Source organism: Patagioenas fasciata, chromosome 9 (assembly GCF_037038585.1).
Source record: "Patagioenas fasciata isolate bPatFas1 chromosome 9, bPatFas1.hap1, whole genome shotgun sequence".
NCBI lineage: Eukaryota > Metazoa > Chordata > Aves > Columbiformes > Columbidae > Patagioenas > Patagioenas fasciata.
This window is the reverse complement of record NC_092528.1, coordinates 31,688,280-31,828,864: the sequence shown is the minus strand read 5'-3', so window position 1 is coordinate 31,828,864 and position 140,585 is coordinate 31,688,280. Positions and strand designations below refer to the sequence as shown.

At 45.4% G+C, this 140,585-nt stretch overlaps 7 protein-coding genes and 2 long non-coding RNA genes across 31 annotated transcripts in view; 4 read left to right on the top strand and 5 right to left on the bottom strand.

Moving 5' to 3' along the window:
* Positions 1–27,536, bottom strand: part of MSH4 (mutS homolog 4) — a 33,649-nt gene extending 6,113 nt beyond the window's left edge. For 6 of the 12 annotated variants that reach the window (XR_011740579.1, XR_011740577.1, XR_011740578.1 and 3 more), the window contains exons 1-19: positions 24,854–25,121; positions 22,849–23,013; positions 20,419–20,582; positions 19,223–19,333; positions 18,245–18,360; positions 17,481–17,654; positions 15,995–16,167; positions 15,163–15,230; positions 11,024–11,104; positions 10,132–10,206; positions 9,657–9,721; positions 8,939–9,108; positions 6,584–6,720; positions 6,071–6,174; positions 5,122–5,246; positions 3,840–4,040; positions 2,504–2,622; positions 1,815–1,943; positions 181–355 (exon numbers count right to left, since the gene is read on the bottom strand). Coding sequence is in view for 8 of the 12 variants with exons in the window: in XM_071812799.1 (XP_071668900.1) it covers positions 181–355; positions 1,815–1,943; positions 2,504–2,622; positions 3,840–4,040; positions 5,122–5,246; positions 6,071–6,174; positions 6,584–6,720; positions 8,939–9,108; positions 9,657–9,721; positions 10,132–10,206; positions 11,024–11,104; positions 15,163–15,230; positions 15,995–16,167; positions 17,481–17,654; positions 18,245–18,360; positions 19,223–19,333; positions 20,419–20,582; positions 22,849–23,013; positions 24,854–25,112 (2,611 nt within the window). In the remaining 4 variants the exon portion in view is untranslated. Of the gene's footprint in view, positions 1–180; positions 356–1,814; positions 1,944–2,503; positions 2,623–3,839; positions 4,041–4,442; positions 4,998–5,121; positions 5,247–6,070; positions 6,175–6,583; positions 6,721–8,938; positions 9,109–9,656; positions 9,722–10,131; positions 10,207–11,023; positions 11,105–15,162; positions 15,231–15,994; positions 16,168–17,480; positions 17,655–18,244; positions 18,361–19,222; positions 19,334–20,418; positions 20,583–22,848; positions 23,014–24,853; positions 25,122–27,341 lie in introns of those variants that run through there. The other 6 variants (XM_071812803.1, XR_011740580.1, XM_071812801.1 and 3 more) reach the window with 6 other exon arrangements.
* A 1,003-nt stretch (positions 27,537–28,539) lies between these two features.
* On the top strand, positions 28,540–30,894 carry LOC139828662 (uncharacterized). Its single transcript, XR_011740583.1, has 2 exons — positions 28,540–28,602; positions 29,261–30,894. It is a non-coding gene; the product is annotated as an uncharacterized lncRNA (long non-coding RNA).
* Positions 30,895–49,403: 18,509 nt separating this feature from the next.
* On the top strand, positions 49,404–65,480 carry GYG1 (glycogenin 1). 2 transcript variants are annotated; one of them, XM_065844150.2, is made up of 8 exons: positions 49,404–49,528; positions 52,684–52,819; positions 54,591–54,765; positions 55,118–55,280; positions 58,961–59,087; positions 62,124–62,343; positions 62,987–63,037; positions 63,252–65,480. In XM_065844150.2, the coding sequence occupies exons 1-8, from the start codon at positions 49,522–49,524 to the stop codon at positions 63,420–63,422; spliced, it is 1,050 nt and encodes a 349-aa protein (XP_065700222.1). In that variant the 5' UTR covers positions 49,404–49,521; the 3' UTR covers positions 63,423–65,480. The 2 variants fall into 2 exon arrangements, with proteins under 2 accessions (XP_065700222.1, XP_065700221.1); XM_065844149.2 differs by lacking the exon at positions 62,987–63,037.
* On the bottom strand, positions 53,332–90,208 carry HLTF (helicase like transcription factor). 4 transcript variants are annotated; one of them, XR_011740581.1, is made up of 29 exons: positions 90,008–90,208; positions 88,982–89,190; positions 88,242–88,408; positions 87,666–87,799; positions 86,610–86,707; positions 85,827–85,901; positions 85,465–85,656; positions 85,246–85,341; positions 84,370–84,418; positions 82,634–82,721; positions 81,893–81,957; positions 80,961–81,047; positions 80,670–80,758; positions 79,262–79,405; positions 78,305–78,443; positions 77,405–77,540; positions 76,939–77,118; positions 76,492–76,613; positions 75,107–75,285; positions 73,587–73,715; positions 72,161–72,273; positions 71,692–71,872; positions 69,031–69,111; positions 67,947–68,051; positions 66,082–66,263; positions 60,899–60,976; positions 58,483–58,569; positions 56,086–57,179; positions 53,332–53,437 (listed from the first exon to the last, which is right to left on the bottom strand). XR_011740581.1 is itself a non-coding variant. In XM_065844135.2 (25 exons), exons 2-25 carry the CDS (start codon positions 89,096–89,098, stop codon positions 66,680–66,682), a joined length of 2,793 nt encoding a protein of 930 aa, XP_065700207.1. In that variant the 5' UTR covers positions 89,099–89,190; positions 90,008–90,208; the 3' UTR covers positions 66,315–66,679. The 4 variants fall into 4 exon arrangements, 2 of the variants coding, with proteins under 2 accessions (XP_065700207.1, XP_065700206.1); XM_065844135.2 differs by lacking the exons at positions 53,332–53,437; positions 56,086–57,179; positions 58,483–58,569; positions 60,899–60,976; positions 66,082–66,263 and adding an exon at positions 66,315–66,706; XM_065844134.2 differs by lacking the exons at positions 53,332–53,437; positions 56,086–57,179; positions 58,483–58,569; positions 60,899–60,976; positions 66,082–66,263 and having other exon boundaries at positions 67,642–68,051.
* Positions 90,209–91,390: 1,182 nt separating this feature from the next.
* Positions 91,391–95,105, bottom strand: LOC139828663 (uncharacterized). Its single transcript, XR_011740584.1, has 3 exons — positions 94,838–95,105; positions 93,385–93,705; positions 91,391–92,232 (listed from the first exon to the last, which is right to left on the bottom strand). It is a non-coding gene; the product is annotated as an uncharacterized lncRNA (long non-coding RNA).
* A 293-nt stretch (positions 95,106–95,398) lies between these two features.
* Positions 95,399–99,808, top strand: LOC136104947 (tubulin alpha-3 chain). The gene is made up of 5 exons (XM_065844341.2): positions 95,399–95,548; positions 96,718–96,940; positions 97,461–97,609; positions 98,487–99,167; positions 99,395–99,808. Exons 1-5 carry the CDS (start codon positions 95,546–95,548, stop codon positions 99,698–99,700), a joined length of 1,362 nt encoding a protein of 453 aa, XP_065700413.1. The 5' UTR covers positions 95,399–95,545; the 3' UTR covers positions 99,701–99,808.
* Positions 99,809–100,859: 1,051 nt separating this feature from the next.
* On the top strand, positions 100,860–118,177 carry HPS3 (HPS3 biogenesis of lysosomal organelles complex 2 subunit 1). Of its 4 annotated transcripts, none has more exons than XR_010651824.2 (17): positions 100,861–101,127; positions 101,861–102,346; positions 103,003–103,189; positions 103,924–104,009; positions 105,158–105,350; positions 105,549–105,630; positions 106,452–106,606; positions 108,083–108,191; positions 108,395–108,576; positions 108,989–109,166; positions 109,727–109,957; positions 111,593–111,778; positions 112,147–112,335; positions 112,851–112,958; positions 113,409–113,658; positions 114,716–114,806; positions 115,778–115,915. XR_010651824.2 is itself a non-coding variant. In XM_065844340.2 (17 exons), the coding sequence occupies exons 1-17, from the start codon at positions 100,905–100,907 to the stop codon at positions 115,975–115,977; spliced, it is 3,087 nt and encodes a 1,028-aa protein (XP_065700412.1). In that variant the 5' UTR covers positions 100,861–100,904; the 3' UTR covers positions 115,978–118,177. The 4 variants fall into 4 exon arrangements, 3 of the variants coding, with proteins under 3 accessions (XP_071668897.1, XP_065700412.1, XP_071668898.1); XM_065844340.2 differs by having other exon boundaries at positions 113,409–113,609; positions 115,778–118,177; XM_071812796.1 differs by lacking the exon at positions 111,593–111,778 and having other exon boundaries at positions 100,860–101,127; positions 113,409–113,609; positions 115,778–118,177.
* Positions 117,046–134,339, bottom strand: CP (ceruloplasmin). 3 transcript variants are annotated; one of them, XM_065844338.2, is made up of 19 exons: positions 134,110–134,339; positions 131,121–131,365; positions 129,783–129,995; positions 129,122–129,295; positions 128,272–128,526; positions 126,992–127,157; positions 125,864–126,003; positions 125,176–125,316; positions 124,863–125,074; positions 124,104–124,254; positions 123,294–123,506; positions 122,716–122,923; positions 121,917–122,056; positions 121,335–121,463; positions 120,670–120,776; positions 120,019–120,235; positions 119,285–119,424; positions 118,660–118,822; positions 117,046–117,674 (listed from the first exon to the last, which is right to left on the bottom strand). In XM_065844338.2, exons 1-19 carry the CDS (start codon positions 134,262–134,264, stop codon positions 117,604–117,606), a joined length of 3,240 nt encoding a protein of 1,079 aa, XP_065700410.1. In that variant the 5' UTR covers positions 134,265–134,339; the 3' UTR covers positions 117,046–117,603. The 3 variants fall into 3 exon arrangements, with proteins under 3 accessions (XP_065700410.1, XP_065700411.1, XP_071668896.1); XM_065844339.2 differs by lacking the exon at positions 118,660–118,822; XM_071812795.1 differs by lacking the exons at positions 131,121–131,365; positions 134,110–134,339 and adding an exon at positions 130,972–131,107.
* Positions 134,340–137,747: 3,408 nt separating this feature from the next.
* The window catches only part of TM4SF18 (transmembrane 4 L six family member 18), a 9,755-nt gene continuing 6,917 nt past the window's right edge, over positions 137,748–140,585 (bottom strand). For all 3 annotated transcript variants that reach the window (XM_065845099.2, XM_071812794.1, XM_065845100.2), the window contains exons 4-6: positions 139,876–140,018; positions 138,251–138,431; positions 137,748–138,096 (exon numbers count right to left, since the gene is read on the bottom strand). In XM_065845099.2, coding sequence (XP_065701171.1) covers positions 138,082–138,096; positions 138,251–138,431; positions 139,876–140,018 — 339 coding nt within the window. In that variant the 3' untranslated portion in view covers positions 137,748–138,081. The remainder of the gene's footprint in view (positions 138,097–138,250; positions 138,432–139,875; positions 140,019–140,585) is intronic.

The window sequence follows — 140,585 nt, the reverse complement described above, 5'->3', positions numbered from 1 at the left end:
ATGGTTACTTAAAACATTCAAGTAATTTGGAACATCCTACAGATCTGCAGTTGTTCCTCTATGAGAGAGACACAAACTCAGCAGAAATCTGTTAGCAGAAAAGCATTCTTAGATGTCTAATAACTGACATAGTATCTTTTACAATCTTTACTAAGTTAAAGTCTTAGTAGAATCCATTACCATAGTTCTTTTCCTCCGTACAGCCTTTAGAGAGTGTGTAAGTGTAAGCAATTTTCTCTTTATTTCCAGCATTGCTTCTCAGATGTTGCACTTCAAAATGGTAATTTTCCACATTGGGATAAAAAGCATCTATATGACACAGTTCCAAAAAATGTGTAGCAAACAATGTAAATGCCTAAATAAGGAAACAAGAAAGAAAATTTATTTTGCAAATGATCCTGGAATAAATTACAATAAATAAGAAAAATTAAATTCTCACAGATGTCCAGGTTCTTCTCAAAAACACTGAAAATTTATCTTTAAATTACTAAAGCAAATTAAAATCTTTAAGCCCTGAGTTCTATCATTAGCAAGGATATCTTTTCCAAGTGGTGATTTTCCCACTCCTTTCTCAATAGAAGGAAAAGAATATCAGAAGTAACAGGAAATCCATGACACTTACAAAATTTGACTAGGGTTAAATAGAATGATTGTCAAATGGTTGCCTTAATACTCCCAAGGAATGTTTTGCCAAAAGTACAAGCCACAGAAAATATCTGAGTTTTTCAAACCAAACCACAGAAGTACTCTGAATAAACTCTGGAGAGAAACAAAACACCTACGCACTCATTTCAAAGAGCTGATGACAGCGTGAGGTTGATCACACGACTGGGAATAGAGGAGAAACTTCCGACCCGCCTGAAACCATCTCCCACTCTTCTGAACAAGCCTCTCACCTCTGTGACCAGTTCCTAAGTTGTGCAGAACTAGCACTGTCCTTTGGAAAGGTAACAGCTGGGTACAGAGGTTCACCTTTGACACTCAAGCATCCAAAGCTGTACTGAGCAAAACCAGGACCGAGTTATTCTCTTCCTAGACAGAAATGCAAGCCTGCAAGCCAGCTGGAGAGAGATGGCGACCACTGCACTGGTTTTGGCTGAGGCAGCGTTAGCTTTCTTCACAGCAGCTTGTACGGTGCTACGTTTTGGATTTGTGTTGGTAACACACCCGTGTTTTAGCTGTGGCTGGGCAGCATCAAGGCCTTTTCTGGTGCTGCCGCTGCCCCGCCAGAGAGGCTGGGGCTGCACAGGGGCTGGCAGGGGACAGAGCCGGGACAGCTGACCCCGCCGGCCCAAGGGACATCACACAACATGATGCAGCAAGAAAAGCTGCAGGGAAGATGGAGAAAGGAGGGGTGTTCAGAGTCAGGGTGTTTGCCCTCCCAAGTCACTGTGACGTGTGCTGAAGTCCTGCTGACCTGGGGACAGCTGAACATCCGCCTGCGATGGGGAGCAGCGGATGAATCGCACACACAGCTTTGCTGTACGCACAACTGTCTCTAGGCGAGCTCGCGTTTTCACACTTTTACCCTTCCAATTCTGTCCCATAGCCACTGTTGGGGAGCGAGCGAGCGGCTGCGTGGGGCTTGGCTGCCCACAGGGGTTAAACCACAGCAGCCAGTGAACAGAAGCACCGTTTCTGTCAGCATTTTTTCATCACGGTAATTCTCACTTTTCAGCAGTTATGAAAAATATTGTATTTAGGCAAGAAATCTGTACAAAACTCAAGGTAAATTATGAGAAAAAATTATCTTTACTTTCAGTATGAGAAAATAATTATAAGGTGGTTTTTGTTATTTTTCAAAACAGAATTACCTTTAAATTCAACAGATATTCACAGGCAGCATAGCAAATGCCAATACCTTCTTCAGCACTGGTACCTCTGCCGAGTTCGTCAATGATGATAAGTGATTTGTCATTAGCGTTTTGTACGATATATGTTATCTAGAAAAATATTTAATGTGTTATCATTCCTATAAATGCTCTTTAAAAAAATCCCTAACAGAAATGCTATTGCTAATAGGAATACTTTGTTATTCAGATGAAACACAGAAATTTGAAAAAAATCTTGTCACATCCACAAATTTTACCTTTTCACAGCTTTCAAATAGCTACCGACTCTAATCAAGCAAAGACTCACACGGCAGCACTCTCTCTCTTCCGCTGAGTGTATCACTTTCCCTCAAAACCACGTCAGTTTGGGAGAGGGAATTGAGAGGGCTTAGGCTCCTACAAATAATAATTTAAAGTCTAAGAAATAACAAAACATTGAAACTTCTGTCCAACAGAGCCCTGAGTTTTATTCATATTCGGATATCTTTCCATTTAAGACGTGCCTGGTTCTCTATGGTTTATCATCAAGGTAACAGATGAAAGGTAAATTTTTGACTACTTTTCAAAGTACACTCTTTCAGTGGAAATAGATATATACACACACTAGCACAATTTCTGTTAGCTTAACAGTAAAAAGGAGCCTTGGACCCTGGATTAGCTATGTTTAATACCTCTTTCATTTCCTTCATGAATGTTGAAGAATTTGTTTCTATATCATCATCCATACCTATTCTGGTAAAAATTTGCTCTGCAATTCGAAAAGAACAATACTCTGCTGGGACATAAGAACCTACAAAACAAAGAAAATATTAGTTTTCTCATACCAGTGCGACAAATGCCAACTTCCCTGAACGTGCCAGTGGGGAAAAAACAAAGAAACAACCAAAATCAAAACCAACAACAAAACACCAAAGCAGATTTACACTCCGTCTTCATGCACTGTAGAGAATGCATCCTGTTCTTGTTCTATAAAGTTTCACAAGATTATGTTCAGTCAATACTTTATAAGAAAAAATTACTATATAGATACCACAATTAAAGAAGCTTGTTAATAAAACCTTACAAAATCACACGCCTGAAGCTGTGTGTCAGTCTAAAGGCATGCAAAAGCGAGAATAAACACTAGGATTAATTGACATTTCTGTAGCCATTGAATTACTAATCCCAAGGAATCTTAGTTTCCCAAAAACAAGATTATATCGCCTTTACCAGTCTTGGAGGCCTGTTACTTGTATTGAATAGAAAAGTAAACCTGTCAAAAGACTCTACGGTCTCCTTTATTCCTATTAAACTCATGTTTTTGACAGCAGTTCCTCAAGAACTTGCAGTTGCTGGGGACTGGACTCTCAAACACATAGCAGATAAATTTTATTCTCCACTGCTAAGTAGCTTCATTCTAGAGTTAGGGTCACCCTATTAAGGTCTTTCTCCTGTGCTACAAGCCTTACCTTTATATTTAAGATAAAAATGATTAAGAACTCTTGAGTACAGTGATGAGTCTGTTAGACATTACAAATATTTGGTTTACTTTCACAATTTTAGTGATCAAACCTTGTAGTATTTACTATTACTTTTATTTGAAGTAGTTGATTATGTATTAATTCTACTTGGCTGCAAGCACACGTCTCTTTTTCTGCATCACTGAGGGGTGCTCAAGCTCATCTGCTCTTTGGGATGACGAGCACACACGTGGCCTGGACGCTCGCTATCAGTCTAACAATGTCCCAGATTGGGTTAACGTGCTCCAAAGAATTAAGGCAATACCACTGTGCTCTTTCCATAGACACACTGAGCAGGCTCCCAGATACACAAAAAGGGCCCCATAACTTTCCAGTGTCAGACCCAAAACCTTGCAGTGGCCTCTGTCAGCAACAGAAGACTGAAAATTACTGGTTACTATTTAAATAGAATCTTATTCTACAAGCCAAATCGTTCAAAATCATAAATATTTTAAAATAAAAAACAATAAACGTGCTGCTAAAGACTACTAATACAGTACACACTCACCAATCTGTGCCATAATTTGACAGAGTGCAATTTGTTTTAGGTATGTTGATTTTCCACTCATATTTGGTCCTGTAATAATGGCAAAATTATTACCCTCTGTCAGATATGTGTTGTTAGACACAGGTTTTTCCATAGCTATCTTTTCAAGAATGGGGTGCCATCCCTGTTTGATTGCCAAAGTATCTGTAAATTCTGGACGAACTAAACAAGAAAAACGATATAAAACATTGCAAAGTTAGTATGGAAAACTTTACTTGAAATAAAGTAATTCTTGCAGAGCAGAATTCAAACGCTGTGGTCCTGATTCCCCAATTTTTACTTTCTTTTAGTGAGCAAGACTAACATGCAGCACTTGTGAAGAATTACCAGCCACTGTCAGGTATAGATTCTGATTGTCATGAAAGTCTTCATGATTTGTTACTACAAAAAGAACCTCATTGCTAACACTTAATTTCCAAATCCACATTCTGTGTTTGTGTTCTGTTGTAAGTGGGACTGGGTTCCAGTGATATAGAAAAACACAAAGAGTCAAACTGGAAAAGTGATTAAAACAGAAGACCTGAAAGCCAATTTAATTTGATAATTTGTACACTCCTATAAGCATATGAAGTATGGGGGTCACGAACTCTGCTACTACCACATATGTGCCTTATTACATAAGCACAGGAAACAAGGAAGTAGCATTCCTTCTATTTTTGATGTAATGATGAGCTAATACATCTCCTGAGATGGCTTCCAGACCTGATTTAGTATCTACACCATGTTGTGTTGCAGATAGATACCTCAGGTCAGCATTAATAGAAGACAACGTGCAGAATGAGCAATATGCGGGTAAGCACAAGATCCTGGATTCCTTAGAATCTAAAATTGTCTAAAAATGCCACAGAAATTGTAGCAGATAAACACATTTTGTTCTATGGCATTTACATAATGTTGATCCACCTGTACTAACTCGTGCCCTTTCGGAACAGAGCTGTAAAGTCAGAGTGTTCAAAGACTTCTTTCTTTTGAATAGAATACGCTTAAACTGGCTGTCTTGAACAGACTGGCTGTGCAGACTTGCAGCAGCTGAATGGAGGATGTGATTCCAGTGAACGCAGACAGAAAGAAGATCAGCACAAAACCAGCAACGACAGAGCAGAGACACCCACCTAAAGCCTACGGAGACCAAAAAAATAAGTCGTGTGGGCTTAGCAGTTGGGGAACTGGACCAAACAGCCTGGATATTCTCCACCAGGAGGGTCTTTATCTGGCCCAGGACATAATCAATGAAGAAACTTACCGTAATCAGACAGAGTGCAGGCGTGGGCAAACGAGAGCAGCATATCCAGCATGGACACAATGTCAGACAGCTTGTACAGGCAATGAATGTGCTCATAGATCTCGTTCAGTAGTTTACACACTATTCTGAAATGAGACACCGCTTTAACTGTTGCACAGCACATACTGTCACTTTACACAACTTGGAGAAACAAAGCAAGCTCATCATGTTCATACTCCACACATCAGGATAGGAGGTTACTCATAAAATGCAATCATCTCTGCCAGATACAAGTAAATGTATAAATTTATTTGAAGCAAATTCCAAGCTTATACCGTCATCTCAGGTCAAATTCTGCTATCAGACACAGGACACACAGCTCCAATGCCAACAGCTCGTAAGAAAGCTTCACAAGAGAATGAACCAAAAACACAGCTACGGAATCAAGTGTGTTTTATCAATATGTCAAATGCAACTCTAATTCCCCTAGGCCCTCACATTAATAGAAACCCCACAGAGTTTCTAGAAAGAATGTCCATAAAATTGACATGCGACATTACCCTCAGTGAGTCTCCTGAACCAGACGGCAGAGCAACCGACCCGCAGCAAGGACAACACAGAACAGACAGTTCTGCTGGAAACGCAAGGAACGGACTAAAAGTAACAATTCTGTATTACAGAATTAATGCATTGTGTCACTTCGTGTAGATAATTCACCCATAAAAATTAGTAAATATGAAGGTCACCCTTATTAATAAACGCCTATATATTTGTAGTCATGTTTAGTACAACACACACTTTGTGAGGGTTTTTTGACTCAAGAAGGACACTGGATCAGTGTCGCTCTGGATTACTTCTGTAAGGAGCCATAACTCAACAGAAAGATAGCTTTAAGAGAGCGTGCAATTAGCTGTTAATTGGACAAAATAAGTGTAATTAGCACATAATAAATAGTTTTAAATGGTCTTACAAGTAGGTCATGTGATATATTTCTCTCAGGGACTCCTGACATCTTTCATTCATTTTTATTAAATCTGCTGAAGTGAAGCTATATGTGTTTTTCATTTTTGTGATCTACAGGGAATTCAAACCAACAATAAGAACTTGCTTTATTATCAGAAACAGTTTCTAAAGCAAATTGGTAACAATAGAATGGGGGGAGAGGGGGGGTGGAAAAATCACCACCTGGTTTCATTTTTCCCATATCCATTTTTATTTTAAAAACCTACAATAGATTGCAGTTATCAGTAAGGTATACAACTTCACATCTGCACACAACATAACTGCACGTAATTGCACATTTCTGACCATATTAACTACCAGTAGGGCAGCTATAAAATTATCAGTTATACTTTCATTTACTTCTAGATATCATCACTGAAATGATTTTGTTGCCTAAATTGCTGTATGATGTGAACTTTTTTAATGTATTATACATTAAGTATAGAAATGTATTACAAAACAACAAATCTAGTCCCAGTACCTTTGTGAATTCTGAAGGAAGTTGGCCATTGGGTAACGCTGAACAATCAACAGTCATCTGGATAAAAAATCCACGAGCAGAGCTGAAACTTGTTTTCATTGGTAGGTTGTACTTTTCTGCAAGTTGCGTTATCATACCTACATACAGCAAATAAAGATTTGACCCAAATTACATACATTTATGTGCGTACACACACGTAAATGTTTGTGTTGCACAAAGATGCAACACTGTTATTGAGATTTATAGGCATCGAATGTGTCAGGTAAGTAACGTGACAAGAGGCTTTACGGGTGGGTCTTCAGGGAATTATGTAAGTAACATATTAATGCAACAAATCCGGTGGCATAAAGCTATTGGGAGAAAAATTCCAGTGGAGAATCAGATAAATTCACGTGTTCTTTAAAGACAGTTTATGCATTCAACCAACTCCCAGGTGAGCCTAACTATGGAAAGTTTGCTCAAGCAATTACCATCACCATCTAATTAGCAAACAGAACACCAGCTGTTGACTGGGGACTCTCAGTTTTCAACCAGTTCATGACTCTGAGGGATCTTCTTTCCACACACCATGGGTAATGCTTTACATTTGCAATCCCCTCCTTAAATCCATCTTGTTCCTAGCTGAGAAAGATACCATATGTGGGAAACTGATGGATGATAGAAGAATTTGTCCTATTAAATCACAGGAATTTTGAATACTGCAAAGAGGATCGCAGTGTGGTACTCCTCTGAGAAGAAGTGGTGTTTCCCTGCCGCTCACTGCCCTAAGCCCTTGTCTGTCTTGTGCTGGGGACCCCACAGCTGGACACAGTGCTCAGGCAGGGTCTCACCAAAGCAGAACAGAGGGGGAGAATCTCTTCCCTTGACCTGCAGGCCACAATTCTTTCAATGTACACCAGGATACTTGGCTTTCTGGGCTGCGAGCACACATTGCTGGCTCATGACCAACTTTTTGTCCACAGGTATTCCTGAGTCCTTCTCTGCAATCCACTCACTCCCCGGCCTATACTGATATCAGGGATTGCCCTAAGTGCAGAGCCTCACACTTGGCCTTGCTGGACTTCAAGCGGTTCACACCGCTCCACTCGTCACGCCTGTCATGGTCCCTCGGGATGTCACCCCTTCCCTCCAGCAAACCAACTGCACCGCTCAGCTGGGTGCTGCCTGCAGACTTGCTGAGGGTGCACTCAGTCCCACTATCTGTGTCACTGATGAAGGTGATAGCACGGACCCTTGAGGGACACCAGTCACAACTAGATTCCACCTGTACATCGAGCTGTACTCTTTGGATGCGACCACCCAGCCAATTCCTTATCCATCTCATAGCCATCTCTCATTCTTTAGTCCACCAGTCAAACCCATCTCTCTCCAATTTAGTGATAAGGATATTATGGAGGACCGTACCAAAAGCCTCACAGAAGTCCATGTACATGACATCAGTATTTCATTCTTGGAGTCCCTTAGAGCTTAACCCACTAAAGCGGAAAAGAAAGAAAAATCACTTCTGCAAGCATGTGCACTACAGTGAAAACGGTTAAGGTGAACATATCTGTTCACATGTTCTGGAATCCTAGCAGCTGCCAAATTTTGGAAGGTTTAGGAAATAAAAAACAACAGCATCTGTACTTTTCAATACGTAGAATGTCAGACTAGAAGAAAACAGGAAGCTCACAACATATGACAGATGCTAAAGTTTCTGATGCTCTCTGAAGTTTTCAATTACATAGTTAAACTAAGATGATGGTCTTTTAGGTAGAAATCAACACTTTATTCTATATTTAAAAAAAAGAGATTCATTCCAGCTGATTTTTTTTCCTTCTGTTTTGACTTAAGGATAAACAGGAAGGTTCCTAATGCACAGGAAGAGACATTATACTACAATTCCTTTTGTCTGTATTTTCCTACTCTCAATAGCTTGGCTAAAAAGTAGTCCACAGATAGATCAAGACTGCTTGAAATATAAAGAACAAAGAACTCATTCAGATATTTCAATTCAAAAAGCCAAAACAAAGATTTATATGTTTTATGCAGAATGTTTTAGTTGGAATAACTCAGCTACATTACTTTAACTTTTTTGTACTGTTAGAGGATAAGGGACAACAGAGTTTTAAATACAGGAATCACAATATAATTGTTCAACTTCATTAAAATAAAACTGAAGTTTTATCTACAAAAGGAGAATCTCAATATGTATCTCAAAAGTACTTCAATTAATTATAAATGACAATTAGTTCATGCTAATACTAAACACTTTTTACATAGGAAAAGGTTATAATCATATGATTACATGGCTTCTATACGCCAGGTGCAACGCACTTTGAACTCCAAATAAATAAAAACTTGGTTGAGAAATACCTGCTATGTCATCAACAATTTCTGTGTATGTTCTACGAGCTATGTCAAGGAATTCATTGATGTTAGGCTTCACAGCATAGCATTTCTGGGTCCTCATATTCAGACATCCTTTTGTGTACCTTGTATCATCATTAATTACAGCTGTAATCTTTTCAAGTATTATTCCAAATCTGCAAGATTAGTTGTATTGCTAATTAGCTACACAATATTTTACAATTTGTATTTGCAATATAATCCCCAAATTACAAATAAGAGTATTACAAATAATTGAAGCAAATTATCTACTGTTAAACCAAACACTAAATGTCATTCATGTCTGGTTTTGACTCAGAATTAAGTATGACTATACTTAAGTCTCACCATAGATATAATTAAAATCTTTGGGAGATACAAGTTCTTTCTCAAATACACAGCCAACAGCTGATTTTTGCATTATTATGGGGACTCCAGGAAACCATTACTTCTGTCTTTTAAGAATAATTTCTAATTGAGTGCAGTTCATCAGCAACTGCAGTACCATAGCTAACCTTGTTTTTTTGCTTTTTCTACCTGTATTTATTTGTTAGTAGAAAATTAGAATGTTTGATAATTAAAATCAGCTTTTAGGCAAAATAATTAAGCTATACTTGTAACTACAAATAGGCAAAGCTGCAACATCTTTAGTCTTACAGACATTCTTAGAGTTTCTAACATACTAGCTAAAGGATACGATTAATACCTTGTATCTTCAAGAGAATGGTAATAAGCCTTCAGCAGTGATGTGTTACAGCTTCTTAATGCAGCCTGTTTAAGATTAGAATGTGGACGTAAATGGTTACTTCTTTTTGTAGCCCTTTTACACGACTGAAAGCATTTAGATTCTCTGATGCTTATTAGTGGTTGCATAAGCAGCTTAGAGAGTCTGAGCAGGAATTTCAATTAAATGTTTGTTATGACAGGATTTCAGTTCTTAAGTGTTACACTCAAATGCATACTTCAATTGGCTTAAGACAACAGACCACATCGGCAGTATTGTGTTCTGCAAGATACAAAGTAATTTTTTTTGTTGACTCAATGATCCTTATCAGTCCCTCCCAACTTGAGATATTCTATAATCTATGAAATTTAACAAACTGCACTGTATAAAATTAAGGACAAAATGGTCTTCTGTACTGTATTCTAAAAAAAAAAAAAAAATGTCAGAGATAGCTTACTTTTAGAGGTTCCACAAGTTCTAGAGTATGCTTCAGGTAGATTAAATTTGTTATTTTTGATTCAGCAGTTTTAACCTGTTGAAAAATTTTACAAATATTAGAAGTGTTTGTATATCCACCTGTTCAAAAAAAGTATTTAAGAATCAGCAAAACTCATACTGTTAACTGTAACAGGTTCATACTTTTAATGAAAATTGCTAAAATACTTCATAAGCTCACTTTGACAACTTGATATGTGATTGCATTAAAAAACTACCTAAATTTTACATCGCTTACTCTGATAGTTTGCCCATCCGTAGCTAATATTTTCATATGTCTGCACTGACGATTGACTCTGAGAACACTCTGCTAACCCAAGCCATGAAAACGGTTTTCAATCTTCTACGTATGCATAGCTCTCTAACACTCTACAGTAGCTTGTAGACTCTTTCAAAGGGAATACGTTATGCATCATAATCAAGTAGTACAGCCTTTTCATATATTCTGTTAAACACAACATAAACCAATTTGACTTACCTTTGGTTAATATATTTATATCCTTAAACATTTGCTAATGTAATTGAAAAAAGAAATCCAATAATATTTTTAAAATATTGGTTGCAATAATGACTGCTCTTCAAAATGTTTTGATCACATACACTCTACCTTGTTTTGTATGCTCCCTTAACATTTACCATAAAGAACTGTGCTGCTCATGTTAGGGCATATTGTACTCCACAGCAGTCCACACCCACAGCAGTCCACACCCACAGCAGTCCACACCCACAGCAGTCCACACCCACAGCAGTCCACACCCACAGCAGTCCACACCCACAGCAGTCCACACCCAACACAGGTAAGCACATTGTTTGTTCCAAAGAAAATCTAGTGTCAGTTTTTACCATGAACACACCTGTATGACCCATGTGAAATCCTTACTCTTGTGGCAGAGGGCCTCTCTTGCCTTATCTTGCCTCCGATATAAAGTTGCCTTCTGTAAAAGATAGGACTAAACAATGCTGAATGTGTGAACAGAAGATTCTTAATTTGGAAATAAATATAGGGTCTAAGTCCCATGATGGGATGGAATCAGACATCAGAAGGACAGATAAGGCCATATGTGAAGAGTTGGTCCTTTGTAATGAAATGTACCTTTGTTAAAATAGTTCTCACAGGAATTATAACTGAACTGGTCTTGAAAGTGGATCTTTGTACATGCTGCATTTTAGGTTCAAAGGAAGAAAATGAATGAATACAGCCATAGTTGATAACTAAAATGCAGCCTACCCTTTACAGCATCTCAACTTAATTTGTCCACAGTCACTCTGATATGTAAAGCATAAGGATTCATAGAAGTGGCTGACTGTGTTTTTGTGCTATAGACTTTAAGTCCTACAGATTTAAGTGTCATGTCAGTGGATCAGGCCTAGTTTAACTTTTGTATTTCCTGGAAATTCATTTAAACCAAAAATACCAGTACCTACTCCCTGTAAGAAAAGGAAACAATTTATTATGTGTCTGGAACTTCTTCAGGCACAGAATCTATTGAATTTGTTCTTAAGATGGGTGACCAAGTAATCCAGAACAGGTGGTCCTCACTTCCACCAAACATGGGAAGCTGATCCAGCTCCTAGTGATCCTTCATAGAATCATAGACTGGTTTGAGCTGGAAGGGACATTTAAAGGCCATCCAGTCCACCCCCCTGCAATGAGCAGGGACACCTTCAACTAGATCAGGCTGCTCAGAGCCCCGGCCAGAATGATGGGACAAGAGGGTCTTTTAAGGATATTGTTTTGTTTTGTCCAGATATCTTTCATTTGCTTATATATGCAGATTACATAAGAGGAAGCACTTCACCGATTACATGATTTTTCAAGCAAAACATCTCAACAAGATTGTCAGTTGACAGTCCTCCTTAGCATGAGAGAATGTTCATGTTGCATGACCCATGAACACTTGTAGTGACTGAAACTGGGGACTTTTCAGACTAGCACCATCTGCCTCCTGCGCCAGAGACTGAAGAGAATTATGTCTCAGACATCATGGCAGCAGCAGTTCATCCCACAGTGGATGAGTCATTGTCAGATTGAGAAGAATTTTCTCACCGACATTGTGTCCAGTAGCAGCAGATGGGGCACTCAGGAGAAGGTAAATTGTGATTTACATCCCAACACCAGCCAAGGAGCCGCAGGCAAAGGCCACAGGCTGACACGGACAGGGACGCACCGGAGGGCAGGAGCTCCGGCTGCTGATCGGCCCAGCGTGGCACAAAGGGAAAAGCTGAGACCCTTCGAGATGTCCCAGGACTTTTCTCTTTTTGTCACCACCCAGACTTCCCAAACTACAAACCCAGCAGCTCAGCCGGGCCCGCAGGGGCCACGTGTCCCTGGCCCAGACTGCGAGTCCACTGGCCACACTGGGGCCGTGAGGGACGGATCCTCACAAGCTTTCGGCCTTTCGTTCTCTTTTCCTTTCCTATACCCCTATTTCTTTGCCTCTCCCTCTATGAGTAGCATAACATAAGGCTTACAAACACAAAACTCTTTTGTGTAAATCCTTTCGCTATTAAACTGTTAACCGATTTGGCTTAAGTAGCATAAATCTTTCTGTGGCTGCCAAATTGTCTGCTAATTGGGCCAAGCTGCAAAATAAAAGGTGTTGGGGGTTTTTTGTTTACCTTCCTTGACTACCCCATATACTCTTTTCTAACTAAGGGGACATGAATCTGAGTCACCTCCCCACACACACCTCTGGCAGGACGGGACAGCTGGGGACGTTCTGCAATGAAAATCTTTACGGAGAGTAGAAGTGGAACATACAGAATACGATAATCTAGCATTTAATAAAAGCAACTCAGCACTTGAATTAGCATGTTTGTTGCATGTATAATATGCTCTGCTATATTGCTGCTAGTTCCGATAGCAAACAGTGCAGTTAAAAATTTGGTGTACACAGTCCTATGTATACACGAAGACATCGAGACAGCTTTAGTCACACACCTGACCTTTCCTTCGTGTTACAGATCTCTGCAATGAAAGCTGGGAACAATAAACATTCAGCTTTCTCGATGTGTCATTAAAGAGATTTTTCTGCATTTACTACAATCCTGCCCGAGCCTGTACCTGATTGCTTTAACTGGTGTTAGACAATTCATTGACTAAACAGGTAAGTTAGCATTCGAGAAGAAAAAAGTTGTAAGTCCCTATGATGCTGGCACACCAGCACGAACACAGGCAAGCAGAAGCCTCCAACGCATTGGCAGAAATATCCTACTCAGGTACAGCAGACAAATGCAGCTTATAATGGAACGGTTACAATACGCTTAGTAGAAAAAAGCTGAGGTTCTGCTGCCTCAGGTGCACAGCGGTTACTGCTGTGTCTGGTCTAACCCAGATCCAGTAGTGAGCTACACGTATTTATCTTGGTTTGATATTTGTAGTGCATGTGTTAACGCACAGATCAATACACAAGGCAAGGTCTGATGATAAAGACCTTTATTTGAAACATGTTAATAATCACTAGCAGGGAAGAGAGCTTTTATACCCTCCAGCAATTTTTGCTTACAAACTAGTTAAGAACACACATGGGTACACTGAAGGAAGAGAAACCTCAGTTCCGTTAATCACAACATTTCTCCTGGTTAAAAACATTGGAGCGATTTTCAAGGCAAAGATTGTATCTGTCTCCAGCTCCCAGAAGACTTCAGAGGGGAAATTCTCTATAGATCCTGAGGGGGAAAAAGGGGGCTGTAAGGAACGTGAACCTGAAGAACATTCAGTAGCTCTCCCGGGCGCTCTGTGACGGAGCCTCCCCTGTTCACCAGCTCCTAAGGCTCCAGGGGCTGCAACACAGGGCACAACGCGCTCACAGACTGAACCTGCGCTGAGGGAGAAAATGCCTTCCTGCTGAAGCCCTAACATCAACACACCAACTATTGCTTGTCCTTCAACGAAACTATCTTGTTATAAGCATTTATAGCTTTATTGTCTATTTATGCTTTTATGAATAAGCGCTTTTATCTGCATTTCATTTTGGTCCACCTGGTAAGACGTGTGATTGAAGGTGACAGATAAGAGCAGGGCACTCTTTTAATCCCTAAGACAGGACCCTGAGAAAACTTCACAGGAATCAGTTCTTCACTACATTGCTGCTCCTTGCATTCACAGCCCAGCAGAAAAGCACGGGCCGAGGTGAGAACCGCCCGCAGAAGGGGCTGCCAGACACTATTCATAACCCGGCTGTGTCCCCATGTGCTCAGAGCTGAGGTTCAGTCAGCACAAGGGACACTCCTGTCTCACTTGGTGTGGCTTCTGCTCTGCAAGGATGTGTACTGTTTTCTGTCAGGTGTTGTTCAGAGGGAGCACTGAACACCTGCATGAAAAAACTGCACTTAGCTCATACGATGTCTGTCTATTGGAAACTAACAGCCAAGTCTCATCTCTGACTTTGTACGTTTACACAACTGACTCAGTAATCGAATACAGATTTATCTGTATTATAAGCACAGCTGAGCAAGGTCAAGAGTGCTTCTTAAGAACCTTTTTCAAAATGATCTTTCAGACAATAAAGACTGATTTCTATTGATTCGTATTACAAAAAAGCTAAAAAAATATTTAATCTCTAGTAGGAAAGAGGCTTAATTTTCTTTTGGCTATTAAAAATTGTATTAACCTCCAAAAATAAGAGAGTAAATGTCTGTTAACACACTTTTTCCTTTTATGCTGATGTGAAGAAAACTCCTCTCTCATCCTAGTACTGTCAAATAGGATGTACACTTACAAAAAATAAAGGTGGGGAGTGATGAAAAAGTAAACATTTTTTAAAGTCAGTTTGTATAAATTAAGATAAATGTGATATTGAAACAAACCCCAATTTTTTAACGTTCTCCTATAGAGTCTCCTGCTGCTGTACAATAAGATACACTCTCAGACTATGACAACATTAGTCCGTGTCTTTGTAAGGCACAGTCTTTTTCCTACCATATCACGCATAGGTACCACATTTACATATAGCCAGGTAACTGCTCATCTAAGGTGTATTTCAAAACATACCGTATCCTGCTTTGGAATTTGTACCAAAACGGAAAGTAGCTGTTCTGTATCCAGGAATTTCGAGATAACTGTAAAACAAAAGTACCCATATCAGAAATTGAATGGATATTGTAATAAAATCTACTTTTTTAAATGCATACAATTACTTAGTGAAACTTAGGCTAATCTTCTTCTTTCATTCTATCTTCACAAATTATTTACCGGGGGAAAAAAAGGTTAAAAATTGCTGCTATCTAAATTATGTTGTCGTAACTATACAGACTATACCGAAGCATGTAGTGATTATTTTACAGGTGGACACATATGAATTCAGCAATATTCTTTTAGCTTGATTGAATCATACATCTCTTGTGATAAAGATTAAGATTACATGATCCAGCTTCAGGTGGACTCATACTCTGCTATTGGTTTTGGTTTGCTGTTGGTTTTGTTTGTTTGTTTCGACCGCTATGTTTTATGAAGCAACAGGAAAAAATATCCATACACAACAAGTACAACATCAGCGATGCATTTGTTTTTAGAGTATACATTATGTATACTCATATGCTTCCAACATAGCGCATATCTAGTCACAGAGGTAGAGACAAACTCAAGTTCTTCGAAAAAGGTATTGGCTGATTTCTACCCATTTTATCTGCGAAATTCACTTTTCTTAGCAACCTACTTGAGAAAAACACCACTATTATAATAAAGATTACTTCCATTATGTGTCACCTGACAAATCATTCAAAAAAAAAAAATCAAACATATTGAGTCACATTGCATACTTTCACATATTAGAAAAAATGTTTAAAGATAAATATAATATGATGTATTAAAAATAAACCACTACCTGCTTGAAGACCAAAAAAGAGCTCCTCATCCTGGAGTAATTCCTGAACACAGTCCAGCCTCATGTTAATTGTTTCGGCATCAACTGGTGGCTCCAGGATATTGGATCTAAGCCTTCGACTTCCACCTGGAGTTTTAGTGTAATTCAGGACACCGAAAAGCGTGTGGCTATTCCTTTGGGAAAAAAAAAATAGTTGTGAAGAATACGCTCAGAAAACCAAAGATGGTAAATGTCAAATTATGTTTTCAGGTAAGAGTATCCTACACACTTGAGGCGTGCTTTAGCGATGCTTTGCACCTTCCTGTTTACTATGTATATGAACTACAGTCGTTGAAAAAGTCAGGTAGTTTGACGTAATTCAATATAATATTAGCCCTCATTATATAATTTTCCAAAATACAAAAATACAACTACACTCAGTATTTTCCTCGGGTTTTGTAGTAGTATTCCATTCCTACTGACGCGGTGCAGTTCACATTTTTTGTCTCAATTGAACTCATTAAAAACAAACCAACTAACCCTACAAAAGGAGACAAATTATCATCTGAGATCAAATACTAATCAGAACATTTTTATTAAAATACAATTCTGAAAATGATTTAAAATATTTCCAAGTCCAAGACATAAATAAGTTGTTTTTTTTTTTTTTTTTTTTTTGCTAAGAACAGACTTTGAGTCAATACAGGAACCAAATAACATGCTTATGATTTATAAATATTACTTTAATGTTTGTGGCTTTTGCATGTTACACATCCCAGGCTCTCACATGCAAGGGTTGATTTTATCTGTTTAAAATAAACAGCTTGTAATCTTTACATTTAGAACATACCTGAACAGTTTCAGAAACTTGAAACCTTCAGAGTTACTGAGTTGAAAGAGGGTAACTGAAAACACTGGTGCCATAAAAATACATTGATTGAAACAGAACTTGTATAGGGAGAAATGGGATCCAAGTACCACCCCCAGTGCAGCAGGCGCCAAGCATTGTTCTCGTGCCACCTAGTATCGCATCGCATCGGACCATCACTATGGAAATTACTTTGTTTGCCACTGTTGTGTAGAGTTAAATTAAAATGAAACAACCTTTCAAGTCTGGAGTATTTATGTTGTGTAAAATCGATAAAACCTAGGCATTTTAATTCAACATAAGCAAGTTCTTGTGGAAAGGTTGCCTCTTGCATTTCACAATCTGTGAAATTTTGCATCAATATCATTTATAAGTTAGAATAAAATATAGACATCAATGTAAAGATGACTATGTATCATCTCTTCCCTCAATTCACTTCTGGGATTTCCTATGCTAGAAATTTTGTGCTGAAACGTAATGCATTTCTCTGTCCAAATTTTTTTTTAACTGCTCTGAATGGTATTTAAGTTCCGTGCTACAGAATTAAATATAATGGTCAGCTCTTCGACGGAAACATCGAGGAAACTTGGCAAAATACAACTTTATAACAGTGTGATTTGTAAACTTCAATACTCTTACCGAGAATCTCTGTTGTTAATTACTAGTTCAAGATTTTGCGCTGATGCCGAATCTATCATAGCTGTTTTCTCACTCCCCTGAAAACGCACCTTGAGTGATTTGGGAGCATAAACTGAATTTTGAATAAATTCAACATATTTTAGCAAAGCTGCAGCAGCTGCAAGACAGTAGTACCTTGAAAAGAAACAATCTTTAATGAATGTTGGAGGGTGCTATTTAAATACTTCAAAGCCAAGTGGTGAACTACAGAAACCACATTCACACTTCTGCTTGACAACTACTGGGACTGACGGCACTGAAAAAGCAGCGTGCTTCAGGTGTGCTCTGCCCCACGTATAGTACACATGGATGCATGTAAATTGCATATTCATTAATGAGTCTGTGCACTTCACACTACGCAGCTGGTATTGTGAACATACAGATTTCAGTAGTTACATGTGACACTTGAAACTTCTGGTACAAGGAAAACATTTCCTGAGGCCAGAAAGAAAGGCAATCACAGCTGTTTGAAGAAAGAATGAAAAGGAGAAAGTGGAAAGCTGTGAAAACAAACAAAAAACACACACACACATTTAAAACATTGATTTGTAATGGGCTTTTTGTTTAAGTTCCTAGCTATATCAGAAACACTAGATGGCAAAATGAAAGAACACCTCTTTTATGACTTTCTAACCTTTGCAAGAAGCCACAGACTTGTGTACGCATGTAAAAAGCTGTTAAAAACTTATCTGGACACAGTACGCTTTTGCCTTGTTTAAACATACTTTGACTGAACCTCCATGAAAATGGTGCTGAATTCAGACGCACACAATTGTTCTATGTATTCCAAACCTTTTGTTTCATTGAAGTATTTTCTTTGGACAGTTGTAAAAGTCACATTCTGTGAAGATGGAGGGGGAAAGCAAATGGTTTAAAAAGTCACAGAGAATATTTCAGAAAGACTTCTCTATGTTTCTAACGATATGTGTGACTGAGTACTCTGCGGGAGCATTCATTCCAGCTGATTAGCACTGTTGTCCACTCATCTTTCCTGCTCTCCGGTAGCAAGTACATAAAAAAAGGCTCATACTACCACTTTGAGATTGTACATAGACTTTTTCTTGGATATTGCTTCTCCTCTCAAGTACTAGCTACTCCACATTTTGAATTTAACCTGGATTTCGTTAAAATAAATGACTCTTTGGAAATAAGTTATTTTCATGCTAGCAGCAATGCCCACATTCAAACTGTAGTTTTCCCTTGGCAAGGTTTAAGCCCAGGGATTGTTATCAAACCTTCAATGATAAATAAGGCATAAAGACAATAAGTCAATGTCATTGATTGTGTGTGATGCACGAGTGATTCACGGAAATAAAAGGAGAGGTCAGGAAGTAGAAGAGGACTCATGAAGAAGCCACCAGCAGTGTAAAAGTGGAAGCAATTCGAGTAGTAATTAATACAGTCTTTTACAAGTTCTGAGGCTTTAATACTCATAAATTACATATACTAGTTCATCTCACCCTCTTTTACCCTGACAGCGTTCTTTTCCTATTTTGTCATACATTTATCAGAATTACAACTAGCGGTGTTGGAGCTGCATTTAAATTATTCTTTACCATGGTAAAATTAGGACTGAATATAATAGAAAACACAAAAAATGACTGCACTTAAGGTTTTAGAAGTTGAGTAAATTCCCAAGTCAACAATCATATAAAAGTGATCAATAAGAACTCCAAATTATGGAATGAAATTTAAGAGCTTACCTTGAAATGTTCTGTTATCAGACTGAACAACTTTGTTGTGTTTCCTATATCACAAGCAGTGTTTGACATTATTATTTCTAATGGTGTTAATATCTTGAGTTTAGTAATAACCTGAACAAAATAATTCAATAAAAATCCATACATAGACTAAAATATTTTTACATTATAATGAATCAGCAATAAAGAATTAGAGAATCTACAGATACACATAGATTCAGATTTAAACACAAACATGCTTGCCATTGAAGCAAGAGATAAATGTCCAAAACTATATTTCATGGCTATGATGGGAGAAGGACTTTTGAAGAGACTGCAGCTTTCTGAGCCTGCAGCTGAGAAGTTAATGGTGCTCTGGGAGATGAAGAAATGCACCAGATCTGAGTATTAATAACCTTTCAACTGAGACTTCTTTTAGACTTTGTTCTAACCTCCTCTGATAACATTTATCTCAGCTCACCTTTCTCAATATGGCTCAAAATGTGCATATTTAAGCCAGCTTTGCTTTGATTATGTTAGATACACCTGCTGTAGGGATTTAAAGTGCACTATATAGTTTTCTATTTGTCTACTGTATAAGAAAGGGCAAACATCGTTATGCATTTACATTCTTCTATATCATCATGCGCAAATTTTCAAGGGAGAAACACGACAAAATAGCCTATATTTTAAGTGCTTAGAAATTAAGATGTGAAAGCAGGGACAGATAACAATGTAAAGGTGGACAAGTATAAAAAATACACAAAATACATCATCTAAGAGTACCGGGGGTGTGAGAGGTAGACCTGTTGCTGCCTGACATATTTGATAATCACCAGGAAGTTTTCTTCAGAGGCATCAGAGTTAAAGCAGACCTTGAGGAACTTAGAGAATACAAGAGAACTTCACTGAATTAATTTACAGAATATTCAAAAATAAAAGGGTGCGCAAGAACATGCAATAATCTTGATATCACTCACTAGCAAAACACGGGCACTGTGCAGAAAGGCTATTTTTCTGTGGCAAAACATTCTTTCCTCTTTACCTGAGGCACAGTAAAGAAAATAGCAGTCCTTCCAACATTGCACATTTTCTAGAACTCGTTACTTCAACTTTGAGAAAACTCTTCTACAAACTAAAAATTAGTCATAATCATTGTAAGAAAGAAAGTCACAATAACTAGCCTGTAAGGGATACAGCAAGTAAGCATGCAACAATACCTTGGCGTAAGTTGTATTATCTGCAAATTGTGATAATAACATCTCAGGATTTTTTAGGTCAATACTGGCCATTCCCACTTCACCTCTGGCAAGGCCTCTTCCTTCCACCACCGCTGTGATCACCGACGCGGCAGCGTGAGCAGAGGTTGCTGACGAGGACGTCACTGTGAAACAGGTGAGAACTCAGTTACCAGCCACTTTACACTCACAGAATCATACTTCGACATTCCAAGGGAAATATGTGTTTACAGTCTGACATCCGTGGAAAGCCCCTTCAATTCACCAAACTTTGTTAAAAATCTTAAATCCTGGCTGTCGAACTCCTCACTGCTCACACCATACAGACAAGGCACACTTCCCAAAGTATGAACATCATACTCCTACGTGTCAGAACTAATAACATTTCTGCAGCAAGATAAAATACAATTTCTGAGCCACCACGGCTGCACTGAACAAAAAGATGTCTAGTACGTGCCAAAAGGCATGATGTTATTAAACATTTTCCATTTTAAAATCAAAACAATGCATAGCTATTACCGCTAATCAAAATCAGGTGTATCAATTGCAGAGAGATACTGCAAGTCAATATTACACTAAAAGTAGAACTCTGATTGAGGTGGCTTAGATCTTGCCAACTCAGGGGAAACAAGTGTGACACTTAACTCATGGGGTGATGTATTTTAATTCAGTGTACCAAACTTCTTTTCATCTATGGAAGACCAAAAATATGTAGACAGTGCTTCTTTTAGTATCTCAGCTAATTTTTGTTTCATGTTTGCAAAATGGTGTGACATTCCTCGAAATTCTATTGGAGAAGCTACTAATGACGTTTTGTTTGGAAATCTGCAACCAAAGATTGTGAGACTGTGCTATTCAAATCAGCAAACATGTAATTTTCTGAGCAATACTGACATATTAACACACTATGAAAAACAGCTGCATACATTTTGGTGTAACTTCTCAAACTGGAAACAGCCCTCATCATGTAAATTTTAACTTTCAGCTGAACCATTAAGACTAAAGTACTCAAAGTATGAAAAACACTTGCATAGATAAGGAATGCCCCATTTAAACATCCAAAAACATCTAAACAGTACTGGATTTTGATAGCACAGACGTCTGAACACTAATTAATTCCACTTGCTTCGTAGTGATTATTTACATTCTTTTCCACATCTACCTTACCTTGTTCTTCAAAGAATTTGCTCTTGAAAAGCAATGAAATAAGAGCAAAGAAATAACAGAACATTCCTTATGAGAATGCAGAATACACCAAACCTGACATTTTCTTCTGAGTAAACTCCATTTGTACTCCAAGAATCAAAACTAATCCTACCAGGAATCTGGAAGAGCAAGATCAGAATCAGAGTTTATCTAAGAATTTAAGATTAAAAGGCTGGTTGAATTGCAACTGGCTACCACCTGAGCAAACTCTTTGATGCTGCATAGAACCAAGTCTGAACCTTTATTTATTCTACCCATATTCTGTCAGACATAAGATGTCAACAACAGCATTCACATAAAGTTTCATCTGAGGTCTGCTGATAACGTAATTGTTATTCTGAATCTTCTACTCAGAATAATCCACAGCCCATCAGCAGCAGCTGACCACAATATTAACTTTTCTTTTAAATGCAACTAAAGGGTAAAAATAATGGGTATTTTAGATTACATATGGCAATTACACATATTTTGTTTGGAAGATGGTTAGTTCTTCATTTTGTCACACTAAAAAAAAAAAATAATAATACAGCGACCAAACAACATTCTTCAGAATATGATACTCTGGATGCGCTGCCTTCAATACGGATCCATGAAAGACTAATGAAGGAATGGCACATACAATACAGCAAGCACAAACAAATACACAGACACACACAAACACAGCTTTGTTCATAAGAAGCACTGCAAATGTAAACCAAACAAGCTACTGCGCCAGTGTTCCTCTGGAGAGCTAGTGTTCTACAGCTTTGGAGATGCCAACATAAAAGGCGTAAAACTTGCATCAGGAAACTTGAGAATAATGTCATGATATGTGACGTACAATGCACCACAAGCCCAAAGAAACCCTGATTAGAAATGTGCATAAATTTGGGTTCTTCAGTCACCACACAAATCAACATGTCCAGAAAATAATCCAGTTTTGCATAATTTGAAAGAAGTCTGAATTCTAATTGTACTGCTAATTGAGACATGAATGCAAAGTAAGTGACAAGAGGTTGCAATACCAAAATATCTACTCAGTGTTTAAAGCACTGTTCTGCCTTACGAGTGCACCTCTCATTGGCAGGCACACTCTGTAGTGCAAAACACATCATGTTTTGCATACATTTTAGTATCTTACTGTACCCTGTTAAAAATAAAGTATATTTAATAAAATGATGTTACAAACACAAGTAGGACTATTTCCTTTAAGAGCTCTAACCTCACCTGAGTATCCCGTGAGTGGGGTGCGACTCCTGCACACAGACTTGCTGGAAGAGAGGGGGGTTTTTCTGACACACGCGCTGTTCAGGCCTCGCACAGAAGAAGAACTCGTGAGGTTCAGTGTGCTGGTATTTTCTACACAAGAACTTTTGTCCCCAAAATATGATTCTGAGGAGGGGAGGAAAAAATAACTTTTGTAAATGGACACATTAAATTGTGTATCGCTCCACTGAAAAAATATTTTAATCATTTTTAATGCAGAAAGCAATATATAAATAAACAGCTTAGAAAACTTTATCTTTCTTACTATAAATAGATATATCCAAGCAATAAACTGTAATGTCATTCCATAAAAGCTCTCCAAAGTATAAAATGAAATAAAAATCAGACTGATTTGAAAACAAGTCTGTATCCAAGTGGTTATTTTCCACAATGCTGCAATCACTTGCAGCACCAATATAAATGTTTGTTTAAATTGCTGGCCTGAAGTACAACACATAATTTTGTATTCTAATGAATTCTAGATTAATGAAAGAATGCTGTAAGTCAGTTCTATCTCACATTGACCCACCAGTTTTAAAACCCGTATCTGAAACTATACACGTGTTCATTATTTTTTTCTTTTTTTAGGTTGACCATTCTTTTTAGAAAAAGGACAATAAAAGAAAGAAAAGAATCATGTCCAAAAACACCCAAGCTGCAGAAAGATCTCCCTTTGAATTGATGGGGTTCAACTCTCGGAACTCATACAACGATCTGCGACATGTTTGTCACCTGCAGTTTCTTTTCTATATGTGTCTTAAGACTTATCCACATTAAGTCCTGCAAAATCTCTTTTTCTCAGATCATTCTCTAGTTTCAATAAATCATTTGATAGCATTTTACTGATTTTCAGTTCTCTTGACTAAAAACAATATCACATGCTTAATCTAGGTTGGATAATTGCTTTTTAATATGTACTTTTTAAAAAGGAAAAATAAACAGAGGATTTCAGATTAAAACTTTAAAAATTCAAGGTATTGAGACACATACAAACCCAAATAGCATTCATGTAGATTTTGGAATAAGTTAATTCAAAGTTTGGCCAAAGAGACTTTGCCGTTACTTTATAACGTACTGAATCTGGCGTAACATGGTGAAAAATGTAATCTGAAGACCAGATGAACCAAACCATCTGCAGGTATTTTTTAAAATCAGCATTTAACACGTAAATTACACTCTACTCAAATTAGCAATCTAAGGGGCTTTTTTGCCTTGTTTTGTTTGGGTTTTTTGTAGGATTCATGACTGATCACGGACATTACCCGAGAGCACGTTATCTGTTCTCAACTTATGCCTACTGGTAGGTACCTCAGAATGCCTTTCAACAAGTGTTAGAAGAATTTCTAATTATTTTTATAGTTGCTCCACTGAAAAAGCTATAATTTGAACTCTTTTTTCCTGCCTGACAAGCCAGGCTTCGCGAGCAGGCCCAGGTTTGCTGAGCGGGCTGACGCCCTGGCTCGGGGCACAGGAGCCGCTGAGGGGTCTCGAACTTCAAACTCGGGGAGCACCTGCACCTGCGGGGTCACAACATCTCAACACGTCCCGGGAACGGCCCTTAAAGCCACTGTAAAGGGCGAGCCAAGAAAACCGAACACCTCCAGAACCAACCACCCAAGAAAACAATCACAAAACCAAAATCCATAACCAGCTGAACGTGGTTCACGTCTCTAGTAAAGCAAATACCGTGCTGCAACTGAAACCAGTTTCTTGACCCCAGCAGGGAACTCGGATACTGCGATCTAAAATCTTAGTAGGGAAAATACTAAAGGTTGAGGAAACGAAGTGCGAGCAACGACTCCCATTGTTACACAGCTGAAGAGAAAGCGCCTCTGACCGCAGAGCCGCTGCTGCCCCTCCCGCTACGGCACCGCCTGTGCCGGCGCTTGGAAGCGACCAGCAGAGAGGGCAAGTGGGTAACAAAGGGGTAAAGCCCCGCAGGCAGATGGTAGCGGCGTCGCCCCACCTCCTCTGCCGGGAACCGGCGGCCTCGCCCCGGCAGCGAGGCCTCCCCCGCTGGAGCTGCTCGGCCCGGCCCCGCCACTGGAGGAGCCGCCGGTGCTGCCCCCCGTGCTGCGCGGCGTCTGCAGCAGCCCCAGGGTGTAGCGGGGCGTCCGCTCCGCTCGCCCGCTCAGCCCCGACGAGGAGCAGCCCCGGCCCGCGCTGGACGCCAAGGCGGCCGCGCCTCCTCCCTCAGCCATGGCCGCCTCGCCCAGCGCGGGCATGGCGCGCGGCAAAGCCCTCGCGACACGGCGGCCTCGCGCACGCGCAGCGTCACAGCCGCACCGCGCCGGCCCAGGCCCGCGCGACGGCCGCCGCATCACCTCAGCGCGGGAACGGCGGCTGCTCCGCGCGCGGCCGAGGCCCCGCCCCCCGTGAGGGTTCGAAGAGAAAAGCCGGCCGGGGGTGCGGGAGCGGCCGTGACCGAACAGCGGAACGGGGGTGGGCAGCGACGAGTTCTGCACAAACACGCCATTGCAGACGGTGAAATGCAGAGACACGTCCTGTTGTGCTCTCTGAAACAGGAATAAAGCATCTGAATGTGACTTGTTCCACATTCAGTCTTCAACACTCCAAGACTTTTAGCAGAAACTACACCGATGTTTCCCCCCCCCGCTCAAGAGTTTAGATACCAAAAGATCCCAATTGATACCAAAAACTCAGCAAAAAGACTCTTCAACACAGTTTTGAAAGTGCTAGCAAGCAGCACTTACGCTCAGAGGATCACTCCTCTAATTGAGTGTACGCGTGATTCGCACTTCTTGGTATTCTTGTTTCTACTGCTGAGTTAATGCATTAAACATAAATTATTTTTGCAACTCCACCCTTTGCTGGGAGTCCATCTTTCGTATTCCGGAGTCTTCATCAGAGGTCTCTCGTAATCCCCAGGGTCTTTGCAACTTGGTGCCCCCCTCCCCGCCCAGTGTCAGTTGCTTGACCTAATTTCTTGAGCATGCATATTGTCATTTTGCACCGCTACTCAGCAAAAGCCAAGTAGCTCTTTCTCCATTTAGTGGAACATTTCACTTTCTCAGCTTGCAAGCCAAGGACATCCCGCTTTGTCTCATGTCCAGTCTCTACAGAGCTATTGTTTCTCTGTCAGGCTTCTGTTATGTCAGGCCTAGTCTTGCTACATTTGGCCTAGGGGTTTCTAAAAGATTTTTCTTCTTCTTATCAAATCCACTCTTTTTTTGAGACTTGTTCTTATAGAACATGTCTTATAATTATTAGTTTCTATAATTTCTGTATTGGAGTTCGAAACAGATATCACTGTACCACCTAAAACTGGGAATTGTAAGGCAGGCTAGAATGTAAGCTACAATAATGTGTATCGCGATTGCAAATAGACTTTATAGCACATTTAAGTTCGGTAGCCATGAAGTTGTCTTCCAAATTTTTTTCAAAACCCCAGGTGGTGTCATCTAGGTTAACTTCGTGCAAAATTTGTGTTTGCCACCATATTTGGTGTATGTCAGTAGAAACTCTTCCACCCTGGTAAACCGAGGCAGGTGCCGGGCAGCCTGTAAACCCTGCAGTACCCAACCAGTGGGGAACATAGACGGGAATTTGCAGCTGGGATTGCGGAAGAGGAGAGGGAGATGTAAGCGGGAGCTTTTTGCCATATTCTGTGTGCCTAAGTTTAGGTACAACACCCGGTCTGGCAAAATCGCTAATAAAATATGCTTTGTTGAGAGATCCTGCCTGGGCTTGCTCTATCAGCAGGGTAATCGCTCCCCGGGACGCGCGCCTGCGCCATCGCCCAGTGGTGCGCTGCAGTACCCGGGTTTCGCCACAGGACGGCAGCACCGCAAAGGCCGCAGCCCTCGCCGTGCACTTACAGAGCGTGAACCCGGCCAGCTGCATTCAACGAGGGCTGCTCGGACAGGACGGTCATCCAGAAGAGGGCTAGAAACCACCGACCTCCCTGAACTTCTGTAAAACCAAAGCCCAGCTCACCACTCTTCAGCAGCTACAAAGTCAAACGCAGGGTGGGGTTTTGATCTCCACATGGTTTAATAAGTTCAGGCTCAGCCATTACATAGGCACTGGGATCGCTGCACTATCGTGAGTAGGAGGGTGTGGGGGACAAGGCAAAAGACCCCAAAAGATGCATAGACAGCCAGGCAACATCCAAGCATCTCATCAACCTGCTCTGCATCTCAATTAGCATTCTCTGCACCCATGGTAACCGCTGCCGAACCCGAGGCGACTTGGCTCTTGGGTGCGAGTTCCTGTCCTGTCTTTGTGTGTTTTCTTTTTCTTTCTTTTGTGCCACGTTGTCAAGAAAGGGGCAGCTGAGCGCGTGGGTGCAACGGCTCCACATGGGCCGGCGCTGCACCGGAGACACGGCTCCGGGCCAGACTGCTTACACCCACCTGCCCGCAGAAGCACGCGCCTCCGACGAATTTCCCATGCTCACCCAAAGTGTAAAACAAACGCAAACACCACCATACCGCATCAGTCCATCTTGTCCCATGCACTCCGGCGTCACGTTCACCCTTCCCGCACCGACCTGCCTTCTCTTTTCGCCGCTCTGTTGACCTCGCTCTCTCTCACCGTCCCGCCGGGCTCCGTAGCCACCGACAAGCACAACTCCCCACAGACCCCGGCGGCGGAACCCCGACCGGCCTGACCGAGAGAACGGACGTCCTATCTGCATAGCCACGCCCCACAGGGGCATTACCCGCAAGCGCGCATGCGCAACTATGTAAAAGGCACATGCCCACTGAGAAACAAACGGTGCGTAAGCCTTCGTGCGTTCCTTGGGCGCATGCACTTTACATCCCTCGAGCACCTGCGGACCGCCCCTTCTCCTCCCTCTCCGCAATCTGATTGGGCGGCTACGCACCTCAATTTCCCTTCTCCCGCCTATCACCATCCCTCTGTGTTTGCCCGCGCTGCGCTCCGCTCCGCCCCTCAAGTTTTCTCGCGCGATCTGATTGGCCCGCTCTGCATCTCCATTCGCGTTCTCTCCGCCCACTCCCCGCTCCTGGAGCCCCGAGGCGATTTGCAGATTCCGTGCGGCTTTTGCTTCTGTTTAATTTCTGTTCCCGGTTCTAGTTCTTTCTCTATTTCTGCGTCTATTTCTTTTTCCCGGCAGCCCCTTGGGAGCCCTCGGGTGCTCTATTTGCATATATAAATACATATATAAATATATATAATATATATGGAAACTATACAGAAATATATATAAATGTATTTATATAAATATGTCAATACTAAATACTTATGAATATAAAGATACACGTAAATACATGTATAAAATTATAAACATATATTTAAATGCATATGTTTGCATATAAATCGCCCCGGGGCGATTTGCATATTCGATGCGGCTTTTTGTTCTATTCTCTTTCTATTCGGCCCCATTTCTTTCTATTTATGTTCTATTCCCATTTCTATTTCTTTTCTTCTCTGTTTCTTTTTCCCGGCAGCCCGGGCGGCCGCTGCTCTTCTCATTTGCATGTCCCCGCCCTTGGGGGGGGCAGAAGCGACCCTGGTCGCGGAGTATCATTGCGCATGCGCAGTTTCTGCGCTGCAGAACGGTATTTCTGCCACCAAGCGGCAGCACAGCGCGCGTTTCTAGGAGCGCCACTGCGCATGTGCGAAGCCGCGACTGCAGTATCGGAATCAGCCACCAGGGGGCAGCACCAGAAAACGAAATGGCAGAAGCACAAACCCCCGAGGAGGGACAGAAATGGGAACAATTGCGAAGTACGAATTCCCAGGGAAAACAACTGCCGTGGGGCTGGGCTGCAGACAAGCGAGGGGGTGGGGAGGACAGAGTGGGGGGGGAAACAAGGGGTGCTTTGGGGGGGGTGCAGGTGCCCCAGGGTCCGCAGGCAGAGGGGCTATGGGGGGGCGCAGTGCGGAACGCAGGGGCTGGAGGGAAGAGAGGAGGGAGTGGGGACACGAGAGTGGACGGCATAGGCTGGGGGGGTGGGGGCTCTCACCGGGAAAGAACACGCGTGGGGCACGTTTGGAGAGCAACCATTTGGGGAGGGGCAGAGACACGGGGAAGACTGTGCAAGTAGAAAGGTGCACGGGGTGGGTGGGGGTGGAAGGGACGTGTGCGGGGGTGACCTGCAGCGGGGGGGTCCATCCAGACCAGACGACTCACCCGGGACAACCCGCAACCCAGCTGCACACATCCAGGAGGATGTTGCTTTCCCAGTAGACCCAGATTGTTCTTTTTATTTTTCCCCCCCATTGCAGACCCAAATTCAGGGTGTTCAGGGTATTCTTATGCCACCGTGGTGTCTGCCGCTCTGTGTGCCCAGCCCCCCCAGGGGAAAGACCCTGTTTGGGCGAATTGGCCCCAAATCATGGTGGGAAAAATCAGGGTCCCCACATTGACATCCGCTTTTTTCAGGGGGACCCTCACATCACATCCCCCACTCACCTGCTCCCCCACCCGCATCGCCGGCCCCTGCTCACGCTGGGGCGCCGCAAGTGACACCATCACACAACACAAGGGAAACGGCCCCAACAGGCAGCTCATTGTGTCATTTACTCTCATTGTGTCATTTACACGTGCACGTACCACAACCCCCAAAAAGTGGAGGGGCTCCCCTAGGAAAACAAAGCGAGGACAGCGCCCCAAACAGCTGCAGCCCCCGGCCCACTGGCCGGCAGCCGCCCCCCGCACGCTGGGGATGGAGGACTGTGCCACGTCTCCCGTTCCGGCGCTGCTCCCCCCACCCGGGCTGGGGGGTCTGCTGAGCATTGGGCGTTCACAGCTCCCCCTCCGAAACACAGGAATTCCACGTTAGAGTTCAGCGTCCCAAAAAAACAGCGCAGAAGAAAGCAGAGGAATTAGTCAGAAGAAGGGACGGGAGAGCAGCTGAGCTAATGGAGGATTCCAGGGAAATGGGCCGCCTCGGAACACGAGGCATCCTTGAAAAACCAGAGAGACTGGAGCAATGCCAGACGGCATTAGGACAAACTGACGCCACTTTGGACGCTGTCGGCGGACAAGGAAACGCTCCCGCTGATGCTAGAGAGCGTCTCGCCCCTTCCCTCCGGCACCACCGCAGGAGACAGCCCCAGCGAGGCTGCAGGACGGGCTCGTGCCACCAGCAGGGTCCGCGCTCACAGATCCGCCACCACAGCTCCTGCCCTCGCAACGCTGCTGCTGCTGCGGCTGCGCGTCTGCGTCGGTCAGTAAAGCTGAAAGCGTGCAGCTCCGGAGAGTGACATTAAAAAGGAAAGAACCAACCACAGTCATTCGCTGACACGAACCTCATGAGGTTTGACAAGAGGTGTAACCGTCAGCCTGCTTTTTCCTTCAAGGACAGGAGTCAGTTCGGTTGATCAAAGAACAACTCTGATCTCACCTGTCTGTGCTTCTGCCCCACACCCAGACTGGAGCCCTGCGGGAAACTCGGGCAGCTCTCACCTTGTCCCGCAGCAGTGGCAGCGTGTCAGGCACCAAACCCAGACCTCGGGCCTGAGTGCGCAGAGGGGAACGCTGGGGACCATGGGGACGGTCGCTGTAGTGAACCCAACCAGAAGACTAGTGAACAGTTGAGGAGCCAGTGATCGATAGAACAGTTAACCTGAGAAGGCACAGGCCTCTGCTGTGCTGTGCTGCATGTACAGCTTGGCCTTCAGGTGTGCGTTGTGCTGTGCATACAGCTTGGTCACAGCACAAACGTAGCTGACTTCCTGTGACAAAGGAGCCTGTAGGCAATTCCTACTTGGCACTGGTGATGACGTGTATTTGTTTTTATCTTACATTGAAGCAGCATGTTCTCAAGTGAACGTTCTCTTGTTTGACAGTAAGAGGACAAATAGAATCATTTGATTGCAAGAAAATCCTGTAAGAGCTCTGAAGATGTCAGCAGAACCTCCTCATAGACAAGAGCTGCACTGCGGGCTGTGCCTCCTCTGCAGGTCTCTGATTCTGCACCATGTGATGTTCCCAGCATCTGAAGGAATGTAAGATTATACTATGCTCTTTTTCCTTCTAGTGTTAGCTTCAATAAATGGAATTTTTATCAATAATTTACAGAGTCTGAATGCCTTTCTTAGTGGATTCACAATGAATATTAGGCCTGGTGCGTTACGGTTACTAATGCCAGGGAAGGGTTCACAGTGTACCATGTAGGGTTTGGAGCTTGTATTTTATTATTTAGGGCCTTAGACTTCCCCATTTAACACAGTAAGCCCTAAAGTGATAAACTACAATTCTCGGAACCCAAGCAGTCATTGGGGATTTAAAGTTTATGGACGAGATTGGATTTTTACATCTGGCACTCTGATCACTAAATGAGTAAACAGTAAACCCTGATAAATACAGAGCTGCACAAAAAAAAGCAACAAACTGTCACTACTGAGTGAGAAACCACTGAAAACCACACACTCTAAACCACAAACCATAAATGAAAAACTCTGAGCACTCAGTTTTAAGCAAGAAATGCCAAACAATATGTGAGTAGGAAAACGGTAAAGAGAAAAATAAAAAGAAGGTGGGAACTTTTGCCTGGAACTTCCCAAGTTTCACCCTCATTCGGAAGGGCAGCAGAATGGGAATGCACACACACCACAAGCACTTCACAATTGCTGTTTGGTTTCAGCCACCCTTCGTAAGGGGTCGTATGTAAGAATCATCGATCCACTCTACTAAGCTGCACTTCCACTAAACCTACCCACAACGCAATGAGCGCTAAATGTCCATTACAGACAATTAATTTAATGTCTGTGGCCCCCTCAGCTCTGCAGGCAAAACTCCAGAGGCAGCAACACCTGTAATCACCAACCAGCCTCTCCTTAAGGGAAGGGGTCCCTGCTGAGAGAGAGAAGTGTTTGTAACAAAAGGCAACACCATTCCTGCAGTCACCAACACCATCCCAAAAGCCTCTGACCAGTAAATCCCACTCTAAAGACTAACCAGAAAATGCCTCACAGAGTTGCCAGAAGAATGGTAAAACATTGCAGCTGGGAAGATACTTTTTATTATGGAAAACAGACTGGTTTTTTTGCCTATTACTCACATGACGAACATTTGTAGTCCAAGGTACCTAACCACTTGGCACATCAAGCAAATTCCCGTTGCCAGGCTTGTACATCAGTCACTAAACGCCCGAACTTCAGCCTCCCCGACACAACTTCCCGCTCCCTCCACCCAGCAGTACCCAGATTGCCACACAATCTCATCCCCAGCCAGGGCACCACTCCCTGCCACCCCCAGCCTGCCCCACCTGCCATGCAGCCCCAGCACTTCACTGCGTCCACACTGCGAGTCAGAGCTTGTCCATAGTGCCCGGCCACGCACCCTGCAGAGCTCCAATCTGTGGTGCTCCTTCAACAGCCAGACTCTGCTTCAGTACCTGCAAAAAACAGAACAGTTGTTACCAAGAGGCCAAGCAACTGCACAGCCCTTCCAGAACTATCCTAAGTCAAGGCCTAGAATTGCTCCCACAAATACAATTGACCCTCTGTGCTGCTTCGCCATGTTCTCAGGCTCTACTTCATCACCAGGATGCCACAGCAGTCCCCAGAGATGCTCAGGCCTGCTCGGGCACGCAGTTATCCCCAGCCCATGGCACATGGCTCTCCTCAGGGCAACTGTGGCACAGGCTCTGCAGCACTGGAAGTGTCTGCCTCACCTGGCATAACAATGCACACAAGTCAAAAAGGAGAAATGAGTGGTCCCTGCTGACTTAGCCACCCCCTCATTCACTACAAGTAGTAGAAGAGAAGCAAAGATTCCAGACCACAAAGTGACCACCCACCACTGCGCCCAACGGTGCCACACGTTCCGTGAGCTGTCACCAGAACTGCTCCTCTCATCCACCCCGGAGCAGGGAATCCAGACGGTCCCCTCCAGCCCTCCACCTTCCACATGCAATCTGTGCTGCTTCACCTAGCACAGCACTAGCTCTTCTTTCACAGAAAACACAGGCACATGACATCAAAAGCACCCACCTTTAGGCCATCTTCAGACTGCTCAGAAAGCAGCATTCAGCAAGGGGTTAAAAACCCACAGCCTTTAAAAACTCCAAACACTGAAGAGACTCAGCTAGCAGGAAAGACTCTAAACAAGGAAGTGAGAGAAGCAGGGTTTTGCTTCCCTCGCGCCGCTTGAGAGGCAACACAAGTGTCCCAACTCAAACAGACCTCGCTAGAAACTCCCAGTGACAGAGCAGCGTGCCACAAAGCAGTCGGGTCCAGGTTTGTGCTGCACACGGGCAGAGGAGGAGCAGAAAGAGGCTGATGAAGGGAGGACATTGGTTTGCATAGATAGATCCACCAGGAAACTGGGTTTGATGCCAGTGTCACAAGTACAATTCAAGCCGCACCACGAGGGAACCCTGCCCGGGCACCGGAAGCAATGCTAAAACGGTTTACTGCACTGCCATGGGGTACAAGGGATGATGGCAGCTCCAGGCTGCCACACCACACACAGGCAGGTTGCACATCAGTGGGAGCTCTGTCCCAGCAGGGTGCTCAGTCTCTGCGTGCTCTCATGGGTGGCTGGCTGCTGCTGGGTGTCTGGGTAAACAGCAAAGCAATGTGTGACTCACTGGCACACTCAGGACTGGGGAGTCCCATGGCTTTGGGGCAGCTGCATGGAGCAAGCAGGGCTCAGGGAGGCTCAGCAGAAACCTTCATTACTCGGGCAGGCATCCTCGCTCTGTGCCTAGTGGTTGGAAGGCCTCAGTGTGTCTGGGGCTGCCCTTCCTCCAGCCTATCTTCCTACTTCCCCCAGTCCTCGGGTTACTAATTTGATAAGGCAGTTCGTACCTGGTGGGCAGGACTGCCACAGCCAGACCAGCCGGCCCCGGGGCAGAGGACGCACCAGCTGCGGCGGGGCAGCAACGGGCTCGAAGGGAAAACCCCCTGCGCTCCCGGCAGGGTCTGCCTTGCGTACATGGGGGCCGAGACCTGCAGCGCTCTGCCGGCACAGGGCGTTCCCAGGGCTGCACCACGGGAGGGTTTCGCTTCGCTGGCCCCAGCGCCGCCCCCGGACTCCGCTCCGAGCAGCCCCAACCCGAGGCCCGCACCCCACCCTCCCGCTGGCTGCAGCTCCAGCACTGCAGGCACGGGCAGACCAGGCAGAGGCGGCGAGCAGCGCCGGCAGCACGGTGCCGAACCGCTCCCGGTACCGAAAGACCCGCAGCGCGGCCGCCGCCGCTGGCTCGCACATGCGCACTGGGGCCGCGGCGCAGCGGCGTGTCAGCGAGTGGGGGGAGCTGCTGCACCGCGTGTCGCACCGCGGAGCCGCTCCGGGACGGCCCGTCCCGCCGCAGGGCGGAGCACCGAGAAGCTGACAGTCTGTTACGGAGCTGAGCGGGAGGAAGGAGCGGCGAACACAGCCACTCACTTGCGGAGCATGGCGAGCTTCCGCAGCGAGTTGTGCCGAGGGCAGCGGCGCTGCGCTACTGGCAGCGGCCGAGGGAGGGCAGCACTGAGCACGCGGTAGCCGCAGCAGAGGTGGTGCTCAGCCGGCGGCACCGCGCATGCGTGACGGGGCGGGCTGGGACACCGCGCCGGGCCCCGCGGCTGGCCGGTGAGTGCCGCGGCCGTACTGCACATGCGTACACCATCCCCGCACAGCCGAGAATTGAGCTCCACGGCAGCGCTCGGGGGGACGCGGAGCCGCGCGTGTGTGGGAAGGCGGGCGGCAGCACACCGGGATCAACCCAGGGCGGAGCAGGGGCGCGGGCACTGCGCATGCGTGCCGCCAGCTGCCGTGCCCCGTGCGCGCGGCGGCAGCACCGCGCATGCGCAGAGAGGTAGGCACGGAGGGACGGGGAGCTGCGCAGAGGAACGGAGACAGAATTTGCACCGCTGCAGGAAACCTCGTGGAGTCCGGCCGACTGCGATGTGCCCGCAGTGTCCGCGGCCAGCAGGCACTCTCCAGCACCACCCCACTGCCTTGGTATCCGTTGTGGCAGTAATTTGTGATTTGCTGCTTACTGACACACATAGTAAAAGGCATCGCCCTGTAAAAGCATAAAGGAATGCAAAAACCAAAACCCCTGCACAAAAGCACAAGAAACCAAATTTAGTGGACAAACACACACGAATCTGTGCCTCCACCCCCATTTTGAAGACTACCACAACATTTGGGTTTGCTGCAAGAAAGAAATCAGACTCACCAGTCACTGCAGGTTAACCTTTCAGGAGGCTGCCCTGTCCGCATTTTTGGCGTAGCCATGTCACCCCTCCTGCAGTTCAGGCATGCGTAAGCAGATCTGCTTCTTCAAACACTTGTCTGATTACCTCCTGCTCATTGCTTCAGATCAGACCACAGAGCAGAATGCTGGCTGGCACCAGGGCCAAGATATGAACCCCCCAAAACAGCTGACTCTTTAGGGTTCAGGGCTTACAATTTATTATCTAAGCATTTGGACCTTATCATTTAGCATTAAGCTGTAAACCCTGAACTTTAAGTGTTAAACTACGTATCTTGGAACCCAAATGATTGTTGGTGCTTTGCAATTTATAGATAGGGTTAGATTTTAAATCTTATGTCCTGATCAGTAAATAAGTAAACCACATGCCCTGATTGATAGATGCGGAGTCCCAGAGAATAAAGTAAAAAACCATAGCCCCTGAGCAAGAAACTGTAAACAATTAACTTAAAAGAACTGATGGAACCTTCATTTTTGAGCAATACACACCATAGCACATAAAAGAAAGAAAACGGTAAGATGCAGCTGAGGAGTTTTTGCCCACAGGTTTTGAAGTTTCTGCTTCCTCTGGAAGTGTAGCAGAGCGGGATACGCACCAGGAACGTGTTACACGTGTTGCTTATACATCTCATTTTAGCCACCATATGCAAGAATCAGTCCACAGGATTAGAGTAAGATGCATTTCCACTAAACATACCTGCATCACCACCAACACCGACTCATCTCCACTACAGACAACTAACATCATAATTTTGGTCCTCTCAGCTCCATGGTCCAACTCCCAGAGGCAGTGTCCCTGGAAATCACCTGCTGATTTACACTGTCTTGTCATCGGCCGGCACTGCCAGGCAGGTTGGCCCACGGCAGAGCCCTGAGCGCCACAGCCCTGTCCTGCTCCCGCTGCCTTCCTCCCCACAGCGCCCAGCTGCACCCCCTGGGCCCCAAAGTCAGGACCAAGGGACAGCCATGTCACATCTGCCCTCCCGGCAGACCCAGCACCCAGTGGGCCTGGGCTCCAGCGGGCACCTCTGCTCCCCGGCAGCCACCGCGCACGGGAGCCACCCCTGAGCCAGCAGCTGCCTGAGGTCCTGCTCACCGGCCTGGCGTCCCTGACCCCGGCGTCCCTGCCCCAGCATCCCTGACCCTGGCATCCATGCCTCAGCATCCCTGACCCCAGTGTCCGTGCCTCAGCATCCCTGACCCCAGCGTCCCTGCCCCAGCATCCCTGACCCTGGTGTCCACCCCTCAGCATCTCTGACCCCGGCATCCATGCCTCAGCATCCCTGACCCCAGCGTCCCTGCCCCAGCATCCCTGACCCCGGCGTCCCTGCCCCAGCATCCCTGACCCTGGTGTCCGTGCCTCAGCATCCCTGACCCCAGCGTCCCTGCCCCAGCATCCCTGACCCTGGTGTCCGTGCCTCAGCATCCCTGACCCCGGCGTCCCTGCCCCAGCATCCCTGACCCTGGCGTCTGTGCCTCAGCATCCCTGACCCCGGCGTCTGTGCCTCAGCATCCCTGACCCCAGTGTCCCTGACCCTGGTGTGTCCCTGCCCCGGTGTCCTTTCCCCGGTGTGTCCCTGGCCCTGCTGTGTCCCTGGCCCTGGTGTGTCCCTGGCCCTGGTGTGTCCCTGGCCTCCCCTGCCCTCTGCCACACCGCTCCCAGGCACTGCACATGTGCTGGCCACAAATGGAGGAGGGCATGCTCCTGGGCACCGTGAGGTAAACTGAGACCTCGGTCGTCTGTTTTCTGTCTCACACGAGATTCCGTGAGGATTAAGGCAGCCTCTTCTGTCTTCTACTTGCCAATCTGAATATAGCACATGCAACTTAAATAACTGTAAACCTGAGGAATACATTACTTTAAGAGTTGTATGTTTTTCCCAAATCTATACACTAGGCAGAGAAAGTCAAGACTGAAACTACACAACAGCATGTGGTTTCAGCACAATTCCTCTTATGTGCAGTACTTTGCAAAACTAACACCCTTAAGTTGCACCAGATACTTTAACCACATCTTGCACAGTAAACAATTTTCAGTGGTTGGTATTTCAAAGAAAAGCAAGAACAACTGAATGCTCTTCAAGGTAAATGGATTCGATTTTTTGAAAAGACTTCACACAGCAATGTAGAAAGAAGGACTCCAAAGATAATTCACCTTCATTAACAGTGCTTTCCCCATCCACACTTTAATATAGTTGCACTCAAACCTTTGCTCATGAAACGAGAAGTATTTATGAGAAGAGACTGACTGTACAGGCCCAGCATCAAAATCATACATGGGCTTAAATACACAGGGAACTTTGACAATGCGTATAATCTGAACCCTGCTAATGAAATCTGTCAACATTACATGCCAAATCCAAGGCACCTTGATTAAAGTGGAAGAGTCAAATTCTAAATGTCTCAAAGCAAATGTTTCAGTTCCTACAAGGCGCAATGGCTGAGGAAGTTCTGGAGTGGTTAATGAGCTGTCCAGAATTGGATCTCCTCCTCCACACCGACAGACAGGAATTCCCCTTCCCTCTGGGGTACATTCTGTACCATATGGGTACATGGAGGTTGGTTTGAAAGCATCTCTTCCCCCAAGTCTTACTGTTCCACAGGCAGCAATGGTTTAGATACAGGATGGGCTCTCCACCAACATGAAAAAGGAAAGATCCAGTCCACAGTAAAAGTACAATTTCAAACATGACTAAGTCTGTGCATGTCAGTTTTCAGACCCATAGCTTGGCTGGGAAAATGAACACTTAGAAAAATATAAACAGAATTTTCAGATTTTTAACATTTCATTTGCAGCCAGATAAGATGCATACTTGTTTCTTGCTATTTCAGCCATTAGTGACAAGAAGAGTAATGTCATCTAACTATTGAGTTTTTTATCATCATACTAAATGCAAGTGCAATGCAAGACAATGAAATATATGCTGCATGTAGACTTGCCAATAATTGTTCCAGCTAATTTTTCCATTCTTTTATTGGAAATTCCATCCCTTTACTGGAAAGTGAACGGAGTAGTAGCTCTGTTAAGGAAAAACGGAGCAGAAAAGATCTAATCGAAGCAAAGCGGGATGCAAAGTATTGTGCAGCACAGGTAGCTGAGTGGCAGCCTCAGTGAAGCTGCAGACTGTACCTCACTCTTACACATCACAATCCACTGGGCTCCTGAGGAAGGCTTGCTGTAAAACTTGCCTAGCTCTCTTATTTTCCACGTCTTTCTGGGCAATGGTGTCAAGAGAGACTGCCCAATGTCCCTACCTGACAAAGTACTCCAGCCTGTCTTCAGACTTCTCTCCCATATAGTTCTTTAGCTTCCCTATTCTCTTAACACTGAAACCTTTTCAAAATTAATCTCACTTAGTGTCCCAGCACAAGTCCCTGATTTTGTCTGTCCCCTCTGCACTACTTCATTGCAATCTCATCACCAAGAACTCCAAAAGAAACATGATTTTTATTCTTACAGGTCTCCTCCTTTTCCAATTCTGAAAACTCCGTAGAGCTGCAACTCTTTTCAGCATTTCTTCTCTTTCAATGTCACTTGTTCTCATTTATACTGCACCCTCTCCAGCATCTCCTTTTCCAAGGCCTCTCTCATGTGTTTCTTTCTCTCAACCATTTCCCTTTCCTTTACAGCTTTTCCTGCATTCCCATTCACTATATAGATGCAGAGAAATTGTTTTTTAGTCCACGGCTGCTTGGCGATCGAGTGAGTCTCAGGCCCGTTCAGTTCAGCGGAGGTCTATTGTTCGGCCTGGCCACTCTCCTCCATTCCACAATGACAGAAGTCAGGGAGCGAGCCTACAGAAACCATTATCTGCTGTGCATCCTCTGTCTTTGCAGAAAAGGAACTCTGAGAAATCTAAATAGATGGTTTTACCTGGCACTGCGAGAGCAAAAGGTAGAGCAATATTTATGTCTCTCTATAATCACAACTGGGGCAACGTTGAAACCACAAATAAAAATATTCCAGTAGCAATGTCCTAACATCCTGGGTCATTCAAAAGCTGCAACATAGCAACATAACAGATGCTGAGAGGGCACAAAATATTCAAACACTTCTATTTCGATGTTATAAAGGACACATTTATCATTAAGTGTTTGTCACTGAAAGTATTCATAGCAAACTCAGCCACGTGAAATGCATTTTCAAAGTACTAGAAGTCCTGCAGTGGAGTCCCAACACAAAGTTGGGAAAAGCAGATAGAGGACAAACAACACTGGAAATGTGCATGACTCGTGCCCTTTAAGGATTCACCCCAAGGGAAAGGTGGGCACCATTCTACTGGTTTGATCTGACACTAAAGGCTGAGCAACACAGAAGGGCTGGGAACAGCCTCAGCGGTGGTCCTCACGCCAGCACGCGTTTGCCTGTCCAGTTTTATTCACCGGCTACTCCAGAACTGAACCAAGGTCACCTGGCAGTGCCAAGAGGTGGCAAAAATGATCTGTACAAATACTGAGACCCTGCCTGGTTGGATGGGTGAACAGTTTGTTGTTTTATAGGAGGTTTACTCCTACAAAGGGTATGACTGAATGAACTGTACCGAGCCTCAGAAAAACTGGGATGTTCAATAACCTTGTTGTTGCAAAGGAGAGCAAGCAAAGCTGCACAAGTTGCACTAATTACTCCTGCTATATCCCAGCACATTTCAGAGGACTGCACACTGGAAGGCAACATGCACAAGTTTCCGCCCCGCTGTGCTCACCAGAGTACAGCCAGAAGCGTAAGAATCAATTAATATGGGCAAGGAGACAGGAAAAGGGCGAGAAATGCACTTAAACCAGGAACTGGTATCAGGGTCTGTCACAACGTTGCATGACCCTGGATACATTTTTGTCTTCACAATGTTCGGAGTAAGATCGCTATAGCAGGGATTATGGAGATCAGCATTTCTGGACTGCCTCCCTATATAGCAGCCAGAGTCACTGCAAGGCTTGGGGACAAAGGTAAAATACAGTGGTTTTTAAATGACTACAAATCCCGTTGCTGCTGTCTTCAGTCCGGTGGGTCCGGTATACATTAAAGTCTTCCTTAATTCATTTTTTTCATCCCTCAAAAATGAATCATTAGATTTGCCGACAGAGGTATTATGCTGCATTAAATGAGTTGCTGTAGCTGTAAAAACGGGCGAGCTTTTGAACACTCGGGGGCTTTCAAAACAGATGTGGCTGGACCTACATAAAATTAGCTGAGCTAAATACAACTAGAAGGCAATTGCTCAGTTTAGCTAGGTGTGTACTGCTTAGATCATCTCTGAAAGACAAGATAGCTGACAGCTTTGAAGTAAAAGAGAAGTTGTGAAGGGCATAAGAGAGGAGACAATGTTAGGGAAAAGGAACAGGAAGTTTGTTGCCTGTGGAACAGAGAGGCACATGAGGAGTTGTATTATGATATGCCATGGTACCAGTAAGGCTGTTGAGTCCACGGTTTAATCTGAGACTAAAGAAGGGCTCGTGTGTCCAAAAGCCTGACTGCTTTCTCCTCCTGAATCAGCTGATGCAGTATGAGACCTCTACCTACAAATTCTGTTTGTTATGTCCTGGTCTGTTGGCCATGGTCGCGTTCCACTGTCACAGATGTTACGTTCAAGTACATGGAATTCCACAGCTCACTCCCTGTTACATTGCAACCAGCATTAAAACTCCCTTTGTACCAACCACGAGTTGCTCTGCAGGTTTTATATATCTGGACAGTGAGGTCTCTGAAAGCTCTGATGAGCAGGTTCAAGACCAGCATCATACAGATGTCCCTATCAAAGTTGTTCGATATGAGCAGCTTTTAAAAAGCTAGATTAAAAATTTAAAGAAGCCCACTGTAATCCACAGCCTCTGGTCTTGTCCATCTCCATTTATCATCTCTATAGTTCAATGACAATGTTCTCCAGCATGACCCTGCAGCGCATCAGAGCTCTCCTACCGATCACCTGACTCCCCGTCCTTCCTCCTGCCGCAGATGCTCCACAACACGACTCCCGCACCTGTCTCACTTCTTGAGTTTTTCCATTTCTTATTTGGACCAATGCACAGCTTTGATCTGTCTTAACTCTCCAAGTTTAGTTAAGAAGCAATACAATACAAAACTGAACAGAAAAACAGTGTACAAATAGCAATCATTAGGAAAATGCAGCGTTCTCTCCTTTATTTCTATTACTCCTGAACAAAATTCTGTCCTCTCTAATACAAATAATCACAATAGGGTCTCTTTAAGGATTTGCATATAATGTTTGAAGCCTGCCAGTGGCTCTAAATATACCTAAAAAGCTAGAAGGAAAAAGCTCATTAATTTAAGTGAAGCTATGGACTTTAAATGCGGCAGGGCTGGAACCAAAATATTTTCTACTATGCTTTTTGTAATTGCTGGCTTCATAAAGAGAGGTTTACTCTTTGCTGTACCTTTTTCCTAAATGAAACACATTTCCTCAACATATATGCACATAAGTGATATCGTGCTTTATCCAAATGGGCCTCCTGAATGTAAGCCATATCAGTGTTAAGTGCTTAATAACTACAGGTTAAATCCTATGATCTCTCAGCTGGACCATTAAACCCATTAAACATTTAAACAAATCAATTTTCAACTTGTGTACAAGTGGAGTGGGTTTATTTTTTTCAAAGCAAGAATCATGGCACAAATAATTCCGTACTATAGTTTTTATAAAAGCTATAAATTATAAATTTACATGAAAAATAATGGCAGGGATTTCCCACCTACAAAATTTTTATGCTTCCTGTAGCAGAGAACACAGCAATAAAATCCAGAAACTTCTAAATGTTTTACATACTTATGGAAAATAAAAATAAGGCCACAAAAATAGTACTGATAAACTCTAAGGTTCAGAACCCACTCAAACCCACCTGCTTCAGATCCCAAGTGCCAGCCACAACGGCTGCACCCGGGTAAACTGCTCGACCAAACCCACCGTCGCTGGCAAGAGGCCGCATCAAAACACAAACAGTCACCAGCAAAAGCATCAGAAAGAAGCAAAGGGAGCTTAGGCCTTCTTATTATGTCAACAGTGGCTTTTAAAACAACCAACCAAGTGTCCGTCTGTCCACAATTAGTACTAGCTGTAATTAAATGTCTTCCTACGAACAACTAATGTAAAGAATGCAGGGCATGGGTAACGTGATTGCTGTTGCCCAGCCCAGTGAACAGAACTGCTGCATCTGCATTGTGAACAATCTGGAAGCTGTGGGGAAACATTGATGAAAATCCTGATAAAAGACAATGAAAAAATAACCAGACTGTACAGTGAGAAAAGCATGAGATGATGTTCCAACGTGTGCACAGGATAAATAATGCTATGGCCTGTGTGAACTATGCAGCTAGAAAATCATCACTGAGCCACGCCTGATATACATGGACCAATTCACAGGAGAGGGCATTGTCAGACTAATTATGTCCAGCTTCCCAGTATAGCCCCAAAACATTTTAAGAAACCCACTTCATACTGCATATACTGCAAGGTAGCTACACTTGACAGCCCTTGCAACTGTGATGGAAAGTAAACTTAAGGATCAACCTTTTAACATGGGGATATTTTCTTGGAATGACGCACCTGAGACAGCAAACGTACCCAGCAGAGCCAACGTCGATCTGCGAACGTGACACAGCGAGAAGTTGCTTTCTGCAGACTCTCAACAGCAAAACTATCACCCATCTCTTAAGCGGAATTTATAACACTGCAGCCCACAGTCAGCGCGAACAAGGAATCTGTAAGTTAGCACTCCTTTGACTGCTCACTAGATACGCTTCTGTTTACGTCCAGCCTAAGTATTTTTCAGTGCTGTGACAAGACCATTGTCCTACAGCATATTTGACACTGAGAGATGGGGTTTAACACCCACAGAGCGTTTGCGCAGCAACAGTTCTGATAACAAGGATTTCTGATCAACATCTTCTCACCTTGACTAAAGACCTTTTTCTTGTGCAAACCTGAACATCCTATGGCAAAATTCCACTTAAAGACCTTGCTAATTATCCCTCAAGCATCCCAGTACACCCCGGTCAAGAACCCGGGGATGTGAACCTCCAGGCTCACGTCACTGTGCTCTGATGAGTGCAAGACCCTGTCGGAGAGGTCAGGCGTGGAAGGCGTTACCGCTCAGGCCTGCATTGCCGCTGTTCTGTGCAGTCTGGAGGGAGTCAGATAAGGAAGGACCAGTGTTGCCTGAACTGATGGTGTCACACTGAAACAACTGCTTGGAGGTCCATTAAAATAACCTCCCAGGCAACACTGCTGTGTCTTCATGCTAGCATAAACTGTGAACGATCTTTCCATTTCATCTAAACGAGCGTCATAATTTTCCTCCGTAAAATATGGATGTGGTAATTGTTGACTGCTCAGAGATGGGAATTAATGCTTATATACGTCTTTGACAACTATAATTGCTGAGCATTATTGTTAACATATCACTTTTCTAGCAACATTTTAGTCCGAGGCAAGGAGTTTGGGTTTGTCTGGTTTGGAGAGGAGGCTGAGGGGTGACCTCGTTGTCCTCTGCAGCTTCCTGAGGAGGGGACGTGCAGATGGGGGTGCTGCCCGTGGGATCCAGGGACAGGACACGTGGGTACGGCTCAGAGCTGCACCAGGGGCGTTCAGACTTGACATTAGGAAACGTTTCTTTGCCAAGAGGGAGTTCAAACACTGGAACAGGCTTCCTAGAGAGGTGGTCAATGCCCCCGGCCTGTCAGTGTTGAAGAGGCATTTAGACAATACCCTTACTAATACACTTGAACTTCTGGTCAGCCCTGAAGTGGCCAGGCAGTGGGACTAGATGATAATCATCAGTACCTTTCAACTGAACTTTGTTCTCTATTCTATTCTATTCTATTCTATTCTATTCTATTCTATTCTATTCTATTCTATTCTATTCTATTCTATTCTATTCTAATACTTCTTTTGCTGTGAAAGGAGTTGAAACATCTGAATGTAACAATACTAAGGTTTTCCAACAGGGAACACCTGAATTCACCTAATCAGAAATAACATTCCCAGTACACCATCCTGACTTTTTTTTTTTTTAATTTTCACATGAGACCGGAGTTAATTACATGGCCTAAACTGGAGGAAGTCCTAGCCTGAAACGGAGCACTAGTCTAGCCGGGCACTAGAACACTGTTGTAAGTCTGAGCAACTTGGTGGAAGCATTACCACTGCTCCTTCCCAAATCCCTGCTAGAACATCTGCAACTTCAGAACTTTGCATCTCCAGGGATTTTATCATCTGCTAGTTTGTTTGTTTGAAGTATTAAGAGTTTCAGCACGTCCTGTAGTAAGGAATGAAATGCATGTTAAGATGAGGTACTAAAATCTATCTTGGGAGAGTTTAAAACTCTGGTCACCACATCTGTACAAGTAAGAAACTGTAAGACTGACTGTTACGTACCGAGGCAGTAGCACCTACACCGTGGATATGTGACTGGGACTCCCATGTACAAATACAGAGCAAGAGATGGACTTACTGGTTTAAGTCAAGTGTTAAAGAGAAAAACAAAGAGGAACAAATACAGATCTGCATTGCCTGCCCTTAGTGCCAGGGCAAATGAGGAGTGGGATGGGTGACAAACCCCTGCGTTCTGCTCCCAGCCACGAGTCCTCGCAGCAGGTCCTGTGGCCTCCCAGCCCAGAGGAGTCAGCGCGAAGCGGGGGGACAGGGGAGCGGGTGAGCAGAAAAACACTCCGTGCCCTGCCAGCCTGTTCGCCAAAGGAGAAGCAGCTTGTGAAATCATTTGTACGTGGTCTGTGCTCTCCAATAACATTTCAACCTTTTCATTAAGTTTAAGAAAGCAGAGAGAAGTCTCAGCATTTCTAATTTTTAACTAGTTTTGTAAAGACTAATAAGAAAAAAAAGGTTCAGCATCAATTTACTTCTTAATAGATGGCAGGTTATTCATGCAAGCAGGAGAAAAGCTTCTATTGTAGCTTGCATTATAGACCACTGAGAATCAGAAAGATGATACAAATAAAAGAAATTGAAACCTACTTGCTTCATTGCTTATAAGAGTATTTATTTTATCATGTTATAAGAAATCCTTAATCCACTAAACACGTGTGCACTGCTGTGTGTTCAGTAACACACGCTAAGCAAATGCAAGATTTACAAGACAGAGCCTGGCTTTTCAGCGGACTAAATTTGTGTAACAGGTGGAGTTTTTTGAAGGAAAAGAGGCCAAAACTGGAAGTGTCTCTGGGATGGGCAAAGAGAAGGTTCATTAGGAAAAGAGAGTGTGAAAGGCTGAAATAAGCTGGAGTGACAGCAGAATGTTTTGATTATTCAAATAGAAACACCAAAGCCCTTTCAGTCCTACTGGAAAAAGTGACCTTATATTGAAATCCTAGCCCTAGGAAATATTTGTGCCAAATTTTAAAATGTATGCAGACTATTCTAAGTTCTCAAATAATGAATGTCCAGCCTAGCCTGACATGAATTTCAAGGTGAGAAGGGTTTTAAAATGCAGAGGGGACGACCCAGAACAGCTTTTGTCATCAGGGAAGTTTATGACAGGGCAAGGCAGAGATGGCATGGCAAAAATGGAACCAAACCTCTCAGTACACTCTTGAATCAGGATATATTATTTCTACATATCCAGCTATGCACTGCACAAGGTGTCTCCCTCCTAACCGGACAGATTACTCTTTCAGCTGCAGTGTTGTAAAACTGATTTCCAGTACTTTAAACGTGGACTGGACACACAGAGTTAACCCTCTTCCTTTTTTCCTCCAGATTTTGCAGAGACAAAACTGGTGTTTTATTCTGAAACTTTCCCTACAATGTTTTATTAATTTAATGGTTGGACTCACTGTGCACATTTGCAAAATCATACAGCTTAAGTGTAAATGGCTACTTAAGCACTTTAGAAGTTTACAGTTAACACAGTCCATTTACAGGGTGGCAGTTGCTGTTGCTGCTATATAAATCCCAAATAGATTTCAAAGCTACTTCTTTGTATCTGGTGTTTCGAAATGTCTTTTAACTTAAGTTATAGAGAAGCTCCTACTAAAATAACAGTATTACTCCGTAGTCAAAAGCAGGAAGGTCTATAACACGCAATGGCAATTTGACTTCCGTGACACGCATTGTGGTGTAATTCTTGTCTGATCACAGGTTCATTTTCCAAGGGACTTGGCTCTTGTTCAGAGCACCAGTGTTCACCTAAAGAGCTGCTACGTCCGTTCCTTCTGAACGCTGTCTCTTTATCCAGGATACCTATTCCTTCTTCCTCCTCACCAGGATTTTATCAAGTCCTATGGTGTGTGCTGGCACGTAACAGTTTCCCTGGCCAGCTCCCGTCCTCACATATTTATCTTTCGCTTAGTCTTAAATTCATCCTCTTCCATCAAAATTGAGGCAAAGCACTTTTTTTTCTTACCTTGTCCTGGGTTTGGATGCTTTCCCAGCTCAGCCTTCGCCTCACCACAGCCTGTCCCAAGCGTTCCTCTCTTTTTTTCCCTGGCTTTCTTCCTCCTATGCTCGTGTCACAGGATCTTTTCTCCTCTTTGGTCTGGAAGCCAACGGACACCTGATTATCTCGTGGGTTCTTCCAGTGAGTTTTCCCCTCCGGGCTGCGGGGAAAGGAGAGTAACCAGTCAGCACAGGGGCACGGAGCGTGGATGTGCAATCTGGTCACACGGGAACGAGAGGTTTCACAGCCTGTTCAACCACTAAAGTCTGAAAAATCTCAAACAAGCATGTGCAAACAGGGGTGCAGGAGCCCTTCTCTATCACACTTCTAAGCCTAACATCGACCAACCTAGGGCTTTGTTTTGATTGTTCGTTTTTAACGTGGAAACCAGAAGGAATGATGCTCTTTCTCTGCGCTGTAACACAACACAAAGGAGGTGGCGGGAGGAGGGGGTGGGGAGGAGCGGGGGGAGGGCAACGACCAACACCGGCCATTCTATTGTTTTCTATCAAAAACTTGGCAAAGCAACAAGCTAGACACAGCTGAAATGTGCTGGCTAAAAACTTCTCAAAACTTCAATCTGAGACAGACACAAACCGTGCTCAGCACCACCAGAGAAACTCTGTCAGAGCAGCGGATGCCTGAAAAAGGGCTGCACACCAGAAAATTTAGTAATCCCTACTGACACACCACATTACTGGCATTGCCTATAATTATGATTTGCACATTTGCATGCATGCGATGTTTTATAAACCACTGGTACGCTCTAAAAAGGTTTGTTGTCGGTGGTGGTCAAGCACTTACCTGATTTTAGTATTTTTAAAAGTATGCAGTTTGATTTAAAACAGGTCTACAAAAATTGTCTCAGCTCAAACATAACTTCCTATGCCAGGGAATTTGGAGGTGGAATGTTCTTTTTTCATCAGTTTGCACTGAGAGTTTGTTTAGCTTTTTAATCCTTCCAGTAAAAAAAAACATTTGCCATTTCAGGTTAGAAAGAAATCCCCTTCCTAACAGACTTTCCTCAGTTCATTCTGGTGAAAAGGCAGGTAGAAGTCATTGTCTCCAGGAAGACAATGGATTGCCTTGTGGACACCAAACTGAACATGAGCCAGCAATGTGCCCTTGCTGCAGAGCTGATTGGTGTCCTGGGTGGCAGGAGGCCAAGCCTGGCAGCAGCGTCAGGGAGGGCATCCATCCATCTATCCGTCCGTCTGTCCGTCCCTCTGCTCTGCTGGGGAGGCCACACCAGCAGAGAGGGTATTCATCCATCCATCCATCCACCCACCCACCCACTCTGCTGGAGAGGCCAGGACGGTGTCCAGGGCTGTGCACCCCCAACACAAGAGAGACACGGTCACACTGGGCAGAGCCCAGCAAAGGGCCATGAGGATGATGAGGGGACAAAAAAAGCCGAGGAAGGGCTGGGCCAGCCGGGACCATGCGGCCTGGGGAGAGCAGGTTGGGCCGTCTCAGCACTGTGTCCACGCCTGCAGAGCGTCAGGGACAGAGCCGGCTCTGCCCGCGGTGCCAGCGCAGAGGCACCCGCGCACACACGGGAGGGTCCGTCTGCACACCAGGACACACGTGTTCCCCGGGAGGTGCCGCGCACACACGGGAGGGTCCGTCTGCACACACGGGAGGGTCCGTCTGCACACCAGGACACACGTGTTCCCCGGGAGGTGCCGCGCACACACGGGAGGGTCCGTCTGCACACCAGGACACACGTGTTCCCCGGGAGGTGCCGCGCACACACGGGAGGGTCCGTCTGCACACCACGACACACGTGTTCCCCGGGAGGTGCCGCGCACACACGGGAGGGTCCGTCTGCACACCAGGACACACGTGTTCCCCGGGAGGTGCCGCGCACACACGGGAGGGTCCGTCTGCACACCACGACACACGTGTTCCCCGGGAGGTGCCCGGGCACCGCACAGGCTGCCCAGGGAGCTGGTGGAGTCTCCGTCCTTGGGGTGTCCCCTGGGACACAGGGCTATGGTGACCCTGCTGGAGCAGGGCTGGGACCAGATGGAACATAGAGCTTTCCAATTTCAACCAGTTTGTGATTCTTTGAGTCTTTGGGCTAACTCATTGCTTTGGTTAGGGTATTTTGTATATCTCTACCTTTCACTATTTGCTCATCTTCAATTGCTCAGTTTTGACTAGTAGACAGAGTATCATATAAGTAACAAAGGACCTGTACTAAAGTCTCCATATTAATAATACTTGGAAGGGTAAGAAAGAGTACAAGAAACTTATTAGCGCCCTTCCTATGTTCCTGGAAAGGTACAGCTTAAATTTATTCAAGGACTGAAATAGAACCTTAAATAAAATACCTAAGTATGGGCATAACTCCTCGTGTCACCGGTTGACACACACTCGCCAGAGGTGCCCAGCACCACCAACAGTACCAGAGATGCTCTTAACAGACGTGACGGTTTCGGCCTCGCACCTCTCCTGTCACCTCACAGCCCTGGCAGCAATCCCACCAGACGGCCCGCAGAGCCGCACCGCCGACACCCGCACCTCAGAGCCCAACAGCCGTCCCGGCCAGCCTGCGGCACCCCGGAGGCACCGGCCATTTTGCGCAGGTTCCAGGCTGGCTCCCCAGCAGCCGCACTGCCCCGACGCGGCTGCGGAACGGGACGGGGTGTCTGCAGCGCACACGCTGCCACCGCGCTCCCGCAGCTGCGGGCGGCTCCAGGCCAGGCGCGGTTCCACCCGCTCCTCACGCGGGGCCCGGCGACCGCTGCCCGCCCGAGCCCCAGGGGTTCCCCCTGCGCCCGCTGGCGAGCTCTGCTCGGCCCAGGAGGGCCCAGGAGGCCCCCGGAGGCACGAGGCCCCGCGTCCCGCCACCACCGAGCCCCGCGGGCCCCCGCGCCCGCAGCAGCGGTGACGTGCGGCCCCCCGAGCCGACCATGGCGGAGACCCCGCCCCGCGGCGCCGCGGGGATTCCTCGGGGCGGGGCGTCCGCCGCCGGCCAAAGACGTCTGGCGCGTGGCCCCGCCCCTATATAAGCGGCGGCCTCGGCGCAGCGCGGGGAGCGCGGCCGCCGGCGCAGCCCCAGCCGATCCGCGGAGCCGCCGCCATGGCAGGTCAGTGCGCGCGGCCGCACCGCCGCGGGCGCGGGGCGCGGGGGCTGCTGGCGGCGCGGGCAGCGCTCGCGGGGCGGGCCGCACGCGCCCGTTCTCAGGCGGCCGCTGCCGGCGGCGGGGGGGTGGGGCTGCCCGGGGGGGCCCGTCCCGCGCGGCACCGGCAGCACCGCGGCCGCGCGCGCTCCGGCCTCGCTCCGCGCCGGCCCCGTCCCGCCCCGGGCTGCTCCCCGACGGGAGAGACGCGGGGGGGGCCGGGGGGGCCACCACAGGCCCACAGCGGCTCACAGGACAAAGCCCAGCCCGCCCCCGAGGCGCTAGCGAAAGCGCCTGACTTGTGCGCGTTTCAGAGCTGCCGTGCCGTGCCGCCCCTCCCGGCATACCTGGGTTTTCTTTTCTCCCCGGCAGCCGGTCTCCCGGGCAGATCCGGAAGGGTGCAGGGGGTCTGGAGCTCTGCCTCGCGCTCCAAGTCTTGCATAGATACTCCTGTCGCTTCAGGAATCCTGTTCTCAAAAAAGAAAGTAGATAACTAGCACCTTCCTCAAAGAACAGGGGAACAGGAAAACTCTGGCTGTGCCTTTGAAAATGCTTCCAGGTAAAGCCCTAAAGGCTCAGGGCCGAGCAGCCCAGTCCCCTCTGCACGCTGTCAGCTGGGACAGTGCTCAGGGCGCAGGAGCCCGCGGCTGCGAGGGCTGTGCAGGCTGTGCAAACACTCGCATACGGGCGCTGTACCTGTGAACTGCGCAGACCCAGCCTCGAGAGTAGCTCGGTTTTGCCAGGCAAATCAATTATAAAGCCGTACAACTGTCTCGCGTTGTCTGTGTTTTCGCAGCCACACTGTTACTAATAGTTCAGGATGTTTCAGGGGTAACAGCGACCACTGTGTGCACATAACCTGCTGTGGAGGAAACATTTACAGAGATGGAGCAGGGGAGGGGACAGGGAGACCCACACAACTGAAATACTGCTGGTTTAGGTAGAATCATAGAATCATTTCAGTTGGCAGAGACCCTCAGGATCATTCAAGTCCAACCATAACCCAGCTCCAGCACCAATTCATGTCCCTCAGAACCTCTCCTGCAGATGCAACTTCCGCATTAAGCAGCAACTGGTCTTGCCCAGTTTGTAGTATGGACTCATTCATAACATGTCTGGATGTACTTTAGAGAAGGTATGAAACAGAACATAGTTTATTCAAAACTTTGGAAAGCTGTACTGACTTCAGTGTGCTACAAGTTGCCAGTATCCTCCTGTCAAGCAGTCGGAGCTTCCTGCTGCAGGCAGGATGAAGAGGAGGCTCCTCAGCCTTCACTCCATCATTGAATTGACTTTATGTCTCCAAGACTTCAGTGTAAGAATACTCATTTCCAGTAACATGGGGACACATAGTAGAAGTGTCCTGCTAACAGTTCAATTAACAAGACTAGTCTTGCAGTGCCAAGGTCACTTGAAGAATTGGTCTTATGCTGCTGGAAAACAAAACCAAACCAAAACAACAATGAAAAATACCCCACAGCAGCATTCAGATGAATGTTGGGCACAATCCCACTTCATCTACACTGGGTTTTCAGTGAGCTGTCTGTCAGAATAGCTGATAGACAGGGGTAACATTAAGTAATGAAAAAAGTTGCCCTACTAGGAGGATGTTCACAGCACTTAAAATGCTACACACTTGCCACTTGTAGAGCTTCAAAGAAACAAAATTGTTTTGCAGAGCCGAATTATATGAACTATTACACATTTGTAGCTAAAGTGGATTGAAAAAAAAATCTTTATTCCTAGCATTGCAGAGCCTTTTTGAACTTTGTAATTGACCACTATAATCTTAATCCCTTGGGACTAGTTGGTTTTGCTGCTAAGCAAAATAGAAGGTTTTGTAGCTGCTCTGTAGAGCTTGCAAACCAGGTTTGCAGAACTTATCGACAATTATGGTATATGACTTTCTACCAACTATTAAGATGGCATTAATTTGAAAAGATAGTGATGATGACTGTCTCATGGGCTGAGGAGATGTACCAAACAACAACCCCTCCGAAAGCAGAGCAGTCAGTACTTAATCTACTAGACTGGACAGTAAGCCTCTAAGCGCCCAGAACCCTCACTCTCAATCCTGGTTGAACCTACTAAAAATCTTCTGTAAAGAACAGAAGTCACAGCTGCTAAAATAAATTTGGATGTGAAAATCTAGTCTTGAAACTCTTAGGAAGAAACTGTTTTGTGGATGGTGTCAAAAATGGTTTGGTAGGAAAGAGCACACTTCTTTGTAAGCGCTGGGAAAGGAGCACTACATGACAATAGCTGAAGAAGTTTAGAAGCTACTTGTTTGCTTTTGTCAGTCCCACCCTGGCAGTTTAAACCAACATGACAATTGAAAGAATGCAAAGCTTGTACTATATGGCCTCAATAAGCTGTATATGACAAAGTCGTTATCAATCTATTTTTAAGATCCAGCTGGAGCAGATTATAGTAACAACCCAACCATACCTCTTTTTGCTTGAAGAGCAAAAACTGTTGCTGCAAGTCTTAAATTGCTTATCGTATTGCCAGTCACTTCCCATTTAAATCTTGCATTCTTGTGACAGAGCTGCAACCATGGGCTGCAGAACAACTCATCTGCAAAATCCTGAGCTAGCAAAACTTAATGCTGCTGTTCAAGATCTAATTGAATGCTGATTTTCATTTGAAAATGAAATGTAACTTTTATGCTGCTCTAACTTCAGGGTTGAGAGCTGAACCTTGAGTAACTCTTCAAAATTCTACTAACTTCAGACCAAATGCAACCTAACTCCCAATACTTGTAGCTTAAAACCAGTATATTAATGGCTAAAATAAGGCTCTTTATACCCTTTTGGATTGTCTCTAACATTTGGTATGACTTATTTCACCTGTGGGCAAACTACAACTTGTTTTCTCTTGCAACAGGTGTGTTTTTTTTCTTTTAATTGTATTTTGCCATAGGCCAAGTTACTGATAGCAAGTGTAGCTATGCAAATATAACCTGGTTCATTCAGCCATGTAGGCAGGCCCAATATGCAGAGTTAGATGGCACATCACAGAGGTCTCACAGCACCATCCGCTAACAGTACTACGTTTCTGGTATCTGTGTCTCAGAATAAAGTAGTGGATCGCGCTGACTTGACCGAGTTCCTCTCTTCCAGACCAGTCTTTCGTGACTCTGGCCACAAATGACTCCTACGTGAAAGGAGCACTGGTACTCGGCTCATCCTTGCAGCAGTACAGAACGACAAGGAAGCTGACTGCACTCATAACGCCTCAAGTCTCAGATGTGATGAGGTAAGGCTGCCCACAGAACTCAGACTGCCACAGTTCCTCCTGATGTGAAGGCTGAAAAAACTGAAGTTAAATTCCTTAATAGTAACCTTCCAGAAACTTTGCAGAGTTGAACTTAATATACTATCTGGAGTTCTGTAACTTCTTCACACATGAAAATGTGTGGTGGTTTGGTGGTGGGTTTTTTTTGCCTTTTTTTTCCCCCTATATGATGAGTTAACCGACACTCTGCAGTTATAGCACTAAACTGTGACTTGATACTGGTATTTCAACTGGATCTCTGCTCTTTCATAGTCCTGCTTAGAACTGTCCAACAACACAATATTGGCTGTGTGTTCATTAGTGCTGTGTGCATGCATGTGGGGGTGGGAGTTAGGGGATCGGTATTTATTTGTATTGCAGAAGCGTTCCTGATTGACATAATGTAACAGAAGCTCTCTTGAAATCTAGCAGACATCAAACGAGAGAAGAAAATGAGCAGAACTAAAGTAGCACCAAGTATGTCAAATCAACAGAAGCATCTCACCTGGTCACCACAGTACAGCAAATGAAATTGCCAGGCAGCTGCTTCCTACAGCTTCTCTAGAGTAGTCTCAGTGTGGAGCGGACTGGCTGCTCTTTCTACAAGTAAGAGGAGGGTAAAAAACCAGTTAACTTAATAGCTACACGAGTAACAAGATTCTCTACATAGGGAAGTTCCTCTGAAAGGATCTCTCAATTTATAGAGACAGAAGTGGCTCAGTAATAAATGGAGTGACTCTCCCTGGAGTCTCCTGGCAGCATAACAGCCTTATCAATATAAAGATGTTACACACGGGAACGTTCATGCTAGCCTATTAGGTGAGCGCGCTCTTTTCAGAGGAATCGTAAGCGTGCTTATGTGCTGGTGCCAGCCAGCACCGTGCCCTTAGACCAGCCATACCGACCTGGTGCTGTGGCTGGAACTTGCTAACAAGGGGTGCCTTAAGTTCAGAACAACTGCCCATACCAAACTGTCAGTACAAAGACAGCCTTGCAAGGCAAAGTTCTCAAGCTCATTTGCAAGATTTGTGGCTCCGATTGTACTGATTAGTGGTGAGCATTCGAGATACACTGTAGAACAGCAAGACTTTACTGATACTTCATATCTTAAGCAGCATGAACTCCCTAACCTCTCTTAAACTAATAGTAATGCTTTACTGATAGTAAAACAAGGCTTGGATATCTGCCACAAATTTTCACCACACGGTCTGAAAGCTTAAGTGCCATTCTGAGCTGAACATGATACTGGGTCAAGACACTGCTGTGCCCACAGCCATCCTTAAGTGAGTCTTCACAGCTTCATGGAATAAAGAAAGTTTTAGCAACTGGGTCTAGTCAGGTGTCCCTAACAATCACAAATCCAGAACAATGTTGTTGTAACTATGGCATAAACTTCTGTTTCAGCTGTTTAGGATTCAGCTACTGTCCTGCTGAAGCTACTCTGACAGCTTCCCATTTCTTGACTGCCTGCTCAAAGTAGGCTGTTAATTTGCCAAAAAGAGTGGCTGAAAAAAGCTATGTAGAAAGTTGGTACCGTATAGCCATGACCTACTGGACTTGATAGCAATGCCAACTAAAGACCTGTTTGCAGAGGAAGAAAAACCCAAACAAACGTCTTTGTTCCCCACTTACTGATGGCATAAGAAATACTGCCAGGTTCCTGCTCGTTTCACTTCTCTTTATGGAGTCTGTCACCTGCTCTGGTGCTGCAATAACAACAGAACTGTATCTCGGCAATTGACTCTTTCCCCAGGAGGGTGCTGGAAAAAGTCTTTGATGAAGTCGTATTAGTGAATGTGTTGGACAGTGGGGATTCGGCGCACTTGGCGCTGATGAAGAGACCCGAGCTGGGCGTCACACTAACAAAGCTGCACTGCTGGGAGCTGACACAGTTTTCAAAATGTGTTTTCATGGACGCAGACACAATGGTACGTGGTCACGTCTCGTGGCACCTCCTGGTGACCTGGGATGGGGGTCGCTGCGTTTTGTTTTTCTGGGCTGGTTTTGTTTGGGGTGCTGTGGGTGGAAGGGGGGCTGCTGGGGTTGTGCAGTCTGCTTTCTGGTTGTTTTTAAGAGGAGAGGTAATACAGGCCTTTTTGGACTAGTAACTCTAAAAATATATGTAATGTAGTCTGTGGGGCCGTCTCCATAAGGTATTATCATCTTTAAGACAAAGGCATCGATATAAGAATATCTTAAACGTATCTTAAGGTGGATGTCAAAATCCTAACCTAAAAACCAGAAAACAATTTATTTTTTTTTTACGCCCTTTACAACCAGGTTTTGTCAAATATTGATGAGCTTTTTGAGAGAGAAGAGCTGTCTGCAGCACCAGATCCAGGCTGGCCTGACTGTTTTAATTCTGGCGTTTTTGTTTACCGACCTTCCATTGAAACGTACAATCAGCTGTTGCAGTTCGCTACAGAGAAAGGCAGCTTTGATGGTATGTATTAATTTGCATTTCAATATAAGTTAGAGCAGAATGGAAATAGTGCTTGGGATGGCTCAGTAACTACATACATGTCGTAGAAACTCTGTCTGATAGAATTCTGAACTCAGTGTAACTATACAAAAGTTATATCCTTCTCACAACGGAGGCTATCATTACAATACATAGTAAAACTATTCTTTTCAGACTTTGTGAATTAAAAAACCCAAAGAGTTTGGCCTCCAAACTAGCAGCTGTAGGCATTAGCAATGTAGAATTGTGTAACGAGATCTTTAGGACGTAGCAAGCACAGCGCACGCCCTGGCAAGTGGAACGGCAGCGCTGCTCTTCACGCGTTCCGGACGCCCGAAGCCTGAGCGTTCTATGCTAACTCGAACTGCTGTGGGAAAAATAGTACTGGGTGCAGCTTCAGAGAAAAAGCATTTGAAGATGCAACTCTCTCTTCATATGCTACGTGATAGCTTCCTGTCACTATAGGGTGGTGACCGTCTTTTTCCCAATATCAAGTGTACGTAGCCGTGGCTGAGCCCACTATAGGTCACTTGGGACTGGCCACTGTGCCAGATCTCAGCTTGAGGAGCCAAGGTCTGCTGCCCTGTAAATCTCCTAAATCTACTGCCGTTGCACACAGTGTTTGAAAACTGCTGTAGTTAAAGGCTTCTCAATTACTGTTACTTTGTTTTGTGCTGCAGCAGTCAGATAATGAAATTTAGTAACTGAAAAAGCTACAGAAAACTTCATAAACAAGACCATGAAAGGAACTCCTAATAAAAGGTCATTAGCCAACCCGTCGACTTACCTTTCAGCACTTGTAAAAAGCACAAAATAGTAGATGGTGCTCTCGGTCTGCAGAACAATCCCTGTTTCTGTGGGGACTCCTGTGTGTGGCCTCTCAAAGAATGAGAGCGACAGCTGGGTGCTAATGCTACCACATGAATAAACTCCAGTGGAAACGCGCCCTGCAGAGGAACGAAGTCTCTGTCTGTAGCTCATCCCGACCGGGTAGCAGTTGGTAGCTTTGGGAGTGTTCTCAAATGTTGGGTGTAAATTGATCACCAGCTCTAGCAAAAGCTGTAGCATAGTACTGTAATGTTGCATTAAAAAGCAACACAGAAAACCACACAAACCCCCCCCCAATACCCCAAAACACCCAACAAACCAAGGCAAACAAAAAACCACACACAAAAAACCCCACCACCAAACAAAAAAAACCTGCCACCAAAACAAACCACCCCCCCTCCAAACCCAGCACCCTGAAACCCCCAGACGCAGGTGCATCGTTGTCAAACCGACTGTCGAGTCGCTCCAGAACATCTGAGGCTCGGTGGCTAAAGCTGCACAACAGTGAAACTTCCTCAGTGTCCTAAACATGAAGCAATTGTTGTGGGTCTTAACAGCAAAAATGGTGGGTTAATGGTTTAGGTACCAAATTTCTAGAACTAATTTGTACATCAGCTTTAAAATGTATTTGGTTTTTATTAAATGGTAGCACTGATCTGAGTAGAGACCTTGGCGCATTCTGCCACCTGCATAAGCTGCTGCTGAGCTCATGAACTTGGTGGGGAGGAAGGGGATTTAAACTTAAATTGATCCAGCCATTAAAAAAGTTCCTAGGAAACTGTTTGTAAGAGAAACGCCTGTGAAGGGTCACTGCCCTCAAGAGGACACGGGGATGCGAACTCAACAAGCTACCAAGCTGTGCATAGCTGAAGTCTAAGCACCCCATTTGCAGTAGTAGTAACGAGGAAACACAAGACTTCCCGGAGTATTCACTGTTTGAAACAGCAGAGAGATGCCTCCTACGCAGTGCTGCTGTCCAGAAACGGCAGCATGATGGCTACTTTACCTTTCCAGATAACGAGGAATCTGTCATGCCATCATTCTAGGTACCATCTAAAAGTAGCAGAGAGAAAAAGTTTGGTTTTAAAAGAAATCTGGTAGCACTGATACCTTAAGAACATTGCTATTGCTTCAGTAATCTGCTGGGGTTTAAAATGGTTATTTTTACATATGAAGATATAATGCAGCAAGACTGTATGTATAGCTGACGTAACTACTACCTGATTCTTTCATCTTATGGCCAAGGTGCAGTTTATACAAAACTACTGTTGGGGTCTGGACTAGGACAAATAAATGCCGCTTTCAGTGGCTGCTTTGGCAAAAATACATGCAATCTGAAAAAAAAAGCCAAGTATGTAAAAAATCTGAGAGAAAGTCCTGTAGAATACGTGGAATATATTGTTGCTGCCTCTTCAGCTACGAGCCGCCTGTTCTGAAGGCATCCCACGCTTGCTTCTTTTCTAGAAGATCTCACCATTTACATAAGCATTCTTAAAGCAGCATTAAGTTAGACATTAAAATGGAAGAGCTGGGGCTCGCCTGGTTTCTTTGACTCTGTTCTCTTGTGGTGGGCACAACTTCAGATTGCTTTCCTTCCCGACGCCTCGAGAGGCCAGGAGAGGTTGGAGATCACCAGACCGAGTCCGCAGGCGTTTTCCCGCGACACGCGGCAGTTCTGTCCCTGTACTGTTGTTGTACGTTAAGTTTATGCCCTGCGTCTGGATACTTCAGTTGCAAAAAGCAAATTCTGATCAAACATCAACGAGAGCGTAAACCTGAGTCCTGTTCTGAATCTAATCATAGCCCAATAAAAAGCAATTCCTGAGTCAGCAGAGACTGAAAGCTTTAGAAAATTAAAGATTAAAACACTGTCTCTTTTCTAACTAAGCAATCCATTTACCTGCTCTTCAGCAGTGCTACTTGTGAAAGCAGTTGCAGGTGAAGGGAAGACAGCGAACGAAAGGTCAGGGACTCCCTTCAATCTCCTTCATAAGAGGAACTATTAACACTTCAAGACTAAGTATGTTCACTGCCATTAGGAATGAATGGATAGAAATAAGCAGTTTTTACTTCTGTGTAGCTGCTTATAAACTCATCTGCTTTGGGCCAGAGGCTTTTTTGTTTGTTTTTCCAAAGCTACTCTCCTACTGACATTCCCAGCCACTTCGACTCGATTGACCTCCTCACAGCTCTGCTTGCGAGCTAAGAGGTGATCCTCCCAACACCGTCCGTCTGGCCACAACTCACGTTGTTAGTCAGCAGCTTCTCAGTACGGAACTAGCAACGCCTGTTGCCTGTTAAGGGACATAATGAAGCTTTATAGAGTTGTCACCAAGACTGAATGTGCTTTTCTTACCAGATCAGTGTAGTCAGTGCATCCAGGGCTGCAGGTTTAACAGACCACTGATACCGTAACTCTGGCATTGAGATGTTGGTCATACATCTGAAAGCACAATAAAATAAAACTACTTGTTGGCACTTGATCTTCTGAGCTACAGCTTTCCTGAAGCTGAACAGTACCCAGCTGTCAGGTCCTGTTTCTTGCTGCCTTACACAGTCTGAACTCACCCTGCAGGACTGAGTGGCAGGGTTTGCGAGCAGCTTGCTACCTTTCGGCAGCAGTAACCGCACAGGTACTGTCAGCCTCTGCGTTTGTTGGGTTTTCCAAGGCTGCAAGGGTTAGAGGGTTGTTCACAAATAGAACTCCAGGGCTCTGTACCAAACTCCTACTGGACATGACAACTGCACTAGTGCCTCTTAATTAGTGAAGTGACTGAAAAAAACTGCGGAACAGCTCTCTGATGCTTGTAGACTATTAATGTGTTCTCTTTCAGGTGCAGATCAGGGGTTATTAAACACCTTCTTCAGCAGCTGGGCAACAACAGACATGAGCAAACATCTACCATTTATTTATAATTTGAGCAGTACTTCTGTATATTCCTACCTTCCAGCATTTAAAGCGTAAGTTCAACATTCTAAGAAGACTTACAGAGCTTATATAAGCTAATTTATTTTAGCAGAATGAACATGCACAATGTGAACTTACACAGTTTTTCTCAAGGGAGACCATTACTGTCAATAAAATAAGGTATAATAGTTTCCTTTAAAAAAAAAAAAAGTTGAATTAATGCTAGTTAAATAAGTTGTCTCATGGTAAATGCAGAGAAAAAGCTCTATCTGTAGCTTAAGCCATTCATCCCTGGCGGTAACACTGAGGTTTATTTAGAGTAAGCACGTTAGGTCAGCTGCAAAGGAAGAACCACTTCTCCACTATGGTGCTGTCTGCTGCAGCTCTGGAATCAGCCCCAGCTGAACTTCAGCACGTCCCCGGTGGTATTGTTGCCACCTGGACACCGACCCTTTCCTTGTACCAATTACTCGGTATTTTTAGAACCAGTTGTTATAGTTCATCTAATCAGTCTACGCCATCCAAATAAACATGGTGAACGAAGAGTTATAAAAAGCTAGAATTTTCTCTCAGCGGTCTTTCTAGACTTTAGACAGTTCCCTAAGTAGCAGCAGGATAGAACAAAACTACAGCCAAGCACCACAGCACCGCCTGTTTCCTGTGTCAGGAAAACAACTGCGTTCTCCCCAGGCAGCAGCAGCAGATCGGCACGCGAGTAAACCATTCAGGAGTTATCATAAACAGGAGCGAGCAGGGGAGGCTGAAACCTTACACAGAAACTCTTATTCACGAAGAGCAGCCGAAGCTGGGAGGGTGGGAAAGTCCCAATTGCGTAAAAACAATCTGATCTCCGAGTGACATCAGGTTACCAGTGTCCGAGGCAGCAGCTCGCATAAGCAGGACTGCTGGCTCAGGATCAAGCTATGTCTTGTGATTTGAAATCCTGTCATGCTAAAACTGGAACACTTATTTAAAGAAATGTATGCAAGCCTAAGAATGACTAAGTAGCTGGACAGCGTTTGATAAGCAAGCAGCCATTGTAAACTGTGTCCCGGTTCTGAGGCCGCTGGTTGCTACTCACATGACCTTAAATTTGCAAATGACCTTGTTGCCACAAAAGACTGACAGGATCGGGGGGCTCCTGACAGGATTCCATTCGCCTGATCGAATCGACTGCCTGACTGCGCCCAGCAGACCTTCAAAAGCAGAACGCTGAAGTGCAGCCCTTTCAAGTAGCATGACCTGCTCAGTTGGTGGAACAATTTCCCTTGGTTAGATCACCAGCTGCACTTCTGATAATCAGCAGTTGGAATAAAGTGAAATTTAAACCTCCTGACATCAATAGCTAAGTTTTTCGCAGCTTTGTACAGCGAGACTGGATTTCACAGCAGTCTCAGTAATCCTTTTTCCAAAGGAAAATGCCAATTCATGACAAATGCTCTGTAACTTCAAAACATTGATGAAGGACTTTTCTGGGAGATGGGGAAAGACAGATTAGTTGCTGAGGCCAGTGTGGACATAAAGCTTCCTAACAGTTGAGCTTAAATGTTAAAATAAAGTGTTACATATCTAGAAAGTATCTAGAAAGCAGATATTGAAAACATGGTAGAAGCCTGGCATCTGTCAGCTGCTGTACAGGCCCTAAGTGCACAGAGTACTAAGAATATGCTTTTCCATTTGCACCAAGTGTAATATAACACTTCTTAGGCATTCTCTGGCTTAAATAGCCTTGATTTTTGAACAATGACAAGTTTCCTCAGAACAGCAGCAGCCCAAGGTGAAGAAAACTCAGGCTGTTAAAAAGCGCTGTGGCAGGTAATGCCGAATCCTGACACGGAGTTAAAGTTAAAGCGCAGGAACTGACCTGTTAAAGACATGTTCCTTTTTTCTTGCAGTTGCTGCAGATACTTGACCTTGTTTCACACATGCACAGGTTTTCATCCTGCAATGAGATCAGTTGTGTTCCTAACATTAAACGTGAATACTGAAGTACAGTACGGTAGTAGAAGAACCTCCACCCAAGCGCACGCTGCCTTGTTCTGAATATTATAAAGTTTTGAAACACGCCTGCATAGGATCATATGTAAAACTCCTTAAACATCTGAGTCTGGGTAAAAATGACCAGTGTGTGCTTAACAAAGTGTTAGACAAACTAGCCTGGCATTATTGTCTATTTTAATCACATTACGTTGAGATCACACCCTAATGTGATGCAAACTGAACTAGGGGAGACAGTCGCTATTAGAGAGACTTGAGCTGCTGCTTCATAAAACTGACTCCAGCTGAACTCCAGTTCTGGGCCCAAAGGACAGAATTAATGCCTCTTGTAGTGTCAGGTTCTTTACTTCCAAATGGAGTTCTTAAAAAGAACATGCTGGTAATATTTGGGACAAAGCTAAAAATCCATATTGAAACTGGAGTTAAAATAGTTTTTAAAAGAAACAAACCCACCACCACAACTCCCAACATCCACCAATGACTAAAGCGAAGTTACTTAGAAAATAGCGGTTGCTTTTGTGGCAAGACCCTGCTGCACCCGTGCCAGAAGTCCTCTTACTGCCTCAGGTACAGAAAACGTGATTCTGCAGGACACAGTCCTCCTGCAGCCGGGCTCCAATGACCCTTTTCTGTAGGGCTGTAACCGAGTCCTAACGCTGACCCTTCCCTACCTAATGCTTGCAATGCCTAACTGTCTGGATCACTGACTTTGGAGCAGAATCTTTTTCACTTTTAAAACCAGTTCCGATTGCAACGGCTGCTTGAGACTGCTCTCTCCTGAGCTATGGACATCATTCTACCTAAAGACTTGAGTTGGCTGTAAGTACTTACATAGCCCAGACCATTAGGTTTTGGCTGTATTCTGACTAGTGTAATGTAGAATTCCATTTGCATTTTTTCTGTTGTATTGCAATGCTTTCAGTCCCAATAGGCATTGATCATTTAGTATTTAGCATCCTAAATGTATTCATATTTCTGCTTTCTGGACACCTACAAAAACTGCAGGCTAAAAAAAAATAGGTCTGCCAGTCAAAACTCTTGTTTTCCGGACCCCTGCGTGGCCTGTGGTTCTGACTTCTTCTGTCCAACAGGTTTGGTGCAAATACTAAAGTGGTGCATTTCCTGGGAAGCACAAAGCCATGGAACTATACATATGACTCCAGAACAAAAAGCATAAAAGGCAATGTGGATGACCCTAAAATAGTTCACCCAGAATTCCTCAACATGTGGTGGGACACCTACACAGTAAACGTTCTGCCATTACTAGAACAGCATGGAATCGTTAAAGAAGCTACTACAGGTGGAAACGTGGTATGTACTTTAATATTCTTGTAGAAACTAAAGTATGGGTGACAGGTTCTTTACCATTCCACTGATTTTCCCTTTCCTCTGTCCAACTTGGAGCACAGGTGTGGTTTAGTTTGTGGGATGCAGGGTTTTTTAGCTGTGTTCTTTTAAGCTTGGAATAAATAACACTACAGAACGGAAGCATGCTATAGAGCGGTCGTGAACGTAGCTGTCTGCTTGCCTAACTGTGTAAGTGGCTAACGGTGCACCAGGAACCGTTCTGTACTAAGTTCTGTCGCAGATGCAGAGAAGGGCCCTAACTCTCAGTGTGCTGCAGCTAATGAGGGTCTCAAGCACAAGAACCCCAGGTCAGCACGCAGTACGCACACACAGATCTTGCATGGTGAAACAGATCTAGGTAAGCCTAGGATACCCAGAGAAAGAAAACTTGTGTAGATGGGCAGCGATGAATCCCTATACTTATCAAAGCCAAAGAGCTGCTTCTAGCTCTGGTTCTCATTCCGAGTTTAGCAGCTCGCATCTGACTGCAGACCTTATAGTCTTACATGGGCCAGTTTAAGTTCTCCACCTTTCTAAGACCAACTTTGATCTCCTAAAATGTGCTTTCTCTTCTTAACTTTACATCTTTCTGATAAACTATTTGCAGCTATCGGGCTTGGTCTATACTCTGGCTTTCTCTTGTGGCTTCTGTAGAGAGGTATGAAGAACTTAAACTTTCTTCTTCTTCACTGCCCTCCCTGCCAGCTTCTGTAACTCTGCTGTTGTTTGCTGGGAAAGCCGCGCCATCCCTGCCCGCTGGCAACGCTTGCTGCCGCGCATGGCACTCGCCTTCGTTGTCCCATTCTAATGGCCTGTTGCTCAGTTTAGCTATGCAACCTACTTCTGTATTTTCACTCTGCCTTTCCTTTTAGGCAGAGGTTACAGAGGCAGTGTCCCACATATCAGTATCAGCACCATCACCAGTATTACCAACCATATCTTCAGAAGAACGCAAGGAGCGGTGGGAACAGGGCCAAGCTGACTATATGGGAGTGGATTCCTTTGACAACATCAAGAAGAAACTTGATACCTACCTTCAGTAGTGCCTGTCTCAAACAGCAGTGATGCAAGGACTTGTTCCAGAACTAACAGCTAGAAAGGTGTAGATCGTGGTCAGTTACACTTGCTAGTAGCTTGATGAAAAACTTCTTGGCTGAAGGCCTCTGCAGTGCAACAGATGAAGACTGAGCAAAAGCTAGGAAGCAGAACTCCTTGGGCCACCTATAGCTGCCCAATTTCCAGTTCTCCATACTAGATAAAACCAGGTATTTTCAGCTTAAATTTTCTTCTGTTGTGATCAATTGGCTCAAAATATCCCTTGAAACTGGGTTTGTTACCTCACCTCATTAAGGTGATTAGCATTGATTCCTTTGCTTGCTGTTTTAGATGTAAAAATCTAATTCATGGAATTGCTCATACACTAGAGTGGTAGCCATTCTGCTTTACCATAGATGTGTTAACGACACTGGGATACATACAGGTGTAACAGTCATAGCACTGCTTTGCTCTTCCAGTCACAATTGCACTGAAGTGTTGGCCAGGTTCTTACGCACAGTGCCTACAGCGTGGCAGAATGCATTTTCAGTTCTGTATCCTACGGGACTAGTCAACCTGAGTTTCTGTTACTTGCAATGTTGCACTTGATAACAAAAATAAAAAGTTGTCATGCATTTCTGACTTCCCTAAACTCTCGAGAAATTTAAAACAAGAGGGAGCTCTGAAGCAGTCGAGCTAACATATTCACCAGTTACAACCCTTAAGCTTTGCTAATGCTGCTCCAGCTGTCATTAGCACACGTCCAGCTGTTAGCTTTGTAATGATTCCCAGGGCACTGCCCCAGGACAGGACAGGGCCGCGCAGGGGGCACCTGCTGCTCGCATCAGCAACGCGCGAAGAGGGACTAAGGAAACACCATCCCCAGCGTAAGCCCTGTGCGTTGTTTACGTTGTCTGTAAACACAATGGTGATGCTTTTTTGGCAAAGAAAGACTAAATAGCTGCTTAAGTGACTGTACCTACCCTGATCAGGAAAACTACTCTCTCCATGTATGCAGAGAGCAAAAGGAAGTGCTTCTTTTCCCACACTCAGGCTACACGTTGTATTCTAAGACATGTGGAAAAGCAGTAAAAACACCACATTAACAAAGGCATGCTGAAGACAGAGCGGCTGTACTGTTTCAGATCATCCTTCAGCTGAAAGCCTACCCAGAACCAAACTAGTGTTTGTCTTTGACAGCAATACTCTCTACTAGCTGAGAAACACTAAGGAAACATTTAATTATTTCCTACTAAGGGAGGATTTTTGCAGGAAGCTAATGAGTGCTAAACTTCTGGCCTAGAGATAAAATAATCAAGGAGCTCTCGTCATTTGCTGGTAAAGCAGAAGACATAATCTGGGTATGAGAGGTAGTTTGTTTTAACTTGTTTTCACTACTGAATTGCTCTAAGATTCCTTGGTCACCGTGTAGCTGTAACGCTAAAGATGAGGTCCGAACCACGGCAGCTCGTAGCTATTTGAAAATACGCATCATCCGAACTCCCAGTTGTAACCGGCACTTCCTGCGTGGAGTTTTCTTTTGCTGTGTTGGGGTTTTTTAACAGGTAAATTTGAAGTTGTGTGAAAGCAGGAGGGATGCCTGGTTACAATCTGCACTGACAGAAGTATACTCTACTGCATGCTCACAAAATGCTCTATGGAAAATGGTAAAATCCTCGTTTGAAGATAGCCAAACAGTCCTAGTTTTGCTCCCCTTGTCTGTGTTAATGCTAGAGAATAGGCACATTACTACTTTTTAAGCTTAGTTGGAGAGAACTGAACGTGTAAAAGCGTGAGACGATACCAACCTGAACGTTTGGTTTAGCATGTAAGTTTTGTTACGTTATAAGGAGAGATGCTGAATAAGATGAAAAGGTGCATGTTTTTGGTTAACAAATATAGTTAGTAAAGAAAGAACCTATAAAACCATTCTGTCCTATAAAACCATTCTCTGTGACTTATACTATGGTCAAGTGTTTACCCACAGCCTCAGGAAAGCAAAAGGTATGACATCTATACCTAACTCTATGCAGTTTATTTTCAATAAAATGACCTTTATGTTGTTATCTGCCACTATTTCCTTTATAATTACAGCAGGCAGCCTTTGCAGAAAAACAGAGATCCCATTTTATCCCTTGTCATAGTGTCACTTGAGAACAAACCATTTTCTGCTCTAAAATTCAGGCACTCCAAGCAGTAACTGAACTAAAGCTCTGCTTATATTGTGACTCCAGTATTGTAACTCCATTTGCCCTTAAAAAGCACATAATCTAAGGTTCCCTAGATGGCAACAGCTCAGAGCAACTCTTAACAGTTTAGAAGATTTTTTTTTTTCATTTATATCTTTATTTTATAAGACAGACTACTAAGTCAGTCTTTGGAATTAAAGATGTTAATTTCACAGTTGCAAAAGCTCATTTCTAGCACGTGCACACAACAGACCACTGACAGTCCAAGAACGAGAACAGCCGCAGGCCACCGACAGGGCACGGGAAGCAGAGACAGACCCAACCAACCAGAACACTGTGCGTTTTAACCACCCGGGAACTGAACAGCTCCATCAGTTCACACAGGGCTGCTCTGCTCTCTGACCTTTAGCTGTTCTCTCGGATACATTAATAGCTTTCTTGGGAGAGACCTTAACTACCCGTACAGCTCAGTACTTACTCCAGGAAGCTGTTCTTTGGCTTTGGAACACGGAAACCATCAACCAGTAGAGCAAAAATGATACTAGTAATTCTGTTCATAGCCATAACTCAGCCACTGCACAAAGCATCAGCGCATTTTAACACAGCAACGATGCAGCTGGACTGGCCACTGGAGTGGGCTCTTCCTCGTGGAATTTTAACCTGGAGAATGGAAAGAATGACACAAAGCAAAATCTCATTCGTAACCCGGGATTCTTTTTCCAGCCTCTCTCTAAACACCAGAATCCGAACCAGAAAAACCCAAGAAAGTTTAGCTTACATAACTTTTTTCAAAGAGTTTATCAGCTGTATCTCTGGTTTTTCTTTTGTCAACTTTCCAGGGACAACTAGTTACTGGAGTTCACGCTGTCTTCCGTCATTCATGTTTTAATTGTTTCTCTAACAGACTTAAACGCGCTTCTCTCCATAGCTAAGATCTGGCTCTGCAGAAACCGCATCGGCTTGTCCGGTGACACAGACGAACTCCCTGCTCGCTCCTCGCACCGGCTCACTGTTCCCCACATATCAGACCGCCTGCCTTTATTTCTCAGTCCTTTTCCATTTCCTATGTTTGCAATTCATCTTATAACCAGCTGCCTGGTATCCTAAGACACAGGAACAGGTGAAAGGCATTAGAAGCAAATCAGATTCCATTTCTCTGCTGCCAAATACACTTCCTGATCTAAATATAGAATCTAAACAGGGCCTGAACGCGGCAGCCTCCGCCTCCAGTTCTGTCACAGGGGACGCAGCGCAGCGAAAACCTGAGGCCACGGAAAGAACACTCGATTAATATTGAACTGACATTCTTCAGTGCTATTTATTACTTTGCAGGACATGAACGCGAGTAGTTTACCAAATTCCTCCTCCATAAATCAAGCGGCGTGCAGACTTTGCATTAAGACACACGTATGGGACTGAAGAGCGCTCGGCAGCGCGGGAGGGCTGTCAGGAAGCTGCCAGCTGTTCCAGTCGTTTGCTTGGTTTAATTTATTTTGCAAGGGCTACCTGATTCACTGACAAGTGGGTCACAATCTATGTAGCACAGTCATATTGTTCCAGGTGTGTACAGAAATTACTAGAAAGCATATTATCAATACAAGCCTGCGATTCTAGCATTTTATCCAAATCACAAAACCTTTACTTTTACAAAGGTCAGTGGAATCCTGTTTAAGGGAAGTAAAATATTACAAGGAAGTGTTTTCCAACTTCAGGTCCCCCGCTGTCGCCAGCGCGGGGACGCGGTGGGCAGAGGAGCTCCCTGCTGGCCGCTGTGCTACTCAGAAACAGAAAACGCGTCTTAAATCTGGAACCGAATACCATTTTGAACATAAGAATTCTTTGTGAAATGGTCACTGACCACCTCTTCTGGAAAACAACGCACGTGATCCGTTTGGTTATCAGGAAACACTGAGATTGAAACATTAATCTAATTGTTTTTTTCAGGGTTTTGTCTGAAGGACAAAACATCATTTACTTGTTACCTTTTCATCTCTAAGAAGAGATTAAGTTCTTGCAAGTTAAAACGCATGAACATGCATTTCCATTTCGAGGGATTTTATGTATTCTTGAGCATTGTACATAATAAGCAACATTTTGAAGAAATGAAGATTTCAGGAATGCAAAACAAGGTTGTGCATTTCTAAATTAACATTTAGGAGCTAATTAGTTTTCACAATTTATTTGAAGCATCTATGTTTTGACCACAAAGAAAGCAAAACTCTTTGCATGAGACATAACTTGATGAGCAACATTAACTAAAATATAAAACACATTATCAACTGAAAATACCACAAGCTATACATCAATTAGAGCCTTAATTTCGTTAATTTTGGTTTGTTTTACTTCATTTGCTGAAGGCTTTCTGGTAGCAAAGGCTCCTGCTGCAAGTTCCCTCTTCTTGTTCTGAATTCTCAGCATATTTTCCTCCACTGAATCCTTCACAATGAACTGAAATACAGAAAAGCCCCACTGAGATGAAGGTTGGTGGTGTTTTGGTTTTATCTATTGATTTTTTTTTTTAATTATAACTTTAGGATAAGAAATCTAGGTATTTCAGGGGAAAAAAAAAGTTAAAAATCTGAGTATCGTAAAGCACAGTTACATTATTTTGTTATTACTTTGTAAAGAAAACACAAGAGGGAAGGGCTATAAAGCAGATGGAAGAAAAGGTTTGGCATTATAATTTTTTGCAACGCCTACTGGAAGAATCTCTCCCTTCTTTGGTGCTTGTATTAGAAGGAACCTGTCCTCGGTGTCCCCAGACACGCGTGTGCTGGGCACTACCGGGACCGAGCGGCTGCTCTCCTGCGGTCCCACTTCTTTGGTGCTTGTATTAGAAGGAACCTGTCCTTGGTGTCCCCAGACACACGTGTGCTGGGCACTACCGGGACCGAGCGGCTGCTCTCCTGCGGTCCCACTTCTTTGGTGCTTGTATTAGAAGGAACCTGTCCTCGGTGTCCCCAGACACGCGTGTGCTGGGCACTACCGGGACCGAGCGGCTGCTCTCCTGCAGTCCCACTTCTTTGGTGCTTGTATTAGAAGGAACCTGTCCTCGGTGTCCCCAGACACGCGTGTGCTGGGCACTACCGGGACCGAGCGGCTGCTCTCCTGCGGTCCACGCGCCTTCAGGACAAACCGCAGTCGCCACCGCGGGCAGCAGCAGCAGCACCGCCCCATCTCAGTCACTGCCAAGAGCTCAACGGGGACATCCCACTGCCACAGTTGTTATTGTACAGGAGTTATGTTACATTTACTAAAATCTTACAATCAAAAGCCCACACTTGAAACATCATAGCACAATTTGAGTTAGCTGGTGAGACATATGTTGTCACAATCCTTTTAAGAATACAGTAAAGCTTATTGGAAAATTATTTATCTATTTATTCATAAGCAGAAAACTGTTCAAACGGACCATCTCTCAACTCACCTTAGTAATAACGACGTCCCGGCTCTGGCCCAGCCGGTGGCACCGGTCGAAGCACTGCTCCTCTGCAGCCGGGTTCCAGGCCTGTCACACAACCCACGCGTTAAGCAGCCCCTACGCGCGGGGGAACCGCAGCTACCGCGCCCCCAGCTCCGGAACAAACACCTTTGTCAGGAGTCCAGGAGACATCAAAACCATCTCTTTATCGTTTTAATTCTGAAATAAGCATTGCATACACTAACTGCCTCAGTGACCACTTCCTGATAGCAAAATCTAAACCAGCGGGACACCGGCAGGTGTCAGCAGACCAGGTCCCCTGGTAAAACCCCTGCTGAACTCAAGGGGGTAGTGTTCCTAGTTATGCTTGGGATATATGACTAAATATAAGGATTTGTGAAATGCCAAGTCTATGCTCTGCAGTTTTCAAGCATGTTTTTTCTGTCTGAAGGTGAAGTGCTACCAGTCCTCACAGAATGGATATTTAAATCTACCTAAAGCATAATCATGTTCTGCCTGCGATCAAGTCTTGTGCAGCAGGTTCACCTTGCCACGTACCCACATACGGAAAGCTACACAGGGGTTCTTAATGACTCCTTTCTACAGAACAGGGGAAAACAGCACTAGGCTGGCACCAAAAAAAATTACTTTTAGACTCTTCAGAACCTCTGATGCCCAAACCCACGTAAGACGTGAGGCCGCAAGGTGAGAGCCAAACGAGTCTTGTCTCTGCAGCCCACGGCAGCACGCACGGGTGCGGCCAGCGACGCCGCTGGCACTGCAGGGTGGGCGCTGCTGGCCGGCCACGTACGGCAAACGGCTCTAATGCTAACGCGGCGGTGCCAGCACGGCGACGTGCTGAGGAAAGACCTGGGCAAACGCGCACGAGCACGGCCCATTCCGTCTTTGCTGGGGTCGAGGAGGACCGAGGTGCACTACTCTCACTCCTCTATCAGTCCAGCAAAGGAAAACTGAACTGCGAGACCTCTCTGCATTTCTGCAACATCCCCTACAAAGGGTACTACATTTTACATGCGAAAACATGAAGAAACTCGAGCCTCAGAGAAACATCTGTATACTTGTGATACTCTCACAGTAAAGGTTTGTATTCCTTCCTAAAGGTGAGAATTCAACAGATACGATTGTATTTAAACAAACAAACATTAAAAAGGGAGGAAAGGAGTCTATGGCTGGATAAACGTTCCTCCCTTGCACCGTGGTAGAACAGCTCTCAAGAAAAAGCTCCAAGCTACAGTTCTACAGCAAATCCACAGAATTTGAGTAGAAAAAACAGCTACTCCACTGGCTCCAGAGGTATTTCTGCTTCTTAAATCCTATTATTGGTGTGAATTCAACTCAAGGAATGCTAATGCATGACCGAACATTCAGGGGTGAGATGCTAAGAAGTAAAGCAGTGCCCCTTGGGGTGGTGAGCACCACAAAACGGGCGCCAGCAGCACGAGAAGTTGCTCCATGGTGCATAAAGGCTGTAATTACACTGGGCTCTGGTTTCTGAGACACAACTATAAACCGAGGATGACTCAGTGTTAACAAGGCTTGGCTTGTGTCCTTACAGCTGCTTGCCGCAGGACAGTGTGTGCATTATACCTCATTAATTATCTCCCCAGCAAATGAAGCAGTTGGACTAGGTGGTGTTGTAGGTCCCTTCCAACCGACCTATTCAATGCAACAGTACACACAGGAACACTCAAAGATTTATCGCAATTAATGAAAAACCTTTTTCCAAGGCAACTTCTCCACACTCTCACTCATATTCAATACCTTTAGTTGATTATGTAGATAGCCTTTGTCTTCATGCAGTTATCACCACTAACCTGACATCCAGATTAGTGCTCTTTCTTTACCCTTGGTGTTACTAGATTCTCAAGTCCAAAGCTACACTATTATTTTCATTCGCTTTGGTTTTGTTTTCAAGCGCACAAACTGCAGAATTTGTCACAGTTTCCAACTCCCAAAAAACTACGACATGAGAGCAGAGTAAATAGTGGGGAAAGGAAGAAGTGAACAGAAAAACTTCCATTTTGTACAATGACAACAAGACGAGAACCAATTCTGTTAAGAATACCATTTTGCTATCAATAAATTTACATTTGTACTCCTTACAAACAATTCTGCCTTCCTGAGTGCTTCAATGAAAGGAAAATCTTCCTAAATTTAGCTATCACCATCTTTCTCACAAAAGGTAACCTCAAACTACTGTCTGTATTTATAAATTCACAAAAATAAGAGACCAGAGCAGTGAAGCACTGCATTATAACACCGAAAAAATATCCTGTCCCTGAAATCCCATTTTATGGCTTTTGAAGTTATTAAACAGAACAAACAGAAAAACCACGTTCAACATTATCAGATAGAAGGAGAAAGAAATAAAGGGACATTAAATACCGCACTGTAAGGCGTCACACCAATTTCTTAACAGTACTACCCACGTTCTTTTCACTCACAGTAAGTGAACGGACAGCACGAAAATACCGTGTTAAAACAGAAACACGCAGGGAAACGCATGAGGAACAGCCCTGTCTGCCCCGGAGCGGACACTGCCCAGCGGTGCTGGTGCTCGGAGGGGCTCTCCGTCCACCCTTGGCAAAACACCACGGGGGCTGCACCCCGGGCGAGCCGGACCTTTGTGAACAACCCGGTACTCACCGGATCCATTAAAAACACCCGGGAAGCCGCTGTCAGATTTAACCCAACTCCACCTGCTTTCAGAGACAAAAGCATGACAGTCGGGGACCCTGCTCGGCTGCTCTGGAAACGCTGAACTGCTTCTGCTCTTTTCTTCTGTGCCATTGACCCATCCAAACGAGTGAAGGCAAACCCCGATTCTCTGAAAAGTAAGAGTGTTCAACTTAGCAATCCGTTTTCTATGACAAAAGAAATACATTAAAATCCTGACCTCTTCATTTGAATTGCGTATTTAAAATTCTGCATTTAACGGGTGATACATTAAAAATAACAAGAATGAGATCCATAGCTTTATCCCACTAAACAAAGTATTTAAGTAACTTGTTCCTCTCCTGAGGTTCTAAAACTCAAAGGATATTACATTCTTTGAGATCTTTCTAGAACACTGTAAAAGCACGTGTTTATTAAAAACTACAGTGGTTCTACTTACTTCAGGGGATTTTCTATCAGCGACAGGAAAGCTGTGAACTGAGAAACGACCAGGCACTTAGCAGTTGGATCATCCCTCCGTAGCTCTATCAACGCGTGCATGAGCGCGTTTATCTGAAATCAAACGAAGACTTAAGCAGCTTATTCTGACTTGGTTAGATTCCCCTTCTTCAGGTGCTCAATCGAGAAATCGCTGCTCAGTAATACCTTTACAACGAACTAATCTTAAATTCTGTGGGTAGGGTTTATTTCAGTTTCCAAAGGAAACGAAGCATTGAGCACTTTCATTGGTCATAAACTGCAGGGTGGGTGACGGCGCTTTTGGGAAGAGGATCCACGGCCGTTTTCCAGACACACTTCCCAGCGCCAGAGTCCCCGAGAGCCACGGCGAGAGGCGCGGGCGAGGAGGGGACACGGGACGGGGACAGCGCTCCCTGCCCCAGCACTCGGAACCGGACGGGCTTCCCTCGGGAACGTTCTGGCAAATAAGCCGCACGAGACCCTGGTCTGGGCATGACAAGGGAAGGAGGCGCTTGAGACACGGGCACGGAGGAGCGAGGAATCGGATCTGAGGCAGAACAGCACTGCCGGTTTTCTCAGGTAAGGTTTAGCTACGGAGAGGTACAGAACCACTAATCAGAGAACGCAAGTAACCGCACCAGGTTAAAAAATAAATCAAATCCATCTATTCTAGAGCTCCATGTCCTAAAAGAGTGCTCAGATTTCCACACAACATTTTGCAGTGAATAAATTTACAATGAACATTTGAAAGAACAATAACTTAATTACAAATTAAAGTTAAAAATCTAACGTTTCAGGAAAGCAATCTCCAAAGAGGTCAAAGTATGAGCAGGCCGATTTAATTTCTGGCAGCGAATGCACAAGGAAGGTGAGGCAAAAAGCAACGTGCAGACCTCGAGAAACATCTGCAAAGTAAAATAAAAACACCGCACCAGTTTATCTGACAAGTGTTATACTGAACCTACGGTGGGCCCATTTAGTTTTCACCTCCAGAGCAGTATATTCTTTAGACAAATGTTAAGAAAGCAAGATTTATTTACATTTTTAGTTTCCAAAAGTAAATTAAGAGCTGAATAGTTTTGGTAGTTATAGAACTACTTTATCTTCAGAAACAAAGGCAAAGCCACAGCTCTGTACTGAAGGTTGCATTCAGTCACTTCACATCTACGTGCTGCACAACGATCAGCATCGAGGTACAACTCCTGCTCCTGTGGTCTGGTTTCCCTGCTCACGATTTGTGATGAGATTGTACAAGGCATTTTCTCCTGTGCTGGCCAGACACACTGTGGGGACTTCTCAATTAAAATTTCACATACATAAAGTATGTACAGCATATTTACATAAGAATCCTAGAGACTGCTCTACAAAACCACAACGAAAGCTGCGTGAAGCACAACAGAACGTGCCTTTGAACTGGGTGTCCACTCCTGATCAGACTTCTTCCCGTCGCCGGAGTCCGTTTCCTCTTCCTGGGGACACTGCACCAAGTCCTCCGCTCGGAGCTCGTTCCTACAGAGAGGGCATTTGGCCTTTGGCTACAAGAAAGCCCAACAGCATTAGAAGAAATACATTAAATCAGATTATGTATAGTGAGTACCGAAGATCACATGTGCAGAGCACCTTTTATGAAATTGCTATATCGGCAGCGACACAGCGCTCGAGGAGTACGTTTGTTCTTGTAACACACCGCTTCGTCATTTGAGAGAACACCAGGATGATGCAAGTGCTGCATGCTTCCTAAACCAGCCTTCCTTAGAAGTGGTCTTCTTTCTGAACATATTTATACTTGAAGTACACAGCTCAAGATTTAAAAGCAAGCCGATATTTGGGTTATTTAAAATGTCAGAAAAATAAAGCATCTTTCAAAGCCAAGATCTTTCTTAGTCACACAATGAATGACCTTTTACCCTTTCTCTTCAAAGCCTGCACAGCAATAACAGCAGTCTGATAAAATATGCTTTGTCAGGGCCAGACACAGGGTATCTTCTCTTGTTCCCCAACAGACATGAGAAATGAGACATAATTTAACACCAAAAGCTTTTTCTCTGAAGCAGACTCTAGATAAGGCCTCACAAAACAGATGAATACTGGGGGCTGCTAATCTGGAACGAGCCTTTAGCCAACTTAAAGAGGCTGGGCAGCCATAGTCCACATACGCAAATCTGTTGCAGCAGGAAACATATAACGAGACAGAATCTCAACACAAATCTGAAATAAGTCTCCAAAACGTAGTTACAAATTAACCGTTCTTGCTCTGGCAGCAATCCAACAATCCTCCAATGATGAGACACTACATAAATTCTAATAAATCTGAAGAAGCTTTCTGGGAAAAGAATTCTAAAAGTGCTCACGCTTTTTTTTTTTTTAAATAAAAGGCTCAGGTCTCTCTGCACCCCTCCTCCAATTTAGAACTGCAATTAAAAACGAGCAAACCATCAAAAACGCTCATCCGCAAGCCTATTCCAGAGAGTCTGGAGAAGGGCCACGAAGACGGCCCTCTAGCAAGGCAGCTGTTCACCGCAGAGGGTTTCCAGCTCCAGACGGAGAGCAGACGCGGTTTTGGTCCAACAGCCCATCTGCAAAGCGCGGCTTTGGGCATTCGCACGCAGGCAGTGAAGAGGCACCCGGCCACGCGGGGCACACGGCGCTGCGCCGGGTGCCATCGCTTTCACCCGAGGGCCAAAGGAAGGTGGCAACTAGGGAAAGGTCTTTGAAAATACTGATGGACCTTAACTCTGTTCAGTTTGACAGCTGCTCCCTCTGTGGTTTGACTGCAGGCCAAGAGTTATTATAACCCAGCTGATAACCAGGTTTACACTGTTCCCCATTTGTGATTTAAAAGAACAACAGCTACACGGCCTTCTGGTGATACCAGTTTGTTCTTTTGAATAGTTATTAAATTATCTGTGACCACAGAACAACCAACCTGTTCACTTCTGATGACTTCAAAAATACACGGCTTACAAAACACATGTGCACAGCGCGTTATCACGGGACACGCCAGCGATTCCAAGCAAACTGCACATTCCTCATCTGAACCAGAGCTCAGAACCAACTTCATTTTGCTCACTAATGTCTCACGCAGCTCTTCAGGAGTTTTACTACCTGCAGATACAGAAAGACACTTAAAACCAGGGATTTCCATACAGGACACGCTCGGAGCTGGCACATATCAACACTGTTCCACTGATCAAAATGAAATAGGACAGGATACAGCCTACAGTGTATAAAACCACAAGCTGCCAAATACTACGTAACATTCCAACCTACTGTTTCAAAACACATGAAGAGTAACCTTACTTGGAAAAAACGGCAGTCGGAGAACACTGGTTGTGTGCTCAGTGACAAGTACACGTGCAACAAAATTCCTAATGGGCACGAGCAATTGTCATATATCAGCTGTTCAAGTCGGAACAATACTACAGAGATGACGCTGCTTATAGTTATGGTTGCTTTATTTTTTAAGTACAAAAATTCAAATCATATTTATTAGTTACTAATTAATTTATAAATAATTTCTAAACAATTATCCAATAATTTCTCCATCCTATACTTTTCAGGAAGATAAATGAAAACCTTCTTAAAAGGGTACTGACCATATCTCATTGGTCTTTTAGTTTCCTGGAAAAATCAAAACTATATCCATGGCATCTCAAAATAAGATTTTCCAAAATAATAAATCCGGGAATTCTCAAATTGAGAGTATTTCAAACCGACTACAGTTGCTTCTGAAATAAATACATAAAATCCACTGTGCAGCTGTATAGTTCGGGCTGGTCCAAACTAGAACTGCACTCCCATCCTCCGCGCCCACCCTTCCTCACGGCTCAACAACGCCAACGGCTCTGCCGGCGCGGTTACCGACCCACGCGCTACTCCCCAAAGCTCCTCCACATCTTCTCTCTCGAGGCAAAGGAAGAATTTCTGTAAAAGCTCGTCTGTGAGCTATTACAACAGACGCATTGCTTTCTAACAGGCCTTCTGCATCCAGCTCTGCAGAGCTCCTCTTCGGTCATTTCTGTATGGGCTACCAAAGCTTATTTACTCCTGCTTCTAGCCTTCCTAACTACTCATATGTCATTGCTTTCACTCGTATCTGAGTATAAGCTCAAGCACCCACTTCTTAAACATATTCAAACACATTATACCACAAAAAAATAAAGGTAACAAAGCTGAAAGTTGATTAATCCAAGCTGAAAAGAGGAAGGCTCAAGCTGGAAAGCTTGGAAAACACACAAATGTTTTTCTGTTCTGGAACACGCAGTGCAAGTGCTGTGTTTAGAAACACAGGAACCAAACGCATCCACTCACCAGCCGCAAGACTAGAAGCTGTGTCTATACAAAGACGAGGGTGACAACAAAGCTGCCTCAGTCTGAGCAGGACGCCAAGGACGTCGGCGTAGTGAGCCAGAACGGTCCCTTCGCTGAGAAACCTGGGGAGAGGTCATCGTTAGTGTGACGTGCTGGAGCCTGAACAACAGACGACACTAGTGACCAGCTTCGGCTGATGCGATGATGTTCAGGTTTTTTACTTCCCTACTGAATGTACTTCTCAAATCCTCTTTAACAAGGTACGCGATGCTACCAGTAACACGGTCTACTAGAAGAAATGCTAACAGTGGTGACAACGATTTCAAGGCCGCTCTTTGCCCATCTGGTATTCCTTTCTGTTTCTCACAAGACAGAACTTCAAACACACAGCTTCCAAACACAAGTTTGTGGCTTCAGCCTTCAGGACCAAGCAAGCCTGTGGCTCACCTGCTGACAGCAGCTTTGCCTTCCTTCTTCACGGACTCGTACATCTGTCTCTCTTCCTCAGTAAGCGTAACATGCTGAATAAGAACTTTACGTTCTGGCAACTCCAAAACGGGTTTTCCTTTAACTTTACTTGTTTTAGTTCTTCTAAGGGTAATACTCCTTATCAGACACTGCAAGCGCCTAAAAACACACACATAAACAATATAATACCCAGCTGGGCTTGTCTGTTTTCCCATTTTATCGCATAAATGCAGGTTCTGTACAAAATCCACGCCCAGTAGTACAATACCATTAATCTGACATATTAAATCATTTGAATTATTTAATGTTTATTAATTTGAACTAAGAACTGAAACAAGAACTGACGACACGCATTTCAATTCAAACACGCAGCACTAATTCTCCACGTTGCGCGCGTGGTGCCGGTCGCGCTCGCCCACACGCGCTCGGGACGCCCCGTACGTACCCGAGCGCTCCCGGAGCTCCCAGCACGAGCGGGCGCTCAATCGTCCTGCGCCACCACTCCTGATCGCTGAAAGGCTTCAGTTTTAAGAAGGAAATGAGAGACCACAAATCCTTCACAGAATTCTGGATAGGAGTGCCTGAACAGGAAACAAACCAAAAACCGTAAAACCGCAAAAAACCTCAACACCGCCCCCCCCCCCAAAAAAAAAAAAATACAAACCACCAAACACATTTTTAGTCAAAGTGAACAGTCCGTGTTCTCTCCAAACCTTACTGCACGGAGAAGGCCTCTCATGACTAGCTTGATATGTCATTAAGTATAATACATATTTTTTAAATTTCAGTATTACAAAACAGTGAAATACAGAGGAGTAAGAAAACTGCATCTCTCTGTCCCAGGAAGACCTGGATGTTGTCTTTGCATTTCAGCTTCACCAGTGGTGGCTACATCACGATCTTCTTTAAACTACATCCAAGGATCACATGCTTGCACACTTCCTGGCAGCTTTTAATGACTATTACATTTCAAAAAGCTACTGAGGTTCAGGTAAGTACATAACAGGGTGAGCTTCTAACTATACGTAATATGCCAGCTCAGAAACAGGTCCCTTTTCACCTGCACTCCCACCAAACCCCTGTCTGTAAAATTCTTTCAAAATTTGTGTCTAAAAACCAAATAAAACCAAAAAGTTCAAACAAACACCACCAAAGAAACCACAACCCACACAACGAAGAAAACAAACCAAAAACAACCCAAAGAAGACACACATAAATCACTGCTCAAAACCAAGTTCAAGAACGTTCCAAATGAACCTCAGACATGAACCACCGCTCAGAGAAAGCCCGGGTGGAACACACGGTGGTGCTGCACCGCGGCACCGCAGCTCCCGGCGCGCCGTACCCGTGAGCACCCATCTCCTGTGTCCCTCCAGGCACAGCGCAGCCTTCGTTTGCTGGGCACTGGGATTTCGGATGGTGTGCCCCTCATCCAGCACGATCCTCAGCCACCTCACTCTGTGTAAAGGGCTGCCACCTCTGACCTGAAACACAGTCGGTTTTGAATCTTTGACTCAAAATACTTTTTTTTTTTCAATTTGGATTAAGCACTATATCAACATGCTATTCCACAGTTAATAATGGATAGTATTCGTTCGCACATTGTTTACTTATCAGCACAGAAGAGCAAAACTAAGAAAGAAGCATTCCTTCCTTTAGATTTAGTGATTCCTGGAAAACGTTACCAGTGTTCTCATACTTGAATATGAGGAATGAGCTACAGCAAAAATAAGACAGGCCTGGAAATAAGGAAGGCTTCAAAGACAGAGTTATGGAAAATGAACCAGAGAGCAAATTCAAAGTTTATGTTATATTCGAAGATGCAAGCTTCATGCTTTTATTAATAAAACGGCTCGAACTTCTATGAAATTATCACTTTACAAATATATCTCATACAATGAGATACGTGGTTGCGGCCCATGTTCAACAAGAACTATGGAATTACGTTTTTATAGGCTCCATATTATTTGAATTTGACAGGGGAAGGAAGAAATGGGAGCCTCATGCCACTGGGATTTGGGGAGATTTACGTACTTGCCACCCCTTTCTGTCCTTAAAAAGCCTCTTCCTTAAGCTGCCATAATTCCAGCTGAATAATTTTCTCTACAGGAGCAATGCATCAGTAAAAAACTGCCTTTGTTACCACAGCAAACCCGTAAGAAAGTATGTAGAGCAAACCTACAGCTATAACCTGTTGACTGCCTACAGGACAGCACGTGAATGTACTTCCACCATTAGTCCAAGCACAAGGGGTCTCGAACGGAAAAGCATCTTCAAAGAACACCTTTTCTCATTCACTTACACCGTAATCAGTAGCTAAGATGTTGTATGTTGTCAGTACAACGTCTTGTTCTGCAAGAACTGATGGGTCTTTGTTACGGTCAGAACCGTAATAAACATAAACATTTACATGAAAATCTCGGTGGATATGTTGGTCGAACTGGTCCTGAAAGAAAAGTTGTCAAAAGTCATACAGAAGATCCTGTGTTACGACATGATTGATAGAATGAAACTTTCAAGTTGCCTTAACTAAACCCCAGCTCCCCCGTGCTCTGCGGCGTTCTGCACTCGCCCACGTAACAAAAGCCCCTTGAATTCGGGTTGTATCTTTTGCCCCCACACCCAGTTGGAAGAGGGACCGGAAGCGGCCGGCTCAGTAACGAGCGACGACGCAGCACCGCGGTTCTGGTACCTCGGCCTGTGCTTCTTGCCCAGTTCCAATCCACCCCCGCGGGGATAACCACGACAAACCCGCTGCTGCCCCCGCTCCAACCAAAGAGCTGCTACACGTTTTCATTTTCCGCCTTCACCTTCCGTTTGTTCTTTCACTGCTGATTCACAGCTGCTTCCTCTTGCTGGGTTAATCACCCACGTTTTAACATAAATAACAACACAATCGTCAAATATTCATTTTGAAACCAGTGTTAACATTCCCTACGTTTGTTCCGTGAAGCACTAAGTGTGCAGTAATCTCAACAGGCAATAAAAAGCAACAATTTGATTTCTGAAGCACCAGACTCATGAGTTTTCCTTCTTAAATACTTAATTTGGTTTTAACAAAAAAAAGTACTTTTTTTGTTTGTTTTTTATGTCACCCAATTATATTATTTTAATGATCATGTGATTTTAATGTTTTACCTACAGTCTAAGATAGAACATTAATAAGAAAAGGAAGCAATTTTAACGACAAACAGCAAAATCTTAAAAAACCCCCAGAACTCAAAAAATATTTCCTTAATATTTAATTCAAAACGTCACGAAAGCAAACAAACAAAAATAGTAACTGATGCATAGACTGAGCCAGAAGGGCCCACCAGCCCCTCGCCCCGCAGACCTGCACCCTAGAGTCCCAACATCTCCAGTCCACGAGGCACAGCAACGTTCTACTGTGAGGTGCAAGAAGGACCCGTGTCCTGCGCCCTCCTCGCCCGGCTCAAGGAGTTCAGAGACCGAGCTCCAGGGTGGCCGTGGGAAGGGAGCCTGCGCCTGCGCCTGCTCCTTCCAGCGGGGAGCTCGCTGCTCGGGAGCCGCGTCTCACTACGGTTCTGCTCCAGGTTTGAATCTCTATCAGATAAACCTCGTGTGAAAGCAGCTCCGTTTCATAAAGAAAGAAAACCTTTTACTAGCAGGAGAGACTACAGGGAGGGCTATTCCTACAGCACCACACTCAGCGTGCATCACATTTACACATTACAACACTGAACACTTACAATCCAGTTGCTCAGGACGGACAGTGGACACACAATCAGTGTTGCTCTGGGGACATCCACCGAACGTTTATTCTCAGCTGTAGCAGTAACTGGGAAAATACAAGTCACACTTAGTGGCATAACAGTTCACTCCAAAGCAAAGTAGAAGTTCAATAAATTTATGGTTCCCTGAAGTGCCTTCTGCATTTCTTAAACTGAGCAAAGCAATTTACAACGACATAAGTCAAATACGTTTAATACTTCAGCTTCAAAAAACTCAGAAATTAATATATCTGTTTATCCCTTCATTACCTTTTCTCTTTGTTTGTCGTTTTAGACAAGCAGATGAAGGGAAAAGGACAGATGCAAAGCCTGTATCTTCTTCCACACATGAAGTCGCTGTAAAAAGCCAGACAGATATAGACTTTTCACACCATGCGGAGCATCCGTGTGCATTTATTTTCATGACGCATTTCATAAAAGTCAAACCTGTTAACCAAATTGCTCCAATTCTCCAATACAATAATGTAGAATATCTTGGTCTGGAAGGTGCCCATAAGGATCATCAACTCCGAGTCCCTGCTCCTCAGAGGATTACCCGAAACTAAACCGCACAGCTAAAAGCATCGTCCAGAGGCTCCTTGAGCTCTGACAGGTGTGTGCAGCCTACAGCACCCTACACTTCAGGGGATGAACCTTCAGAGGAATGCAGCTCAGCAGCCATTAAAAATACTGTAGCACACGTTTCACCCCAAGTACTTTAACCTTGAACCGAACTGTTTACTCCAGAGCGCCTGCAGCCCTTCGTTATCTTCCATGCAAGACACTTAGTCCAACAAACGTCCTGTGTTCTTGCCTCCTCGTGATGGCATTTCAGGTATTTACTACAAAAGGCTGACTTTTTTCTCACTTGTTTTCCCACCCCTAGTGCCCTGACAACAAGTCTGTCAAATTCTAAACATCTCAGCAGTTCTATTTTCCACCATCCGTTTGACCCTGCCCATGGCCCGTTACATCACCACTCGTGCAGCTAACAAAACAAACTACCCCACTTAGGACTAACGCTGCTTCCCCATGCAGCAATTTATAGAGCCTTCTGCTTAAAGGTTTGGTTGAATTAAAACAAAGAAGTGGTTTACTTAATTCTTTTTCCAGTTAAATAGAAATCCTGCTCAGTTTGGCTTTAGGAAGGAGGACACCGGGTGTCGCAGCAACCGATTAAACAAATACTTCTTGCAACTTACCTCCAGTTTGCCGCAGTGGCCGTTCCCCAGACTGCCCCGAGTATCTGCGCTTCTTGGCCTGACCTCTAAAATATCGTCATTGAGAAAGAAAGGGAAAAAAACCAAACCAGACAACAAACCACACCAAACCCCAAACCCACCAACAAACCCAAACTCTGCTGCTTCTGGAACTTACATATTAAATCTCAAGAGCATAAAGCAAATGAACTTGATATTGCAAATTACGTTACCACTGTGGTTTGAACGTTTCCTCTCTAGAAGGGTCAGAAAAAGAGAAAGCACAGAACACAGAGCTGCAGGGTGAACGATGCTCATACAGCTCGGTACAGCTGTTACTGAAGTTCAGAGCAATGACAGGAGGCGGCTGCTGTGGTGGGAAGGTTTAAATTCGCCACCTCTGTCCGAAGCGCCTGCAAACCCAGCTGATCCTGGATAAAGATCACTCCACAGCTGGATTTTCAGAGGCCACGCACCGACGTCACCCGAGACCGTTCACACTGAAGGGGACGTCCAAGCACACAGTCATGCAAGCCACATAAAATGAGCTAATGCTCTTTCAACACTTTGCAAAGTGCAACACGGATGCAGAACACATCATAAACATAGCAGAGCATTGCATGCTGCAAAGTGAGGGGGGAGCAGGAACACATTTAGGTTAAAGTTAATCACAACCAAGTACCACTTTATTTTTACTCAAAATCTATGCAGCAAACAAACAAAAAGATTATTCCAGGTATCTACCTTTTTGGAAGACAACTCGAGGTTTCCAAAGGAGTAGTATCGAACCTCTGTATGCCAGAAGCACCAGGGCCCATCACCTTGCCAGGGTCTGCATAAAGAAGAAACTGACATTTATGAAGAATACATGTGGCCTTCCACTTGTTTTTCAAACCAACTCTTGCATAACTTGACAAAGAACAACTACAAACTTCCTTTAAAACACCCTTAGTTCTCCATGGCACAAGTACTACTGATACTGCATCATAAACAAATTTAAAATACTCTTAAAGCAATCTTAAATATTTACAAAGTCATAAAATGTGTACTGAGATTGCGGGTGGTCAAAACCAAACTGTCAAGAACAGATGAAAAACCAAATGTAAGCGTAGTGTATCAACATTAAGGGCAAAGTTCTATAAAAAGCGCTAAATGCTACAGGGTTTTTTTAACGGGTCAAACCTTACTAATTAGTAATTTCTACATTGTGTAAAACTAAATTAGTAATAGCAACATGAACAGAAAAAATGTGGTGACACCACAGCTACACGTGGGGAGTGGTTTGGTTTGGCTGGTTTGTTTTGTGGTTGTTTTACGGTCTTCTATTGAGTAATGAACCAAACACTGCCCTGTGTTCTGCCAATAAAAGCATATGAGAAACATGCAAAAAGAGAACACGCGTTAGCACAAAGCTGATATCAAACTGAAAGCAACAGTGCTTGCACAGAAAGTTCCGCTGTAACTCGGGTAAGTAAATTCATGCTGAATTCCAAATTCAAACTTTTCTTATATTAAAAAAAATTACTAATACAACCTTGAGGATGACAACACTTGCAAATACTCAAGCAATATAGGTATCAATTTAATGTACGATAGAATGAGAAATGGGGGCAGGGAGGTGTAAGTCTTTGATAGACATTATTACTGCTTTCCAACTCAGTAATAGTAGAAACAGATCCCTTACTGCTGCAAACAAATCTCATTAAAACGCTGGATGTTCGGGAAAAATCATCAACATCTGGGGTGCTGCCAGGCATTCCAGCTTGGCAAGGGTGCGGGCGTCTGGCGACACTCGTACTGAGCCCGCCAAAGCTCGCGTTTTACCCTCCAGAGCACCGGCGGAAACGGCCTCCCGAGGCAGCCCACGCTACCCTGCTCCCTCCCCGCGGGTCGCTGCTGTTTCTCCTGCGCTATCAGCTAGGCCAGTCGCACTGAAATTCCCTGCAAGTCACGGCAAGAAACCCCCAGGGCCCACACATTCCTTTCATTTCGAGACATGATGAGCTACACACCATACCAGCAAGTATAATTTTTATACCCATCCATAAATTATCCCAATACAACCTGAAAACTACAGGTGCGATAAAATCCTTTTAAATACTTGTCATTTGCTCATTACTTTTTCTTAAGTTACTTAATACTCAATAGCCTAATTATAATTTAACTATTCGAGTTTACGGCTTAATAGAACCAAGATTCTAATGGATGCATGCGTGCTTCTCTTTCATATACAAGGAAGGAAAACTGAAAGCAAAAGGAACCCAGAGCCATTTCCTCGATGTCAACTTTCTTGGCAGGGTGCAGCCTCCTGACAGGGCACCGAGTTGTCTTGTATGTCAGAGACTCCTTTAAGGGCTGTGTTTTAATACTTCTCTGAGGCCCTGGGTTCATCGGGAGTTTGTGAAGTTGGCACTGAGTGCTCCAGGTAACAACACTGACAATCACGCAGACATTACTGACGTTCCATAGTTTGCTGTCACCTTCACACTGTCCGCGTCCAACGTTGCTCGTGCTGTTAGTACCAGATTCCTATTCAGGAACAGAAACTTTTATTGTTTAATGCAGCAACTGGAAAAAATGCCAATAACTTTATTACACTAATCTGACAAGCGGTTAATTACTGCTCTGAAACATGCGAGACGCGCTCAGCGGCAAGCCGGTCAATTAAAGGGGCTGAAAAACCTATAGTTTGGTATTTTTTTTTCAAGTAGCCACATGCAGAGTTGAAATGAAACCACTGAGAGGCAGAGGAGAGAAATTCAGTCTGCACAGCTGACCCAGAAAGAAAAGGCACTGATAACACTTCCCAGTTAACATTCGAGGTCACAGACAACGCTTATTTTGTTACATCTAGACAAGCACGATAAACGATAAAAAATCCCCAGCCTTAACGCTGTCAGGGAACACTGCATAATAAATCACCTAATCCTAGCATTCAGCTTATCTAGTCTTGAAAAATGTTATCATAATGAAAGCACAAAGCATTTGAACTGCACTGCCTAAGAAGAACTCTCACACTGATGCTAGTTCACTCACTCTTGTTTCCTCCTCTCTCTTCAAGGATTTGGCAAAAATATAAACAGAGATTTATTTATTAATGTACCAAGACCCTCTGCTTGTTTCAGGCACTTCCTCCAAACCACACAGGAGCTATGAACACATCCCAGAAATAAAAACCACTTCCACTCCTGTGGTCACAACTTCCCTGTAGGACAAATGGTAAGAAACTTAAAAATTCGTAAAACGCTGAAAAGGTTTACGCCTGTGTAAGGTCCTTCGTGGAGTATGCTTAACCACACACACCTAAGGTAACAGCCTGCAGCTCCATTACACACTCTGAAGTAACGTCACCTCACCTGACGACACCTCTCACTTGTGGTCTTCCCAACAGGAAGAGGTTTGCCATCCTGGAAATTCGTGAGAATCAGTGCAATCGTAGTCAGTGTTTTACCCTGCGTAACAGAAGAGAACATCAGCTTTCCACAGATTAAAGTGAACCAGATGACCAATCAAGAAACACGCATACACAGTCTGTATTTAAAAATAAAAAAATCAAGCTTGGCAAACATTCCTACCAGTCCCATATCATCAGCCAGTATTCCTCCGAGAACATCTTGAGGTCGCATCTTCTCTGCAAAATTTGTAAGTGTATTGTAATAGAAGCCACTTCTCTCTTCCCAAAATGGTGGCAAATCATTCCTGTTCTCACGTGAAACCATCCAAGCTAACGCCTGCTTCTGATGGGGCAGCAAGCGTGTGCCAAGGGCCTGCGAACAGACACAGGTATGCACTACTCGCGTACCAAACACAACGTTCCATTTTTGTAACTACCAAATTTTTTCCTGATTCAAGCATATTCTGTGTCCAATCAAGCTAAATACGCATCTAGATGTTTAAGTATATTTTTAAAGAAAACAGTTTCTAGTTTAAGAAGTACCTCTGCTCCTTCCATCTCACGAGTTTTATCATCTTCCTTCAGATCCTCAAACAATTTGTCAAATTCACTTTTAAGCTGCATAAATGAACACAAAAATCACAATTAAAATTATTGCAATTAAAATAACCTCGCTAAATAATCAATGACTCTATTAAATTACAACTATCTGTCATAATCAGTATAGATAGGTCTAGCACTTGAGATGTGATTTGCCGGAATATGTCTGTTAGCTAGCTACTGCTATATAAAAGTTCAGTTTATTTCCAGCAGGACAAACGCAGGCCAACACGAGCAAGAGCCTGAGAAGGGCTGAACACATTCACATCCTCATACCACGCTCTCTAAAGTAAATACTTCACTCTAACCTGAAAGAGCAAACGAAAAGCAAAAGCAAACCACCACCCAACCCTTCACGGATCAACCTGGGCCAAGTCTGGAAGTTTGATTTTCTTTTCATTTGAGAACTTAACATACTTGTTATCTGGTAAAGCATTAAGGCAGAGAAAACACATTGCAGCAATGTAAAAAAATTACTGAACAAACAAAACCTCCCCAAACTGCAGGGGACTCGAGGCTGTTGCAGCTGGACTGTCTGCTTACAGTATAAAAATCAAAAAGCTCAGAAGTTCCAGATGACCACAAAGGACATCTGTGGTTTAGAAAAAAACAAAACAAAAAACTAACAAACTTCCATTTCACAAGCACTGTTTTATTAATTAAAAAGTTCAAGGCCCTCGCTGTTAAAATTCCCAGTTCCAGGTGTTTTAAGTACAAAATGCAAACCTGTTCAGGTGTCAACTGCACCGCAGCGTGAACCGGAGCTCTGTAACTTGGACCAGCTTTCCCAGAAATCCACTTTGATCCAAACCCACATTCTGAACCTACTTGCCATTAAAAAGAGAACATTTTGAAAAGCAACAGGGCGACGACTTCCCAGCCGCACCCTCCTCTGGCTCGCGAGCAGCAGCGCGGGCCAGGCCGCGGGCTGCACGGCGTCCTCCGCCCTGCTCATCCTTCGCTTCCGCTGGGCCCCCAGGACTTCCCACAAAGCTCCATGAGACTCACAGGCAGCGAGCTACGGGCTGGGATCCTTCGACGTGTCAACCATGTTTCTTAACAATTGTTGTATTACATGAAATTTGACTTGGTAACAGTATGACGACTGACAATGCAAAACGCTTTCTCACTCCAAACTCTTTCTGTGAATTACGTGCAACAGAACCTGTAAGAACTGAAATCTAGCTCTATGTAAACCAGATGTACCCCTCCCCAGGTGGTGGTTTCCCCACGCACCCTCACTCCTGACGGGCACCGCTTGCTGTTCCGGGCGCCCCGCGTGCACGGCGGGCTCCGCAGAACCAGGTCTGCCGAGCCTGTTTGCTCAACACGGCCCCGCTCGCACCTCCCCAGCGGAATACACGTCCTAGCACTCGGGAAGCAGCACCGGCCCGAAACCCTCGCCCTATGAAAGGGCCTAACCTGTTTCTTAAAAAAAAAAACACAAAAAACACACAAAAACCCCACAAACAACTAAAGACTGGAGAAATGCAGAGCCAACATGGATTTTTAAGGCACTTATGGAAAAGAGTACATTCCTGAGACTGCTCAAATGCCCCTCCAATTGCTGGCAGGTAACGAAAGACAGAACGCAGAAGCATACTTCTTATGAAGTTTAAAATTAACAGCTGTGGGCACTGCATTATTTCCCAACTAAGTTAAAAACTCATTCTGTGAATGACCAGACTGTGACGAGGACCAAGCCCTCAAACATTCCTTCCAATAGTGGCAAGTTCAATCTGGACATTTAAGAAGGTAAAGCCTCAAATATTCAAGACTTACCTTTCAGAGGAGGAGCCAATTTAAACCCGTGCCTTTTCAGCTGATCCACTACTGCTTCCTTGTTTGCTGCTTTTCCCCAAAAGCTCATTTGGACAGGCATGGTAAACACATTTTTTGCTCCATAAGGGACAACCCTGATAACAAGCAGGAAAAAAACCCTGGAGCAGTAGGTTTTTTTTTTAAATAAACCTTGCTATTTCTTCAAAGAGTACTCCAGAGTGCTCATTTCATCCATACACAGAACGTTCCAGATAGGTGTTAGCACACACACTGCATAAACCTTTCATACAAATCACGACATGCAGTTAATTTAAGAGTTCCACAACAACATTTAAGGATTTGCTCTCACTAGTGTCTATACATTTTATCATATATAGGAAAGAATGAACTGCACGCAAGTAGTTCAACAAATGAACAATGTCTGAAAACATGAAGCTTTAATCATATTACCAAAAGCTGTCTCATTTCCACCAAAACACAACACGTACAAATAGTATTCAGACTCTGCTAGTGTAGCAACAAAAACATTTCCATTATTTATATTCCTGAAACCAAAAGCTCAATCTTCACACTCACCCTTCAACTAACGCTAGTTTGTTGTCCATAATGCCTGCCAAAGCTGCTGCCAGTTCTTTCTTTATATGGCCCACCTGGTCTCCGTTCACGTTATTTACTTTCACTGCATTTTTATCATAAGGATTGTTGGGTTCTCGTTGAAGTGCAACCATTTCATTGTTATTAACCTAACAAAGCAAAACAAATACCAGAACACACACATTTAGTTGCAAGTCACTTGCAAGAATAGCTAATATACGTTTACTCAAATATTGTGAAGCTTAAAAGATTAATTTGCTAGAGCATTCTGTTCAGCCTAATAACCTACTACTTATTCAATACCAAAAGCATTACAGATGAGCCACCTCACAGATGTCAGCAATTTCAAAAGTATTCCTGAGCAAGAACTCCCTTCAGCTGCCAACATACTTTGTAATGGAATAAACAGCCCTTTGTGTCCATGTAAGCCATTCAAAGACATACGTAATTTATTGTTTTCAGTCATTTTCACTTGCCTTATGCGGGTGAGCAGAACTACCAATTAAACCAGATTTGAAAGCTTGCCACCTTAATTAAATTTCAAATTAATGTTTTAGATTACATACTTCCCATGAAAAATGTTGAATACAGCAAGTTAGGGAAAAAATATAATAAAATTATACTAGATCAAAAGTTTCAGGAATTTTTGAAATTTAAGTAAATGTATTTTTTTATGAAGCTGATAACTTTTCCTTCTGGCTTACAATTTATCATGCACTTACAATCCCTGTGTAGTATCGTAATCCAACAACACTTCCTCGCAAAGTTCCATACAAAATACCCAGGTCTGTATCGTCCTCTGCTCCAGGAGCGTCGCCCACAGAGGGGGTCTCTTCCATCCCAAAACCGGAGTAAAATCAGATGAGGAAAACGGGAGTAGCTTCTCTCTCCTCTGCAGATGTTACACTGAGAGAATCCCCTTGTAGAATCTCTGCAGAAAGACAAGGTGTGAAATACTTGACAATGACTATAATAATAACAATAAACCCCCAGAATTATTATTTCATTTTAATCTATTTACTCCTTTATACAAGGTTACCTATAAACCCCAGCTATACAACTTCATTCAGATGCTATTTACCTGGACACATTAAAAAGGTTTTTTATTAGGAGAAAACTGGCATTTTTTAATCCCAAATAAATTAGCTAAAGCCACTTACAATAAGGAGTTCACAACTTAACTGACTCAATTTGTGCATTCCCTGCTACCTTCCCGCACAGGATTATCTGTGCCAACAGCATTAGGAATTCTCCATATCTATTAACATCTCTAATTATACCTGGCACAGCAAAACTTCCACATCTTTTCCTAACACCACTTTTTCTCCTCTAACAAAAACGTTTAAAAACCTTGTTTGTAACTGATTAACTCTGTGTAACTTCATGCCTGTATCCACAGAAGCTGAAATGCTAAACCACCTGTTTCCTACACGTTTATTAAGCTTACCTTCACACTCTGACATCTATTATCAACACTTTATTGCAGTCGCCAGCCGGCCTAGCCCAGGTAATCACTGTGCACCTCCAGTACGAACTCAGAGCACAGGGGCAGGCACATCCCGCCCCGCCCCGCCGCCCGCCCGAGCGACGATCGACACACCAACACTTGTCCAAACCAAGTCAGATGTGGCACTAAGATCTCAATACACGTTTCAACCAATACCTTACACCTTCGGTATATCCCAAACTACCCTGCTGTGTGCTGTACTAATTTAGAGTACTACCGATTAACATCATTAGTTCCATACACTAATTATTGAGAGCTTGGCACGGTAACCGTCCGTTTCTTTTGCAAATGGTATCCAGGTTACTGCATAATCGGCATCGCGGTGTCTGACAGAAAAAATAAACGGTGAGGGCCTCTGCCCCGAGCCGGTCGCAGCAGGGCCGGGCGTTCAGCAGGCGCAGGGACCCCGGCGGCAGGCGCAGGGACCCCGGCGCCCCCCGCAGCGCAGCCCGCACCGCCCCCGCAGCCCCGCCACGTCCCCCCGCCCCGGCCCGGCTCACTTGCGCGGCCCCAGCAGCATGGCGACCCCGCGCCCACAGAGCGCGCCGAGCCACGCACGCGACAGCCGCAACCACCAATCCCCACCAGACACGTCACAGGCGCTGGCCAACGAAGACGCCCCGGACAGGAAGAGCACGCCTCCCCGCGCCCCGCGGGTGTCCGTGGGCGAGCGGCAGCCATGGCGCACCCGGGCAGCGCAGCACAGCGCGGTACCGCAAGCAGAACCGTAACTTGCAGCACGAAAACGCTTCCGAGTTTGCAAAGACGCTAAGAAAATGAAAGAGGATGCAGAGTGCAAAGCTTAAGGCTCTCAGAACGTGGTTTTCTGAGCGCTTATCTTGTAACAAGGGTCTGATTCAGAAAGTGGCATCTCTAGTGCATTGAACGAGCGCACATCTCACGTGAACGTTGGTCAGAAGTGTTGAGTGTCAGTGATAATTAAAAGCATTTACATCCTTACAGGATAGATTCTGAAAAATATTGTCATGGCACTTAAGTCAAATCACTCTGAAGTTTCCTACAGCCTCTCCCAACAATTCTAACCAAATGAGCTGTAATCTAAGTCAAATAGATATTTGTGCAACAAATGACAGGCTGTTAAAAAAATAAATAAAAAAGATGAATTTTAAAAGCTTCCTTTGCTAAAACCTGAATACTTTCACTCACGTTCCTGGGGTGCTGTTGCATTTCATTAAACAACTGAAATACTTTCATGAAGTCGCCGAGACAGCCACTTCTGTCCATTGAAATAAACGCTTAGTCAAGAAGGGATTTATGCAGCAGTCTTCCTGGATAAACCTGGATGCTAGATGAGAGATGTATGTAAAGATGCAGGTTAATATAAAGACCAAAAAAACCCAAATATGAACAACAAAGAAACCAAATTCCAGCTTTTCAGTTACTTACCCTTAAAACTGTGCCAACAATTTATGTACAAGCACTATCGTTAGGGCAAACTGTCCCAGAATTAAAATCCAATGTATCTGATGTATACATTAGTTGGCTTATAATAGATTTGCCAGACTAACTTTGTCAGAGGCAAAGCCAGTAAAAGAAAACCCACACTGTTAGATTGATTTTTGACAGAATTTTCTTCAGTGTGAATATATAATTTCTCCTCTTTAGATGTAGATATTGCCATGGTCCTAGATAATTTCAAGACCAACTTATTTCATCTTTTAGAAGCAATTTTAACTTCTGTCTACAGACATCTTTCAAACAAAAGCATAGTTTCCTAGGCAAGACCCTCTTTTTCATTAAACTGACACATTCTTACAGATTTGGTGGCTCAAGGCAGTTTAAAAATCTGGCTGTGTACCTGTTTTGGTCAGCACAAATTTGCACGTCACAAATACCAAAATAAAACTTCTACGAGTTTTTACAGTTCAAGCTATATACTTACAAGGAAAACTACAGTAAGATAGGATGCTAGGAAACTATCAGACTTTTTTGGGGAGAAAAAAAAAAGATAAACAACCTCCCATAGGGACTTGTACATTCATCAAAACCAAAAGTGACGAAGATTTGATTTACAGTAATTTTCCACCAGAAGCTCTTTGGCAAACTGCACCGGTTCCCACGGGCTTCCCAACCTCCCACAACGCAGGTGAACACGAACAACTTTGAATATCAAAAGTCCTTCAGAAACAAATACTTTTCTTCATTCATTTATTCTGTTACCTCTCTACTTTTTCCTTATGCTCCCCCCTCCCCGTAATTTTTCTTCTTTCACACAAAGCTTGCAAGATTTTTGTTATCTTCTCTTTAATATACCAGAAGTGCAGCCTTAGTAATCTAGAAGATCAAGGCCTGCTCAGTCCGGTTGTTCTCCAGTCCGGTATGACCACCGGGGCTGACACCACACCCATCAGCACACACCATGTCCCACAGCAGGTGAAGCACAGCAGCTCGTGTCCTGCCTGCGCTTTCAGAAGGGCTGCATTTTCTTCATCAGGACTTCGGTATCTACAGACAAAATATCCAGTGGTGATGGAACAGCAAGCCCTTTCAGATTTTTTTAAATCATCATTTCTCTTGAAGAATACACGAAAAAGGCTGAATACACAGTTCCTCTTAGAGGCTCTATACTACAGCTGATCTTTTTGAGAAGTGACTTTCTCGGACTCATTTCCTAAACTGAAAGGGATAGTCTGCAATGACGCCTCCCCTCAATCTTCCCTTAGTTGACGCTAAATGTTTTTGCCGTCATTACCAGAAGGTGGCAATGCTGCACAGGCCTGGTTTTTCTGCATCCCAGTCATTGCTATCTGTGTAGAGTAACAGCCCTTTATTAAAAGATTTATGTCCATGAAGAGTCAAGGCGAAAAGACTTCTTGAGCTCACATGACCTGTGAGGCTACACTGGTTAAGATGTACAGGAAAACTGTGTGCCTAAAAGTATAGAAAGGAGTTTTACATGTGTAAAAGGATAGCAGGAAGAGTTGAACGCAGTCAAGTCAGTCAGTGGTAAATTGATAATTTAATAGTTTAAATTCAAATGCTATCTTGGCATGTATCTGCAAAACTCTTCCAGCAGATAGTAGAATTAAAGTCCTCACAAAAATTTTGCCAGTAAAACATGGAATATAGCTTTGTGCAGAATTCTGAACATTAAAATTAACGAGAACTAAATTTGATCACCTTTAGTTAGGCAGCAATAAGGAATTAAAACTGTGCATTGGGAGGCCTAAAAGAGCTTGGCTTACTAGTGTACTAAGACAATGACTGAGAAAGAGGATATGACTCATTTTTATGCACATATCAACAAAGCAAACTACTGAGAGAAGGATTATGTAACCTACCCAAAATCCTTCAGACAAGCACAAACGGTTGCAGCTACTCATACATACATTTAGATCAGAAATAAATGGACAAGACACTAACATGAATAGTTGGGTTGTAGATAACCGTTCCAGAAGGAATGAGACCAAATTGAAGAGTTATCTTTGAGATCCATTTGTAACAGGAATTCAGTGACACAGCTGCCTCTGTCAGGAGGGAGTTGTGCTCAGTAGGTCACCATCAGTGACATACCAGTGAAAGTAAGAAAATTAGTAAATCCCCATAATTTGGTACTCTCAGCAAGCCAGTGACCTGAAGATGTGGGAAGGAACATACCTGGAGCCTTGAGATACAGAGAGACTTCGATCTACATCACACTATGAGAGAAAACAGCAGCGATTCCGGGAGAACAGTGGAGCTCAAGGAGCCCAGCTCATCCTGCGGACAAGCTTTGCTCTGCGCTGCTGCAGGACGAGTCCAGAGCAATGGGCTCACACGAGGTGCTCCAGGGACCTGTGTAAGGCGCGTGGAATGGACACGGTCCCTGTCCTGCCACAGTTCAGACCGGCTCCAACTGTTGTCATGTTGGGCAGGAATTTGAGAAGCACACAGCAGATTCACCTGGCAATAATTTGACACTAACATATTCATGCAGCCCTAAGGAAAGAAAACAGAAATCAAATTATTTTAAGGGACTTAGTTAACAAGCTAATCTCCCTTTACGATATTACAAAGGTGGAGGCGTTCAACTTCACGTGCCTTCCACTTTGCTTAGAAAAACCCAAAGCACTGCAATTAGAAACACACCAGCTTAGGTTAGGCTCATGCTTAACATGAACTAAGCATGATCCCAGTGGCTTCAATAAATTAATAGCAACTTCATCTTCCTTTTCACCTGTTCTGTCATTTTCTTTTCTTCAGGGCTTTTTGCTGTTAGTTGGTTGGTTAGGGTTTTTTGTTTGCCTTTTTCTTTGAGAGAGAGAAAAATAAAAGGTAAACTGCTATATCACTTTTGGTGAAAAGAACAGATTGATGTTGGATACTTTGCTTCACAAATGTGTTAGGTTTATTCTAGGTGGAACCCCATTTGAAGTAGTCTCTACAAAGCCTGTTTTATTCTAAATCTCGCTACACTTTTATACAGCTTAAAAAGAGCAATATACAAAAAGCATCGGGTTTAGTCTAATTTCACTTCTGTTTTAGCTACTATTTCTGGTAAAAATGAGAGAGAGGTTATCACATTGTTCTCCTTGCTTAGCAGTAAAATACATACATGTATATGGAGAAAGTAGTTGATTATCATCTTAATAAATATCCTAAAATCATTACAGGGCGGGCTTTTTTGTTTGTCTGGAGGTTTGAAAAAAAAAAAAGCAGGAACTGGGCATTAATTTGTTTTAAATTGCTCCCTCAGATGTAGCTTTAAATGCAAGTGGCTGTGAATTACAGAAAACCTCATACAAAATTGCACAACACTTGCATTGAAACAACTGACATCTCACAGAAAATTCCTCTAGCTGCAATCTTAAAAACGAACAAGAAAACCCCAAACTACATCACCAAAACACTACTGGTGTAGTTCCTTTTGTAAGGCTGTATTTTCTCCTACAACCAGAGATACATACTTTGTATATTGCACAGAAACAGAAAATTACCCCAATAACCTGAAATCGAGCCTTGTGGGCAGACCCATGAAACAAAGAGTTTATTTTGCTCCGCACAGCATTTTCTTTATTACAGAGCAAGGATAGAATTCACAGGAAAAGAATGTGAATATGTTGACACTTACAAGAACACTTGCCAGGAAAAACCTCCCCGTAGGAACGGTACACGGGGAGCATTACAGGAGATACGCTGACTGCTGGAAAATAAGTTTTGACAGAAAGAAAAGGGAGAAAGAGGAAAAAATCCCACCTGCGTCATGGGTGCTACTCCAGAAAACAACTGTGTGCTCACCTCGACACCCAGCTTCACCTGCCCAACTACTGGCCTTTTCCTGGCCCCCTCCCCACGGCCCGCTCAGCGCGGGGCTCCCCGCTCCTCTCGGGCCCCCTCACCACAGCGGTCTCCCCGCTCCCCTCGGACCCCTCACCACGGCCCGCTCAGCGCAGGTCTCCCCGCTCCCCTCGGGCCTCCTCACCACGGCCCGCTCAGCGCAGGTCTCCCCGCTCCCCCGGGCCCCCAGGGCCGCGCACACCCCTCCAGCCGCTCTGCCGCCTCGAGCCGCCACCCGCACCCAGCGCGGCTCAGGCCCCGCCCTCTGTGGTCACCTCGCCTCGCGCGCTTTCAGGAGAGCATGTGACAAGCATCGCCCCACGTGGGGAGAAGAGCATCCTCAGCTAATCAGCGGCCTAGACCGCACGGGTGACAGCCAATGAGGAGGCAGCGCGCGCGGGCAAGGCGCTGGCGGCGGTTGGCGGGCGGCAGTTGGTGCTCTCAGACGGCCGGCGGCGGACGCGGTGTGGCGAGCCGGAGCTCCTCAGCTTAGCAAGGCATCATGGTGGGGAACGGGGTCCTCGCGGCTGGGGAGAGGGAGGGTATCGGGGGTATATCTCCTGCGGCAGTCCGGGGAGTTTGTGGCTGCATTTGCTCCGGCAGAACTTGCAGGCAGTCTCTGCGTGAGGTCTCCGCGGCAGCAGTAAGGCAGAAGGGCTGGGGAGAAGGGGAGAAATTGGTATAAGAGACAATAATTCGAGGGAGCTGAGGCAAAACAACTGGCTAGTGAGACAAGACTGGTAGGAAAGCAGAGGAAGTCTGTCCGTAGTGGGCGCGTAGGGGTGACGGGCAGACTGGAACCTGGCCCCGGCGGGCGGGAAACGGCGGGAAAGGAGCGGACGACGAGCGGGGCGCGGCGCCGTTCCCGGGCTGGCGGCCTGCAGGGCCCAGGGCTTGCGCGCGGCCAATCAGCGGCGAGGAGCGTGAGCGGCAGCCAACGGCGTGCTGCCGCGTGCCACGGCCGCCGCGGCTGCTCGAGCTGCGCGTGGCGGTCAGCGCGCCGGGGCGGGAACGCGGGGGGTGATGACGGGGGGGAGGGGGGAATGGCAGCGGGGGGGCGATGACAGCGGGGTAAGGGGGATGTGACAGCGGGGGAGGGGGGAATGGCAGCGGGGGGGGGGCGGTGACAGCGGGGGAGGGGGGAATGGCAGCGGAGGAGGGGGTGACAGCGGGGGTCCAGCGGGCAGAACCGCGGCGGGAGGATTAGAACATGGAAACGACGGCAGAAGTCTTGATGAAGCTGTGAAGTGGTACTGTGCAGGAAATATTTTTGCAACAGGTGCCCTATATATGACTTGGCAATAAATCAAGGAAATTTGCTGATATTGTATAAATAAATTTTACAAAAATGAAGGAAGGTGAAAAAGAGATCAATTAAAGATAAAATATACATGCTACATAGTAAGGAAGAGTGAATCTATATTCACCTTACGTGTTCATAGGGATTATGTTGTCTTTAAGATTGCCCAGTATCTAAGGTGATATATTCCAGTACAACTAAGGTGAGTAGAGTCTTGCCAGCAGCAGACAATTCACCAGTTAAATTGCCACTCAAGAGCAACCAGGGAACACTGCAGAGAAACATAATGAAAAGATTTAGCACACAGATAGGTAGTTATTAAGAGAATAAACAGCTCCACATCTCATTATCATGGTTCCGTTTTTAATTTCCAGCGTGAATGCATATCCATCCACGTCGGTCAGGCCGGTGTTCAGATTGGCAATGCGTGTTGGGAACTGTATTGTCTTGAACATGGGATCCAGCCTGATGGTCAAATGCCCAGCGATAAAACTAGTGGAGGTGGAGATGATTCATTTAACACTTTCTTCAGCGAGACAGGAGCTGGCAAACATGTTCCCAGAGCAGTGTTTGTGGACCTAGAGCCCACCGTGGTTGGTACGTACCCAACATTAAAGATCTAAAGTGTAAAAGTGAAGATCCCTTACAGGTTCTCTACCATCTTTTTTGTTTGTTCAGAACACTATAGATCTTAGAAGATGTGTGTCTGGATGCTGTTTGGACAGCTGAGGTCGTTGTTATTGGAAAGAAATAAAATAATGGTCTACAGGTGACAGCATTTGGAAAACAACAGCCCTTTTTTACAGTCTGGATAATCTTTCTAGACTGCGGCACTTCATCCAGAGTTTTGTTTAATTGCTGTCTGGAATCCTGCCTGTACCTGTCACATAGTTTTCTGTGTGACCTCTGTGTTCTCGGGTACGAATACTGCTGTGTGAGTGCCTCACGTTTTCCCCTCAACAAATACTGCTGCATTCATGCCAATTTTGTAGGTGTCAGACAAGCTGTGTATAGTCAGGGACGCTGCGTGTGACACGTGTGCTCAGTGCGTAGGCACCAGGCAGCGCACATAAAACCATACATCCAATTTATGTTGTGGTATTTTGTTTCTTTGTAGATGAAGTACGTACAGGCACATATAGGCAGCTATTCCATCCTGAGCAGCTCATTACTGGGAAAGAAGATGCAGCCAATAATTATGCCAGAGGCCATTATACCATTGGAAAAGAGATCGTTGATCTAGTGCTAGATCGCATTCGCAAACTGGTAAGAATTCATGCTGCAAGTCAGTATTTAAAATAATTGGTGCAGCTCTAGAGCCAATTATAATGCCAGCTTGCTGTGGTTTTTTCCCTAATAATTTTGTGCATAGTTGTTTAAAACAAAACAAACACTTTTATATCCTTGCTCCCTTTACCCCACTTAAATAAAAATTCAGTCAGTAAAACTTTAAATTCTTTAGGCTCTGAAATACCATTATTTGAAAGTTTTTTAAGGATATCTCAGAAATATTATAAAAGCCTTAACAATGTTGTTGTACTTTTTTGTTTGTTTGCTGTTTTCAGTTTGAATCTTGCCATTTTGTGTCACACAAAGTATTTATAGTACTGTGAACCTCAGGTTTTGGTTGAATGCTTAGCAATTTTAATTACTCCTCCAGTTTTTTTATCTGACATTGCACTGTCAGAAACTCATGTACACTGATACGGTTCAAAGTAAAACTGATTGTCTACTTAAAATTACAAAAATTTAAAAAATGTTTTCAACATCTATTTGATAATTACTGAAAGCTAGAATGAGAACAAAACCACATTCTAAAGCTCCAACTGCTGTAGCTTTTATTAACTTGTCACAGTGGTGCACGGTTGTGCTTACAGCAGTCTGAAAATGGCATCAAAAACAAAGCAATTTTTAAATATTAAAATACTTATATTCAGAAAAAAAAGTTATATAGAGGAACTGGTACTTTTGAGTAGAAAACATGCAAGAAAAAAGGAAAACCACCTTTCAAGAGTGGTAGTTTTATATTATAACAATGTAAAACTAGAAAGCTTAAGAAATAGTTTTGAATGATTCTTTTAATATTGCTTTCTCTGAAATCATTAATAGCATTTTCTCCCACTCTTTTCCCACCCCATTCCAGGCCGATCTGTGCACAGGGCTGCAAGGCTTCCTTATCTTCCATAGTTTTGGAGGAGGCACCGGTTCAGGGTTTGCATCTCTGCTCATGGAAAGGCTGTCAGTTGACTACGGCAAAAAATCTAAACTAGAGTTTGCGATTTATCCAGCGCCACAAGTTTCCACGGCTGTAGTGGAGCCTTATAACACAATCCTAACTACCCACACAACACTAGAGCACTCCGACTGTGCATTCATGGTAGATAATGAAGCCATTTATGATATATGTCGTCGTAACCTTGACATTGAACGTCCTACTTACACCAATTTAAACCGATTAATTGGGCAAATTGTTTCATCCATCACAGCTTCACTGCGCTTTGATGGAGCCCTCAATGTAGATCTGACAGAATTTCAAACCAACCTTGTCCCATACCCACGAATCCATTTCCCTCTGGTAACATACGCCCCTGTGATCTCAGCTGAGAAGGCCTATCACGAGCAGTTATCCGTGGCTGAAATCACCAACGCGTGTTTTGAACCAGCCAACCAGATGGTGAAATGCGACCCTCGTCACGGCAAATACATGGCCTGCTGCATGTTGTACCGAGGCGATGTGGTTCCTAAAGACGTCAATGCAGCTATTGCTACCATCAAGACTAAACGCACCATTCAGTTTGTGGATTGGTGTCCAACTGGATTCAAGGTACTTGCATAGCTTTTTAAGTGCTTCATACCTGAGTTACTAGAAATGTGTGGTATTCAGGGCCAGCAGTCAGTGTACAATGTTGTAATGTCCCTGTTAAATATTTGGATAAAGTGCAAAATAACTGTAAGCTATTTTACTTGTTCATAACCATAGCTTTTTAATTGTTAACAGAAATGTCTAAGCCTTAGCGCTCCTGAAGAAGGTTTTCATTTGTTCTCTTGCAGGTGGGCATTAACTACCAGCCTCCCACCGTGGTGCCAGGTGGCGACCTCGCCAAGGTGCAGCGGGCCGTCTGCATGTTGAGCAACACCACTGCCATCGCTGAGGCGTGGGCTCGCCTCGACCACAAGTTCGATCTCATGTACGCCAAGCGTGCCTTTGTGCACTGGTACGTTGGGGAAGGAATGGAGGAAGGGGAGTTTTCCGAAGCCCGCGAAGATCTGGCTGCCCTTGAGAAAGATTATGAAGAAGTTGGGGTAGATGCAGTAGAAGCAGAGGCTGAAGAAGGAGATGAATATCTAGAGAATTAAAGTCTGGGGGAAAAAAAATAAAAAAACCCCACACAACAAAAAAAGAATGGCAGAACCCTGTTTACTTGTTTGATTGTTTTCAAATAAAGTTTCAAAGGTTCTACTCTATCTTCTTCACTCTTTGTGTGTGTACTTTCCAAGTGAGGACCATTTGAGATTGCAGGCTTTGGTAGCATCTAGTGCAAATTGCAGAGGAAGTCAGGAGGTTGTGTGCGCTTTCCTGAGATCCCAACGTGTTCTGAGACATCCTCTCTGATTTTTGGTTTCTCACAAGAAGGAAACTGCTTCTGCCACAAGTTGTTACAGTACTAACACCACCATTACTGTTCCAGGCCTGTCTGCACAATGCAAAGGAACCTCATGTTTCCTTGAGACGTTTCCCAGGGAGGCCGGTGCCAGGGCGCACAGATCTCCGCAGTTAACTGAGCGCTGTGCTCTGGGGTTCACCCGCCTCAGGCCCTGCGGGACCAGCACTGGGAGCAGCTCAAACGTGAAATTGTAGTCAGTGCATCCCCCTGCACTTGACTCAGGCAGAGGAACAGAGCAGATCTGTCACCTGCTTAAAAAGAGCTTTGGTTTGTTTTGAACATTCTGAGACTTGGCCTAGTAAAAAAAAAATTAAAAAATCCTTTACCAGTAAGTTCTTATGAATGAAGCTTTACAGACACCTGGAAACAGTTGAACTGCAGGACACTCGGGCAAGAACTGCTCACCCAGTTATTTTTTAGTCCTGAATCCTGAAAAGGAGAAAAAAAAACCTTCAGGGGTGGGGGAGGGGGTTTGTGGTTTGGCTTTTTCTTTACCCCCTTCCCCGCATGTTCCACACCACCAGGAAGGAGAAGAGGGGCTACATCTGCTAAAGATGCCCAGAGATTAATGATTTCAGAAGCACCTGTAACCAATACCTGTAGGGCATGCTCTGCGTCCACAATTCACGGAGTTCTAAAGAAAGAATTGCTGTATCTAAAACCATTTGCTTTTGCACCCAGGAGACTGAAAGAAGCGCGACTACAGCAGCCCGATGCGCTCCGGGTGCGCCCCCCGGCCCCGGCCGCGCTCCGGGTGCGCCTCGGCGGCCCCCGCCGCAGCGCGTCGCTCGTGCCCGCCCCCCCGCCGCGCGGGTACCTGAGCTGCCACGGCAGTGACGTCACGCTGGCGGGGCCGCGTCCCGGAGCGGGGCGGCCCCGCGGAAGTGCCGGCGGCCATGGTGCAGCTGTACAACCTGCACCCGTTCGGGTCGCAGCGAGTGGTGCCCTGCAGGCAGGAGCCGGGGCGCTTCTGCTGCGGCCGCGATGTGCTGTTCGTGGCCAGCGCGGCGGGCAGCTGCAGGGTGGAGGCGTTCGCGGTGCGCGAGCAGGGCCACTGCGAGCCGCTGGGCGCCTTCGCCACGCTGGGGCCCGTGCGGCGCATGGCGCACAGCCCGGCAGGTCGGTGCCGCCGGGGCCGGGACGGGCCCGTCTCCACTGCGCGGGGAGGCCCACGAGCCCCGCCGGGCGGGGCGGGTGCGGAGCGGAGGCGCTGGGGCCCGCGGGCGGGCGGCGGGTTCGCCGCGGGAGCGGGGCCTGCGCGGGCCTGGCGCTGCCCTGCGCGCCGCTCCCCGGGGCGTCTGCCTGGAGCCGCTGGGCCGGGCCGGGCCGTGCGAAGGGCCGGGGCTGGGCCGGGCTGTGCGAGGGGCCGGCGGGGAGCGGGTCGCTTTTCCTGCCGCTTTCCTGCGCCGCAGTCGGGGTCCGGGTCCGGGTCCGTGCCCTGGGCTGTTGCGGAGCAGGGGCGGGCGGGCGGTCACCGCGGGCGCTCCCGCAGGTCTGCATGGGGCTGTGACTCTTCCTGATCTTTAGAGGAAAACCGGTTTCTCGTTAATGAAAACTCTGAGGGGGAACACCCTGTCTGCAATCACAGCTCGCAAAGTGGATGCACTTGGGAGTTAGTCTGAAACCACATCTATAAGCCCTTATAAGTCTTTTTTTTTTTTTTTTTAATGGTATGTTGAAGCGTGTTACACCCAGCAAAGAAATTTGTGCTTTGAATTTCATTAGGGGAAAACTGATCAAAACTGTTTTTGGAATTCTACATAGGAGTTGTGAATTTCTTATGTTTGTAATGGGCTACAGCTGAAGAGCTCAAAACTGGTGTCATCTGTTCTCACCACTGCTTTCTTTTAAGGAGACTATCTGGTGACAATTGAAGAAAAAGGCAAAGCAAGTTTCCTAAGAGCGTATGTGAACTGGAGGTGCATGTCTGCAGGGAGTGCCCGTGTCTGTGTTCGGATGGTTGGTCACAAGATGGAAGAGTCATACAGAGAAACCTTGAAAGAACAGATGTCAATTGTGGAAATGCCACTTTCGGATCCTCCGCTCTGCATTTCCTGCTGCCCTGTAAGTGGAGATCTTCTTGTGGGCTGCAAGAATAAACTAGTCATGTTCTGTTTGAAGTACGTGGTCATAAACCAGAATTTGACTGTGTTAGACTTTGAACGCTCCTTAATTTTACACATCGATAACCTGATTCCCGCTGAAGTCGCGTTTTGTGCCAGGCACGTAGCCATAACCACAGAGCTGGATGTTCTGATCCTGAAACTGGAGCTGGCGCAGCCGCACGCGGCCAGGACGGAGCGCAGGGGCGCTGCACCGGGAGGGCCCCTGCGTGCAGGTACGTGCAGAATTTGGGGGTTTTTTCTCCCCAAGAATTTGCTGGTTCCAGTTATTCTCAATGTAGGCTCAGATGAGATCATTGCCCTTCAGAAAATATTTCCAGATCATTGCAGGACTATTTAATACTCTAGTGCATGAAAAGCTGCACCACCTGCAGCTGGAGGTAACGCAAATATGCCATCATTCTGCAGACATTTCAGGGTAGCGCAGCCTCTACAGACACGGAATTAGGTCCCTGTTTGGAGGTGCCACCACGGGCCAGATCAAAGCAGCAGTAGTTCTGTGTGCTGCGTTCAGAAAAATCACCCATCAGCGTCAGTGCCCAAAGAACGGTGTCTGTTCTGAGGGACAGGTGGGAGGCAAATGAAGAAGCATCTCCTGAACCCTGAAATGGGCCATGTGTACTGGCTTGCACGTTAGGAATGCTCCTGTGGCGATGCATATGGGCTTCTGTATCTGTTAATAGGCACAGAACCTTAAACGAAGGATTGTTCTCATCTTCTAGCGTCGCTGTTTTTAAACTCTCATGGTTTAAGGAAGCCGGTGCTAGCTAGGTACCTGTAACTGGAGCATCTAATTGTTATTGGGTCATGTCATTTTCTTACTGCTAAATGGAATGGTTTGACCAAATAATAAAGCATTTTCATTGTCAAGGTGTGAAAGATGAAGGCCCTTCAACACATGCTCTGCAGCTTGAATTAGACGAGTTCATCATATGTCAGAAGCCGGTGGAGCTGCTTGGGGAAGAGAGCGCGCGGTGCGAGATCCCGGTCACGCTGGAGTCCACCGAGCTACCCACCGAGCACACAGAGCGCTTCCAAGTGCGCTATCTGCTTTTCAGGTACTGCAAATGTATTTTCCCGTTTATGGGTTAAGTTACTGCATGAAACCCAAATGAGCTGCGGCTCACATTTGTTGAAAGAGAAATCCCGGTATTTTGGCTTCTGTGGTTTTTAAAAGGGTGTTGTTGTTTGTTTGCTTTTCCCGCACTGAGGAAATAATGTGATACCAAAGAAAGCCCATTTTTGAATAGAATATTTCAGCTGGACCTGCAGTGATCATCTAGTCCCTCCCTTTCTCCAGCCAGCAAAGGGCATTTGCCAAATTATCCTAAGCACTAAGAACCTGTTCTGTTCGTTAGCGATCAAAGCCATTAAACTACACAAAACTGAGGAAGAATTGATGTCACAGTCCAGCAGTGAATTGCAAAGCCAACAGGAAAGAGGGTGACACATAATAGGAAAGAAGAGTGGGAGTGGAGATGGCACCGTGTTGCATATAGCTCAGTTGAATAAAAAGAGAGGAAAAGACTAAGGTTAAATCGAGGTCCAAATCAAGCGCAGCGTGTCTTCCGGTGATCCTGAGCTTTGACAGGTCTGGTAGACCAGCAGAGGAAGAGGGTCTCTCAGGTAAAGGACCGGGCTGCCCTGGCCGTGCCGCCTGCTGCTCGGCGCTGCCGCGCTGACTGCGGCAGTTGGAGCGTGCGGTGCTGGTCACCCCTCCGGAGCGGCTCCGAGTGATTTCTCCGTGAGGCGCCACGTTGCTGGTTTGTTGTTGTGTTGGTTTTTTCTGTAGATGTTTTACACCGGACCAGTCGCCTTTTGGGTTTTGTGAGGAGACAAAGCTGCACTCCCTTCAGCTGCTTCCTGTGTACCGGACAGGTATATGGGCACGCATGGGTGCGTTACGGCCTTACCGCAGCGGGCCTGGGGAAGGAAGGAGCTGCCTCGCTTACTCTGTTTTGTACACTGTTTCTGTATGATTTGTTTTGAAAGTGAGGTCTTTCCTCCCTTTTCAATGATCTAAACTGAACTGCTATTAACAAAAAAGTCTTTAAATTTTTCCAAGTTCTCCATAAACCTTGAACTAAATTATCAATTCACCACACCAAAAGGAAGACTAATTCAGCTTTTATGAGTTCTCTACTGATTAATTTTACATGATGAAACATTCACTCCTTACACTGTGTTAATAACATTATCCTCGGTGTTATAAGACACTAGGCTGCCCTTCATTAGTCAACAGTGGAAATCAGAGTAGTAAACCTTAATAGTCATTGAGATACACGTTACCTTTCTTCCCGGCTTTAATCAAAACTGCAAGGGGCGAGTGCAGATTTTAGGGGTTCACTGATACACACTCGCCCAGGCCCCAGCAGACCCAGAGAAGAATTTGATGCTGTACATTATCAGTCAGCTTTAACAACTGCTTACCCAGGTTGGGGTTGTTGTCTGTCTATGTAGCAAAGCCTCACTGAAGTTGGTGCTGACTCAAGACAATGAGCTGCTTGCCGTTTAACTCCAGCTACGTTATGTTCTCTTGCAATTTACAGTCTTTGACAAGGGGGTCTGCAGCATCTGAACACAGCAAGTGGCTTTAACAGATCCTGCCTTGTAAGCCTCTTTCCCTTAATTGAGGAGCTGTACCTAGGTGCACAGCGGCTGCAGGGCTGGATGAGCGTTCACCCAGGGCACAAGCAGTTGTCTAAGATCAGGCGAAGATCCATGGATGTTTAGTGGCGATGAACCTGCCAGGACTCTCAAGTGCTGCTGCACCTGTAGAATTTCTTCACTTGCTGTTACAGCCACGCTTTTGTTAAAGATGCTGCCAAATGAGAGTACGTGACACACACATTTTGGACCTGTACACTGATCTTCGTGGAGTTCTTTCTCTCTTCACTAGTTACTTACAAGACCCGTGTGCCACCTGGGTGGGTTTGATAGTATCTTTTAGGCATCACGCTTGCAGTGGAATGACCAGATTTTGGTTTATGAGGTACATAAAATGCCTTTCTCATTGTTACACCTAGGAAGCTCTGGGACAGCCCAAGAGGAAACTGAGAACAAGAGAGAACTACTGAGTCTCTTCTGCTTTTTCTCTTTACCTCATGCTGGATATCTCTACTCTCTTGGGAAGTCAGTGGAACTGATTTCTACTTACCAGTATTCAGAGAAGTCGGAGCAGGCGGTTCTGACTCGGCAGTTCCTGCACGTCATCACAAGGTACGCTCCCGACGTTGCCGCTGCCCCCGCGCCCGACGCGCCCCGCGGCTCCGGGCGGCCCTGGGCTGCAGCAGCGCGGTCCGCTCGGCTTCGGAGCCCGGCTGCGGAGCACGATCCGGGTCGCTGCAGCCCTGGCTGCTTCATCTTCGTAAGTCTGCGGTTTTTCCTCCCTCACTGCGTTTTCTTGTTTCCCTGTAGTGAGAGCCTGCAGTGTTTCACCGTGCGGTGCAGCGCAGCAGCAGCTCGTGATGAGGATCCCTATATTGATACGACCGTGAAGGTGCAGCTCTTGTTATCCCACTAAAAGGAGGGGGCAGTAGTAGGGCGCACACTTTGCTTGTGTTTACTTCTGAAATCCTGTTTGTTTCTATTGGCTGAACCAATAAAATAACATCCAAAATTAGTATTTTACTTCAGTCAATGGCATATTGTATTTTAATGGTCTACAGATAATGAAACAATCTTTTATTGTTCAAGATTCTAGACCATTAATAGCATGTTTTCAAAAACACCAAAAGCTCTAAAATCACTGACATTCCGAACTAAATCCTGTGCTTCCCTGTATCCATCTGAATGGCGTGGTTTTCCCTTATTGCAGCTGACCGTGTTTCTCTCACACGTGTCCTTGAAAAAAGAGTTTTTGTAAGAAAAGTCTGCTGCCAGATCCTGGGTGCGTTAAATGGCTTATGAGTGAAAATCTCTTGAATTGTAAAGATGGGATGTATGTTAACAAAAATACCTGCAGAGGTAGATAGAAGTGTATTTTAAGTTAGCATTTAAGGATTTATTTTGAGCATAGAGACAGCAGACACAAAGAAACCACAGGACAGTTAGAAGCATTATCAGATTTTCAGGAGCCAAACACACGTTCCCTGCCCTCCGCAGCGGTACCGAGATGATACCCGTGTCACAGTCTGTCCTGTCCCCCCCGGTGCCGCTTTCTGTGCGTCCTCCGGGGGTTTCCGTCAGTCTCCCACAGGTCAGGCACCCAGGAAAGCCAGTGCATGCGTTTGGGGTCAGAGCATTGAACAAAGATTAACTCCTTTTTCCATATAAAGGCTCAGAGTACATGCTAACTGGAAGCAATGCTTTCCTTTGCAGGCCTGCCCACCCGTCGCCCTGGATGTCTGCACGTTAAGAATGCAGCTTTTTATAGGACCAAGAGCTATCTGTCATTTCAAAAACCATATTATTCTCTTGACTAAAGCAGACACGGAAGACATTACTGAAAGAAGAAAGCCCGCCAGAAGGATGCTGTAAGGACTGGTACCTCGGGGAGGTGGTATTTCTAGCTCTGGTGCAGTGCTGACGTTGTTGGTGTTGGGAAACAATTCCCTGCTCAGCGCGTGAGAACAGACATCAACACCCGTCCTTTCGGTTCTGCTGTATCAAGGGCCATAGAAGAAATGAGGGTAGGGTCACAAATGCCTGAAATCAACAAGTTACTCGAGATTGTAAAAAACTTACAAGTAACAAAGTAATGTTAATGTTAAAATAACATCACTAAGAACGTATCTGCTATTGAGAAGGAAAAATATCTTGTAAAACAAAAATACGTAGGAGTACTGAAGCTACAGGCCAACAAAAGGTGTTGTAGCACAGAAGGAAAATCTCTTGCATTTGGCAAAGGGTTCGTAACAGGAGAAGTCAGGAACATGCCTGCAGAAATCCGTGACCGGAGAAGGATCAGGCTTTGGCCCAAGGTACCAATGTACCGTGGATGGAGCCAGAGGCATTTGTGAGAACTGCTATTCCAGTTCTTTTTCGAGGGCTTTTCATAAAACAGCTACTCAGAAATCACATTTATTAAAGTCAGTTCATTGACACAAGTGAGACAGGTATAGTTGATTGAAGAGTTATTTGAACCAGTATTTCTTAAAGCCGGGAACACACACTATTCAGGGGAAGAGGAAGATAAGCCTGTCAAGGAGAGTGGGAATCCAGAATACTGTGGGTTTCTCTGTATTAAGCACAGTGTCTTTTACAAATTGTTTTGTTTCAAAGATTATAGTTGGCATTTGAGGAAGATAAGCCTTTTGCCTTCTGTGTAGAACATAAGTTTAACAAATACGAGTCTACTTAACACCATCATTTCAAAATAAAGATGTAAATATCCCAGAACAGTTAAAACAAACCAACCAACCCCAGGAAAAAAGTCTGTGTTTTCCTGCAGTGTTTTAGCCTTAGGGCATTACAGGCCCAGCCAACGTGTTCAATGTGAGTACAAGCACTGAATCGCTGGGTTTTCACACCAGGTTCAGTGTGAGTACAAGCACTGAATCGCTGGGTTTTCACACCAGGTTCAGTGTGAGTACAAGCACTGAATCGCTGGGTTTTCACACCAGGTTCAGTGTGAGTACAAGCACTGAATCGCTGGGTTTTCACACCGTGTCTCGGCAGACCCGGCAGCAGAGCCGCGGGGGCAGACAGCGAGAGCAGCGAGTCCTACGGAAAGCCAGCAAACATCCTCGCTAATCTGAATTACTTCATGTACTACATGGTGTTAAGCCCAGGAGAAGTTGTAGTAGATGGTTTTGGTGATGTTCCTGGTGTATGAACACGCTTATTCCCATTTCGTTACAAGCCATTGTGACTTAAATTCACAACTCTCAAGCATTTATTAGTCTGCAAACTTACCTATTTATGTGTGTAAATCATCAAGGGAGTCGGGTATTTTGGCTGCATAGTGTTTGTTTGGACACTGACAACTCAATTATTTTCCTTCTCTCTAGTTCCGGAAAGACCGACAGCATCAAATCCAGGACGAATTCTGAGTCAGAGCCCGGCTGGAATTTATATATTATAAACACTGTTTCAACCATTCAGCTTTACAGAGAAATGGTATTGCCCAACTCCTGCTTTTGTCGTTTGGTGACTAAAAATAAGTACTGCTAAATAATCTCCGATGCATGTCGTTGCTGAATAGAATGTATTCTCAGGAATAGCCTATCGTCCTATCTCGAATGGCTGCAGCCTTCATTAGAATTGTTCCTGTATGTTCTTAGTTTTTGCCAGCAGCGCGAGCCCACCCGTGTCTGTTCCAGGTCGATTACAGCAGGACCTACGAGAACGCCCGAACGGAGAGCTGCATCCACCTGCTGAGCGAGGCCCACCTGCTGGTGCGAGCAGCCCTCATGGAGCCCCGCTTCCTGCGGCCGGACGAGGAGGAAGAGCTCCTCAGAGCATTCAGAGAAAGCTGTGCCGCCTTAGGAGACTGCTACAGCAGGTATGTTTTAGCTGTCGTAGTGATATAGGTGAGCTTCTGTTTACAATAATGGAACCTTAACATGAAAAGCATCATTCTGTGCTGTTTTGCTTCAGTATTGCAGACGTAGTATAAATCTTTATGTTCTACGAAAATCGTTTAATCTAGTTCGTTCTTCAGTATCTGGTTGTCTTCATTGGCACTGAACACAGAGTACATTACACTGAATATCCGCTGTGTATTTGCAGATACTGCTAAAGTACGTTACACTGAATATCCGCTGTGTATTTGCAGATATTGCTAAAGCACGTTACACTGAATATCCGCTGTGTATGTCTGCAGCTTCACTTGCTGACCCGTCTGGCTCTTACACGCGGTGGTGCCAGACGCGTTGCCCGTGGCTGGTTTGGTCCTTCCTCCCTCTCTGTCTCAGGTGTGACACCAAGGATTACCACCTCGCCTTGCCGTACTACAGGATGTCGGGTTTGCCTGTGGCTGAAGTCTTAAAGAGAACAGTTTCAGAAGGTGACGAAACGCAGACATACGAGAGAGGATTTATGTTTTACTTAACTCACTCTCTTAATGAAGACTTAAATGAAGAATTAACTAAGGTAGAAGCAAGTTCATATGTTTTGTTTTTCTTAATATATTGACTTAGTTCTGATTTTAGTGTCTCGATTTTTAATTCTCTTTGAAAATGCTGGGCTGCTTATTTAGTTTGAGAGTTGTTCTGTTTTTCACTTCTTTCCCCACTTCTGTTGACAAAATAGCAAGCAGCACCTGTGATGCTTTGGGCTGCTTTCAGACGGCACATTGTGGGTTTGGGTATCACAGTGCGCGTTGCTGGTGATCTGGTTCCCGCTTGCAGACCTTCCACTTTGGGAGAACTCTGCCTCGAATTTCTTTCACCTTCCTTTTCTGTATAAACCCAAGCAGTTTATTGGACACGGCCAAACTGCGCGGTTCTTTGTGGCGGTGGATGAACGTGTCACTGCCAGTCAGAGATCCTTTGCTTCTACCCGCGGGCAGGAGCGAGACAGAAAGGCCCTGTGGTTTGGTAGCTATGCTGTGCTTGTCTGTTTTAGTTTTAAAAAAGGCAATACTTTCATATGCCATAGAAGACTGTAAATCTAGAAAGGTCTAAACTGTCAAATGACTTTTATTTTAATAGGAATCAGCAAATAAAGTTCTCCAGATATTCTGTGTGGCTGACCCTGTGCAGCTGCCTCATATCCTCTGCAGTCCCTGCATGGGAAACGTGTGTCCTTCGGCAGCGGTGAGGTGTCTCCAGCAGGTGGAAAAGGTGATGCCGTCAGTGGTCCTGACACTCACTAAGGCTTCCATGGCTCTGAGAATGGGAGACCTGATGATGTATGAACACGAGATGGACTCCTACAAGGAGGTAAAGTCTGCTGAAAGCACGAGCTGCTCATGCTTTGCAAAGCCCAAGGCAGGAGGTTTGGCTTGTAGTTGTATTTTACAGTAAAAGCAGCTTTCGGTGTCTCCTGTTCCTCCGGACACGGCCCGGGCTCCACGCGTGCAGCACTGCGGGCTGGCAGACCCGGCGGGGCCGTCCTGCCAGAGCACGGGTTCCGGAGCTGTTTGTTCTGGATAACCCGGTGCTGTTTCCGGGGTGTAAGAGCCGCCCGGAGCCACTGCTCTTCAGCAGCACGGCAGGGTTGTATCGCACTTTTCACACTCCTCCGCCTGTAACCGGTAGGCGATACGCCCATGAAAACACCGTCTGTACGCAAACAGCCCTTAGAAAATTGCTCTTGAAGCAGAGTGTCCATGGTGCAGGCAAATTAAAGTTTCTGTATACAATTTCCTATCTTTCTTATGCGGAATCAAAGCGCTTAACCCTTATTAAGGTCAGATCAGAACCTCCTTCAGTGCTATCCAAGCAAAAATACACATCAATGAGGGAAAAAATGTTAGTGGAGCAGTCTCTGCCGTCGATGCACATGTGGTTTTAGGCTGAGACCAGTCTGTAAATTACTTCTTGTTAAGGCTGATCAGGACTATTGCATATTCAAAGGTGACAGCTTGAAATACAGACTCTGAGATACTAGAGATCTAAAAACTTTTAACATAAGCTTATAGCTGTTCCAGAGTTAGAGATCTTGCTTTGGTAGGTCCTGGAGAGCTTTCCAAGTGGGCCGTTACTGAACTGCGGGTGGGACCAGTGCAGAGCTGCTTCAGCAGTGGTACTCAGCACCACCTGCTTTTTGGAGCACAGTCGAGTGAAATCGCCGTGTTGTGGGCGCACATGCACGTTCCAGTGCATGGATGTTATCTAGAGAAAAGGGGACTGGGGTTTGGTTGGTTGGTTTTCATCTGACATACTAAAAAATGTTCCATTGCACCTCACCTTTAAAAAGCATTTTGTTGCAAAGTAGGAAAAATAACACTTGCAGAAAGATAAAGAAAGGAAAGAGTTTGTATGCATAATGGGGTGAAATCTGAATTTTCCTCCTAGGTCTAGCTTCCGTTTCCTGTGTAATTAATTTAACCTGCTTAGGCATCATTTCCCCTCTGTCTTTAAAGCGGAAATTGTATCTTGTCAGGTTTACCTTCAAAAGCACTTGGGTACCCAGAAACAACGTACTGTTGCACATCGTGCAGAACATTTTATCATCGCTTCAGGGGTATTTTAAAAATAAAAATCATACTTTAACAAGGTAGTCTACTGAAATTGAGCAAAGTAGTCTATGGAAATTGAGCAAAGTAGTCTACTGAAACTGAGCAAAGTAGTCTATGGAAACTGAGCAAAGTAGTCTACTGAAACTGAGCAAAGCAGTCTATGGAAATTCTAGCCAGTGTGTACTGAAAGTCTTGGATTTCGTAGCGAAATCCGTCTGCGCACAGCAAGTCCTGGTTGCAGCAGCAGGTCAGTTTCAGGCAAAGGGGCTGTTGCTCAGGAGTAGGAATAATTTATTCCCTTCATTTCCTGTCTGAACTTCACTGCCTTAGGCAGCACTGGCTGCCGAGTTGAGCCACACGCGGATTGAGTTCTGTGCCCGCTCTGTGTCTGCAGACAGTGCTGGCGTGCGGCTTCGCCCGGCAGCCCAGGCTCCTGAGGCAGCACCAGGACGGCGCGGTGGTCCCCACCGAGCTGGCTGCTCACCTGAAGGAGACGCAGCCGGCGCTGCTGGTGGCAGCCGCGGTGGCTCTGCACGAGAACAGTAAGATGGACCTGGAAGAAGCCGATTCCTTTTTCAAGGTGGGCCTGCGATAAGTTTTTGCTGCTTTTCTCAAGGTGGTGTTACGGGTAAGCAAAGCAGCCTCGGGTGCTCCTTCACTCACATTTCAGCAGTTCTGCAGAAAGAGGGAGCTGAGGGGCGGGGTGGGTGACTACAGAGCCTGAAACGGGAGCTTCTGGAAAGAAATAGTGGTTAAATCAAGTAAAACCAAAACCCTTTAAGTTCTCTGTTTTGACCCTTTCATTTGAATGGCACATACCCTGATCTCAGAGGTCTCGCAACAGCTTCCGAAGGCTGCTGAGGTTTAACTCCCGTCTCTTCTGATTTCCGCTACCAACAATTACCGAGGTCTGCGCTAACTTGCTGCCTTCGAACGTTCTGTTCCCAGATGTTGTGCAGTGGCAGTGAACGCGCTGTTCCCCAGCTCCTGGTGGATTTCTGGGAAGCTCTTCTCGTGGTGTGCTCTCAGGAGGAGACACTTCAGCAGCTTCTGTTGAGGCTTATTTCTCAGTACGTGTGGAGAATATCAAAGCGGCAGCTTCCTGAGACTAAGCCACTGAAAACAACAGAGGATCTGGTAAGTAAACCTCTCAGAGGAAGTTTTATGACGGCGTTGTCCCTCCAAAATCCACCCAAATGCTACCCTTAGCATTTTAATTCTGGACAGTTTCTCTCTTGAAAGAAGCCGAGGGAAACAAGGCAGCGTGCAGGCACCAGCAGGTGTTGCTCTGGGCGTCCTGCGTTTCGGGACATCTGCAGATGTTCTTCAACAGGAACCTCAGCTCTGGACAGAAAAAAGGGCTGAAATGAAACAATGGGAGTTTGTCAGGTAGAGTGGCTGCAGTTCTGCAAAGCTGACTAAGTGAGAAAATGCACAAATGGTTAGTTGTAAAGGATCCTGGATGGGAAATCTGAAATACAGAATTAAATAAGTGTTTCCAGTTTATTCGTTACTAGATTGTATGAATGAGAAGAGTAGCTGCTATCCTACATTATGCTTTTTGAGAGTAGTTTTCTATTGTGGTGGGTTTCACATGGAAATGTCACTAACAGAGACATTATTTTATTGCAACTTGATTCCTTCTGCTATAGATAAACTCCTGTAATCATTTTGGGTTGATTTTCCCGTGGGTAACTTGCATAATGTCAGTGGGATCTCCATCCGATAAAGACTGCCATGAGGATATCTCAAAACTACAGGTATGAAGCCCGTAACTCTTACAGCCTGGGTCCGTTCTGCAGGTGCCCGTGTGTGGATGAACAGCTCTCTCGGGGGGCTCCCTTCCTCCTTCCCCCCGCGTTATCCAAGTTGAAATAAGAGACCCACTGAAATGGTGGAAGAAAAAAACACGGAGAAGATATGTTGATGAGAATGATATTTACCTTTGCAGTCCAGTCTAAAACTTGCTTTCTCCAGAAAGAGGGAGCTGGGGGGCGGGATAGGTGATTACAGGGCCAGAAACAGGAGCTTCTGGAAACAAATAATGGTTAAATGAAGCAAAAAAAAATCCTTTAAGTTCACATATTAAGTAACACACATTGAAGAAAATATTTCAAAGTTATTCTCATAAGAGCTCCTGTTCTAAGGTTGTAGTTAGCACTTCTGGTAAAGTTTGTCTTAAACCCAACCGATCCTTTTCCCGTCTGCAGTCGCTGCTGTGCGGCCCGTCGGTCGACGTGGCCGCGGTCCTGCCGGCGCTGGAGCCGCTGCCCGGCGGCGCGGGGCTCGCGGTCCGCGTGCTCGGCTGCAGCCGCCGGGGCCAGCGCGGGGCGGCCGTGGAGCAGCTGCTGCGGAGCTGCCCCCGCGCAGCCGCGCTCTACGTGCAGCACGAGCTCAGCGGCGACCGGCGGGTGAGCCCTCCTCAGCTCTCAGTCCTTAGATGCTGCTGTGCACAGATGGGTGGGTTCGGCATCGCTTACCTTGAGCCTCCTGCTTGGCATTTACAGTCTGTATCTCAGTCTCTGCTGCCTTTAATGGAATATTTTTTCCCGGGTTTCTTCTGTGGGTTCTTGTATTCGTTCTAGTGGATTTAAAGCACAGTCTTTTCAGATGGCAGAGTACCCAAGAAAGAGGAGAGCAATATGTTTTTTCCCAATGTAAATGAAAAACTTCCTAGTTTATCTCTAATTAGTGCCCTGAATTGTTTGACAGTGCTGTATAATGTTTAGTGACAAGCTGATATAGGAACGTGGTCCTTCAGCTAAAATCACACTTAAATATGTTCTTCCTGCATTCTAGTGCCATCTTCTGACCTTATAACATCACAATGGTGCCGCTGCACTAGTGGAAAGTTTATGTTCTTTATGTCCCATTTTCCCCGTAAGCCTCCATACAGTTTTAATTTTGGAACTGGTTTTATTCCAGTGTTCCAGGAGCACAGGAGTTTACTTGCATTGCCCATCCCAGCTGCTCTGTTAATTGCACCCAGTTTCACTGGCCAGAGCCAGCAGTGGTGGTGGGTGTGCTGGACCTCTGTTCAAAACCAGATTTGTGCTTTTCATTCACATCTGAAGATGGGTTTGTTCTTGTTTCCACTGTGGTTGTAGAGCTGCATGTGAGGTTGCAGTACTGAGTCTGAACACAGGTGGAGGGAAGTTTCCACATTTAAAACAGAAGGAATGAAATCCCTTCCCCCGTCTCCGTCCTTGTCGACAGAATTACCACGCACAGAACAGTTCCCCGCTCCGGGTCAGGTCAGGTGCTGCTGTTCACCCGCACAGGGGCACCGGCGCATTGTGTGGAAATGTTCAGGTGTCAAAAGGTGGCACTGAAAACTGAAAATACAACATGTGCAAAAACACTGCATTTCAAAGCATTATACATTCATTATTGAGTTAATAGTAGCCTACCTGTATTTGTACACATCTGAGCTTAGTTCAGTGCATTTTTAGCAGGCTTTTCATACTCTTAATTGCAGTCCTCATTAACTTACGCTTTTGCGGTGTTTGTGGGTTAGACCGTGTGGTGGAACAAGCTGCTTCCTGAACTTTGCGAGAGAACCAGACTTGCTGGGAGTGACTGCCCTGCTCTGATTTCATCACTGCAAGGTAAATCAGCTGATTGCAGCTCAACTCCAGAACCGTTTTCCATCACTGACATTCTGAATGCTGTTCAGGCTGGGGAATACTGATGTGATAACTCTGGGAAAAGAAAAAAGGGACATTTTTCGGCAGCTAAAGATAATAGAGCTCAGCAGGGCTTTGATTCTGCAACCTGCAGTGTGTTGCCTCATACAAAACCCATGGGGTTCATTTTATATCTGAAAACAGTGAAACTGTGGGAATTGTTTCTATGTAGGTCAAGAATAGACAACATTGAAAAAACTTACTAAACAGAACTAATGGATAGTATGTTTTTGTTTGCCAGGCTAAGTGGTTCTAAGCAATGACAGCTAACAGGCCGCTCCTGGTGACCCATGGGCGTCTCAGTGCGCCTTGAGGATCAGGTCAGAGACTGCAAAAAGCACCACGTGCTACTACCAGAAGTAGAGAAACCCGCCCTGGTAGTTGATGTAGCACTATTGTTACATGTTTGTACGAAGTCAACAATATCGTGTATACCGCTAGTGTGATGCCTGAGGCAGAAAACCAGCATCACGGTGTTGATTTTGCAGCACAGGTTGCCATGTTCTATCATAAAGTTCTAGCTTCCAGTGCTAGTGGCCTTCCCTTTGGAGCACTGTTTTCCTGCTGCTTGCAGAACATCTCATTTTGCAGCTGTGGCTGAGTTAGGGCACCACTATACATTCCTAGGGCTTCCTTTGCATTTGGTACCAACCACATGACGCACTAGATCAGACTTGCATCAGCATTAGTGCGTCATGTAGACCTGATGAGTCGAGATAGAGGTATGGTTTTAATCCAAGACATAATTTCAGTTTACTTTTGAGATCGGTGTGTCTCATATTTCATTCCAGTTGCAATATTTAGATAATTTGATGCCTTCAATTAGTAATTACATTGTTAATGTTTTTTACTTACTTTGTTCTAAACACGATTTCCTGCCCTGTTCTGAGCAGAAACCCTGTCGGTTGTTGCGGTGGAGCTGGAGCTCAGGGATTTCCTCAGTCTCCTGCCGGAGGATGGAACTGCAGCGTTTTTCCTGCCACATCTTCTCCACTGCAGCCAGAAGCAGCTGCCGCCCTGCAACAGTGAAGGTCTGCGGGGCCCAAACACCAGGAGCGGGCTGCGGGAAAAAAGTGAAGGAAACGAGCAGTAGAGCTGTGTGGAAGGAACCGCGGGGCTGCCCTCGCACCTCACCTTGTTTCGCAGTTGAAACCTTATGACAGCAGAGCGTCTCTTTTGAAGCCCATACTGTTACGTGACAATGTCAGCAAAGCAGAGTTGTGCCAGGGGTGTTGGACTGGTGAAAACAGCCCTTGGGCAGGACCATCTCGGTGAGGGTGAACTTACGGTCAAACCAGAAAATACAGACTGTACAACTGGAAATACAGAGTTCACTGGAAGCGAAGTCAGCCTTAATTCTGTGTCAGTGGGATCACAGACCCAGGGAGGAGTTTAAGCTCAGGTCTGTGTCTTGCTTTACTCTTCTCAGTGGAACTGGGCCCCACTTCATTTTGCAACACAGACACTCCCTTGAGTTCCAGCTGCTTTGTCGTCTTAATTCCATACCCATGCAAGTGTTAGGCTGAAAATATTTTAAGAATTCACAAAAGCCATAAATCAAAGATAAATGGAAGTGTTCCCAAGGGGAGTGAAGGGCGCAGGCCACTGCTGGCGTGCTGGTCCGTGTTCGCTTTCCTCGGCTGCTGTGCTCAGTCGGCAGACGAGCGCCTGCGGCATCGCTCGCTCGCAGACCCCGCTCCGCGGGTGCCCGTGCCTGTACGCACTGACGTTTGTCTCCTGTGTCCTTCAGCTGGAGCTCAGTCCTAATCAACTCTCACAATATTTTTGACCTTACGGATGCAGTTTCGATTTTTTTTGAGACACTACCACAAATTAAACAATGACTCCATGATCCCATAACCACTCAAAGGCATAATTAGCTGACACAGGCACTACCAAATCTATTTTCACTGAACCTGTACTGTTACTTCAACCTCTAGAAGTGAGTCAGAAGAGATCATCTACATTACAAATGAAATATATTTAAAAGAAAGGAAAAAGTAGTTTAACTTATTTATGCAGCATGCCTGCTATGGCCAAAATCAATTCTCTCGTTCACTGGTAGGAATTCCACCAGGCTCATTCCAGCATGGCCGCGTCTGTCTTGTAATTGTTTTCATACCAGAAGAACAAAAACCTCTTGTGCAGCCACGACCCCTCAGCCATTGCATCTTCCACATTTATTACCTTGAAAGATGCCACAGGATAAAATTATTAAACAGAAATAACGGAACTGTTTTGTTAGCCGTTCAATTATATGACAGTATGTGTATTGTAAGTGTGATTCTACGGATAAAGTGATAACCAAATTCCTGTTTTCAAAGCAATAACTAATAAAATCTCCAATCTGACAGCACACACCTAAACAAATGTTGCTGTTACACAGGGTTATTTCCAAACTTAAAAAAAGAAACAAAACCAAACAACAAAACCCACAACCAACAAAACAAAAACCAAAAGCAAACCCAACAAAAGACCCAGGAAAGCACATTTCATGTGGCTCTTCCTTGCTCCTCGGCAGTTAAACAACAGGCACCCGGCATCACCCAGAGTACGTTTAGCTTGGCAGATACCAATTAGAGAGAAAGATACTTAGAAACTGTTCTATCCATAACTGTCCTAGTCCATGGCCCTTTTCTTGCCACGTGGAGATGGACTGTCCAGGAGATGGTGCTCCCGTGAGCGCCGGCCGTGACGGATCCTGCGTAAGGTGTCCTCGTCACTCGGGTGTCCCTGCCGAACCCTCACACTTGAACCGGCTGAATAATCTTGGGAGCAAAGGCTGTTTGTCTGAAAGAGAGAAAGCAGCTTTTGTTACCCACGTTTCATCAAGGAGCAGAGTCCCAAATGAGAGCAACGGATCCCAGGACCTTTCATTGTGAGTTAGATTTAAAAACAGCTTTAAAATGCACTGAAGGGTACATTTTAATGCACTTTAGATGGCTGATTATGAAAAAGTCCAACATACTGCTTCTACCAGTTCAAGTCTGTTTCTACATCTCTTATATCAACGTTTTTCTTACCTGTGCAAGTCTGGTACAATGTATTCTGTAAAGCAGAATGGTTTATAAAATACAACTACATTGTGTTTAACATTCCAGTCTGTGCTTTTAGTACAGATACACATGCACATTATATAGTTTATCTGTCTATACATACGCACATGTTGACCTGTTCCCACTGTTCTTTGTCAGTTAACTAGAATGTGTGCCTATTATGCTCTGTCTTTTGAGTGCAGTAAAGTGTTGCTTTTAAAAGCATTAACTTTGTAGAAACAAGAACTTTCAAAATTATTCAAGATTCATTTTTTTCACAGGTTGATATTGCTAAAGCAAAGTAACTGCCTGTAAAGCGAAAGCGTGTCCTTTAGAAAGAAAACATCTGTATTTTTTCAGTACTTTAACTGGTAGGGATGACTTCAGCTTTGCTTACCAGCTGTTCTGTTTTAAATGAGGATGAGAGTCTGACAGTACTGGCACGTCTTAGGTACAGAAATACCCGGTCTCAGGAAGGATTATTTTTGAATAAAGAGCTGTCATTTTAATGTCGCTGACGGGAAGCTGCAGCAACAGCCCGTTAGCAGCCCGTGCCTTCGCGGCTCCTGCTCGGGCGCTGAGGCGGGTGTGACGCGCAGCACCCGGCCTCCAGACGGGGGTAGCGCGCCGTGAAACGCGGGTGGATGCCTGAGCCGGTCCCGAGCACACGGGCCCGTCTGCGAGCCCCGTTCTGCAGCCCGGCCGCAGCGCACGTCGCCGGGACAGACGAGTCCCCCTACCTTCCCTCGGGAGCACCGTGTAGGTGGTCTCCATGCCGGCGTGGATGTGGTCAGTGACGTGACAGTGCAGCAGCCACGTTCCAGGGTTGCGCGGGATCATTTCCACCGTTTGAAATGTCCCAGGGAAAAGATCAAAGACGTCTGCCCGGTAAACCCCTGTTTGCTTCAGACAAAAACCACGGTTACACAGTGTGGCACTGCCAGGTGGCAGCAATTTCAGCTGCCTTTAGTGCATATTCCCACTAAACCTGTTAATCGCAGCTGAGTGAAGTGACATTACTGTATGTCATTTCCACAGGAGCATCACTTTGTACATCACTGCATGCTTAAAAGATTAATAAACTAGCAACTAGGTGGAAGTGAGGGAAAACCGCAGCGCTTGTCTTGCCACGGCCACGGAAATTCACCGCTGCTTTGTCAAAGCCACTTGCGAGCTGACCGGCAGACGTTCTGTGTCTCTTGTGTGTTGATCAAATACAGGTTTGGGGCATAAAAACTTCACTGTCAAATTACAAGTCCTGCTTAATATTGTAACATCTGACTGTTCACCTGGGATTACGGTGCTTGGTATTTGATCCAACTCTCATTCTGCACAAGCGAGGAAGGGGTGGAAAGGACCCGTTACCTTGTAGTCGAAGCTGTGGCCGTGGAAATGCGCTGTGTGAATGTCGATCTCGTTGCCCATGCCCATCAAATACCAGCTGACCCGGTCTCCAACGTGCATAGTCAGCCCGCCGAGATTGCCAAACACCTTTCCGTTGATGGCTAAAAAGAGGGAAACAGCAAGACGGATAAAACAAGGTTTTGTGTATTGCTGTTCTCTGAACCTCAACAGAACACAAGACTAAGAAGCCAATGCGAGGCAGAAGTACCAGCTTTGAATTATATATAAAAGCAAAACTATTGGCCAGCATATTAAGTCTGATTATACTCCACATTGAACCAGAAAGTAGGACTCGGTTAGCAGATCAGCTTTGTGCCCCCGTGGCTGGTGCGGTTCGGAAGGCTCTTTGTGCAGGGGGGCCTGGCCAGGGCCTGCTGCCAGGAGGCCCCTGGCCGTTCCGGCTTCGCCAGCACAGCTGCTCGCTCACAGCAGATAGAAATTTCAAACTGCACCTTTATTCTTTCATCAAAATTTCAACGTGGGACCATTTTTAATAGTGGGGTTTGTTTGCTTCTTTTTGAGCCATTCAGTGGCACTAATGGTGTTTTCAAATAGTTTGAGTGAATGTTTTCAGGCCTTCTGCCCTGGAACTGGCAATTCAGAGGGGATGTGCAAGTTAAATCTATATGCAGTACTTTCAAATACGCCATTTACTAGAGTTTCCAGAGTTACAGTAACTAAATGGGGAAACATACCATGCATTTTATTACTTTCAAGGAATTCCTCATCCTCTTTGTCAACAAGGTGTGGGTTGGGAGAATAGGTTTTAATGTTTTCATCCAAGTACCATGACTCATTTTCATCGAAAACCATAAAAAGAAGAGCAAATTGAACTTTCTTTTTAGTCTGAAATGATGGCAAATAATGTCTGTGACAGACAACGAGAGTGCCTATTAATCCACTGTAAGTGTCCTGAAATTACAAATGAGAGATCACATAATCACAAAGTGTGAGTAAGCAGAAGCACTGTCAGTTGCAGACATGAATCCTCTCGCTATTTTAAGCTGTCAGTAGTTGGGAATAAAAGCAGCCCGTGTCAGACACACAAGGTTATTTCTTCGCGGTTACACGCTGCCCACGGATCCAGCTCAGTGGACCGTGAGGAGTAACTGCTTCTTTTTCATGTCTTGCTAGAAATAAACGTTTATTCCACTTTAACTTCTTGCTTAAGGTTTTTTTCCAAATTCTTTTTAGCTTTCAGGATTTGGAGCTCGGTTCATTTCAAGGGTACGGTAATGGGGTGATGGCCTGACAGGGAGCGCAGAGAGTTCCAGACGCATCTCCTTTTGCTGTAAGCGCGTCTGTCGGAGTGACGAGCGAGCCCCAGGCTGCGGTGGATCGCGTACCTTAACCATGTCCACCGCCGAATGGTACGCCCACGCGATACAAGGCGGATCTCCTCTCTCAGAACTTGATCTCCCTGGGATTTTCCAGACATATGTTTTTGTTTCACCTGAATTAAATAAACATAAATGAATTTTAGAAGTTTTCTGTGTGCTGACCCGTAAGACGTCATCCTGAAACATGCTGTCTCCATTTACAGCTCATATTTGTCTTGAACTTCCTCCTCCCAGTCACTGCCCTGGCTGGCTTACTGGTATTTCCCTCTGCACATCCCTGACTATTCTCGGCAATGCTTTTTGTGTGTGGCTGCGCTGTCCTGTTTACTGTACTTAATAAAACAATTGTATCTTTTGTAAAGATCACAGCGGAACTTCTGAAATAACAGCATAAGCTGTGCCCTCCCTGCGGAGCCACATCTGTTTGTGTTCGTGCCCGGTGCAGCCACGCTGTGTCAGAAACCCGAGCTATCGAGGGCTGGGGTGCCTAGCAAGAGTTAGCAGGGCTCCTTTAATTGTAGAAATATTTGGTATAACCAGCATCAAACATTTAAGAGCCTGAGGTAAAAACAACCAAGGAAACAAAACCAAAGTCTTTTCTGCTATCCTGAAATGAAAACGTGCAAGCCGCACTGGAATGCTTGATGTTTGGAGCAAGGAAGCTTTGGTACCTGGGTTAGTTACAGCAACAGCAGAACTATCTGTTTTCACTCCATGGGCATGTATGGAATAAGGTCTCGATGCCAAGTTCTTAAAAACTATTACAATTTTATCTCCAATATTTGACATAAGCAGTGGCCCTGTTGGATTAAAAGAAAGATCAACTTGGTTTTACAGCAACACTGGCTTATAATTCAGGTAAAAACTGTTCATAGATAATGCCATTCACTATGATGTCCAACGTAAGTAGCTTAGGTCGGGCTTCTCAGGAGAGGCCCAAGCCTCAAATGCTGCGAGCAGCTCCTGTGCCTCTGAACCCAGTTTGGATGTTGCTGCCCAGCTTTATGCTGACCTTGGAAACACTGAGCTGTGACCAGGCAGCAAACCAGAAGGGCTTGTTTCTTGTAAAGCAAGTAAGGTAATCCTGCAAGGAAAGCGCTGTAATAAAAGCAGCAATTCCATGCAGGTTTAGGCACTTTGTGTGGGTAGAACTATACTCAGTATTATTCAAATATTCAATTATTCAAGTATCTTCTTGTGGTGCTTCACTGCATTTTTATGAGTTTCAAAGCGGAACTTCACGATGACTCTACCTTGAATTTCCAGGTGCTGCTGCTCCTCTGCCCTGTGTTTGGGAGTGCTGAACGTCCCATCGGTGTATTCACGATACACCGCCTTTCTGTATTTTGAGCCAATGAACTTGTCCTCTTTATTTAAAAATTGATTGCCAGGACTGCAGGAAAGAAAAATAGATATAAAAACACCTTGTGCATTTCTTCATGTGTTTTAAAACATCTTTTGCAGGTATGGCAATTAACCATCAAACTAAAATCCAATGCAGTGAAACAGTAATCTCACAGATCACTGCTATCTTCAACATGAAAACATTCTTGTTAAGCTGGGAGGTTTCTCTTAACCTGGAGGTTAAAAAAACCCCAACAGTATAAATAGGCCAAGTCTATATTGTATTGGAGAGAACACTGAGCGAGAGGAGTAGAAAAGATCCCTACTTAGAGTGCAGATAAACACGAGACAAAGACATGTTACATACTGTAAGAAATCAAATATCAGGACAAGACAGTCATTGTATCTACAACTTAATTAACATTTTAAGCTTTCCATAGCAAGGACTGTACCAACATCAGTAAATAATAAATGCACATGCACCGTCCAGGATTCGTGAAAGCCTGCGGCTGCCCCACAGGCTCACGCTGGACCACTCCACCAACATCACGCTGCCTGGCTCACAGTTAACGGCAGCATTACTGGAGAAGGGCCGCGAATCCGAGTGAGCCCCAAGAATACACATGCAAAGGAGGTGTGTCTAGAAATGCCTGGAGGAAGAAAGGGTTCAGAGACGAGAGCTCCTCCTTTGCTTTTTTCCCCAAGTACCTGTCCTCGAGGTATTGATGCCGCTCGAATTCCCATGTCCTGTTAGGAGAATAGTCCCACTCCACTTCCACCGCAGCAATGTAGTACGTCTTTTCATGCAAGTACATGGACACATCCACATTCCACCAGTGGCACTGCTCCACTCTGTAGTTCTGTTTCATGCCCCCCGTGTAGTGATCTGTTGTCAGGCAGGACACTTCAAAAACTCCTAGGGATGGTACAAGAAACCAACTTGAGGACAGAGATCAGTAGTAGATATTGAGATTGTGTTACCTATGTTGATTTAGTGTTTAGAGACTGAGACACAGGCTGTTGCTCATACAAGATCCAAATTCTTCGTGGAGTATTACTTGTAGTAATAAAATTCAGCATACATAGAAGCTAGAAAAATTAAGGCTTTAGCATTAAGAGCTTACATCCTAGGAACACAAGCTTGCTGCCCTTCAAACACAGCTGTTCGCAGTTTTAGCACCCAAAGGATCAAAATGTCAGCCATTTAAAGCTTGTCTCTCAGCATAAGATGTTCACAGGTAAACAGTTTCTAAACTAGTAACGGGATTTTTAATTACAACATTTACCTTCAGAATCAGGCTTCATAATGGCTGTAAGAAATGTATGTGGAAACAGATTTGCTGTATCCCTTCTTGTGCCTCTGGCTGTGAATGTGTTTTCTGAAAAGTAGATCCCATGGACATCAACTTCGGAGCCCAAGCCCATCAAATGCCAGGAAACCACGCTTCCCTTACACATCCTGAGGCCAGGCTGGTTTCCGTACATGTAGCCATTAATAGCTGTAGAAAATTCGAGGAAGCAAAACCCACCTTGATTAACACATTACTTAATTCTGCAACACAGATTAAGTAATACATACTTCGGGTGTAATGTGATGCCTTAGACTGACAGAAACATCAATAATGCTTTGTTACATCAGCAAAACTAGAGAATCAAGTCAGGCAAAACAACTTTTAAAAACCACGTTTAAAAACATCTTCTAACTGTTCTCCTTTTCAATGTCTAAAGCACAGGTAGCTCACTTGACCAACTGGACCTTCCACTGCTTCATACCCATCACGTACGCAGGAGGCACAGAGCATCCCGCTTCACACCCTGCGAGATCCTCCGGCCGCACAGGGCAGACAGCCTCAAGTGCTTCTGGTTTGAGCTGTAATTCTTTCTAGATACTCCTGTGCAAAACCGTCAAAGCCCGGGCCCCAGCACCTCCGAGTGCTCTGGATCGCGGCTCTGTAAACAGCAGGAATGTCTCCGAGGGCAACATTTAAGAGCGAGCAAGAGCAAACGTGTAATGATTGGGACTTATTTGCAGGACTACGTACGTAAAAACCTGCGGTAAAAATGAAAATTTGGGTAACTAATAATAATTTTCTTACAGTGCATCTTGTTAGACTCTTGGAAGTCCTCATCATCTTTGTCAATTTTATTAGGATTTAATGTAAACATCAAAATATTGTCATCCAAGTACCAGCTCAGGTTCTCATCAAATACTGTGGCAAGCAGAAAAAACTCCGTATTCACATTTTTCTGTTGAGAAGAAATAGCACAAAGTAAAATAGAAACCAGTCAACAGAAAATGCCATGAAAACATTCTGTGTGCACAATAATTTACAAGGACAATTCACAAAGCCATTCTGACAATCTCAGAGCTCTCTAATCGCTGTATCTGGTGACCAGATACCGGCTGCTAAAGCTGCTTCTACCAGCAGGAACCACCTCCAGAAACGAACGTGTATTTTGGTCTTTAAAGTGTCTGCACTCTTCCAGGGCTCTTCACCCGCAGAGCGGAGTGCCAGTGCTGCTGGCTGCGGACGTGGTCTGGCAGCACAGCGGCCACCTGGAGCCAGACTGATTTTGCTATTTAAAAAAACAAGAACAAAACAAAACCCAAAAAACAAAACAAAACAAAACAAAACAACCAAACCAAACCAAACAACCAAAAAAACCCCAAACAAACAAAACTCAAGGCCACTTCCTTCATTTTATGTGTCTCCCTGCGCACGCAGGTGAGACTGCAGTGCGGAGCGGGGGTGGCGTCAGGGCGCTTGTCATCGCGCCCGCGCTGAGGGCGCAGCCCAGGAAGAAGCAGCAGATTCAGCCACAGCACGCGAGCGGCCCCGCTCTTCCCGCCTGACCTGTTTTCCCGAAGGAAGCAGAGCTCCTTTCCTGCACACCAGGAGGGGCCCCACGAGGCCAGAGCTGGTGTCTCTGACCGCATCCACAGCTGAGTAGTACAGCCACGTTAAACAGTCTGGGTCCTGGTCTGTGGGGCCCACGTCCTCCGGCACGTTCCACTCATATGTAAACGTAGCACCAGGGCTCACGTGAGAGGCTGGAGACTCAGTACCTATTAAAGAAAGCAACATTAGGAATTCTGCCTAACGAACATCCTTTATTTTATCACCTTTAACGCAACAACAGCCTGTTCTCTCGCCATCCATGGCCCACCTCGAGAGGAGGCGCCGTACGATGCCCCCTCATCGCTCTTGCGGTAACTCAAGCCATGGGGCTGGATGCTAAACGGGCGGCTGGCATTGTTTCGGAAGGTCACCCTGATGCTCTCGCCCACTTCAGCCTTGATGACAGGTCCTAGAAAAGAGCACATGGTCTCCTTGTGAGGTGTTTCCAGGAGGCGATGCGCAGATCACCACGGGCTCACCGCAGTCAATGGCTGACTGCATGGGGAGCTGCCCCTGGGCCGGTGTGGCCACGGACCAGGTCCCTGGCACACGGCCAGAACCACCAGTCCCAGTTCCCCATGGAGGCCCAGTGACACGCAGAACAGCTCTCCTCTTTGGAAAGGGATCTACAGAGATCAGCGCCAACGTCAGACTCAGTCCAGGGCCCTGCCAGAGGCAGCCAGGTTATCAATAGAGCTAGACCTAGAGCCTGGCCATGGAATTCAGAGCCTGGCCTTCGGAGACCACGGTGTAGTACTCCCCCAGGCAAGCTGGGGAGCACCACAGCATTGCCTTCCGGAGCTTCTTACAGCCTCAGGTGTCCCCTGGAGGAACCCACCGCAGCAGCACCCGCAGGAGGCCGGGGGAGCCGAGGGCCCTCCCTTGGAGCTGGAAGGGACTGCGGTGAAAGTTCATTCTCATAATCCTTTCACGTGAAATGATTTTAGATAACTTACCTAAGAGTCCAAGATGTGCTTCCTCTGCGAGTCTTTTTTTACGTTCAGTGAAAGAACTGTCTGTGTATTCTTTGTAAACGGCTTTTTTATAAGAGCCACCAATTCTCATCTCACTTTGTTCAAAAAATACGCGAGATTCACTGTGTAGAAGAAGTTGCAACAGATACAAACAGTCCAAGTCACAACACTCAGCTTTACAAACTCAGTCAGGACCCCGACCCTGTCTTCCGAGCTACGATAGCCTGGGTCTCCTGGGTCTCCTTTCAGCCGTCTGGCCACACTCGCACACGCAGCCCCGCACAAGGATGTGCAGGAACCCCCCACCCTTCACTAACTTCTCTTTCAGAAAAACGACACTGCTGTGTTGTCTTTATAAAGACAGCAAGCTCAGAGACTCATCAACAACGATTTCTAGTCAACATGTTGTAACCTAAACCTTACTCTTTTAATAAAAGTTAGAAATAATTCAACAACAGTAGATAAAACCACCAATAATATGTAACTTCTAATAAAAAGTGAGAATATTTATTCCACACATTTTAGTCTACACGTTTACCCTTCAAAAAAGGACCTTTCAGGTTTTTACAAGCACTATATTCAAACCATGACTTGTGCCCTGTCCCTTGTGGAGCAGGTAAACAGTCTTTAACTCACAGATTAGAAATCTGAGGAATCAACGTACGCAGCGGATTGATCCAGATCTTAAATATCTAAATGAGGAGCAGAGGGCAAAGCCACCTCACGCCCGCCGTTCGCCAGCTGAGACGCTGTTAGCGTGACCTTCACCAGCTAAGGAGATGATCGTGAGTTCCTGGCTTTGTTCTCCAACCCAGAATAATAAACCACCTTGAATCAGCAGAGGTCAATGCCTACATAAGATATTACGATTCATCTCCAACCCAGTGAAATCACTAATGTTATAGCAAAATCTACAGTAAGACTGCAAGGAAGAAAAAAAAGACCTAATTAGGTCTGATATTCATGTTGGCGTTAATGAGAATAATGAGAATAGTGAGGATAATGGGAAATTCTGTTTAAAAGTCACGTCTACCATATGGCTTACCTTATATAGCATGTTTATATAAATTCTGCTTGGAAAGTAAAACTTCTTTAATCAGAAGCATTTACCTGTCAGCAATCAGTTCTTGTCCTGTAAAGCCGTTCATTGCAGACGGGCCATAATTCCAGATGATCTCCTCAGCAGCAATGAAGTACCGTCTCAGCCTTGCACTCTCACTGCGAACTGCTGTGGATTTCCCACACTCCTTTACTTTAAAAAGGGCCTGCATACCACCTGGAAAAAATGAGGAGGCAGAGGAAAGTAGGGAGAAGGAGCAGCACCTTGTCTTCTCTTTCCCTCTTCCCTCCCCTGGAGAGTTGCCGCACCACCGCGGGACGCGCGCCACAAGCACGGAAACGGCGTGAAGCAGCGCGTGGCGGCTGAACCAGGCCCCAGCAGCACGGCGCGGGGCTGCGGAGGGCAGGCGGTGAGGTGGCGGGCGCCCTGTGCCCCCGCAGCCGCCCGCGGGCCCCAGGGCGGGTGGGAACGCGGGGGTCCCAGCCGGGTGTCCTCTCGTCCGTCACCCACCCGTGAGATCCCGCGGCTCGGCGTGCCGCAGAAGGGCCTCTCAGCAAACCTGCTTGCTGGAGATGCAAATAATATGATCAAGAGAGCCCTTCTTACAGCCACGGACTGGGTCAATGTGTAGGATTTAAATCTTGCCCAGAGTGCTTCAGCCACATCAGGATGTTGCCTGATGCGATAGCTATTTCAAGACTTGTAACCTCTATGTAGCTGAATCTGTAGGTTAAACGTGCCCCTTTTTTATCAGCATTTTCAAATCTTGAAGAATGATTTTGAGCTCTGTGTTCCTTCCCATTCGTGTGACAGATTATTTCTCTAACTCAGCTGCAGTGATATAGATCATGGAAAAGTGGTATATCGGTCGTGGAAAAGCATGGAATTAGCTTCCAAGTATATCATACCGTTAGCAAACACTGGAAATACAGGGAAGAGAAACACAGATGATCTCTGCCTCTTGGCTGGTCACCCTGCCCGTCCTGCGCCCCTTGCCCAAACGGGAAATGTTGGCAAACAGAAAGTTGTGACTAATTACCTTCGGTATGAAACAAACACCGCGCAAATGTTTGTCTAAAGTCGAGGTTTGCAAAAATGCAGCTGTGCCCATTGCTGCCAGCTGATGACAGCTTCCATTACAGACAAGAATTCCCTACGTGTTCAAACCCTTCTAATACACTTCTAGGCATTTCAATTACTTTGAGAGTTTTGTTACCAAGAGGAGAATATCCTCTGGGACGTAACCGGGTCAGGAGCACTGCTACAGTGACTCGGCAAGCCGTCAGCTCGAGCCAAAAATAAATTCTGACCACTGGAATTTGCTCTGTACCTTGGATGTGATCGTTCACTTGGCAGCTGAGCAGCCATTCCCCAGGAGTCCTCGGTACCATGACGGCGTCAACAAACGTGGCTGGGAAGAGGCTGATGGTGTCAACTCGATGATGCCTTTCTATTAAGGTCTGTCCATGGAAGTAGGCTGAATGGATATCAGCTTCATTACCCATGCCAAAAAGATGCCATTTCACCTTATCTTCCACACACATGGTGAGGTTTGGGAGGTATCCATACATGTACCCGTTGATTGCTAAAAGAAATGTTATTTATGACAGTTACCTTCACAGACCTCAGGATCTTTTCTTCAAAAGCAGGCGTCATACAACTATTGCTCTGTTCTTCAAGATACAAAGAGGATCAAAGCAAAGCTCCGCCTTGGGAAAGGACAGACGCACGCCCACACCTGATCTGCACAACCACCTGCCCGACCAGCAGTTCTGCTATGATCCTGGCTTCCAGGTTAGAGCCAAAGGTACCGTCTTTGTTGACACTAACAGGAAAAACCCTTTTTCTAGACTGCGATACGTAGTACAGAGTTCAGGACTAAGAAACAGAACAGAATAACACAACTCTGTGTAAAGAGCCTCGGAACTTACACTGGCAAATATGTTCTTGGCCCCTAAGAGTTTTATATCAGAACTCCAAAGGTCTGACTGTACAACACTTGCCATCACTTTTTTGTTTTGTTTTGTTTAAAAGGATCTTTTTTAACCTTCCAAGAAAAAGCCCCACTTAAAAAAAACCAACAAACAAAAACCCTACAGTTCATCTTTAAAAGAGATAACACATTAAAATACTACTTCACCATACCACGGACAAGCAACGTCAATGTAACGTTCTCTCACAGTGCATTTTATTGCTTTCCTGGAAGTCCTCATCATCTTTGTCAACTTCGGAAGGCTCAGAGCAGTATGTCCTGATATTATCCTCCAGATACCAACTGAGATTTTCATCCATCACAGAAAACATGAGGATAAATTCAGCATCAAAGCGTTTATCACTGTCCGTATTCATTGTACCTGAAAAAGAAAGCAGTGTATTTAGAGTCTTTGGCAAGTGCCACCTTCCAGCAGGTTTAAGTGCAGTATCAGTAGGGGTCATCACTGTGCACTTCATATTTTGCCACCTTTCTTAAGTGTACACATAAACTTACAGACACACTCAGAAAACAAACATTGGTTTCGCTAGATGGTACAATATTACTAGTAGTAAATATTGCATGTGGTAAGATTTCAGTAGATCTCTTTCTCATGCCGGTATTTCCATAAACTCCTAGCACGAACACATCTCACCCACGTGGATTTGTGGACATTCTGCAAATGATATTCACTGTCACACCCCAAATCAAACTACTTCCTATACTATCGAAAGGCAGCTAGTTGAGAAAACAAAAAGCTGCTATTTCAAAATTAACCGTAACCTTCTCCTCTTCCAGTAAATTATTTCACTGAAATTTATGAATAGCTGTTAGCAATCACCTTGCACATGCATTTATTTACTGTTTACCTTTCCTGCAAATGATTAAAGGCCCAACAAGCCCTGAGGCAACATCCCTGGGAGCGTCGATGTGGGAGTGGTACGCCCTGGTCACGCAGTCGGCGTCCCCCGCCGCGGGGCCCTGGTCCTCCGACACGTCCCACGTGTAGGTGAACTGGCCTCCAGGCTCCACGGCATCGTCCCTTTTCTGCAACCCCCCGGTGCCGTCAGGGTACAGAGCACCTGGAAAGCCACACAGCCACCGTGAGCACAGCACGTGCAGGGCGCGGGGTCGGGTACCCCTGCCGTGCTTCACCGCCTGAATACAGGTAAAAAATACACGTAAAAATCAAGTGATTTCCTTCTCCTTAGGAGCCCCTTCATTTGCCTTTGAATTCCATGGGAGCGCTTCCACTAGTGGCACAATAAATTTATTCCTTAATTTATTAGGAGAGAACTACGTACTTCTGATAAAAAGACAACAGTTCCAATATTTGTATAACACTTGCTAAATATTAATCTCGGAAGCTGTTCTAAAATATTGCATATGTCCTCAAGGAATATAGGTGTTACTGGAATGAAAGCAACAGAAAACAAACAAACAATCCTTGTTCCAAAAAGTGCAGGTACTGCTACATAACACGCTATGGTGCTCCCATAGAATGTGTCTATAGCAAGCCACATATTAGTTGTAACGAAAAACTTCATGAAATAGTAGAAGTAAGGCTGATACTTCATACATTCTAACGAAACGTTTTTAAAGACTGCTTCTGAGACAACGTCGTATTCTCAACAGTTCCCAGCCTGTTTCTAAGGTCCACTGATAAAACTCTGGCTGGTGCAGAAAGCTCCACACCTCCGGAGCGGGGAGCCCAGCTGCTGCACGGAGACCCCGCAGCGCGCCTCGAGGGCTGCCTGACTTCCATCGCATTCATTCATCACTAAGCAGTAGCTGTTTCTCCATTTTAAGAAATGTCTGTGTATCTTATCTAGAATATACACAAATTTAGTGTTAATGACTTGGAACTGTAAGTCATCCCAGTTAACAATATCTTTTTTACAACAGCATCAATTTTTCCTTTAGATATCCTCGACACCCGCATCTCTTCCATATGCCTTTACATACTTATTTCAGGTGAAATATACTCTAATTTCAGGTTAAATGTTGATCTTAAATGCCTTCTTTATGAATTCCACTTTTTCCTCTTGAAAAACTTACCAAACTTCTTCGGTCCTGTTTTAAATGGACTGCAGTATGTTCCAAACCATTCGCTTGACTGGTCCTCTCTTTGGTGAGAGAACATTACTTACACTTGGAGGAATTATTAACTTTTGATCTGTTCTGGCACAGAACGGAGTCAAGTTTACCTTCATTTTCCTTGGTGTATGTTACACCATGTGGATGCAGTGTGTAGTTTCTGGAAGCAAAGTTTTTCAAGTGAATAACAATGGAATCTCCAACTTCTCCCTTGATGATAGGGCCTAAAAACCCCAGCCAGGAAGGTTTGTCAACCGCCACGTCATAGAGCTGGCTGGTGTACTGCGTGTAGACCGCCTTCTTGTACGTGCTGCCGATCCTGCGCGGTCCTCTTTGGAGAAAGGCTCTGGCCTGCCTGCAGGGAGAACACAAACACGCCTGCGGTGCCAGCTACCCCATTTATGTTTGAATGGTCTTAATTAGCAGGGTCCCAAATGACGGCCAGGCCTCCATAGCACTGCGCGCAACCACATCTGTGTTTAGCAGCAAATATGTCTCTTATCATAAAGATTTAGGCTCCCATATAGAGATTAAGTATTATGCACCAACCTGATTTTTTTCTACCTGTTTTGCAGACTGAAAATAAGGGTACTGATACAATTTCAGACAAACAAGAGACCACGTGGACAAGGCAAATAATAGTTTAATTGCTCAAAACTTGTGTACCTGCGTGCTTACACTGCTGTATAATTTTCCATGGCCTGTCAAAAAATCGTGATTTCCATCATCACACTACTACGGTGACTGCACAGCCCTTGCTCGGTTGCAACGAGGAGCAGACTTTTCGGCTGTAGAACACCTTTATGCCTGGACACGAGCAGAACTGCGAGGTGCTACTAAAACGCAGCGTGTGCGCGAAAGGGGCTCGTGCGGAGTGCTGAAACGAGGGGGACCGAGCGCTCGGCTCGCTCACCAGCCACGGACGAACAAGAATCACAGCCTCGGAGCTTGATATGGATTTACTCTAACAAAGGCTCGTTTTTACACATTCAGCGCAAGAATACAGAAACAGGTTACATGCCAGCATTATTAGCGACATTAAAATTGATTATACTAAAAATGAGAGCTTGGTTAGCAAGGAAGCAGCCTAAGCCACAAGTCAAACTGAGCCTGCTGGAGATGGTATTTCCAGCCACAACAGCAGGAGGAACCGCCGTGCCGGTTGTTCACGCCGCTGATGCCGTTGGCCCCAGTTGCCACCGCAGCCCTGCGGGTTCTGTGCCCAGCGCAGGGGCACGAGCGGCGGGCGGAACCGGCTCCAGAGCGGCGCCCCGGCACACACGGCAACGCCGCCCCGGCGCAGCAGCCGCCCCGTGTCTCATCTTGGTTTCATAGTCCCAGCCCATCACACTGTGAAGCCTGTTAATACTGCCCAAAAATGCAAAGTGTTTCCCACAAGGCTGAGCATTGTTTGAGCATGTGGGAAGGAACTGTCTGTATCTTGGCAAGCACAGATCTGAAGTGTAATTAAAATGCCAATTCAGAGCTCCATGAAACTTGGAGAGCATAAATTTAGTTGCAAAGGCTCAGCTACTGGAAGTCCAAGTGCACAAAGCTTTTTAGTCACAAACTAAATCAAACAATTACGGCTCTTCTCAGACTGTTCGAACAGCTGCCATTTAATTGTAGACTATTCATTTTAGCAGATACACCGCACTCTCCCCTGCCTCTATAAACATCGGTCCGTGCACAAGCACAGCCTCGCAGCGCAAGGGTTCAGGAGAGGAGGAACCAGAGAAGCTGAAAATGAAAAGTACGTTAAAAGGGACCCAACCACTGCAGGCACACAAGCGCTGAAAAACGGAGCAGTTCAGCACGCTGCAGCTGTCACAGAGCAGGGCAGCGAACAGTGGCGGCTGCCGGTCTGACAACGCGGCCCTGGGATCCCAGACCGTGCCCTCCTTCCACTCCCAGAGCCAGCACCGGCTCGGTCACCGCGGGCCGGCCGCACCTCCCTGCTTACACGGGAACGGAGCCAGGCGCTCCGCTCGCGCCTGACGGAAGGGCAGATTGTGGCCCAGATACTGCTGACTCTCACCAGAGAAAACAGACCACAGGGAATCTCCCAGTCCCTCATCTACAGACTAAATGAGAGCGGTATGTTTAATTTCTCTATTTGTTGTTTTTATCTTGGTATAGTCTTACGTTCTTTTAAAGGCACTGAAAAAAAAACAGAGGGAGCATTTTTTTCCCTCTCAAATCTTTATCTGATACGAATAATCAGTAAAGAAAACTTGAATATAAAAGGTATCTTCAGGGTGCTCCCCTCCTCCTCACCACATGTATCCCCCCCGCATCGCTCGGGTTGCAGGACCCTCCTGGCCCTGTCACCAGCCACGGGCCCTTCGGGGTGCAGGGCCCACAGGACCCTCCTGGTCCTGTTACCAGCCACGGGCCCTTCGGGGTGCAGGGCCCACAGGACCCTCCTGGCCCTGTCACCAGCCACGGGCCCTTCGGGGTGCAGGGCCCACAGGACCCTCTTGCCCCTGTCACCAGCCACGGGCCCTTCGGGGTGCAGGGCCCACAGGACCCTCCTGGTCCTGTCACCAGCCACGGGCCCTTCGGGGTGCAGGGCCCACAGGACCCTCCTGGCCCTGTCACCAGCCATGGGCCCTTCGGGGTGCAGGGCCCACAGGACCCTCCTGAGAGCTGCCGAAGGACACCTGAACAGGTGTCAAACCTCAGCAAAAGCCTCCTCTCTTCAGCACCGGTATCTTAGCCATTCAAATTTAAACATCATTAGGCATTCAGGGTCTTTTTCTAGTCTCTATGTAGTAAATATTTCATTCCAACAAATTCACAAAACCCCTCATATTCCAATGCTTTTAATCAGCAGACCATTGGAATTCAATTCTCCAGCAAGCCAGGAAAGGGGGGGTGAAACCAACAACCAAAAATCCCAGAACAAGCAAAAAACCAAACAAACAAAAAACCAACCAACCAACAAAACCCAAAAACCAAAATTCTCTTAGAAGTCTGACAGAAGAATCCCCTGGCCCCAACGTGATTCCCTTCAGTGCCTGCACCAGCTTTCCAGTCTGGTGCTGGTGCCCACAGCAGGCGCTGTAGAACGAGCTCGGTGTGAACTGCTGTACTCACTCATGTTCTGCGAAGAGCTGTGCGGACGGGGCGCTGGCGGCGCCAGGCGCGTAGTTCCACTCGCGCTCTGCAATGCCGATCCAGTACTCCCTGCGCGCTGCCCCGGCGCTGCACCAGCACGAGGCCAGCAGGCAGCTGAGGAAGAGGCGCTGCATGGTGCATTCAGGAGCCCCGTGGAAAACGTGGAATAAAAACACAAGACGGTCACAAGCGATTTCCCTTTATATGTTCTTGTCTCCCCCACCTCCCCCCCTCACCTCCCCCCCTCCTCACCTCCCCTCTCAGGCTCCTGTTTGCTTTGGTGAACACAATGAAATGTTGCACAATGTCTCTGTGTGTCAGAAGTAAACAAACGATTCTGGTAACCTCGTCAGTTCAGATAATCTTCAAAGAGAATTTTTAAATTTCTGCCAAGCTTGTATCCTGCAAATTACCATTCAGACCATTAGCAGACTGTAAATTCTCTACCTGAAATGACAGTCCTCTGTATTTAAATGGATTTACAGACTTAAGCTTAATTACATTATTCACTACCTTTATCACTCTATGGCTTGCATACTACAGAGAAAACAATTTGTGAAGTGTGGCACAAGAGCACAGTGCCCTGTGACAGGCTCCAAGTGACACCCGTTTGCTCCGGGCATCTGCTGCTGCGGGGACAGACCCGAGCGCAGGGCCCGGCGGGGCAGAGACTGCTGTTCCTGCACCCCAGCTCAGGATTGACTCTGCTGTTCCTGCACCCCAGCTCAGGACAAACTCTGCTGTTCCTGCACCCCAGCTCAGGACAAACTCTGCTGTTCCTGCACCCCAGCTCAGGACCAGGCGGGGCAGACTCTGCTGTTCCTGCACCCCAGCTCAGGACAAACTCTGCTGTTCCTGCACCCCAGCTCAGGACAAACTCTGCTGTTCCTGCACCCCAGCTCAGGACAAACTCTGCTGTTCCTGCACCCCAGCTCAGGACAAACTCTGCTGTTCCTGCACCCCAGCTCAGGACAAACTCTGCTGTTCCTGCACCCCAGCTCAGGACCAGGCGGGGCAGACTCTGCTGTTCCTGCACCCCAGCTCAGGACAAACTCTGCTGTTCCTGCACCCCAGCTCAGGACCAGGTGGGGCAGACTCTGCTGTTCCTGCACCCCAGCTCAGGGCAGACCCTGCTGCTCCCTGCACCCCAGCTCAGGGCAGACTCTGCTGTTCCTGCACCCCAGCACGGTGCAGACTCTGCTGTTTCCCAGTGCCCGGTGCTCTGCCCCTGGTGTGACACGGGATGTGGGGTGTGAGGACATGGGGTCACAGCAGAGCTCACACACTGATGTGTGTGTGGAGAGGCTCTGCTGACCCACCACAGGCCCCCTGGAAGTGCAGTTTCACACCAGCGCACACAGCTGGAGATAGGAAGGAGGGATGGAGGGGCAGGATGTTTGCATCTCGTGTCCAAGCAGTTTCAGTATTGACCCAATGTGGTATCTTCCTCCCAGCCCACTGCCAGACAGGATAAGCCACATTCTTCAATGATTAGAAGCACAATAGACGTGTAAAGCTCAAGATAATCTTGGCTGCTACCGTTATCTAAACGTACTACCCAGTGCAGAAAGCTATACTTTTGCTTTATTCGGGTTCTGTAAACATTTTGTAACTGCTAGTTTCACTGAAAAAACAAGAACAAAATTGGACCTTAAACACAGGGCATTAAAAAGCCCCTGAAGTTCGCAATTGCCTTTTTGATTTTTGAGCATACAGTCACTTGAAAATTCTTAAAAAAACCCTCTTCTGTCCTCTGTGCACTGACACAGGCACATTAATTCTGAATGACGATTTTAATTAAGGGCAACTTGAAATATCTGTAATAACCACAATCTTCTTTGAAGTTGTGTTCTTAATGGTCAGGAAAATTATTATTATCTTGGAATGAAGACTGAGATTCAGAACATAACTAAAGTATGACAGGTTTTTCTTTAATAACATACAAATCTAAACCTTATTCACCAGGATTGTGGTATACAGATAAGTTACCCATTTTATTCACCATTCATATAAAGAAATTCAGGCACTGTCAGAATACTGAGGTTCATAATTTTACCTTTTGGAAGCTTCTACACATCTGCATTAGATGGAGGATTCTGCTTCTGTCTGAACGACTGTGGCCACAGGCAAGTTTTGGAAACCTGCCCGGCGCGGTGATGAAATCCTGGAGTTCCCCGGGCTGGTGCCCCATGCTCCCAACAGGGATTTCTTTCCTTTGCCGCGGATGAGGTCAGCGGTTCAGCGGAAAGAGCGTCTGGTACAGCACACGTGTGCCCTATCTGGAAGTTACCATAGAAACTAAGCAATAACACTTTAGATGCACTCTTCAAATCCTGCAGGAAGAAGTCAGCTTTTCGAAACAATCTGATAAACGAATATATAGCCAAAAATCTCAATATTGTCTTGAAACAGAATTCAGTGACTGATACACTCTGTTTTTTTCTCAATATCTTGCACACTGCTGGCACTCACTGCGTCCTTTGCAGGATACCCCAGCAGTGTCAATAGCAATGTCGGTGCAGCTGGACCTCGCAGCTCTGATGGAACAGGCACGCGTGCATCACCGCGAGGCTGTACATGCTTACCTTAAAACCACAGTGCTGAACGCAGCCAGATGTTGCCCACGCATCTGCAAATGACCCCCAAGTCCACTTTATTGTGGATCCCTGAATTTCCTCCGGGAATTAAATAATAACTCTTCGGGGAATTAAAAATACTTTTTAGCTGCTGATTTTAAACATATTATTCTTTTTGTTTGATCATTACTGTCAAGAATGTTAGTTTTCCATTGCAGTAAGGTCAGGGCATTTAGAAGAGTTAACTAAGAAGAGCACTGGGTGCTCACAAGGTTCCCTCATATATTCCCTCAAGTCACATAATATTTGATCAAAAAAACCCAAAGTGTGCCTCTGACTATAAAATACAAAGAACCGCAGGGCAGCTATTGCTGTGTACTGATTAGGATGGCTGGTTTCAGAGCTGTGCATCCAACCTCGCGGTCAGGCCCAGGCGCCCTCCTAGAGCCTCGCTGCAGGGAGCCGTGTTGGCCCTGCAGTGACTGCTCCGTGCAGCCAGAGCTGCCGCCCCAGCGGGACCAGCTGCCCAGGCCCAGGCCCAGGCCCAGGCCCGTGTTGGCCCTGCAGTGACTGCTCCATGCAGCCAGAGCTGCTGCCCCAGCGGGACCGGCTGCCCAGGCCCAGACCCAGGCCCAGGCCCAGGCCCGTGTTGGCCCTGCAGTGACTGCTCCGTGCAGCCAGAGCTGCTGCCCCAGCGGGACCGGCTGCCCAGGCCCAGGCCCAGGCCCAGGCCCGTGTTGGCCCTGCAGTGACTGCTCCGTGCAGCCAGAGCTGCTGCCCCAGCGGGACCGGCTGCCCAGGCCCAGGCCCAGGCCCAGGCCCGTGTCGGCCCTGCAGTGACTGCTCCGTGCAGCCAGAGCTGCTGCCCCAGCGGGACCGGCTGCCCCCCCGGCCACCCCGGGCGGCTGCCACCGCGGTTCATCCGGAAATCCAGGGCGCTGACTCTCCAGGGAGCGACACCTGGTGCACCGGGCTGTGAACCGGGCCCTTTCAGAGCAGTATTCCTGTGTTCTGAACAAAGAGAGGGGAACAGAGAAGCAGTTCTGCAGCAGTGTTACAGCAATTTATTCAAACAAAGATGATTTCAATATAAAAGCAGTTCCATGATATTCAAACCTCCCTATTGTGAGAACAAGCTGGAGGGTACAAAAAACAAAGAGTCACTGCCGGGGACAACCAGACAGGGGAGAAAACAACTAGGAAAATGTAGGTGTCAAATAGTTCGAATAACTTCATCCAGAACAGAGAGGCAACAAGGTTTAAGACAAGGGTTATCTGCCTTTGCAGCACCCGAATCTACCATCGTGACTGCCGGAGAGGCAATTTCTCTCCTGTTCCGGAGTGGAGAAGGGTAGTGAAGATTTCCCTGCCATTTTCAGAGAATCCTGGCCTGCAAATAAATAAAAAATGAAGTAATTGCCTTTTTTTTTTCCTCAACTCAAGTCAATATGAAAGTTGTTCAACCAAAAACATCAGGTCCTCAACCAAGAGAACTTGCTGAAGCCAAAGGGATGGTGAAGAAATGACCTCAGACAGTTTGTTACCTGGACAAAAACAGAATAGGTGCCACAGAGCGTCCGTTTCAACTCAGCAGCCACCTTGAGAAAACAGATGATCAGCTGCAGTCCACTGAGAGCTATCAGAACCGAGACGAAGCTGATGTTCCACGCCACCACGTTAGCAGGTTCTGTGCACCGAGACCAAGCAGAGTAATCGGTGAGGTACCTATTGCAGAAACAGTAATGCAAAGTAAATGTGGTGGGTGCAATTCAGTTTAAATACACATTTTTAACCAATAATACGTAGGAAAAAACATACTGGGCTTTCTGCGCTTCAGGTTGAGGAGCCAGCGCCCAGCCTTCCACCACGCCAGCACAGCTCCCGCACGGCGGGTCAAACCCAGCGGGGTGCAGGCTCCTTTTGCTCAGGTGTATCTGCCTCACTTGTGTCTCTGCTAGACACGCACGTATTAGAACGACTCTGCCACTTTTCCAAATGGCAGAAGCCAAGTTCCAAAAGGGAATCTTCGTTTTATTGATTTAAATTCACCTTCAGGTGAAGTCTGTGCACAGAGCAGAAACACCCCAATGCCGCCGGCCCAACCGGTGCAGGCAGAGCTGGGGTAAGCGCCGCTGTGGGCGCCCCCAGCTGTCCTACAGCTGTGGCTTCCGTCCCTGAGGATCAAACCACGTGCACCTGGTGGGTCCTTTGACCTGTGAGACACACCATGGCCTGGGGTTAACTGCGAGAACCTTTGGGAGACAAACCTGCTCAGTACCAGTTGCTTTTCTTCTAATCATTCATAACTGAAATGCCCTGAGCCAAACCTGGAGAGTTACTCAGCACCTGGCCCTTTACTCTGAACTAAACCCCTCGCTTGTATCTCCACAGTAGTGCTGGCGACACGCAGCGGGGATTGCAGGGTGCGCTTCGGTGGTGAAATAAAGCCGACTTCAGTCGGGGAAGCCAGCCGTTCAGGACTGTTCCTGTTGGGTGCTGAACGAGCTTCTTTGTGATCCTCTGACAAATTCAACAGTTTGCGTTAAAACGCAGCTGGAGGAGCTGGGCATTATGTGACCTGAAATATTCGAGTCCTATAAGACCTTGATCTTTTAAAGTGAGAATGTAAAACCTCGTGGAAGCAGCCAGGTCACAGCTCTAATCAAACCACACTTGGTGCACCTCGCTTTGGGGTTTGGTGGGATCCAGTGACTATGCAAGAACTACCAGTGATTGAAACATGGGCTCCTTTGACTTTAGGAGTCAAAGAGAAACCTAATGAGCTATTTAATATAAAACTTCGTCTATAATCTTTGAATCAAAACCTTGAAGGAACTTGAGAGAATATTTTGAGAAAGTATCTATCCACACTCACTCTACTCTTATATTCTTTACCACACACGTGACTGTGAGCACCAGAGAAAGGACACTTGGCCAGATGGACCTCCAGGTCTGATCAGTACCAAGATTCGTATATTCAGTATTTCTTACAAGAAGGAAAATACCTTATTTGAGGATTCTGGTGCTCATTCAAGAAGGTGAAAAACTTCACTTGCCAATCTAGATCTCACGTTTAAGAGACTGAGGCACTCTGTGTGAAACGCTGAGAGAACTCTGACCATCGCTTTGATGAACAGCTGCTCCCAGGAGCTACAGTGCTGCTTCTTACCCCCCAGCAGTGTCCTTGAAGATGTAATCCCATCCACCTGAGGAGTTGCAGAAGGGGCCCTGGATCAGCCCCCAGGTGAAAACGATGCAACTGTATCCAGAGAAAGCGGCTCCGAGCAGGGCCAGCACGATCGAAATGAAGCTCTGAGGGGAGAAAACCAGCGCCGAGTGAGGACGGTGCCCGCGGCAAGCAAACGCGGACCAGCGGCTTCCCTGGGGCTGAACCGCACACTGGTTGTCCCAGTCTCCAATATTCAGAAAGAAAAGCACTGGTTGAAGAATAGTGAGCAGACACATACAAAATAAAGAGTTTAAGACAGTTTCACAACTCTCAGCTAAGTATTGTTTGGGGATTTTTTGGTAAACTTGCATTTTTGCAAAGTGCTAGAAGACAACAATGCATTAAATATGCTTGCATCCCAGACAGCATATATTGAGTCGTTCTGGAGAACGTAACTTCCAAATAATAAAAGCAAAGGAATGAAGCTATTTAGCTGGGACATTTCAGTGAAACTCTCAAGCTCTCTACATCCTTATGTTATTTCACAAGCATTGTTTGTTTGCTTGCCCATTTTTCTTCCATCAGAAGGAAGAAGCTCACATTGTGGGACCCCTCGCGGAGCCGGGGTCCTGTGTGCGGAGGGAAGGGGCTCGGGCGGGGGAGCCGGGGTCCTGTGTGCGGAGGGAAGGGGCTCGGGCGGCGGGAGCCGG

Excerpts from the sequence above, each read along its gene's own strand:
- GYG1 (XM_065844150.2), top strand. Across the intron at positions 54,766-55,117 it reads TCATGGACGCAGACACAATG|GTTTTGTCAAATATTGATGA; the intron begins GTACGTGGTCAC and ends CTTTACAACCAG. Across the intron at positions 59,088-62,123 it reads TACCTTCCAGCATTTAAAGC|GTTTGGTGCAAATACTAAAG; the intron begins GTAAGTTCAACA and ends TCTGTCCAACAG.
- HLTF (XM_065844134.2), bottom strand. The coding sequence starts at position 89,098 with ATGGAAGAGACCCCCTCTGTGGGCGACGCTCCTGGAGCAGAGGACGAT. Across the intron at positions 85,342-85,464 it reads TGGCTGATGATATGGGACTG|GGTAAAACACTGACTACGAT; the intron begins GTAGGAATGTTT and ends TCTGTTACGCAG. Across the intron at positions 80,759-80,960 it reads ACGACAAACAAAGAGAAAAG|TTACTGCTACAGCTGAGAAT; the intron begins GTAATGAAGGGA and ends GTATTTTCCCAG.
- LOC136104947 (XM_065844341.2), top strand. Across the intron at positions 96,941-97,460 it reads CCTAGAGCCCACCGTGGTTG|ATGAAGTACGTACAGGCACA; the intron begins GTACGTACCCAA and ends GTTTCTTTGTAG. Across the intron at positions 99,168-99,394 it reads GGTGTCCAACTGGATTCAAG|GTGGGCATTAACTACCAGCC; the intron begins GTACTTGCATAG and ends GTTCTCTTGCAG.
- HPS3 (XM_065844340.2), top strand. The coding sequence starts at position 100,905 with ATGGTGCAGCTGTACAACCTGCACCCGTTCGGGTCGCAGCGAGTGGTG. Across the intron at positions 105,351-105,548 it reads TTCCTGCACGTCATCACAAG|TGAGAGCCTGCAGTGTTTCA; the intron begins GTACGCTCCCGA and ends GTTTCCCTGTAG. Across the intron at positions 111,779-112,146 it reads AAGCCGATTCCTTTTTCAAG|ATGTTGTGCAGTGGCAGTGA; the intron begins GTGGGCCTGCGA and ends TTCTGTTCCCAG.
- CP (XM_065844338.2), bottom strand. The coding sequence starts at position 134,264 with ATGCAGCGCCTCTTCCTCAGCTGCCTGCTGGCCTCGTGCTGGTGCAGC. Across the intron at positions 123,507-124,103 it reads AGAGTCTAACAAGATGCACT|CTATTAATGGCTACATGTAC; the intron begins GTAAGAAAATTA and ends AATTTTCTACAG. Across the intron at positions 120,777-121,334 it reads TGTTGCTGTAACTAACCCAG|GTGAAACAAAAACATATGTC; the intron begins GTACCAAAGCTT and ends TATTTAATTCAG.